The sequence below is a fragment of the Solea solea genome, chromosome 13, assembly GCF_958295425.1.
Source record: "Solea solea chromosome 13, fSolSol10.1, whole genome shotgun sequence".
Lineage (NCBI taxonomy): Eukaryota > Metazoa > Chordata > Actinopteri > Pleuronectiformes > Soleidae > Solea > Solea solea.
Window position 1 is genome coordinate 23,182,128 of NC_081146.1, and position 144,179 is coordinate 23,326,306.

The 144,179-nt window shown below is 41.2% G+C and overlaps 6 protein-coding genes across 6 annotated transcripts in view; 3 read left to right on the forward strand and 3 right to left on the reverse strand.

Moving 5' to 3' along the window:
* Positions 1–8,967: 8,967 nt before the first annotated feature.
* si:ch211-113g11.6 (uncharacterized protein LOC559008 homolog) lies at positions 8,968–48,981 on the reverse strand. The gene is made up of 14 exons (XM_058646994.1): positions 48,552–48,981; positions 40,003–40,142; positions 37,635–37,697; positions 31,796–31,891; positions 31,429–31,534; positions 26,848–26,955; positions 25,724–25,863; positions 24,110–24,288; positions 22,810–22,918; positions 22,398–22,605; positions 12,921–13,036; positions 11,556–11,728; positions 11,088–11,143; positions 8,968–9,825 (listed from the first exon to the last, which is right to left on the reverse strand). Exons 1-14 carry the CDS (start codon positions 48,628–48,630, stop codon positions 9,479–9,481), a joined length of 1,920 nt encoding a protein of 639 aa, XP_058502977.1. The 5' UTR covers positions 48,631–48,981; the 3' UTR covers positions 8,968–9,478.
* A 10,530-nt stretch (positions 48,982–59,511) lies between these two features.
* On the reverse strand, positions 59,512–74,281 carry lingo4b (leucine rich repeat and Ig domain containing 4b). The gene is made up of 3 exons (XM_058646995.1): positions 73,958–74,281; positions 62,246–62,361; positions 59,512–62,162 (listed from the first exon to the last, which is right to left on the reverse strand). Exon 3 carries the CDS (start codon positions 62,148–62,150, stop codon positions 60,339–60,341), a length of 1,812 nt encoding a protein of 603 aa, XP_058502978.1. The 5' UTR covers positions 62,151–62,162; positions 62,246–62,361; positions 73,958–74,281; the 3' UTR covers positions 59,512–60,338.
* Positions 74,282–85,682: 11,401 nt separating this feature from the next.
* Positions 85,683–96,307, forward strand: LOC131471800 (cathepsin K-like). The gene is made up of 5 exons (XM_058648561.1): positions 85,683–85,836; positions 91,782–91,882; positions 93,221–93,331; positions 95,731–95,853; positions 96,146–96,307. Exons 1-5 carry the CDS (start codon positions 85,788–85,790, stop codon positions 96,215–96,217), a joined length of 456 nt encoding a protein of 151 aa, XP_058504544.1. The 5' UTR covers positions 85,683–85,787; the 3' UTR covers positions 96,218–96,307.
* Positions 96,308–102,863: 6,556 nt separating this feature from the next.
* Positions 102,864–112,309, forward strand: ctsk (cathepsin K). The gene is made up of 8 exons (XM_058648560.1): positions 102,864–103,004; positions 104,459–104,585; positions 107,144–107,266; positions 107,494–107,646; positions 109,852–110,070; positions 111,137–111,302; positions 111,408–111,516; positions 111,675–112,309. Exons 2-8 carry the CDS (start codon positions 104,460–104,462, stop codon positions 111,772–111,774), a joined length of 996 nt encoding a protein of 331 aa, XP_058504543.1. The 5' UTR covers positions 102,864–103,004; position 104,459; the 3' UTR covers positions 111,775–112,309.
* A 7,028-nt stretch (positions 112,310–119,337) lies between these two features.
* On the forward strand, positions 119,338–130,275 carry ctss2.1 (cathepsin S, ortholog2, tandem duplicate 1). Its single transcript, XM_058647400.1, has 8 exons — positions 119,338–119,440; positions 120,689–120,813; positions 120,974–121,096; positions 122,590–122,742; positions 123,994–124,218; positions 126,892–127,057; positions 127,147–127,249; positions 129,362–130,275. The coding sequence occupies exons 1-8, from the start codon at positions 119,419–119,421 to the stop codon at positions 129,459–129,461; spliced, it is 1,017 nt and encodes a 338-aa protein (XP_058503383.1). The 5' UTR covers positions 119,338–119,418; the 3' UTR covers positions 129,462–130,275.
* A 2,464-nt stretch (positions 130,276–132,739) lies between these two features.
* onecutl (one cut domain, family member, like) overlaps positions 132,740–144,179 on the reverse strand; it is a 12,230-nt gene continuing 790 nt past the window's right edge. The window contains exons 2-3 of the mRNA XM_058647399.1: positions 142,731–144,131; positions 132,740–135,571 (exon numbers count right to left, since the gene is read on the reverse strand). Coding sequence (XP_058503382.1) covers positions 135,261–135,571; positions 142,731–143,790 — 1,371 coding nt within the window. The 5' untranslated portion in view covers positions 143,791–144,131 and the 3' untranslated portion in view covers positions 132,740–135,260. The remainder of the gene's footprint in view (positions 135,572–142,730; positions 144,132–144,179) is intronic.

Here is a 144,179-nt window from a genome sequence, read left to right on the forward strand (position 1 = left end):
CAAGCACCGAGCAGCATCAGTACTTTTCGGTGACCCTAACAAAGACAGAAAGTTAACCTACGTCATCACGTTGCAGCCCCTTGTGGTGTCACGCGATTAGTGTTTCCGTGTGACAATGCATTAATGAATCGTTTACCATCAGGGTGTGAAGCAGATTTTAAGCAAAGATATATGAGCTCCACTGGGTTTGATTCCTGTTTTGCCCTTGATTGAAAACACATTCTCATTTTTACCAACATGTTTTTTTTATTAATCTTACCTGCTGGTGAGAAAATCAATCATTCCCAACATGTCTCTAAACAGGATTGACTGCTGCTGTCGTCATGATCTTCCCGTAGAAACGTGTTGTTAGAGTCCGTAGGAGTAAGTATGTGTTTCAATCTTTGTTTAAATAGCCACCTGGTCACACCTAGTGTGGCCTAATCTCCAACAACAACATAAACACGGATCAAATAAAAAGCTAACAGCTGATTTTGGTCACTGTCTCCTGCCCCTTTCTTGCTCTCCACATGCTCTCATGAAGGATTAACTTCTCAGAAATTGTCACCTACAGAATCTGTATTCGGGAGTCATGTGATTGCAGCTCTGCTAAAAAGAGCTGGATTGCAGACGGAGACACAAGTGAACACAGTCTGATGAGGATGTGCAGAACCTGAACCTGAACCTGAGCCTCAAAAAACCTCAGTTAGTTGGATTTGCAAAGGCTAACTCTGAACCGAGTCACGGTTTGAAGGGAAGGGTGGAAAGTTTTAACACAAGGGATACTTTGAGTCAGATACTGTAATTATGTATAATGGGCTGGTTATGTTTTGCAATAGCCGGAGCATGCACTACACCCACCCTCAGTGGGATTTATATCCAGCTCTGGACATCACATGGCTGTGTAATAACACTTCCTATCTCAGGCTAACATGAACTCTAACCCTAATCCTCACCCTACAGAGTAAAGTTCTTTTTATAAAAGTATAGAAACAGTCAAAACTACCAAAAAACAACATTATCCCAGACATCTTCCACTGTCCCTCATCCTACGCCAGAGATCGCTTACACATCTCAATAAAAATATGTATTTGTCCCTGATTTGACGCGATTGTTACACAGGCGGAAGCAGTTGCCTGTGGATTCCCATCACTCCATCTTCTACTCTTGTTTTTAAACTTGATTTATGGTAGAGAGCCAACTCTGACGTCTCCGGGGATCTTTGGCGAGCCAATAAAATGTTCTCCCGTTTGCTTGTCCCCAAATAGTTTGGTATCCCAGGGCACAACAGCTGTCCCCCTGTCTTTACTTGTTTTATGAATACAGGCAGCAGAGTACTACTACTGATTGGAACAGCATAGCCCAGAGTGCTGTATTGCATGATGTCTGCTACCTGAGCTCTGTAACGGTGCTAAACGTCACTGATTTCAGATGTCACCAGAAAGTCCATCACTTTTATTTATGATACTGAAATAAACGTACTGAACCTGGGCAGACCCAACAGTATCGAATATGTCTGGCCTGGATCTGACTTCAACTTTGGTGTGAACCTGAATTTCATTTCAAATTGTGCTGAATGGGTCCAGTTTTGGTCCAGGTTTTTAGAACCCTCTAAGCAGAGCAGCTGACTTGAACCTGATTTGAACTTGGACACAACTTGACCCATTGCATACTGGGACCGAGTCACGCGCCCACACTCAACTGACTGTTTCACAGGCTCCTGATTGGCTACCGTGGTTTTGCAGTCAGAACTATATCGCCACCTGTTGGTTTGGCATGCTCTTGATAGTCCTTGTTACATAGTTTGGTGTAAGGATAGCAAAAAGCCTGTGTATGTGTGGACGAAGTATCAGCGAGACCAGAGGGTTATGTTGTGCAGTGAGAGTCACGTTGTTGTCCACAAGCTTAATGTGAGTCTATACATGTGTAAGTACCAGCTCTGAATATACCTGAACAAACTATCAGCAGGTTTCCTGGAAACTATTTCTTTAGTAGAAGGTATTTCCAAAGTAACAAGTTATCATTTACTATTTAACAAAACATGTGCTTTGTGTTCAGTGATGTGACATGTGAACACAGTTGCAGTGGACTATTGTTTCATTCCTTTTCTTGTTGTTTCCGTGTCTGTGCTTCTGCCAAGAACGACCTCTGAGATGACTGACATGTGAACCTCATCTTTGCATGTCTGTGAGTGTATAAAAGAAAGAGACAGTGCATGCCTTTGTGCGTGTTGCTGATAAACACAGAACAAAGGCTGTGCCAAACCAGTTTTTAATTTAATGGCTCCCTGTGCGAAAGTGTGTCTTATTTCAGGCAGAAAACAAGAGCTGATTAAAGAGGAAACTGCTGGGGAAACATTCAGAGCACAGAATGGAAAAGAAATCCAGTACATTCTGCTGATAAAAGACATTCTGTTCTTTGTTTCAGGAAGTCCTGGAATTTGTGTGACCCGTGCAACAGGTTTGTTCAATCAAAACCGCCTGAAATCCAGCCAAGAATCCTGTCGAGGCCGTGTTTTCTGAAAGATTGAATCCATGGGCAAAATTTCACACAATAATGACCCTGATATAAGCAGGTGTTACCATTTACAACTCATCGCCAGGCACAAAGTAGAGCTGAGACTGATGGGGAATGTTAGTTCTGAAGGCTTAAGGACCATGTTTTAAACCAATACAATGTTGATATGATAATGCTGCATCAACTTAGGGCTCTTTTTCCCACATTTTGGGTCAAGTACAACCCTGCATTCATCATTTACACAACTGCACAAGTTCATGGGTCATCGCAGAGGCGGGGCAAGGACAATGTCAATCATTACTCACCAGGTTGCTGAAGTGCCTTTGCTATTTCTTGCCAAAATGTTTTGTTTTTTAATGTTGTCAAGAGGCAGCAATATCATCCCTCTTCTGGGGTTTCCATGGGTCCTTGAAATCCTTGAAAGTTCTTGAATTTTGTGCAAGAAAGAAGACGATATTCAGGTAAATGTCTCCCGCCACCTTTGTGCCACCGACTGTGTTGTAGACACTGTCCACTGTCTCTCTCTCCACATTTGACGTGAGATTCCGTGCAGAACAACGAGCGAGTAACGTTAAGCAAGAGAGAGCAGATGACGACGCGACGCCTGGAAAGTGAAAATTCCAAGATCCCTGGCTCGCTAAAGAAAACTCAAAGACTGACTTTGACCAAGATCCCAAGGACAATCACTTGTCCAGCTGCAGAGTGTGCTGCAAATCAATAAAAGCGCGAAGCGGCTCCGACAAGCTGCCCTCCCATCTTAAGCTGTGTCAGCACATTCGGTCCTTGAATTTGCGGTAATTGGTCCTGGAAAGTCGTCCAGGAAAAATGTGTCCATCTTGACTTAATCACATGAAAATCAGCCTGAATTTGTGTCGTCTGATCCCGGGACAACACACTACAGCAACTCACCTTCATGTGTGTGTGTGTGTGTAGGTCTTCATTAAAATGTATGAAAGATTTCTTAAAAGAACACACACATATAATATATTTGTGGTTCCATCAACTGCTGTGAAGCAAAATATTTCTCTGTGTGTGTGTGTGTGTGTGTGTGTGAGAGAGCATGCTGTCTTCCTGCTCTGTGAGAGTGGTGAGACAATCAACTCCCTGCAATCAGGTGTGCGCAGCACTGATTGGCGTTGATTGCGCCCAGGTGTGGGGAGTGTTCATATACCCTGAGTGTCCAGTGCTCTGTGCTGACTCATTGTCTCACCTTCAGAGGTAGTGAGCAGTTCTCCCTGATGTTGTGCGTCTTAAGTTGTCGATGTCTCTGTAAACACCGACTCAGAGCTTTGTGTGTGTTTGATGTCATCTGCCTGTTTCCCAGTGTATAACTCCCCTTTCCCATCTATATTTTTTTACCTATTGTGATTTTGTGGTTGTAACTCTGGGATAACTTTGAGACAACCCTGGGGGTCGCACCTGTGTCCACACCCCCAATTTCGAAATGTTCCTTTTTATTTGGATAACCTGTTGTCAATTCAAGTATAAAAACTATAGTTTCACAACTGCATTTCCATTCAGATGTTTTTGAGTGCAAATCAAAAAAATGTGGCTGCTGGAAACCTGTTTCCGGTGCTGATTGAGGACTAAGGAAATGTTTACTCTCTGACCTCCTCCTCCTCCTTCCTGTCAACTCTGTTGCCCTGGAACATTGTTTCCTCTTTTTTGAAAATGTTTTATGAAACAATCGACTTTTAAAAAACCTTTCCCGTGTAGTGGTCTGTTTGGTCAAAACAGTCATGAAACATTCATGGATCATTCATGGAGTGCAGCCTTACTTTTCTCTGCCTGCTGGCTTTGTGTTACATCATCTCTGATTACTGGAGCAGACAGCCTGGAGACCAGTGTTTAGGTCGAGCTTGTTGCCAGAGTTTATTGCAGGCTGTGATCCCGGGATGACGGCATCGGTACAAAAACGGCTTTAGAAATTCAAACTGGCAGTGAGTGGCTGAGTGAAGCAACAAGCAACAAGCAGCAGTCAGTGGGTTTTTACTGAGCGGGCGTAGAAACCTCAACCAAGTGTCAAACATTTCACAATGTTGTGTGTGACTGTCAAACACACTGTGCTCGGATTTGCACAACATCACAAACGTCCCCACCTTTTTCCTTCTGTTTTCTCCAAAAAATGAAGACGCTTGACTAAATGAAAGCAGCTGCACGGAAGATAATTTTAATTAATACATGTCACTGACAGCTGTCTTCTAAATTGGATTCCCTCGTGTTACTGCATGTAATTTGAATATAAATGATGTTGGAGTGGTTTTACATTAATACTCTCAGGTTGGTTTGGATCATGGTCATAATGCAATTTTTTTTTTTCTACACGTGTACCAATTTTCGTGCATGTACGATAAAAACGTATTGGCCCCTCCCACATCCAATTTTCTAAGTACATTCCCCGAACCACTTTCAGACGTACCTTGTGCACTTAGATCCTAATGATATCAATATATAATATGGACTAATAAGGGTTTTAAAAAAGTATATTGTATGAAAATGCGCCATTATCAGTATGTCATTTATAAAGATATATGTAATATCTCTCCATCTAATGCTCTCCTGTTAAATTATTCCATTACTATTAATAAACACCGTACAATATTATAAATTGGAAACATTTATTGCGATGCTTTATAAATAAAGGACAAAACACTATTTCTTTATACTTTATATTTTATTAATTTTCACCGCACATGTCCAGGGAAAAACACATGTTAATATGGATTTGTTACATGAATATCTATTGCACTATAGATATCTGTTATTTAAAAATACATGTTATGGGAAAGGAATTGGAGTGGCGATGGCACCGATATAAATCTTTTTTTTTATTCTTTAATGTTTGGCATGTTACTTTTTTTTAAATTCGATATATCAAGACACAGACTCGTGGGCACACATCATGTTACAGTACTTGACACTCAAAAAAACCCCAGAGCGAACAAAAACATCGACCCGCTTCACTCGACGTCGCTTCGTTTTTAAAACAGATGGGAAATTGGTTTCCTGAAGGCAAATCAAGAGCTTGCTTTGAAGGAGATAAGCCTTTATTGGACTCGCTGATGATGGCAGATGTGAGTGGGCTATAGCTGAATTTCAATAAAGCAGCCGTATGAATATCCATATCAAAGCACGGGCTTGAACAGAGAGGGAAATGGAGGTTTGAAGAGGGGCAAATGTTGATAAATGCCTTATATCTTAAGGCCAGGTTTTACCCGCAGAACTGGATATTGAAGATTTGTCCTGTAGAGTGGAGTATTTCGGCTTCCTGCCTGAGGACTGCAGTCCCTCATGAGGGTGGAAAAATACAATCAGCTCTGCACAGCAACACAATCGCCGGCCAGGTTTGATACAAAAGGTCATCTCAACTGGGAGAAAAGCAGCCCTGTGTCCCAAATTCACACTATGGCCTGTACACGTAATCTCTATCCAATGCCTGCAGCAAATCCTTCTCCAAAAAATAATCCTAATCTGTTTTTACTTTGAACTTCTGACAAATGATTACAGTTCATGTACATGTGAGTCTGTACAAATTTTTTCTTTTACTCATATCGGTTGTCAATACTTGGTCTTGATATGAGTCCTTAATCTTGTTAGAGATTAAAATGAATCAGTGTGGCAAAATGAGACATGAAAATAATCTTAAATCCCATTCCATCCACTGCTGCTCAGTGTTTTTCTCCTCCGGTCTCCGTCTCTTGGAGCACATTTTGTTTAAAACCTTTGCACAAACGTCTCTATGGGGTATAGTGTGGACATGGGACGAGGTTTGTATGGCAATTGAACATTAAACGCCTCGTTTCCACACCTCATTTTGTTTTCCTTCTTAGGGCTCAAGACACAAAAATGCATTTTCCGTCGCGGATGAACAGACGCCACTTCAGCCACAACGAAATATTTGCATTATGTATTATCTATATTGCTTTAAAATAGGTAATTAAAGCACATTGTAAACAATAAATCTATGGATAAATAAATCGCTGTAAATGTCAGTAAAATAATAATTAAAAACTCAAATTTGTTAATCAGGCTGAATCTTCAGTAACATGACTGAATTTAAGGAAATAATATATGCGTATCAATTTATCAAGGTGTGTGTGTGTGTGTGTGTGTGTGTGTAGATTACTGCCTCTGGTAAACACACTTTGTCTGTCTTTGTGGAAACGAGGCGTAAAAGACTTCTCTGCGATCACAGCGTTCAACGTTAAAACAACAACACATACACGGCACACACACATACACAGTTACAGCATTAATGAAGATATACTGGGGGAAAATGGTCTCGGCGCGCGCACGCGTGGATACGTGGAGTTAGTTTCCCGTAAAAAGTCTCTGGAGCTCATTAACAGCCTGGATTGAATGTTTACCAGCACTGAGCTGGTGGCTGGTGTTAATTCCCCCCCCCCACACACACACACTCAGATGGCGACACAGAGACACACAAAGGCAATTAATATACGAGTTAGACCTGCAGCAGATTTGTGTGTTTGAGTTTGGTTATTAAAGACCGAAGTTGTACACGCACTCAAGGTCGGTGTGGGAATACACGTTATGCCAGATGAGCGGATGAGCGGATTTCAAGTGTTGGGCAAATAAGATGGCTCAATGAAGCTTTGTTTCTTTCTTTTTTTTCAGTTTTTTTTTTTTTTTGGCACAGTCAGTAGACGGCATCAGTGCAATGCAGAAAGCAAGCGAATCCCCGAGCAGCAACAGAGAGAGCGGTGTGGCGCCGTCTCGAGATTTTCCAGAGCAGAGAACATGGAGTACATACACACTCTCCATGACGGCGTGGTGCGTGAAGAGCCAGCTCATTAGCTCCTAATGACATATCTGCCAAAGTGGAAATCTTGGCACGAGCAGATTTGACATAACATTCTCCAGAGCTCTGGAGGAACATGCTAATCCCACTGCATAATTCATCACAGCCAAAGCCTGCTCCTTCAGTCAGCTGATCAGTATTCATACAGTTTGGCGTAGTGTTTTTTTTTTTTCGTGGCATTTCACTGCTGTTGAACCACAGCTACATTCTGGGTTTTTTTTTTACATTCAGTTTAGGGCTATGATGTGATTTTTGAACTTCCTCGCTCAGTTTCAGTCTGAAACTCGAGTTTCCCTTTCTGATACAACCTCTGGAATGTTGGAAGAATCAAAAATCATTGGCTTAAACTTAACTTAAATTTGAATACGTCAACTGATGCAAATGACCCGAAGGCCTTTGCACCGGCTCTGTGTGTAATGTGACGTTAATATTTCAGAGGAGCGCTGAAAAGACGGCGGCGCCCACTGTTCTCTCTGCTGGCTGCGGCTGCTGCTGCTGCTGCACATCAGTGAAGAGTCTTGTTTGTTTGTCTCACAGCATAAAGATACAACTATGAAAAAATAAAGTGTTTGTTTGTTTTTTTGTTGTCCTTGTCCACCTGGGGGAAAAGAGGCAAAGCAGTCAATGGTTACATGTCACATTCTAACTATGGCGTTAAAAACCCAAACCATCAAGACAAATCATCACATACGTAGGCAGCAATGGTAGAAATCAGCATTTGCAGAGCAATAAAATACAGAACATACTTCACAGATCTAATTACAAGCCTTTTTTTCCATCTTGTGAGAATGTGAGCGCGCTCCAACGCCGCACCTTGTTCACATCTTTATGCATCATCAGGTTGACGGGAATGAGAGGAAACCTGCAGCAGACCGGCTTTTCATCGCTCTGTTCCTGCTTCTCTCTTTCGTCTCTGCTCTTTTCTTGAGGCTGTTTTAGCAATCACTGCTCACTCTTCGATTGAGCCTAACTAACTTGATCTTTCTTGTATGACTGAAGAACATTAGTTTAACTGTTTAATCACTTAAAGCTGCTCTCGGTGAAATACATTAGTGATAATCTGGAGGAAACCTCTCCAGTATCCCACAGCACGTTATCCAATCAGGAGCCACAAAGAGTCGGTCCTCTTTGTTGCCAGTGAATAAATACCCCAAACCCCCCTGCCCCTTTAGGGCAACGCTTAATTGCAAAAAAGTAAGCCAAAAGACAACATTGCAGAAATGTTGAAAGATTGTACGGGTGTTTAGCTTTACTTAAAGATGCTGTGGGTGTTATCCCATATCCCTTTGCTCTGGTCTAGAAAGGAGGCAAGTCCATGAGTAATGATAATAAAAAAAGCAACAATGCACAAAGCTGTGAACAAGGCGTAATAACGACGTCTTATACCATCTGTTAAAAATATGCAAGGAACTGCCTCGCCTGAGGAGGAGTTGCTGAGACACAGTGATGTTCGAGAATGAGCTGTTGCCCATCCGCCTACTTTCTTGTCAAAAAGCTGACACTTCCTCCCAGTGATGTTGTAAGACTCAGCTGCACTAATTATAGTGCCAAGTGCATCTTGAGTCTGCAGTATTCTGCCTCGACTGCAAAATTGTGCTTAGGAGTTTATGTCCCAGAAGTGTTTAAGGCTTTTTGAATCTCAATACCAGACATTTTTTTTTTTATTATTTTTTTTTTTTACTAAGTACGAATGAGATATCAATCAACGAGGATGGCAAGATGTACGAGTGGTATTAAAGGTTTACATATTCACAAATAAGCACAGTCAAGTCAATTTCAAAGTAAGTAGAGAAATGGTAAAAAGAATTGGCCTGGTATTGGCATTTTTCAATTTTTGCCCAACTCATAGGATATGTTTCTAGTTGACTCGGAGAGGAAAGGTTTGCAAAGCACCTAATTATGGTTGGATCGAGTTCAAACGTCAATTTAAGGACAGTAACTCCTATTCACTTGAGTTTTTACGTAAAACATATTCTGATCTTGTTAACGCAGCTACAGATCTTCTCTCTCTCGCTCTAAATTGAAAAAAAGGTGAATTGGCACCATACAACCTAATCCTGTAGTTCAATGCTCTGCGAACCTAACCTCCTAACAGCGGCTCCTTGTCTTTCTTGCCATTGGGAGCCAGTAAGGATGAGGGGTTAGCATTAGCGTTAGCTGCAGTTAATGGAGCCACAGTGTGGCCATGGCCAGCAGCAGTGACGGCCCCAAGGTGGAGGCCAGGGAGGCGGCCAGGTGCCTGCCGTCGTTCAGCAGCCTGAAGGAGATAACCTCCACCTTGAATCCGTCCTCTGTGGCCATGCATCGGAAGACGCCCTCCTTGAGGGGCGTGTCGATGAGAGGCCCCAGGACGCAGAAGTCCCCAGAGAAGAGACACGGGTAGTTCTTAATGCAGTTGTCCTTCTCCCAGCGATAGGTGGCGTGGAAAGAGCGCACGGGGCAGGGGAGAAAGACGGAAGTGTTGGACTGCACCACCACTTCTTTTGGTGATGTTCGACGCTGCTTCAGAGCTGCGGAGAAATAACATTTTGCACGTTAAATGTACTCCTCTCTGTGGAGCACTCTAATAGCATCATTTAAATTTCACATTGGTATTTTCTTCTCAGAACAGCTGTTGTTTTTTCTTTTTTAGATTCCTTTAAAAGCTGCATTGAAAAGAAGGTAACTATCTCTGGGACCCTGGATTCCCTCAAGTCTCAATTTCCTCACGTTTCAAGGGCTTTACAGTTATTCTATCTATTTCAATTTTGTTTGGGGCATTAAGCATTCAAGTGCATTACCCAATTAAGTGATCGGGTCCTTCATTTAGGTATCACCTGTCATGGAGTTAATAAAGCTAATGTTTGGCCTTGGGCCCCAAAAATGTTCATCTAACCATGAACTTTCTATCAGGAAAAAATGGCTGAAGGTGTTTTAGGTTGACAGAAACATTTCTGGACAGTTTGACAGAAGCCAGACCAGATTTTGACATTTGACGCAGGCGTTTACTAATCCAACGATGGCGGAATTTCTTTGCCCACAAAACCAGCAAAGTTGAAAGAGCAAAGGACAGAGAGAGTGTTTACATCCTCTCTGGTATGCAAAGGCCACCCGAGTTCCCTGACATGCTCCGGGCCCGGGTCACGCTGGACATGTGGCGTGACTGCATCTGACTGTTCCCATATTAGTGCCGCAGAACGACATCAACCCCCCCCCCCCAGCAAAGAAAGTCGTCGAATCTTTCCTCAGCAACGCGAAACAGCGTGATGTCCTCCAGCAGATGGGGTACCCCCCCCCCCACAGAGAGCTGACCTCAGCATCATGGAGTCAGTGTGGGACACCATGCTGAGACAGAAGATGCTTATAAGCAAAACTACCTGCCAAGTTCACTGATAAGTTACCACTGGAACTTTTTACCAGCTTCTTATCGTTACATTTCTGCATGTTGGTAAACGGTATTAAAACTAAACTGGACCTATAGATGGGTACAAATAAAGGGACTTGACTTGTATCCTCAGGCAGCAAATTGGACCACAATTACTCCTCTCAGTCTTCCCTTCAGAGAGGAGTAATTGTCATCATTAGCTGAGGTTCTAACTGGTTTTTGTTTTTGGAGCTTTGAAACAGGGCAAAGCCATGACATGGGAAAGAGAACTCTCTCCCCCCCCCTGCGGGTTGTTGAACCCTGCTCAATTATATGATAATCATCTTTTTAATCTTGCTGCTCAGAAAGGTTCCTATTTTGGTTTTAATTAAGATCCAGAGTGTCTGAGAGAGCAAGATAAGGACTCACCAGCAGCTTCCCCGCAAACCGAGGAGTTTGAATAGTCCAGATTCTGAATGAGTGCCCTGTTGGAAAACAATAAAGGGACAAATTAGCAGCACTGAATAGTTTTGCAAATGAGCGCATGAGCCCCCTCATCAACCTAACAAATGAACACATGCAGACACAAATAATTAGGCAGCGGAAAAGGGGGTTTATTAGAGCTTTTGGTTAAAAATTGTAAATAAACGGGTTCAGGGAAATAAGCTGCACATTATCTTTCCTGATCATTGATGACAGTGTTATTTTCTTCCAACTGCAGTTTCTTTGTAGTTAAACACATCTTTCATCTCAGTGATAAACTATTACCCCTGGAATGCAGATCTATGCTTTCGATCTGATACAGAGATTTTCAAACCCTCTGTTTCCACCATTAAAAAGGGAAAGAAAGAAAGAAAGAAAAGGGCTCTGCAGTGGTGACATCATTTCTAATCATACCCAGTCGTGACGTTGTATGCAGGCGGGATGGGAATGCACTTTCTCCTGGCCCTGTCCCAGCCGCAATACGGATCCCGGGAAAGGATGCACTCCCTGCATGTGTCGCCATAGCGACCGCAGTCAGCCAACTGCAGCCGCTGGACCTCCATCGCTGTACCAACATACAGATGTCCCTAAGGAGGAGAAGATGCACCACAAAGTGTGTCTCAGCTCACAAGATCAGATAAATCAGCCACTGCGGTGTCAGTTCTCCTCACCGTCTCTGAAACATCGTTCCAATAAAGCCCACAACTGAAACCTAAAATGAGGAATTTCTGTAATATGGACGACACGCAACAGGATGTAATTAAATATTTTTATAAAGGCGAGTGTCAGAAATCCCAATGGAGGCATTAAGTGGCCTTATTCAGACACATGAGCAGATTTATTCACTGTATTAGAGAACCAGCTGTAAAAAGACTATTATTCTCAACTGAAATTTTTGCTTTTTTATTATTTAGAATTAATTCAAAGGAGGAATTCACCTTTTTAAAAAAAATACCAAATCAAAGATTTGTTTCTCTAAATATGATCGCATTGCTTGTTTCTCCTTTAAAACTTCGGCGTGAGTATATCCTCCAGCAGCTGTGTCATTAATCCTCCTTAAGCCCATTTTATACTCAGACGATGAAATATTTGGGGAAAGTCTCATGACTCCCGTAGTATTTTCACATTTGTTTATGAGGCTGAATTGTCATTGTCGGTAAAAGAACATTTAAAATTCATGGCATTCCATGTTTTTATGCTTCCATTCTGAGGTCTTGGCCTCAAATAGTTTGACCCATTTCCTCAGTTTTCCCATAGTTCAAAGTGATCCAGTTGGTATTGGCAAGCCTTCTGAGAAAACACTGAAAATGAATTGTATGGAATGGTTGTTTAAAAAGATCAATTCATTTAAGCAACTTAAACAACTGTTTAATCGCTTTTTATAAGAATGGGACATTCTTTGCCACTTGTCACAAGGGCGTATTTGACAATACACAAAAACCTATAAAGTAAATAAATTCAGTGTTGCTGGTATTAGTGACATAGTCCAAGTTGTATTATCTTGTCATAGTAAATCTTATTATTATGATATATATGGAAAATAGTGCATTGTGTGTGAAAAGTGCCATTTAAAGGGTTAAAATGCTCAAAAATGTACACAAATAATGTTTAATAGCAGTTTTTGGGAGTGCACTATTGTGTTAAAGGTTGCACGAGGGTTAAATGGACTCATCCCATAAACACGGATCCATTTCAAGGCGAGCAAATGTGACTAAAAGAGCCGTCTGAACTGAAAATGTCAGTGTTTTACTGATTTAAAAGCAGGAGGAGTCATCTTACCTTCTGTGAGTCGATGGCCATGTTTAAAACGGGACCCTTGTTGTGAAACAGCGAGTACTGAGACACGATGAAGACGCCGTCGCTGGTGTGAAGAACTTTGAGAACTTTGCCTTGTTCTGCAAGACAAATAAAGAGCGAGAGGACACTATAAATAGAGAGACACGTCAGTCCTCTAAACTCATCTGGAAATGAACACACATGTGCTGTTTCTGTGTTGCAGCTCTCTCTGTGCTTTGTAAAATGCACAGATATGCCTTGGACCGCTTCCACTCTTTAGGGCAGGCTGCAGAGCCATAGGCAAACTGGAAGGCTGTAGTTTTTTAGAGACTCTTTGAACAAGCGTTTGTGAAGGCAGAAGCCGCTCTGGAGGGAAGAATATGAGAATTCAACCTGTTTGACTTCAAAAAATGAAGCCAAAACCACAATATCGCTTCATACAACAAAGGTATTTTGTTGGTAGGCATGAGGCGAGGAAAATATTTTGACCTCTGAAGAGAAAATATATAATCAACAGTGGAAGTTGAGTTTTTTTTTCTTTTTTTTTTTTTTTGGTTGAATCTATTACAGAAAAATACAAACAATGAAACATTCAAGGTCTTAAAGCATTTGTTCCGGCTGCATTAACAGATGAGATAAGTAATTTCCTATTGACTAGATAAAGCGAAGTAAAGCTGGAGCCGCAGACATTATGTATGCAGGCGTCGTAACTGCATGAAGAGGACAAGTGCTCCTGGACTTTAAAATGTCAAGGACCTTTAAAAAAACAAAACAAATCCAAGCCAAATGCTAAATATGCTTTTTTTCTAAATTAAGTGGCTTCTCATTAAACTATACCACTAAAAACCAAACCTGCAGACTGACAGCAGTGGAGAATCTGAGTGGGTGGTCACAGAGATATGCAGAGGTTTATGGTGGCGTGGAAAACAAAGCCAGGCATTCACACAGCAGCACATCAGGAGATGTTGGGACGATTTGTTTGAGATATTTATGATATTTTGAGGATATTCTGACCTAAAATGAACCACATTCATAAGCAGGAAGTCCAATCCAATCCAACTTTATTTGTAACAAACCACAATGGACCAAAGTGCTGTACAAAATAAATAAAAGGGATAATAAGTAAAAGGTTCAAATTTAGATAAAACTGCTTAAAATAAATTCGAATCATAAAAACACAATAAGAAATAGAAGCCATACAATTAAAAAAAACAATAAATTCTATTCAAATTAAAATAAGTAAAATAAATAAAAACCAAACGTCTCATGAAGTGTCAAAGGCCAAAGAGAAAAGGTTGGTTTTAAGAAGGGATTTAAAAACAGACAAGGACGAGGCCTGTCTTATGTGCAGAGGCAGATAATTCCAAAGTTTTGGAGCTGCGACAGCGAAGGCACGATCCCCTCTGAGCTTCCGCTTGGTTTTAGGCACACTCAGGAGCAGCTGATCAGCTGACCTGAGAGAGCGAGCGGGTGAGTATGGATGTAGAAGCTCAGAGAGGTAGGGCGGGGCAAGACCATTCAGGGATTTAAAAACAAGTAAAATCGATCCTGAAGTGTATGGGCAGCCAGTGGAGTGAGGCTAAAATGGGGGAAATGTGCTCAAATTTACGTGTGCCAGTTAAAAGACGTGCGGCAGCGGTTTGTACCATCTGAAGACGGGCAATGGAGGACACACTAACCCCCACATAAAGTGAATTACAGTAATCCAGCCGAGTGGTGACAAAGGCGTGAATAACTATTTCAAAATGTTGCCTTGAGAGAATTGGCTTTATTTTGGCCAGCTGCCTCAATTGAAAAAAGCTTGATTTAACAACAGACCTGATCTGGTTGTCAAGCTTCAGATCAGAGTCAATTTTAACCCCCAGGTTTGTGATAGTGGGTTTTAAAAGTGGTGCCAAGCAGCCCAGATCTACTTGGGGGTCCCAGTGGTGCCACCAAACACCATCACTTCTGTCTTTTTGTCATTGAAATTTAAAAAGTTCAGAGCCATCCAGGCCTTTATGTCATCAAGACACTCAAGTAGAATTTTAAAAGAGTATGCATCGTTCTTTTTAATAGACATGTAGATTTGACTGTCATCTGCATAGCAATGGAACGAGATGCCATACTTTCTAAGGATGGAGCCAAGTAGGAGCAGATATAGAGAGAAAAGAAGGAGGCCCAGAACTGAGCCCTGTGGGACCCCGCAGGTGAGAGGAGCCGAGGAGGATGTCGAGTCACCGAGGCTGACACAGAAAGTTCGATCAGCCGAGTATGACCTGAACTACTCCAAGGCTGTGCCCCTGATGCCCACCTGCTCCTCCCTGATGCCCACCTGAAGTGGTTATCATCACACTAATTTCACCATAGGCACAACAAGTAGTTAAAACACTGTCATATTGATATGCACGTCTGTGGACAAGGCAAGACAAGGAGGGTGCTGCACATAAAACAATAACATTTAAAATTTGGAAACATGAATTTGAAATGGAACAGAATAATAAAAAGTTAGACTATAATGGAGTAATAAAACATTATTATACCCGTAAAGTGCATAAGATTAAAATGTAAAATGATTTAAAAGACCTCAGCCATAAGCATAATTATGAGAAGTTTTTTTTATCTGGATTTAAAAGGGGAGCTTGTTCCACTTGTGTGCAGCATAACAACGAAATGTTGCTTCACCACATTTTGGTTTGAACTCTGAGTCAGTAGATCTCAGAGTCTGTCCAGGTGTGTATTCTTTTAATATGTCATTAATGTGTTCTGGACCTATAAAAAACATTAAGTGATTTGTAAACTAGCAGCAGAACGTCTAAAGTCTATTCTACAACTGACTGTGAGCCAGTGACGACATTAAAACTGCAGTAATGTGCTGTGTAGACATGAAAATAGCATCATTTTCAGAACTGTCAGTTCATGTGTATCTGTATTATTCTGGCGAGTGACTAAAAGTTTGTTTATTTGTTCAGACTTTTGCGCAGGTGGTGCAGGAGCCATCACTGCAGCTAGGATACATCAATCTTGCATCACATCATTTCACTGAATCATATAATACCTGCTTTTTTGGTGCTGTTTCCCCTCCACTCAAACTCTTTTTTTGGATTATCTCCTGGATTGATCTGACTACTTTCTGTTCTTCCCAAATAAAGAGTGGTTTAATGAGTCCCCCGCAGAAATTTGCTCTACTTTATTTTGCCTTTTGTCACGTCGAACTTCACCCACTGTGAGAATCTGATGACACTGATATCGTTTTATCTCGCAGCTTCTTTTCCTGAGCGCTCAATCCCACGAGGAGCTTCCTCATTTGTAATCAGACTGGAAGGTTCTCGCCATCTCACTGTCTCCTTTTGTCCTGAAACTGTCTCGTCTCTTTTTCATAAACTTCAAATCTTTTGTCAAAGATAATATTCAGCATTTACCTAATTTATTCTCTAGATAGTTTAAACCTGTCGAGAGCTATTTTCAGCTCTGTAATCAAAAGAGAGTATCACACAGCAGCACAAAGACGACAGCAATCCTGAACAGAGACATGGTGACAGTGAAGCGTCTGCTTTTGTAATTGTTTATCCAGGCAGGGTTTGCTAAATGCGTTGTCCGCTCGTCTCTTTTTTGCTATAAATAAGTTTCAGTGATGCTCGAGCACAAGTTCAGTCAGGACGACTACTCTTGTGATTGATTCCGTTGCAGTATTTATATTTAATCGTGTCTTCACAGCCTCTCATGCATGCATGCATGCACGCTCAATTGTTACTGTCATTTGCGAGATCGGCCGTTCATCAGCTGATCTTTGTCTATCCAGTAACACGGCAACACAACCATTTTTTTTTAAGAGTATTCAATAAATCTAATTTGCATGTTTTTGGCCTCACAGCAGATTCCCGGGGCTGAATTAAAAATGTGCTCTTCCTGCTGTAGTCCGTTCATGCTGCTGTCATGAAAACCCACGCACACATGGGGAGAACATGAGAAATGCCTTTGGGAGTATGGTGGAGCCGCAGTCTCCTTGGTGGATCACAAAATTGTCACCGATGTGGACTAATGTCACTGGCAATTTTCTGCTTTGCAACACTTGTGAGCACAACGTCGAGGTGGGTTCCACCTGGCTCCATCTCTCTGACTTTAAACCGCCACCCCAAATGTCACGCCGCCTGAATAGAGGATAACTTTTCATCTCAAACATCTCAAGTCGACTTGAAATGAGACTATAGCCCTGACATTTCTTCCATCCCTCCCCCCCCGAGGGAATCTTTCCCACTCCTTCGCCATCATGACTGAAATGGCCCAAGTACCTTTATTTCTTCAATCTGTCAGTGAGCAACTGAAGGAAAAGACATGTTTCACAGCTGCCGGCTTTTCTTTATTCCTCAAAAATGCATCAGTTTCTTCTCCATCTCTCAAAGGTCCACAGCCCGGCATAACTCCTCTGCCCGTTCCTTCTAAGCTATTCTCCTGAGCTCTGACACGACATGATCGCAGTCAGACGTCTGAAGGCTGTTGAACTTCACTTGTATATTTTACAATGTGCTCAGTTCTGGTAACCCTGGCTGACATTTTTTGCAGATACATGTTGAAAAGGCGCTGGAAGACTTAAGTGCAGCTTAGGTTAGAAAATCTAAGATCTCGTCCACTTCAGTTTTCAACCTCTGCCTTTTTATTTTCCTCCTACTCTTCCAAAAGCCAACAAATCAAATGTATTGGGCATACTCTTCATAGTGCTATGATCTGCGGTTGGTTCGATTGGTCAGACCTAGGTTCAGCAATGTTATGTGTCCAATAGTGAGGTCAGCTGACCACATGCAAGGCCACGATTCATTCAACTGTGAAAGAATGGTTGAGTTTGCACACGTGGGTTGGTCACCACAGAGTCCTGACCTTAAACCGTAGTACAATAGTCGGTCCACCAATTCAGTACATGCTACAATATGTAAAGATATTATTTTTGTGCATTTTATGATTTGCAATACATGTCAGAGTTATAACCAGCTTGTATTATAACTATTAATATATCACTCCACCTAGCTTCCCTCAATCCCTAGTACGTACCAGAAGCACTGTGTCAAACCAAAGGAAAGAACTCTATCCAACACTCTTGTTGCACTCTGAGTCTTTGTGATGAAGAGCAGTTTTGTAGCGGCTTGCAGTGAATGTCCTCGCCTGCCTTGTTGTCAACTTGACAGATATTGCAGTAGATGTTTATGATATGCATATATTCTACTAAACTATCTGCTGGCTGTGATCAAGAGACAGAGAAATTCATTTAGTCAAGTCCTGCGGCGTTCTGTCAGCATGTGCTCCACAGTGAAGGTCCCACTAAAACGGTCACGTATTAACAAGAGGTTAAAATGGTCGATTACGCACAACCCCACTGCTTCGTCGAGCCCCCCCCCCCACACCTGCAGAATCCACTGTTGTCCCTCTGGGTATCTGGCAAGCTATTAAGCTAATTAGGACTCCGCCCTGTCAGTTTCTTCTAGGTCAACACCAGGAAGTGAGCTCCAAATGCAGCTCAACTCTTTGTCACACTAATGTGACTGGAATAAACACAGTGAGAGATGATTTGAGTCATGTTTTAATGGACACCATTAAGCTGCCCTTGCACACGGCACCCCTCATTGGTCATGTTGGAACAGCAAGTGTGCATTTTATATATGCAAGATCATCTTCTACCGCTTGATCCTCCACATGCGGGTCGTGGGGGGGGGGGGGGGACGACTGGTGCCAGTCTCAGCTGACATACACATATCATGCCAACAACTAGCCGACACCTGTGTGCAACTCTTCAGTTTAAATGACTGTATTTCAGAGCGAGTAGAATGAAAAGTAATTTACAAAAAGCCAAAGATAATACCTGCTTCAAAATTGAAACATCTCACCATGTTTGTTGAAATTACACATCCTTCACATCCTGTTAGCCATTATAAAGTAAAGTTGTCTGTAGCTCTCTGTGATAAACACGACTAATCACTGATTTCAGACCAAACACAATCATTTCCCTCTTGCAGTTGTGTGTACGCGTGTGTCACAAACAATCTCCAGACGCTCTCGTCAAATGTGAAAAGCAAAGTATAGTTTATGTCTGACAAGAAAGAAGACGATGAATATTAACATCGATTCTGACTTGTCTTTATCTGATCATTTAAATAAGTGTAGTTAAGTAGGGTTAGGAGTGTCTACTACTTTGGATGGTTCAGTCTTGGCAGAAATTCTGGTTACAGATGAGCCCAACATCTCTACCAAAGTGCAACAATTAGACAACAAGCAGTCTAATCCAACACAATTCCTGCCAGAGAAAGCTGCTGGCACACAGAAGCTGTGACATCAGCACACATATAAATTACAGGACTTCTGAACATGGGCATTTAAAGTTCTCTTCAGTCTAATTAAACTATATCAAACAGGACAAAAGCACTTTATAGATTAGGCGAGAATGCAAGCTTTACCAATCTTTAACCGAGGGAGCCCCATTGAGAGTGAGCTCATCCCCCTCATAGATATTTATTATTGGAGCAGTCTGAGTGATATTGACTCTGCAGGGCAACCATACTAATATCATATTGCCTACAAAGATTAACTGTGTGGTTTGTGTCTCCTAGCTCGTCCGTCTGAAAGAATAAGGATATTAATGTCCCAGGGCTACCCAAAATGCATCTGCTTCCATTTGGACGGTTCCAGATCATGAGGTGGACCCAGGCGTGCCAATTCTACTCCTCTGATTGGTTTAGACACTTGTAATGCTGCGATCCATCAAGACGAGCTGTCCATTCGTCTGCTTCGCTCGCTAAAGATTGGATTATTTTAAGACGGCAGCTTCACTCCATCATCCGCTGTTTGGAGTTGCTTATGCAGACTGATGATCTTGAGCTGCTAAAAACCCTGTGAATATTTATAGTTGGCATCCTAAAGTAGAGGTGATGTAGTGATGAGGAGGACGAAAAAGGAATGGGATTAAACTCGAAGTCAAAGACCTGCAATTACAAGCAACATGAGACACAAGAACGGAGTTGCAACTGAGATCTTGCATCTCACCACAACTAGGAAATCCAATTATGCTTTAGAACTACACTATATGGACAAAAATATTTGGCCAAACCTGTTAAGTATTGAATTCAGGCTTTGGTCTCTCAGCCCCTTATCTCCACTGAACGACAATCTTAACCCTTCAGCATACCAAGACACTTTGGACAATGCTATGCTTCCAACAGTTTGAGGAAGGCCTTTTCTATTCCAACATGGCTGTGTCCCAGTGCACAAAGCACGGACTACAAAGACATGGTTTGATGAGTTTGGTGTAGAAGAACTTGACTGGACTGCACAGAGCCCTGACCTCAACCTGACCATTAAGCATATGTGGCATGAACTGGAACAGAGATTGTGAGCCACTAAAGTCTTCCAAGAAGAGTGGAAGGTGCACTAAAGGTGCACTAACTCCATATTATATTAGTGTATATGTATTTGAATCCTGGTCAGGTGTCCCAATTCTTTTGTCCAAACAGTATATCTGCATAGGAATGAAACAGCTGATAGATGAGTCATTTCAGTCTACGTGCTCTGCTTCTTTTGAGCTGAACAGTTTTCCAAAAATGTGATTGGTCAAACTATAGTCACGGAAACCAGGACACTTGGACTGGGAGTGATATCAACTCAGAATTGACCACGTTGAGTTGGATTTAAACCGATTTCAGGCCACCAAGATTTAGCAGCACTAGTCTATAACAAGTCTCCACATGGTGTTTTGCACACACTCAGCTTAGCCACATGTCCACGTTGTGTCAAACTGACCTAATGGGAAACAAATCAGATGGAAAGTAAAAGTCGCAGAATTATTGACGCCAGTGGCAGCCATCTTGGATTCCTTGGAGTAGGAAATCGAACCTGAGACGACATTCCAGTTCAAACCTCTAATCAGGACCTGGGACATTCCGACTTCTGATGACAACTGAAAACGCACCTGTAGACACATGATTACGGAATGACGGCTAATAGATGTAGTTTTTACACGCTGCTGCCTGATAGATAAATAAATAAAATGACATATTCGGTCAGTGTGAACAGGCCAATCTGTTCTTGACAACTGCGACTCAAACTGCTCTAGTTTCTTTTTAGGCCAACACACACACAGAGACCCGTGGTGGTTCACCACTCTTTCCTCTGCCTCTATGAGTGACACAGTTAGCGAACCCAGCAGAGAGACGACGTCATGTTGTCATCTTAAAAAGAGCAATTTTTTTTTTTTTTAAATAAATGTGGAGAACCAACCCAGAAAAGCTTGATGAATGACACTCATGTATCCACAGCAACAGCAGTGCAGCAGCAGCAGTGGCGGCAGCACTCGATACATGTTCACTGTTCAGTGGACTTCAGAGTGGTGAGACACTCGCACACACATGAGCATATGACTTGTGATTGTTGCCATAGTAATCTCCCCGTGGCACAAGGCAATTTTTGGAGTAACATCTTTGGGCATTAACAGCGCCTCAGCAGTGCTGCTTTCATCAAAGCGAAACAGTCTTGTCAGAGCCGGGAGCCATTTGAGTAGGATTTGAGCATTTTGACTGTGTCGGTTTCCCACATTTTCCACCGTTAAGATTTTTTTTCAGTTGTGTATTTAACTGTGCTGCAATTTTTTTAACAACTTGAGTCTTATTTCAGCACTCACGGACATGATATTTTCTTGGTGATTACAGCTTTTTTACAACCGCAACTTAATTGCTTGGAACAGGGCAAAATCACTTCAGTGGTTTTAACATAGGCTGTAATTATACATTAATTTGTAAACAAGTGGTCTGATTTTTCCATATTTACAATGAAATAGATGGTGGCAAAGTCCATGCAGAAAGACCCTTGTCTTGAAACGAGTGTGTTGCAAACCCGGGTCTTCTTGCTCCATTGAGAAGTGTTAAAAAGAATTTGCTTATAACCTCAGGATTCAGTTTTTACATCTAGTTTAATGTCACAACGTTTTCGAGCCACAGAAGCAGTTTTAATATAAAATGTTTATTATCTACTTGGCACAAACAGCGGGAAATGGCACCACATTTTGGGCAGACATAGCAGAAGGGAACAGAAAGTATTAGCTGCTTCCAGGCATAGATTTTCCTAAAATTGAATCAAGTGGTTGTTTGTGAGAATGACAGTTCGATAAATGTCACGTTTTCAAGAAATTGAGCCATGTGAGAACAAAGCAGGAAAATACCCTGGAAAGTTCTCATTGAGCAAGTGCACTGCACTGCTGGTGAGTAAGAATATTTTATGTTGAATAAGGTTTTTCTGCCAAGGCTTTGATTTATAGAGTAACAGCAGGAAAAATGGGTTGGCTGTCAATTACATGCTTAAAACGTCTTACTTCCAACTGCCTTGAGACGCCTGCGATCCCCATGATGGTAAGTGAAAGACTGTTAGTACAGCGATCTCATAATACTATAATGTTCAACGGAGCGGAAATCGACTCGAGTCAAGTACACAAAGACATTAACATAAACAAAAGACATGCACACCCACCTGTTCCAAGGTACAGGACGCTGTAGTGCTCATCATTGACTGCGAGGACGATGTCCGCCACGGTGTGAGTGATCTGGTCGTCTGTGGGCAGGTCAAGTGGAGCCACACCAACAGGCCGGATCACATCCTCAATCTCTGGGTGGTATCTGATCACCCCGAGGTTCTTGATGTCATTGTGACCTCCTGCCGTCGAGTTTTTGTGGACACACTGAGAGGAGAAGTGATGAAATCTTGACTAAACAAAAACACCCTTCAGACAAAGACCTCAAAATTGCTTTTTTCCTTTATTAACTCACTTCAATATTTTTCATTTTTTGGAACAAACGCTGACTCATGCAGTTTCTTCTGTTCTTTTTTGTCAGTGATTTTTTTTTTTTTTTTTTTTTCAGATTGCTGAGACAAAAAAACCTACCATTCCAGGGCGGCTGCCAATGAATGAACTGCTGTAGCCCTTCAGTTTACTCGTGGAGAAGGCCTGGTCAATATCTTGTATAGAGTAGGCACAGATCACTGTTCTTCCCCTGCAGACAGGAAAGAAGAAAGGATAGTAATTACAGTACATCCACAATGAAAGCAGGGAAGGTGGGTTAAGCGGGACGTGCGGGGGAACAACTAGAAATTAACCCTTAACCTTTTGTGACTCAGATACACTGATACGACAGACAGGAGTGAAATAACCCCTTCACACTGGTAAAAAAAAAGTCTGTTTAAATGAGATTTGAATAATAAATCTGCATTTAATCGGCATTCACTTCCACGTCAAATGATTCTACAATGCATGTGAGGTTTTATCAGCTTTGTGGGCCCAATCCCATTACCCCTACCCACTAGTTTACGGTATTTACAACCAATTTTAGCTTAATGACAGTTGACATAAGTCTCCTTGAATTCAATCAATCTGGGGAAAAAACTCAGTTTGCCTCAGAGAAATCTCACTTTTGAGAGCTAGTTAAGCTCTTACACTTCACCTTACTCCAATACCTCAACAAGAGATAGAACACGCTAATGCACCCATGAATGCACAAAATGACGGGTTTAATACTGTACTGTATGTCCTGTATGTACAGGAACATACATATACATAACAGGAAAGGGAGAAATGGAATTGAACTTTGGTCTTCCTCATATTGTCAGTGATGCACATTTCTGCATCACCTTGTTTGAAGTGAACCTTACTTTTTACATCTTGGGACAAAGTACAATAACATCCTCTGACCCCTTGTTATGGGAATTTGTAACATTTCAATTCACTCAAAAAGAAGAAGACAGAAAAAAAACAGAGGGCAGACTAACCGCTGTAAAATGGATGGTGTTTATTGCCTTTTTATAGCAAGGTTCCCCAGGTTATTCCCACAAATTCAACTGTGAAAGGGGCCATGGTCAGGGTATCCATCTCTACTTAGTCTACAAGTTGTTTGTAATAAGGGAATCAGTAGAAGCAGCCCTTCACAGTCACTGCAAAGAAGCACGGCCGTGATTTAGCTTTCAGTTTGAGTACACGATTAAAATTAGTCATCATCTTCTTCAAATCCTTTGACACCAGCTGCAAAGGTTGCGATGAATATAGCTAGAATGGTTTCACTTGGCTCCATCGAAGACGGTGTGTGTGTGTGTGTGTGTGTGTGTGTCAGTGCTGTGTGGGTGGGTGGATGAATTACTGTTTGGTTCTTTAGTTTTTTTTTCACTGACTAAACTGTGAAGTTCCAGCTCACCATGGGTTGGAAAACAGGCCGTACATCACACCTGCCCTCTTGTCCTGCGCCGTCAGCACCACCGCCTGCCTCATGTTGTTGTACTGTTGCTGGGTGTTACCTGCGCCACACATCACCCGAGCCTTCATGAAGGTGGTCCACGAGTTTTCCAGCAAAGCTTTAATGCCCCCTTCATCCACCTGGAAGTAAAACACAACGGCAGTTTAAGCCTGTCCCACACTAGAGGACAATCTGACAATCATGGGTGCCTTGCAACAGCAATTTGGGCGTGAGCAGAACCCCGAAATAACCGATGGGAGCGAGTTGAATGGGAAACAGATAGTACTTTTAAACTTGTACAAGCCAAGATGATTCCGTCTTCTCAGCCATGACTTTATCCACAGTTTTTTTTTGGCGTTTCTCAGCACAAAACATCGCACGCACAACAGCTACTAACTGACCATGCTGACCATCCGCCTCTATGTCTGTTTACATTGTGAATCCACGTTAAATCCTGCAACTTTTTGTGAGATCCCAAATCTCAAATTTTTTGTGTGCGTGTGGTCCTGCGTCATGAATGGATCGTCTAGTCTGTGCTTACGCAGGATTAAAACATTGATCAGTTACAAAGTTGTGTCTGTGATCTCCCACGTTTTTAAAATCAAGTCAAATTTGAAAATCCTCTCATGTGGGGCAGGCTTAAAGGATTTATACACAGCTAGCATACTTTTTTAAATAACAAGCATACACGTAGGTCCAAAGAAACAGGATTCTTAAAATTTCTCATTTGAAGTGGTGGCAACAAAAACTAACTTTTACCAAACGTTGGCTGTTCACAAATATATAACCCCCACTTTACTGTCTGTTAATATGAAGCTAAATGTAGCCACTAGCTAGCCTAGCAGACTAAAATTAGGTAGCTAGCAGCAGCTACTGTCTGGAAATGTGCCTACAAGCACTTTCAAAATGGACTGCTGTAGTATTACAATGACATTTCTGGCATGAACATTGATTAAAAATTAAACAAATATATATATATATATTCTTCATGGTAATCAAAAGTCAACATTTTAATTTGAAATTAGATGCACTCAAGAAGACCAATTAACTAGTTATTTGAAACATTAGCATGTAATACAGAGAAATTGATTTAACTTATATATATATATATATATATATATATATTAACCAGATTTTATCAACTTTTAATTGGTGAGTGTTTCTATCCAGTGTAGCAACATTAAAAAATAATGCTTTTTAGAACTTTTTAGAAGCCCAATAGTCAGCACAAAATTGAAATAACACATGAACATGGCTAAGTGCTTAGAAAAAGAAAAGAAAAAAACCAGTGCAATGCTCATTTTGTTTAATCTTCCTTCAGAACATTTGGGATTTGTTGAAACTTTAAAGCAATCTGATCCTTCATCTCATTCCATTAGCCATTCACTGAAAAGCAGTGATTTTCTTTTGAAGCATCACTCGTGTCAAATTTCCAGGCTTCTAAAAATAATCTCAGAAAGCAGTCTTTGATACCGCTGCTCACAACTGCTCATAGATTCAAACTCATGCAAAGATCTGGATTTTAGCTACATTTGCACAAACGCTGGCATGTGAGTGTGTGAGTGTGGTGTTTACCGTGCAGATGCGACCAATGCGGGCCCTGTACGGTTCCTCGTCCACTCTGGCAGTTTTGTTGAGCTCACTGAAGAAGAAGTAAACCTCCTTCTTGAACTTCTGAGCGGACGGGATTATGGCTGCACCAGCAAACTGTGGATCTGTGCGATGAGAAGCATGTTACCTGAGACTCTAGCCTTGTTCTAAATCTATCTATCATGTCTTCATGTAGTCTGATGCAATCTTTTCTGTCTGGTTTGATGAGGTACTGACAGGTTTTACCTGTAGACTGCATCTAAAAATAGACCTAGTCTTTTGAAGCCCAGGAAGTAGGATGGAAGTATCAGTTGGTTACAAAAAAAAGCAAAAAACTGTGTTTGACTGGAAGTTAATGAACTTAATCACTAGTTTCAGGACAATCTGTAGATTATGTTCCCATTTCGATTGTTTGTCTCTACCCTGTCTGTACCCTGCCTTTCGCCCTATGCCAGCGACCCTCATGTGGAGGATAAAGAGTTAGATGATGAATAAATTAATGAATGTTCCCATTTAGTGAAGAATACATAAAGCATAGATACCAGTATGATTGGCAGCTAGTGTCATCCATTAGGTGCCTTGTTGCAAATAACGTCTTTGAACTCCCACTCGGAAAAACTGTTGGGGCGCCAATCAAATCGCAAATCTTGTGGATTTAAAACAGGAGTTGGTTGTGCAACTAGACGATTACGCCCATTTTTATCCACCAGTAGATTGGATCTCGATGTGAAGTTGACAGGGATTCAGTACCTCAGTGAACCACACTTTAACAACCCTTGTACCACCGCTTTAAATCATAATAACAAGCATTTAGAGTATCATTTAAAGAAAAACATGAATATTAAATTGTATATCAAATGTTTAACACAAGAGAAAATGGTAGATATACAGTTTTTCTGATTGGTATTTTACTGCTGCACATAATGTGACACCACAACATAAAATCCAAAGTACGTAAATGTTATTTTATCTCTGTACGGCAATAACCGTTGATGATTTACCCAAATCATTATTACCCACCATCTCCATGTTCATTAGTCTGAACCTGTAAAATTTCGGAGCAAAACTCCCTCCCTCCCTCCTTCCCTCCCTGCCTCCTTCCTACTCACTCAGCAGCCAAACGTTCTCCGTCTTCAGGAGCTTCTGGGGGCCAAACGTACGCCGGATTGTGCCGGCATGACCTCCCACTGATGACATAGCAGAGTACAGACTCCCATCTGAGACAGCGTGGAAGAGACAAAAGGAGAAGGGTCAGCGGCGTGGGCGCCAAAGGAGAAAGGGAGAGAGTGAGTGTGATGGATGGGTACAAGGTTGAGCGGGATAGGAACAGAGATGGGGGAGATGAAGACACATTAAACACCGAGAGGGACAAAAGGAACGAGATTGATTCTGTTTGATCGCACATGAGGGCGAAGGAAGAATAAAACACAGTGGGAGAAAATAAGACATAAAGGCGGAATAGGTGACTGTATCACTGAGCAGCCACCAATAACCATGTTCTTATTAAAGCTCGTTCTCTGCAGCGAGTCAGAACGGAACCGTTTGAGCTCGTGGCAGTAACATCTTAATGAGGACTGATTGTTACTGGAAAATGGTTCAATTCAACCAAAGGTTCGGCTCGTTGCCTCAGCAATCGATCCCTGCGCGGAGAAGCATCCCACCGCGCGAGATAACCTCTCGCTAATTTCCAAGAGTCTGTACAAACAATCCATCTGCATTAGGCGGTTTAACAAACAGTTTGTTTGTCCCTCGTCATGCGCTGTGAATACAGAAAAGTCTCTTCATTTGGAACATCTCTGTTTGCTTAATGTGGCCGTGTACTGTTCAATAATCGCACAGTTAGGAGACACTTTGTGCATGGAGACGACTCAGTGAGACACTAAAGCCCCATGATGTGAATTTGTTATTTGCAATTTTTACTTTTCATTCAGTCCTGCTACCAAAACTAGCTCCATTATAGAATGCCTGCTAAGGGGAAACGTACTACCAATTCTAGGGGTCGTAACAGTAACAATTTAGGCAAAATATCTCATTGTGATACTCTTAATAAAAGGACAATAACATACAGATCACATCAATTTTCAATGTATAGGCATAACACAGCTAAGCATCTTCCTTCTGTGCTCTTCCAGACGGTCTGAGGATGTTGTGTGGAAATGTGGTCAGATATTGATTTGTCTGAGACATAAACTGAAGGATACATTTACCTCAACACTGATGGAGAAAGCTAAACCTGCAGGGCATTTACATGCAGTAGATCCAAGAACCTGTTTTATTCATTTTTCCAAGCTGAACATTGCTGATAGGACATTCGTGTTTTAAATAGGCAGGTAGGAAAAATAATTATCTGGTGGTACATGCTGCTCTGGAAACAGTTTGTGCACTCGGTTGTGTAACAGCTCTATTTAAATGGTTTTTTCCTCTCCTTGTAAATGGGCAGATGGCTCATAACTATTGCACATTTGGCACCCGGGGTGGTGTGATTCCCTGGTGATGTTACACGTGACCGATTTTATACGTACGAAAATCCTCACAACTCGCCGACTCATCTTTGGGCTTTTTGACCCCCACGATGTGCAATGTACATACTAAGCACTGTCATGCCACCCTTCAACCTCACTTCTCTTTTAATAAAAAAACCCACATCCACAGTGTGAATAATTTCTTACAATCCACTGCAGTAAACCTTGATCCGTCCACACTGAAGCTGCTTAAGGTTCTGATGTCCAGTGTCAGTTCTGGCTGAAAGTCAAAGCTCACACATGGGCAACATAAGGCTCTAGAGCCGGATGTGGCCCACAAACCAGCTTTATCCGGCCTGCGATGTCCCCACAGGTTACCTCAAGTTGACTCTTGCTCAAGTTAGAAATCGACTTTGCGATATTATTAATTGTGATGACTAAGATGAGTGGTCAGAAAACAAAAAAGTTACTTCCGAGTGATGCGACTTAACCACGAGTAGACAATAAAATTCTCTTTCACAAAAATTGGTTCAAAATCTGATGTGAAGAGACAATGCTCAGGATCGGTGAGCACTTTACAAAGTTACTGCAAATACAGACCTTCAGTTTGGCACCATCAGCATTTAACTACTGTTTAACTAAACACCCAGACTTTTATTTTGAAAGGAGTTACCGGAAAGGACACAAATCATTGAGGTTACATGTCACATTTTGTATGCATTTTTACTTTTAAAATTTAAATGTTAGGCATGTTGAATATAAATATAGGTAATATTAGATTATTCATTTCTTTAAAACCTTGTTTTTGTGGCCCTTCGCTTGCTTCATTACGATCAGTGTGGCCCTTCGGAAAATATTTTTGACCACCGCTGCACTATATGGACCAAACGGGACTTAGATATCAGGACAAATTTAATCTGCCAACACAATAACAATGTCTCTGAAAACTGTTGGTGCTCTAATTTGTATATACCTTTTATTTTTAAGAGCCATGTTATCATATTCATTTATTTACATTTTTTTTATTACTAGTATCTTTCGTTGTAATAAACAAAAACAGAAACCTTCACAGCTCAGGTTGCATGTAGTTTGTTTTCCACCAAATGACTGAAACAAAGTAGACGATGACTTAAAACTAAAGTGTCTAAAATTGTATTGTTGCTCACATTTTTTTATTGCAGCTTAATTGCTATTGCTATAGTGTATATCGTTTTAAGACTTTTCTGCCCTGCATCTGTGTTACTATTCTATTCTAATCTGCTAGAAACCCAGGGCATTGCTGTAAATCAGCACAATGCTTAGTCAATTTTCACTGAATAAACAATGGTTACATAACACACGCTCTTGTTCCGGGTAGACTACAAAATGCACATAACAGCAAAAGCACCGCACAGTTAATTAAAAAATGCTAACGCATCTATTTTACGGAGAAAATGTCTCTTTTAAGTGCCGCGAGGTCCATCAGATGAAGGCATTTACTCATTTGCAGGTTATGAATAGAGACTGTAAATAGACAAAATCTCTCCTGGGAGCCACAAGTATCGCTCAGCAGCCGAAACAAATGAGCAAAGTTATATCTGCACTCAGCAGGATCGCTAGATAATTAGCTAATTGTTGAGTCTCAACTGCAGGTTGATGAAAAGGTTTTTTGAGCCCCTCCCACTAGACAAACACAGATAGATGCAACCACATTTCATATGTGACAGAAAACCAGAGGCTGATAATTCTGTTTATTGTCCCATTCTCTTTTAGACGTGTACGGCACATGCAGCTGCTCAGTAGAACAGCCAACAGGGGGTGTCTTCTCTCTCTGAACTGTTGTGTGATTGATTTATATGATGCTGAAAGATTATTACGGAATTATTCATCAATAACAACAAAATATGAGGCCTATCCCAGCGTTAATGTTTGGAAATTAACTTTGTTTCAATAACAAACTAATTTGAGAAAGTGTTTGGTGCAGCAAAAAGAAAATCTTGTTTTTTTATAACTGCTTTTCTGAGCTACAGAATAAGTCTTTTACTTGTATTTGAGGCAAAGGCCTTGCTCTATTCAGGCGGACATCTTGTGCCACCATTTTTCAGGGTTCCCACACCTTGGTTGCCATCAAATTCAATGACTTTTCAAGAACTTTCCAGGACCTATTTCCTCAAATTCAAGAGCCAAATGTGCTGACACAGCTTAAGATACGAGGGCAACTTGTAATGGCGTCCACTTTTATTGATTTGCAGCATGCTCTGCATCTGGACAATGATTGTCCTTGGGATCTTGGTCAAAGTCAGACTTTGTAATTGTCTTTGGTGAGACGAGATCTTGGAAATTTGCATTTCCCAGGCATCACGTCGTCATTTGCTCTCTAGTCTAGAGTCTATGTACATCAAGCATTGCAGGGCATGAAACAGTGGGTGGTGTCTTAACAAACCAATCGAATTCACAAACTTTCAAGGATTTCAAGGAACGGTGGGATGTGTTTACAGATGCCTGAACAGACAAAACAGCCAGAAGAACTGGTATATAAAGGCCAACATAGTTCCCTGACACACTTGGGAAAGGAAGGCGTGAGAAGAGGAGCCAATGTTGCCCGCATCAAATTCAAATCACAGATGCTAGCCTACAAAGTGCTCCATGGGTCTGCTCCCACCTACTTAAATGCTCTCATAAAGGCTTATGTTACCCCTCTACTACTCCATTCATCAAAGCTTGCCGCACAAGACAATCCAGACTCTTTTCCACACTGATGGAATGACCTACTGAGCACTACCAGAACAGGGACGTGTGTCCCTGTCTATCTTCAAGAAGCTCTTGAAGAGCATCTTCTGTCCTAGCACTTACCTCTGCACAATCTCCTTCCTAACTAGTTGATTTCTTTCCAGGACTTCTTCTACGTAGCTTATTCCTCTTTAAATGTAAATGTAATGTTACAATGTGCGCTCTCACTGTAGATGTGACTAGTTCTTACACGCTGGACCTTTAACTGACTTCAGCTTCAGCTTGTTTAGGTTATTAAACAGCTAATAATGTGTTGAAAATGCAAGATAAACCTCGTTCCATCTTGATCACAGCTAATTTACCTCAGCTACACCTCACTCCTCCTCTTATTACCCTTGTAATGATGTGGTGTTTTTAAGAGCGGGTTTTTTCCCTTTTATTGTAATGATTACGTTACGTTTAGTCTTTTGACAAATGTACTTTTCTACAATGTCTCACGTTTCCCGTCACGTCTGTTACCTGCAGGCAGGCTGATGGACTTCTGGGACGGGTACGGTGGTGAGATGTCAGAGGCCGAGCCTATCTGTCCACCGCCCTGAACATCAGTCAGCACTGTGTCATTAACCTGCAGAGGGGAAAACACAGTCTTACACTGGAAATCCTGTTTGCAATGTCTTTTACAAGACACAGCAGTCTGTGTGGGCTTTTGTTTGCCACCATACCTTTGACAATAAATAACCCCTGGATTCATTTGAACCATTTCATAAAATGGGCCCCCCAGTAAATAAATTAAAGCAATTCATCTTGAGATTGTTCAGGCTTTGGGTTGAAGCAGCACAGCAGTAAAGAAGAAAGTTTGTTGTGCTGCAGAGTAAGAACCTCTTACCAGCATCCAGCACCTCGGGCTCCCAGCGTTTGTCCCGCATACGATGAATCTGTCGTTTACTTTCTGAATGACAGTGATGAAATTATCGCACTCCAGCTGTGGGAGAAAAAAAAAGCACAAGGGTGAGATGAAAAGAGAGGGACAAAGGCGGAAAATGAAGAGGAAACAGGAGTGTGGGGGAGGGCAGAGAGACACACAGATTGGGAGAGGGATTAAAGATGCAGATAGGCAGAAGAGGGAAAAATTGGATGGTGTGTGGCGGAGTGATTAGAGAGGACAAGACTGCACAAAGGGAGAGATAAGACAAAGCAGCGAGCCAGGGATTGAAAGACGAACAGTCGAGGAGAACAAGGTGAAACGGAGGGACGGAAAAACAAAGTGTAAAAAAAACATTATGGGAGGAAAAACTGAGAGGAAGATTTTGTTTTCTGGCAGAAAACAAAGCAGGATTTAAGCTTTGCAATACTAAATACACATCATTTATTCATTAAGTAAAACAATTGACCGCTTCCCCCAGGACATCACTAAAAGGAGAGTGAAAATGAATATGAAATATAACCTTAAAGTTGGGTGCAGCCTGCGTTGTTGAGGTTGTAACTTATTATTATGCTGAAAATGCAACATTCAAACAAGAGGCAAACAGGCAACAATGATATCACCAAGGCCAAAAGTGTGTAGGTGGATATGTAGGCGAGTGGGTAGGATGAATACAATATTATTATTATTGTGTGTGTGTGTGTATACATGTTCTTCTTTCTACACTTGGATTATTCTTCTGAGCAAGAGATTGAGTGGTTTGCAGAAGCTGCCCATGTCGTGTCTTGCTGGAGCCAGTGGGTTCATTTTAATTGCAAATTTCATTTCTAATTTGGGGAAACGCTGCTCTCATTATTATGTTTCCCCCCGAGGCATTGTGCTGTATTGTATTGTTGTTTTTTTTTATTATTATTTCTGTGTTGTAATAAATGAAGCTCTTGGGCTCTTTAAAATACAATGCTAAATAGATTACCAATCCAGTATCCATCTCCATCGTAGAACATGTCAGTTTCATGCATTTGTTATCAAATAACAAATAACTCATCAGAAATTGGTGAGATGAACCAAAAAATTATATAAAAAATACATTTATAGGATGTAATGCCTGGTGTAAGTGCATCTCTGTATTTTGCAGTAAACGCTAAAGGTCATATTTTACACACACGTCCCCTTAAACATTTGTTAAAGTTCATACCTATTTAAACGTACATAACCTGCTCAAATACTATGCAAACCAAACCATCTACCTCACCTACTGAACTGTGGTTTCCTGCATTTAAGGCTGGGAGTTTCTCCAGTCCAGTGTGGGATTGTTGCCCTCACTGTGGTGTTATGTCAGACTGCTTTATCTCTAACTTGGAAAACCCTGTGCCATTTTTTTATTCCCGCTGGTTTTATAAACCTCCGGGACAAACTGTACGACTAATTCATATTTATGTGCGCACACTATACGGACCGATGCTCGGATGCGATACTTCTGCGAACATGCCGCCTATGTCGACCCTATCCACGTTGAGGAGGTGCGATGAAAATACTGGAAAACGAAGTAGAGTCCAGTCAAACTCCCTGTATGTGCAATCCCATAATCTGATTCATACCATAGTAATAATAGTGGGATAATATTATCCGAAATGAGATGTTTACATAGATGTTATATGTCTTAGCAGAGTCCTCCAGAATCAACATTCTTATCGTGTCACCAGAGTTTAGTGATCTTGACTCCAGTGAAATTCTAAAGTGTGTGACACAATAACTCAAGAGAAGCTACGTGATGCTTTTCAAACGCCTGATAAAGTTCTTGTACGGCTACAGAAAACGTTACATAACAGTCTCCGTAGGCTGTATGTGTCCTGATCCTTGGGAATATAACTTCTTTTAAAACCAGTGAATTGCCCTTTTGTAGAAAACTGCTCTGAGGTACGTCTCATTCTAAAAGCCTCCCGGTGAGAGCGGCTGGCCGCTTAGGACCACGATATAAGGCTGATTTATACTCTTTATCCTCTTGACACTCTTGATAAATGTCACTCGGAGAAATGCATTAAGTCGTGTGTCATTTTCAATTAACAAAAGGTTTAACTCTTACTGAGAGGGCAACAGGACAGGACTGAAGAAGTCATGAGAGAGTGAAGTGACTGTCTTAGAAGAGCACAATAACACCGATAATTCCTTTTTTTATTTATCCCGTTATGAGGCTTGGGGAGAACTGCAGGACGCTAAAAATGCAATCAGGAATCCGTTATCCTGACAGGACCACAAGAGTTGATTAGATTAGAATCCAAAAAAAAAACTTTAAAAAAAAGGACTTAACAAAGGGACGCTTAGATCTGTCAGGAGAGACCCCAGGTGTTTCCTGTTCCTTGAGCCCCTTTTCCAGCTATGGTCCCAGCTCGCCTTTGCCTTCGCACAGCACGGCACAGTTTGGTTTTCCACAACAGAATAGCACCTACTCAATTAGGGCGGAGTCATCACTGCACAGCTGCATGAAACTGCGAGTGACTAATGACTTGTAAAGCAGTTGTTTTCAGTGTAAGTGAATCATTAGAATCAGTTCATTAATAATATTTGTGAGGCTCCGTCACAGATAAATACACCAGACTCCTCTGTTAAATATTGACATTTTAGACATTTCCCTGGCAATTGTTGGAGATTACCACAAGTTCAGCATTGTTCAGCTTGATTCTTGTGTCGGACGTCTCTTCCTGTGACCAATCAGTGGCCAGCAGTCTGGCATTGTCACGCATAATATCGCAGCACGAGAATGTCAGCCTAGGACGCGAAGACCGGGAGCAACCGATGACCCGCTGTGATCAGAGGGTTGGATTTCTATTTTACAGTTGCCAAAATTGATGATGTCAGGCTTTAAAACAAGGGCAGGGTTGTTCTAAGATTTGGGCTGAAACTCTCTCTCTCTCAAGCAAACTGCTTGAACCCGATGCTTGGCTTGTGACAAATAAAGTTCTTTGTTCTATTCGAGCCTTTTTGTGTCAGCGGAGTCTCTTTCTGCACCATCATCTCACCACCTGTTGTTATTTAAAGAAGGAAGGCCCGGGAAACAACAAGAGAAACTGTCAAGTGACGACACTTTTTCCGGTGTCAAACGATAACTCAGGCTTTACTGTGTTGACTTTTTAAGAAGTGAGATAGTGGCTCGAGGACGTTATGACAACAGACAACACCAAGGCCTTGGAGACACTTTGGGAATGTCTGTCAAATCAGGTGTTCTGTGCTACATAAGGTCTCGTTCTGTCTCATCCACTGTATATCAGTGACATTTGCTATATTAAACTGCCGCCTAGGGACAAATACATTTTTCTTGCGTTTTACTGATATTTAAAAGAGATTTACTACTTCATTCAGAGTGATGTAAATCTGCCAATGGCAGACTCTCTGAAGTCTTCTGCTTTTAACCCTTACAGCTCACATGGCACGGAGGGGGAATTATACACAACTCCTTATATGGACATCCTGGGTGTTTGTGCTTATATGTCACATATTCCAGCTTTAAAAAAATATTTTTTGTTGTTTAGTCAAAGTTATGATTCGTTTCATATTGTGTTTTTAATCGTGATATATAGTAGCAATAATTGTACAGAAGTCACAAAATAGACGTGTTTTTCTTTTCTTTTTGTTAATAAAAACGAGCCAAGTGAATTTTGAATTGTGACGTGTTTCCACATTTCACAAATTCAATGCGATTTTAAACATTTTTAGTACTTTTGCTCAGGTGTGTTGCTATAGTTGGTGAAAATGGAAGAAATGTTTAATCGGATTGCCTAGGTTGTGCTGGAAAAGAGGATATAAGACACTGTATGTTGTACATTCTTATACCGTCTGTATATACCGTGTGTGATAACATAGTAATGGAAAAAAACAGCCAAAATGCTCTGTGTTCTAAGGGTTAAAGAAACACAGGTGGCCGGTTTTAGCTCAGATGTCGGTGACAACACTGAAATAGAGAAAACCAATAGATATAAACAATATAGAAACAATATTTTAATATTTTTCATCCACTTACTGTTTCCCACCTTATTTTAAAGTCTGCCCATGAAACGATCTATAATTGATAGAACTGTCTGTGTGAGTAAGTTCTATTTTATTCAGCTTGGAGAAAGCCACAAGACATTTGATTGTGCACATTGTATAATGACAAAAAAACCCAGAAAACCATTCTACCTCTGAATTCTGTGAATAATTTGATGTTCACTTCAAGAATAATCGTTCATAATTAACAGATAAATGGCTTCTAAAAAGGAAGAAATGATTTTCCTGGGTGAAAATGATTATATTGTTAAAAGTAAAATGAGTTACTAAGATGGTGAAAGGCTTCAGAGTAGAGACGGTAAAACATGGTCTGAATGAACAGCATAGTCACATAAATTCACATCGTCTTGAGTTATGATTGTGTTGTTGTTGTTGCTTTGGATTTTGTTATTCACTGTTTGCAGGAGAGAGCCCGACGTTGACAGTTGTTCACCGCCGCGCTCTGAAAATGGGGAAAACTCAATCACAAGAACCTACACACCTCATTTCACATTCCTGCCCTCAGAAGAAGTGAGGAAGTGCTCGCTCTATAGAGATACATCTGGGATACAGTTATTCAACAGCGAGGTGTCATCCTGTGTGTTTGTGTGTGTGGGGTGTTAAGGAAGCTGCGCGGGCAGCTGTAGACCCGAGTCCAGGGTCAGTCTAAGGGCAGGGTCGTAATTTCCTCTTCCACATTTCATCATCCATCATACAGACTCCATGCTGATAACTGCACGCACTCACTTCCACACAGACTGTGTATACACTATACCCAGTCCAGTTGGTAATGTGCGATCTTGAAAGAAGACGGTAACCGTGGAAACTTGCTCAAAGACCACAGCCACGTTAAAAAAAAAAAGAAGAAAAAAAAGAGGGCAAAGAAATGAAGTTGAGATCAAGAAAAAACGCTGACTGATGCAAAAGCTCGTTTGAGCGTGAACGGAACGGCAGGCGTGCACAAGCAGAAACGTGAAATGTGTTAAGTACTGCATGCTCCCCGGCCCGGGACTTAAGCGATTGTGAAATAGTATATGATGACATTATCAACAGATAGTAAAACATAGCAGCAGCTCATTCTGTGAGTGAAAACACTCGAGTCAGAGATGAAGAGGGAGGAAAAACTTCAACTTACCAAATGTCAATACCAAAATCACAACCTTGAGTATTGATGGCTACAATATCAGTAGTTTTTATATTATTATTATAGCATAGTATAGTATTATAGTATTATAGTATTATATTCTGGGTCATTGTGGACCACTGTGTTTTTACAGTAGCCCACAATGGACAAACTAAACATCTTTTTGATGTAAACTGCAGGCTACATTATGTTCTCCAACACACGTGGAAGGGAAGGATGAGGTGAGGGATATTCAGCTGCTTCTTCGGTAAATCTTACACACTGTACCTTTTTAAGAAGAGGAAATAGAGTTGGACTTTAAATATGTATGACACATGTATGTATGTATGTATGTATGTGTGTGTGTGTCTGTACAACATGCTAATTTGGTGGGAGGAGCTCAGGACAGAGCGCTTCCATCTCAAACCTGTGGATAATTCCTCACTGCAACTTTAAATGATCTGAATGAAGTGAACCTGAACATTGCTTCACTAACCTCACAACAGTGTAACTGCAGAGGACGACGACAATGATGATGATGATAATGACAAACAGGATAATGATGATGATGATGATGATAATGGTGATTTACAAAATGGAGGCGGCTGACGATGCTCTGCACCACTGATGGATGTGCTGACAGTGAGGATGTGCCTCTACCTCGAGTGGCGCAGCCTTGGCCTTGCAGGTATCAATTGCAGTCTGATCAGAAGCCGCTGGGATCTGTGGGAGGAAAGACTGTTGAGTTCTGTGCCAACAGTTGTTTTTCCACACGGCTCAGTTTCAGCATGAAAACAGTGACCCTGCTGCTGCTGCTGCTGCTGCTGCTGCTGCTGCAAAAGACAGTCAATTTCTATGACTGACTTTATCATTTATTTATTCATTTATATGTTCTGCTTGTGTTTTCCCATGTACTTCACATTTCCCAGAAACTCTTCCAACGCTCTACCACACATGACTTTAAGCTTGAACTGCAGCACAAATGTTTTTGCTCGTGTTTACCGACCTTTTCGAAATGGACCATTTTTGACCTTACATTCGGTAATTCTCCGACAGAACGCTGCCGACGCTTTCTCACTGTTTCTCTAGTTAATGTCATGAATATCTTTATTCACAGATTCATGCATGTGGATATGCAGATTGAATATGCAGGCGAGGGACGAGATACTGCACATTTGAGCAAGCTTTGTATGGGATTAGATTTGTATCAATATTTTTAAGAAGCAAATATCAATTTAATCGTTCAAAAGTATTGTATTTTATTGTTTGAAAATACACGTGTTCTTTGCGCTCCCCAGTTTGTTGTTTGCGCCGATTCTGACCATGGGCGTGGCCTTAGGAAGCTGCCTGCTGATTGGCTCCTGAGTTTTGGAGCGACAGCCTCAATGGAACTCATTCCCCACGTTTTTTCGGCTGAAATCCGACAAAAACAAGCATATTTTCAAACAATAAAATACAATATTTTTTAATGATTGAATGTTTTCTTTGCTTCTTAAAGTGTTACAGTGTGACATTGACAGTAAAAGCATTTGCAAGTAGCTTTTTTGATTCATCTGCATTCAATAGAGACAAAGATGTGATCTTTCTAGCTTGGAGGAAAATAGAGAGTCCTTGATGTCGTCTATCAACTGCAACTCTATTCTCCTGTTGCTCATCAGAGTGTGAACATAATGACCAAAACTAACTGGGAAGCTTCTTATTCTTATTGCTACTCAGGCGGTGGAAAAACCACAGGTGCAGAATTTAAACACAGTCTCCTAACAGTGGCTGAATGTCATTTTAGTAAAAGTGTAAGCATATCTTTTTTAGCAGATAGCACCGTCCAAATCAGATGAACAAAGTTACCACTTTTTAATCCTATTATTATCATCAATGTAATTGCTCGTTATTTCATTTCACACTTTCAGAATCTCCCCGTTGCTCATTAGTGCTCGACACACTGCACCTCAGCAATCACAAAAAAAAGGTGATCATTTAAAGAGTCTTATTTATGAGCCATGAGTTTCAGTCAGAGGATCTACTGAAGGGCTGTATTAAATGCTTGTCAGTGACAAATAAGGCCTCTTTTTGAGCTGCAAATCATGCAAGGTTGTTCATATGTAGCATGACAATAAATAAAAGACATTTTCTAAAGACTTTTACTATTTTCCATCCCTATTTTTCCACCCACAGCTAAGCATGTGATCAGTCTGAGGCAGACGGCCCTTTAGGTGTCATTTAAATGATCTGTTTAATTTATCAGGCTATTCATTGCTGTCACAGTGCACCACACACACTGTGTAATCCCAAGCCTACTGTATGCTGACACCATTAGCTCCGTGAATTATGTTTTCTGTCCTCACAGACAGAGCTTCATTAATGTATTCATGACTCGGCCTCCGCAGCCTTTGCTCCTTCTCCAGTGGTCTCATTTCTTTCTGCCCTCTGTGGTTCAGTGTTCCGCCCTCACAGCGGAGCAGAAAGCCATACCTGCGCTTATCTCACTCCGCGATTGTTAGACGTCAATGGGGGTAGATTTATATTTAAAGATAATTACATCTCTTTGCCCGCGACTTCACGAGGCGTCTCTTCAAACCTGCACACAGCTAATCACACCTCGTTTCATTGCGCACAATACGGTCAATCAGCGACTTTATAAGCAAAGCAGGCAATCACATAAATTAAATAACAAAACTATTCTTACCCACCATCATTTTTGATATGTGAGATTATTTCATGCTGAATAAAGTAGTTCTGCCAAGAGTTTAACTGGGAAATAAAGTGATATTTGTACATTTAATGCTAACAACAGCTGGTTTGTGAGTAGACCAGCGTAAATCTAAAAGAACGGCAGGTTTGTGGTTTGGTATCTTGTGTTTCTTTGCTTCCTTTGAGGGTTACTTTGCTTTCAAATTCAACCCACTGTCAGATGAGTTGGCACACAACCACATGACGCCTGTCAGCGTCTGTGTTTCTCTCAGGCCTGATAGTATTGCCTGACAGTCTTACGTTACGCACTGCACCGACGTCCGGTAAAAGTAAAGCATACCTGCAGGTCGCGGACCCCTCTGTCAGTGAACGCCAACACGTAGATCATGGCCTGGCCTCCCACGTACAGCGTGTCACTCCCTTGGTCGTGGTACATGCTGATGTAGTTCTCAGGTTTACCGAAGTGGAACCTGGACGGCTCTGTGGGTTAGAATGAAACGTATTAGAGCGGGTGAACAGACAGGCAGGCAGACAGGCAGGCAGGCAGGCAGGCAGGCAGACAGGCAGGCAAGAGCCTTGCTCCGGTACATTTTATTGTCGTTGTTTGTACATCAACTTTGGATGAGGAACTAGAACAGAAATAAAATAATTCACACTCATGTTCACACTTATGGTCAAGAGTCGCCAGTCTGCTTATCTTTGGAGTGTGGGAGGAAGCGAGAGAACTTGGCGAGAACACACACACACACACACACACACAAAGAGAACACACAAACTATACACAGATATGCTCTGCTCAAACTGGGATGCAAAAGTTTTTGATGTGAGGTGACATTAGTCTTACTTTTGCAGCCATATTTGTTGCACTTGTATAAGGAAAATATGTTCTCTGGTATTACGGTTACTGAGCTGGAAAAAGATCTGTATGAGGTTAAGAATCTGTTTTCCTTGGGAGGCTTGGCCAATTCAGACAGCATCACAAATAATATAATAACTTGTAGATGTAAAAGACAACCAAATATTAAAAAATAAATCTGGTAATCTGATTCAAAAAGATATCCCGTTGGATCTTGAAGATGATACGATGAAGTTGAACAGTTTAGAGAAGATCCAACAGGATATCTTCATCTTCATGGGTTCTGTAGTAAAACAAGTGATACACCGTGACCTGTGGCTTGCAGGCGTAGTGATACAGGTCTAACATACTGATGGATAGTGGTTCTATTGTTGTGTTGATGTGTTAATTTAATATATAATGTGTTAATTTAATATATACATGTGTGTTTGGGATGCAAAACTTGTTAGTTCTGTGACCCTGGCTTTCTCCAGGAACTACTTTTCTCCGCTCAGAACTGGAGAGACTCTGAGAACCAGAGAATCCGCCCCGTGCTTTGAATCCTTCTGCAGCTCATTCAGTGCCTCAGGTGCAGGTTGTAAACGATGAAACTCAAGAAAAGTATTTAAAAAAAAAAAACAAGACTAGATTTTATTAAAATGGTGAATGTGAATGTTTTTTTTTATAGTACATTTTTGCGATTCACCCATTCATACACACATTCAGACAGTACTGTATATCCAGCTCCTTTTATCTCTCACCCACAGCTGGCACAGCCATCAGGGGCAATATTCAGTTCAACGTGAAAGGAGCCAGGGATTCTGAGAGTATAAGTTGTTTTTCATCATCACGTTGTCAACAAACTTAGCATCGCCAGAAGTTACCAAAAAAGAACCGGAAGTTACCGATGCCGATGATGATGTTCGCTGTGTGTTCCTGTGCTCTGGAGGCGTGGCTTCAGGGGGAAGTCTGAAGAAAGGGCCGTGGACTTTACCCTGCTCCAACAGTTTTTCCAGGATCTCCAATGCTACCTTTAATAATTAATTTACCTAATGAGAGAGGTGGATTCTCTTTTATCTCATAAAAACAATTATCTTTAAAATCCCATTTAAATGTTGGGGAATCAATAAAACCAACAGGTACTAAATTCATAAAATGGAGGCCAAACACAATAACAAAAGGTCAGTGCGTTTAATTGAGTTTCGTTAACTGGATTAAAAAAAAGATAAAGATTTGAATGCACTACCATCCTCAGGCAAACTCTGATTTCCAATCCGATAATTAATCTTTAGTAAATGTAGAGGCGCTAACTCAAGGAGCAACTGCAATGAAGTGCTATCATTTCCTAAAATGGATGATCTGATTCTGAGCGTGTGACTGTTACTGCTTCAGAAACATGGCTTTGGTGAAAAGGGCATCTGGTAGGAAGCATAAATACCACTGACATCATCATGTGGGCAAATCCCATCACAGACGGTCGGTTGAATTACGCTCCGTGCACCGGGGGAGAATCTCTGAATCATCCATACAGTCAGACTCACACATTAACCTACACTGCAACTGTGCCTGTGTTAAGGATGAGTCTCGACTGACTGCAACCTTTTTAAAAAATGTGGTTCTGTGCTGCAAGAGAACTCGTTGTAACCTCGTGTTACGTGCTTGTAAGTAAGCATTAAGGTTTTAAGTCATTTTATTGGCCTGCTATCTTTTTTATCTCTTCTGTGTCAGGCTAAATTAAATCAATCAGCTACAACACTTTAGAAAAATGACCAAATCTGAACAACAGAAAATGCACCAGACCCTGATCCGGTCAAACTTACTGAGTCAATATTAAAAATGCTTTTGCCTTTTCAGAATAAAGAGGAGAGGTGATGGTCATGGTTAAATATCATTTCTTTTTTAAAAATCTGAACTAAAATGAGACTTCCCGACTGACAGCAGGCAAAGATAAAGTGGTGATCACTGATGCAGGTTGCTACCCAACCAAGTAAGTTTCTATGGCAACAGGGGCCCTCACACATCTTATTGAAGAAGCTTAAGGAGCAGGGCAGGAACAATGAGTGCCCATATGGTTTAGGGGTTGAGGACAGAGCACTGTATATATATATATGTATTAAGTCTATTCATTTCACTGTGAGAAGAATAGACCGTCGTTGGTAAAGCACACTGAGACGGAGTGGATGTTTGCTCGGGAGGATAACAAGCAGATATTCACCGCATGAGTCAGCCTTTGTTGATTCAGTGACAGACGAAAGGTTCAACTTCTGTCAGACAGACACACACATTCTCACCAAAGTCAAAAATGAAGACCCGAGTAGATTTATTACACGGGAATCCACACTAAACAAGGCAATGTGAGTTGTTGCAATTTGTACAACCGGTCAAATCCCCTGTTTGTGCATGTATTTTTGGGCATTTAATTGGATGCAATTGGACGACCACGGGTGTGAAAAGTGAGAGTGACAGGGAAGACGCAGGTTCATAGAGCGATGAGGCGTTGTTACAATTGTAAAACATTAAAAGTTGCTGGCAAAAAGCTTCTTCATGGAAAAACTTTATTTTCGTTTTTGTCCTCTAGACAGGTGCAAAGATAAGTCTGCAAGTTTGCAACTACGACCAAATAATTGATGATACAATACAAAAACTTTTGCAGATTCTCCGAAGGTTTGTTTCTTTTCCACTCCGCCAAGGAGGTTATGTTTACATCAGTGTGGATTTATCTGTTTATCTTATTCCTGTCTACAGTTCTTTATGGATGGGTAGGTGACGACCCATTTATGTTACCAGTACATTTTGGTAGGAATCTGCCCACTGATGATGTCACGAAAGAATATTACATTTTACATTGGGCTAAACGGACTAAACTCATCGCAGACACTCAGTGACATCTTAACAGATCAGTATGGTAAAAACTATAAGCAAGTACAGTTCTGTACAGATCCACAATAGGCTTCCGGCTCCGTTGGATCAAAATGTGTAAATCACAGGGGACAAAGTGTTTCAGTGTTGGCAGATGTCTGAGCTCTCTGAGTGCTCTTGATTGAGGTCGTTTTGCGGCATAAGCAGTCGTTGCCAGTGCTGCAGTAAAGATCTTTCCAACTGAAGGGGAACATGTACTAGAAACAGCTAATGCAGCCTTCTCTAAGTGTGGAGACAGTGACTGGAGGAGGTGCAGAAGTCTCGTTCTCCCTTCAATCTTCTTCTTTCCGCTTCTCGCCACAGTGGATCACCTGCCTCCATCTAGCCTTATCCCTTCGTGTCCTCATGTCCTCCACAAACCTTCTCTGTGGTCTTGTCTTTTACTGCTGCCTGGCAGCTCTGGCACGTGACCGAACCACGTCAACCATGACATCTCTTACTCTAGAGATGGACTCTGAGCTGTCCCTCAAATATGCTCATTTGTAATCATCCTGAATATCTCAGCATCTTCTCCTCTGCCACCTACATCATAGTTCTCCCGCCACTCATTCCATTTGCACTATGCTGAAAAGGTTATAAATAAATAATCAATAATTAGATTGTACACCATGTCTGACTCAGAGTAAGAGAAAATCCTTCAAACAGCATTTCATTCCATGTGTTTTTTAAAAAAATACACTTTCTCTTATTTCTTTTAGACATTAAATCATTGGTACTGGTTAAAAAACCACACAAAAAACACACAAACTCTCTAAAGGTCAGCTCTTCAGGAACAAAGACAAATTGCCCTGTTTTTTTTTTCCTCCCTTGTTTTACAGAAAGAAGGGTTCATTAAAGCGCACCCGTGGAGCGGCACGTACAAGGAGTGAAGACATTTTCAAATTAACGAGTCTAAAGAACCGAATCCCTAACCGCGCTTAAATGGGTGAATTCATTAAAAGTAAGGCACAGATTATTTGTGGAGTCAACTTTAGTTTACACATAAATTAACGATGAAAACCTGACGTACACTTTGTGAAACAGAAGCGTGTGAATTTGTTTTCCGTTTGGCGACTGCAGTGGTATTTACATAAAATTATTTACTGCAATACTGAATATATTAGAGGGACCCAACGGTCCCCCCATTATAGATACATGACAAGGAGAATCTACCCGGCTCATGCTTACGAGTTTCTGTATCGATGTCTTCAAACTTCCAACTAAGAGAGGAGGTGAAATCAATCAACTGCTGAACCTTTGGCAAAATGTTGTGATATTTCAGATACAACCGCAGGTGTCAAATTACCGTGATGGGTGATGTTGTTTCTTTCCACACTTCCGTGTCTGACTCTTTGTATTTGTCTCCATGTCTCTCTCGCTCTGTAGTTTCTCTCTTTATTTCTCTGCCTTTTCACACCTCTCTCCCCTCCGACAAACACATTCGACGGAGGTGGTGTATGTGTGTGTGTAAAAAGAATGTGACGTTCACTCAGGTAAATCACACGGTCATTGTCTCGTACAGCGTATCGCTCCCAGGACACCAGAGGAGTTCGTCTACAGCCGCGTCGATCGGTTCAGTTTGAGTTCCTTGGATAGAAGCCACCAAGTCACGCAAATAACACACTTAATGATGGAGGCAGCAGTGGACTATAAACACTGTGTTCTGTGAGGTAAAATCACTCATGATAAAATCGCTAATGATGAGATAAAGCAGTGAACATGTAGCCTTAAGATAATATAGATTTCTGCGTACAGATGTTGGAACATGTTTATCGTCGTCTCTTTCGCCCTTAAAACATTTCTTCCACAACCAATAGGAGGCGCTCCCTCTCTCTCCCTGGTAATTAATTCTGTCCTTTTCAAGTCCATCAACAGATTTATACCCTCTCAATGAGTCACGAACAAAAAAATGTTCTGCAAAAACCTTTTTATCTGTTGTTGTCCACGTCATGGCAACCATGTTTCATGGAGCTCTTGCCTGGCCCCACCCCTGTCTGCTTGTCAGCACTTTCACACCGACACGCACTGGCACCGTTCCCATTCAGGCTCTGCTTCTACTGTTAGGAACCTCGGTGCTCTCGGCAAAAACCAGGGCGTGTTCACACCAGTTGAGTGGAACCGAAGTTGTCATCAGTGGTGGGCGTTACTCAATGCACAAACATGGCAATTTTGCAAGTTTTCCTTTTGTGATTTCAGAAAAATTGTGTTTATCCATTAATTAACCCCTACATGTTCTTTGTTTTGAGCCACATGGTTGGAGTCTTCTTCTTCCGGGTCTTCTTGCCTTTGTAGCAAGAAGACCCAGGCTCGAGCCCTGGTTGGAACAAGGACCTTTCTGCATGGAGTTTGCATCTCTCTGTGTGTGCGTGGGTTTTCTTCTGGTTCTCTGGCTTCCTCCCACAGTCCAAAAACATGCAATATGGGGAGTAGGTAAATTGAACACTCTAAATCGACCTTAGGTGTGAGAGTGGATGGTTGTTTGTCTCTGTATATGGCCCTGCGAAGGACTGGTAAACTGTCCGCCCTATGTCAGCTGAGAATGGCATAGCACAGCAGTAGAAAATGGTAGAAAATGGATGGATATTCTTTGTTTCCTTCACCACAAAGCCATCATTCCTCTGTAATCTCATCTACACCTCAAGTTGACACACCCACTGGTGACATCACGGCTGAACAATTTTAACAAATTAAAAAAAACGAACAAACTTTCCACGTTATGAACCAATTCATTCATTTTTTGGTGTGAACGCTCCAGCTGGTTCAAAATTGGGTCCAGGAGCTTAAACCGTGTTGGAGCAGTGCTGGTGTGAAAGCACTGGCAGAGAACAGTCAGTAACAAACTGACCTCACTTAAAATCTACCTCTAAACAATCCCTTAAACACTGAAACCTGAAGCCCAAATCCTCACCAAAGCTCACTGAGGCTGTATGTGTGACTGTCAATGGGAGACGCTGTCCATGGTGCTGAAACAGCAGCCGCTGGTACTCTATGTGAGATAAGATGGTGCAACATGTCGACAGTACATTGTATATGTAATAATATCTTATCGCGTTATATGAAACCGATAAGTCTACGGGGAAATAACAGTCGTTGTCGACACCAGGAAATCATTCACACGGCAACAGGAAATAAACATGTTTGTGTTTTTGACGCTTCAAAAAGACAGAATTCTTGTTTGTTTGCGTTCTTTAGAGAACGAAGCGGAGGAAATATGTGAGGTACATGTGATGTACGGCCGTTTATGTAACAATAAAAGCTCATTCATGTCCACAGATGGTTGTTTTCCTTCAGTTTGAGACATTTTTTTTCCCCCCTCTCCCTCCTGGTAAAGGTTCGGAATTCATTCTCGAAACTGCACCTTTGATGGATATCCTGACATTTTTCTTTACCTGTGTGTGTGTTTACTTGTATTTCTTACCTCTTCAGGACATTTTCTGGTGTAAACACTAACCTTGTCAGACCATGGAGACCAAAAACCTGGTTCCAATTGAAGTATAGAAGCTCATTTCTGAGGAACCGGTTATGATTAGGGGCTAAGGTTTGATTTGAGTTAGACATTAACTGGTTATGGTTAAGGTTAAGGTTAAAGATAATGCTGCTTTGTTTGGTTTGTCCAAATGAATGAAAGTCAATGCAACAAGACTCTTAGGGTACTCTTGTCTCTGAAAGGCTGTGAAGACACATTCCCATTCTTGGTGAGGACATTTTGCCTGCTCCTCACAAGCTTTCTCAACGTTAAGACTCGGTTTTAGGGCTAGGGTTAGAGATGTGTGGGTTTAGGTTGTAGGGTTAGTTGTGATGGTTAGGGTTTATAGTTAAGAGGCTACATTATCTGGTCCTCACAAAGAATGTTACACTGACGTGTGTAAATGTGTGTCATTTATGGCGAACCCTGACATTGCATAACAACCAGTTTGATTGATATGAGGAGCACGTCATTTTACGTACTGTGCACATCCGTAGGGAGGAGGACGGACACACATACACACACATGCACGCGCGCGCGCGCACACACACGCATCTCTATTGATTGCTGAATACATTAGAGGACTGTGTGAGGTGTAAAAAGGCGTGAGTGGAATAGATAATAGGAGTGGGTTTGGAATTTTCCATTCATCCCTCTCCTCCTCCCCCTGCTCCCTCTCTCTCCTCCATCGCTCTCTCTCCCTGTATATTTGTATTTATGTTTTTATTGCCTCTGCTGCCCTAACGCAACCCCCCTCTTATCCCGGACTCCTGCGAGTGCTGCAGTATAAAAAGCAGCGGTCGTGTCCCGCATTGCAGCTCGAAAAAAAGGACGAGGGGGGAGCGAGCGACTGTGATTGTGTCAACCTCCACAGAGTCATATATCTTTGTAATGACGCTCCTCGGTGGGTGCACGCGCCTGTTTTCTCGTGTTCCGGGGCCAGTGGACGGACGCCATGTTCCTCCTGCTGCTTGAGGACGCACAGGCTGCCGCTGCTGCTACAGCTGCTGCTGCTGCCTTTGTGCGCCTCTGTGTTTGTTTTTTTCTATTGTACGTGCGTCTGAAGGTGAGAACATGGAGCAGCGGGCACCAATTATAGCCTGGGTGCCCTAATTGAAAGAAAAAAGTAACATTCTGTGCATTTTTAAGTCGTGTGGTTCACTAACCTACATTCAAGGTGTCAAGAAATACGCACAGAAAAGCCACAAGTTGCAGAAAACATCCAGATGTTCCTTTGACAGTGAAATGAAGTAAATCCCCTCTTTCACATTCTACATTAAAATCATGATATTTTGTGTTGTTGATGTTGAGATTGTGCTGTTTTTTTCCACCAGGCGCTCATCCTGTTAGACCCTATGTGTGTGTGCGGGGCCTGGATGGTGGATGCGCGTAATTTACTACTTGGGTCAGTGGGGGGGCGGGGGGGTTGTCGGGTAGTGTTTTAAAGAAATGAACCCAGAAGTGGCTCCGTGGATGTGTATTTATTGGAAATGTAGCGTGTAGTGTTGTTTGCGCAGTGAAAGGACAGACAAATAACTGGCCACATCACCTCATGATTAAACTGTCACCCATTCATCCATCCATCCATTCATCCATCCATCCTCAAGCACACACTCAATAAAACATGCTCGAGGCTAAATAATTATGTCATTGACCAAACCATACAGTATGAGGAGGATTGCTTCCCTACCGTGAACAACAAATTTCAGCCGAGGTGACTTTCCGGCGATCACCGTGGCAAAGAGAGAGAGCAGGACGAAAGACTTCATCTTTCCCCGGAGCTCTTTTGAAAAGCAGAGAATAATCAGCCGAAGGTTAGAGCGCACGCAAATATCCCTCTTCCTCCACTCAAAACCCGTCTTTATGGTCCCCTCCTCGGCCCTGGATCTCCAGCTGGTCCCGGTCCTGGCTCGTCTCGTCCGTCTGCTTCGCTCTCCGGCAGTTCAGTTGGGAGAAGTCGGGGTGTCTCTCTCAGGCTCCACCTCGCCAATAAAAGGCAAAGAAGAAGGAGGAGTGGAGCGTCCGGGGCGCAGGGATGAGATGAGAAGAGTGGGATTAGGAAAAATGAATCGTGAACAAAAACACATCACATCTGGGTTCACAATCGCAGGCGGGGGACGCCGTCATACCTGTTGCAGACAGACAGTCACATATAAGAACATTCGAAATCAGGATTGTAAAATGTGTTCAAATAAGCAGCACGTGACTGCTTTTTTTTTTGGTTTTTTTAAAAAACGGAATAATTAATATTTCCCAGCTTCACTATTCCTGAAAATATACTAACTATTGTTCTACATACACTGTAGAACAATGGAGGGCATTGTTCTAGTCAAATATATAACTGGAATTTGCTTAATTCCTCGTCCTGCCAATTCATCCAGTATACTTTTAACACCAGTTCTATACATCGCTTATTCCTTTTGCCTTTACATTGTTTTATTTTACATTAATCTCGCCATAGTCTTAGATTATATCTTATTCTGTTGCTATTTTGCACTTCTCCCATATCTATTCTTATACCCTGGTTCTCAAACTGTGGTACGTGTACCGCCAGTGGTGCGCAAGCTTCCTCTTGGTGGTACTGCATATACCAGCGTGTGTAGAAAATGAAATAATAATAATAACAATAATCATCAGAGTCCCCTCATCATCTCAATCTAATCTGATCTCACATCTGACTTGGCTCAAACGATTTACACCACTGTATTTTAATGATAATGGTGTTACTAGATCTAATCTAATCTAATCTAATCTACATTATAGAACCTAACAGCACATCCTTACAAAAGAAATAGGTTTAAATTCCTCAAACTGTTTAAATTGAGCTAACTCATTAGGTTTCACAGTCTAATCTAATCTAAACTAATCTACTGTTCATCCTCATCCGTACATGTACTAATCCCTTATGAATAAGACTTGTGTCCATGCTTGTGGTCATTTCATGGTGTCTGACCGCACAAACCCTGCATAACACCATCAGCCAATAACCATCATCACAATAATAACGATAATAATAATAAAAATAAGAATAATAATACCATCGATATGCTGTGATATGCTGCCTCCACGGTCGAGTCTAATGTCTAATCAATACATGTCAATGAACCCGGCTGAGTGGCTGAACAGGGATGAATCAGCAGTTTGGCTCTGCAGTGCTTGCATTCGTTGCAACTTAATTGACGCAAATTTGAAAAAATGGAGGCTCACTCACTAAAGTGAACAGATGCTGATACATTTTTGCACTGAACTGCTCCGTGTGTGTGTGTGTGTGTGTGTGTGGTGCCACAGAATGAGCCACATAGGTTTTAGTGAGACATTTAGGGGCCGTCAGAGAGCTCAGTGCAGGAATAACGCAATAAAATACATATTGATAAAAAGAGATGTGTTGCTGCATTTTTTTTTACCATTCTTAAAGTGCTGTACAAGGCATTTTTTTTTTTTGGTCAGAGGAATGAGTCACTGGATATTTTCACATATTTTTGGACAATTCTGTGTAAATTCTCGACATGGTTGTGCCTGAAAATCCTCGTAGATCAGCAGTTTCTGGAATACTCCAGACCAGCTTGTCTGACACTATACAACTATGCCACGTTCAAAAAAAACCACTTAAATCGCCTTTGCTTCAGCAGCTCGTCTTGACAATGTCTACAAACCCTAAGTGGATTGAGATGATTAGATCCTTTGTGTTAACAAGCAGTCATTACAATCAGTGTAGCAAAGAAAGCCGTTGTGTTCTTTATGAAGAATACAGGGTTTTCCAGCTTCCTTCCACAGTCCAAAAACATGCAGTATGCAATATTAATATGATGCAAAATAAATCTATTAATATCAAAAACTAAGATAAAGTAAATAACAAAAATGGACAACTGATAAAACACTAAACAAGCACCTGTGCCATAGCTACATGTAAGATAAGATACGATAAGATAGTCCATTATTACTCCTGCAATGAGGGAAATTTACATTGTCACCGCAGCAAAGACAGTAAAGAAAATAAATAATAAACATGCATTTCCACATAATGTGAAAGTACAATATAGAAAAATATTAATAATACGACTATAAAAAGAATTTTACCAGCATATATACACTATATGTATATATATATATGCACTTACGTAAGATTTATTATACTGTATATTATTGCAAGGAAAAAAGTAAAAGTGATAGTAAAGTAGAAAGAGTCTTCTGTGTGTCCCTGTGATGGATGACCTGTCGCCCTGTGTCAGCTGAGATTGGCACAGCGCCCCCTGTGCTGCATGTGGAGGATAACGCAGTAGAAGATGAATGGATGGCTACAAATACAAGACTACAAATCCATGTTAATTATTGCTTTAATTTATTTGTCACCTCCTGTGGAAGAACAAATCTATTTTGTGTCCCATACCTACAGTACATTATTAATCTAAGTCAGGGTTTCTCAGTCCCTCACGACCTGCTCTAACACACCTGATTCTAATCAGCTCATCAGCACGTACTGCAGAAGCCTGATAAAGACCCTTTTATTAGAATCAGGTGCGGTGGAGTAGGGGCAGTGAGTCCTACAGGACCAGGATTAAGAGAACCCTGATCTAAGTGAATTAATTCTATGACTCTTGGACAGGTCCGCCAGTGTCGTCCATCACAGGGCAAGGACAGCTCACTCTAAGCTAATCACCATGTTTTTGGACTGTGGGAGAACACACACCGAAAGACCCTCGGTAGAACCGGGATCTGAACCGGTGACCGTTTCATTAGTTGAACTGTGTTTTTATTTTGGGAACTGCAGAAGCATATTCTGAATAAAAGATGTATTTCCTGTTTAAATATTCTCCACAAGTCGACTCCTGCTGTCAACCCGCCTCATATTTACAGTACAGTCAGTCTTGCAGCCTTTCCAGGGGTTCCTGTCAAGATATGTGTGTGTGTCTGTGTAAAGAGAGAGAAGGGCGAGGAAGCCTTTCATTACCTACAATAATCTTAAACCTCGTCGTGACTCACTTTCCGATACAGAATGTTAAAACACTCTCAATAAAAGCACAATAAAACCAGAGAAGCACTTTGCAGTGCACTTAAACGGACAATACAGGATCTTACACTTTGTCCAGAAGGTTGTTGGAGACTTGTGGGAAAAATAAAACTTTAACTACATTATCAACATTGTCTTAACACAAAATAAATTGACAAATATAAAAACAACTATTTCAAAATAACGACAATTGTGTTTAAGAATGAGTTGAATATTTTAATCACTGCACTGATTTCAACAAATGGCGATACAATCAGTGGTTCAATTGTTTCATACGCCGTATGACATCATTGAACAATGATGTCATGGTGAGTGTTTTCTATTATTCAGTGTAACGCTCGGGTGTAATCTTTCATCCACTAGGTGGCAGCAGAAGTAGGAGTTTCAGTCTGTGTCAGGGTCTGATGAGAGTCGGGATCATCTCAGCAGGATTCTTCTTCAGTGCACTGATTACCTGATTACAGCTTCACCATGTTTGCTTCTGCAGGAAGACGAGAGTGAATTCACTTAAATTTGCATCTGGTATTTTCAGTCATTATCATACAGCATGAAAACAAGCGTGAAAGACATCATAGATGACATTTAGATTTATACACCATTAAAACTCCTGAATGTAACCTTTCTGTCTTGAACTTCAGCCAGAGGATACAAAATCAATGACATAATCTAACATTTATATTAAAGGTGTGGTGTGTAACAAACTCTGTGTGTGTTTCTCAGTGTAACAGTTTAGACCAGTGGTCACCAACGTGGTGCCCGCGGGCACTTGGTAGCCCGCGAGCAGCCAGCGAGGTGCCCGTGGGCTCATTTCACTTCACCTCACTTGCATGTATCCAAATGATCACTGAGTAAAATGTCCTGATATTATTTATAAAAACTGTGATAATCATTAGGAGTAAGCACTGGATTTAATGTGTATGCAATTAAATGCATAATATTCATCATTTCAATGGTAAATTGCATAAAATGTTAATATGGTAGCCCTCCATATTATTCTCTACCCTTCAGGTAGCTCTCGGTCTCAAAAAGGTTGGTGACCCCTGGTTTAGACCGTGTGGCGCCTAGCAACACTGTACACAGTAGAGCCTCCTGCAACAACTCAGTAGGAGGCTGAAACGCAAGCTACGACGTACGTCAAGACAGTTCATGGTCAAAACAATGGCAAGTGTGCGTCGCCGCTTCAGTGCCATACTAGATATAAACGATAAAGCGAAGCACGAAGCGTTGTGGGTCATAGAAATGTAGGGTCTCACATTGTGACTGCTGCGCCACCGAAAAAAGATATTGCATTTTAACGTAACTATCACCTTTAAAAATATGCAGTGGGAACTTAAAAACTCAAGGACGTCATGTAACAAGTGGACATGAGCAAAGTCTGATGCTGCTGAAGTGAAGCTGCCACCTGTCTTGCTCCCTTAGCCAGGTCTGATAGTCTTGCTTGATGGAGTCCATTTTCAACAATGTGACTTAGTTTCTGTTCATCAAGACCAAACAGAGGCAGAATAATTCAATTAAATTCAATTTAATTTAATTCAATTAAATTTGATTTGTATAGCGCCAAATCATAACATACATTACAAAACTCAGTGGAGAGAAAAAAACTCAGATGTGCAGCCATCTGCCTCGACCGGTTGGGGTGAAAGGAAAAATGGGGGACAGAGGAGAGGTGGGGGACAGAAAGGGGGAGCGAGACAATGGACAATATACCGATATCAACATAAATTATAGCATAATAATAATGGTGATGATATGATATGATAATAATAGTAGTAGCCTCGAAACTGGATCTGGATCCTGCAACCTGCAAGATGAGGACATAGAGAGAGAGAGAGAGAGGGGGAGGAAGGAAAGACACAAACTAGGGAGAGAGAGAACAAGGTTAATGACATATAATAAAGTCATATTCATACCCTGAGTGTGAGAGAGTGAGTGTGAGTGCACCACAGGAAATTCCCCCAGCAGCATAACTAACAGATGGTCCAGGTTTCCATGAGTCAGCTCTAACTAATAATAATATCTTCAAAGAAACATAAATATATCACCAAAAGTTGATGCACTGCAGCAACGTGCAAATTCTAAAAACAAACATGGTCATGATGACACACCTCTAACAACTGATTGGTTGTTATTTTCATTCTCCCCCCTCTCCTGTCCCTTTGCTCACCTCACACCCGGGTCGTCATCACAATCAGAAACACCTGAATATCACACACTGACAGACCATAATGATGAACCTGCCTCACCTGTCGATCAAACCAAAGCAAAGCAAAGCAAAGCAAAGCTCAGGAAGTCGCCTACCAGCTAAGCAGAGATTTTGATCCACTTTACCCGTGTTCGTCTGCAGTTTGAGCCGAGATTGTGTAAAACAGAAAGGTAACGAGATCTTTTATTCACATGCAATCAGACTGAAGGCATCACAGGATCATTACTGACTCTGGTTACAAAACACTTACGGATAATTGCATGCTTTATGTAAGCAATTCCTTTAATTTGCCTGTAGATTGTGCAAATCAAAGGAGAGGAGTGGAGCACTGGGAACATTTAAAGATTTGATGTTGAATTCATTAGAACTGACATTTTCAATCTTGTTTTTGGTCTATTTGCTTTATCATTATTATTACTATCATTATTATTATTGTTATTATTTAGCAGCAGTTGCAAAAGCATTTCATAATATGCAGAGATGGAAAACCATGAATCCTGAAAGACATTTGGATGAATTCAGATTTTGATATTGCCTAAAGAATGAAACCTAATATCTTTAGTGAGTCCCTGATTTTCTGTTTAGTGCCAGCAATTTGTCATAACATTAATTCAAATCAACCCCAGCCTCAGGAGGGAAATCAGGACATGGCACCAAATAATTTTACCGTACCTCCAGAGGCAGGGAGCAATTTAGACTTACCTCACAATGAGAAGAGAATTCACAAATTCATATCCATGATTAAGGTGAATAGAATCTAATAATACGCACTTTTATTAAATCTTAGGTCAGTGTGTGTGAGTGTGAGCAGTAAAGAGAGGCCAAACTCTAGGGTCATGGTGACTCAAGTGTCCTCAGATTGGGACGAAACTCAGTGAGTGCGATGTTCTCAGGAAAAGTAATAAGACGTGATGATTAATTTCATATTAATTTGGTCATATGCAGGGGAGGCATTATGGCTCAATAGCGCCCCCAATTTAAAGTCGTCATTTTTTTAAAGTTGTATCAATTCTGATGAAACTTGCTGGGAACACATGGATCATGCCAAGTTCTCACAAAACGGCACGCATATTTGTTATAAGTAATCCTTTAGTTTGATACCTCACTTACGCTTGGGCGTGGCACATTGGTTGAACCAGTATTCATGGAGTTGGCAACAAATGAATAAAAGTGAAGTTTTATTGGCTGACTGTTAAGTGAGGGGCACAGTGAGGTCAGAGAACTGCTGCACTCCCCCGAATTGTGTCATGAGTGTGTGCATAATGCAAGCAGTACTACTTCATTTTCTTTCACTTAACATTTTGAGCACATTTTGAGGGCCTTGCCATGCTAACAGAAAAAATACAATCTGACCGAGTTTGAGGGTGATCGGATGAACTTTGCAGGAATTAAAAGTTAAAAATGACATTTTCACATTTTGTGCTCCCACTAGCCATGCAGCAGACTTACACTGAGAAAGACACAGCCAACATACATCCCTAGTGATTAATATTATGATTATTAACCAGAACCTTATGTATGCCCGCCTTATGTATGCCCGCCCACTTCGCTCTGCATCGGCAAACCGGCTCGCTGCCCCCTCACTGAGAGGATCACAGAGGCATTTACAGAACTCGAGACTGTTCACTGTCCTCGCTCCCAAATGGTGGAACAAGCTCCCCATCGACATCCGGACAGCGGAAAGCCTCCACATCTTCCGCCGCCGACTAAAAACACATTTCTTCCGACTCTACCTCGACTAAGACGATAACGACGACGACAAAAAAAAAAAATATATATATATATATATATATATATCGCACTTATGACTAGCACTTCATAGTTTGATTTACTTGAAGCTCTTACTTACTTCTAGCTCTTATTTGTACCCAAATGTTTAAATGCACTTATTGTAAGTCGCTTTGGATAAAAGCGTCTGCTAAATGACATGTAATGTAATGTAACAATAAAACTATCACACGTATGTTATTTGTATGAAATAGTCTCAAAAGAGAGAGGCAAAATTAACACAACATTCCCATATCATGTTTCAGTGGGATAATGGTGGGATTGTCATCTGTTGCATAAAGGCCCTGAAGTTCGCGTCCAATTGCGTGTTGCATATCACGGACCCTGGTATACTCGCGTGTCAGGGTCTGGTAGCATCTGACTTCACCATCGGGTGGCGGTACAACATCTGGTACGAAAGACTCACAAACGAAAGGTCAGTCTGGAAGGGGAGTCGTGGTGTCAGCCGGTCCGAGGGTCGCCAGGTCGGGGCTTGGTGACTTCTTCTCTGTTGTCGAGATGTTTTTTCTTCCTGGCGAGTGGGGCTTACACGCTACCTACTGGTAAGGCGGAAATTCAGCTTGCGCTCTCCACATGTACCCAATAAATCTGGGCTGCACGCGTAGCCTGCGAAACATCGAGGCAGCGACAAACCCACCAGGACAAGGACAATGTCATTCGAATTTGACCCCTGTCTGTAATATTTGAAGCACTTTAGCTCCTATAATCTGTGGCCACATGAATATACGGCTTTGCCGTAGATTCTGCCTGCAATTTATTTGATCTGATCATTTAATCTTATTCCTGCCTGACTCAGCATATCTGCCAAATAAAGTAAATGCTTCGATCTTTGCTGTAAAAATTAAACTGAGCGGATGGCACTTGCGAATAGACCATTATGTTCTTGTGATGTGCTTGTGTCAGTCATCATTTGGGGGGGGGGGGGGGGGGGGGGGGGGGTAGTGGCATTTAAATACCTCTCTAATCTGCCATTTTGGCTTTCTGTCCAATGGGAGCAAAAAAGTTGTATTAAAATAGATCATATAACAGGCCAGGCTGGGTAGGCAGACAGACCTATATAACAGATTAAGACATGCAGAAGTAATCCTAAAGGTTTTAAATCTCTCCTCTCTCTCATACAAGTGATTATTAGTTGTTGTTTTATTTTTATCTTGGTTATTTAAGTCTGTCTGAGATGGACGGAGTGATTTGCTGTCCAGATTAGTCTGCACAGCTAAAATGACGATAACACGTCGGTTAACATTTGGTTTATTACACTCAAGTGTTGTAATTTGTTTAAAACGAAGAGTCAGCAGTGAAGGATGTGCAGCAGGGGAAACAGGAGTGAGTATTATTGACCAACAAGACCGTGTCCTGACTATTAAATTCAAAATAATGCCCTCGGGTCAGCGTCTCATGGCTCCAGCCACAAAAACTAACCCTTCTCTTAAGTCCTTTAATACGAGCTGCAATCAGACTGTTAAACCTGAGGTAGCACCATGTGGGAATGATCACCTTTTTATTTCTCCCTGGAATTTTATTTACTTATATTTTTGTTTTATCATAGTCTTCAAAATGGGTTTATGTGCTAAGTTATGTTCTTCTGTTAGCAACGTACGGTTTTTAACGGATTGTTCCCATAAAATATTTGATGAGAATCTACTGATGATGTCACAAAAAATCTGACATTTTCAAGAAGTCCCTATCTCTCATAATGGCCAAATCCTTATATGGACATCCTGGGGGTGTGTGTTTATAGATGTTAATACACATTCAGGCTTTAAAAAAAAATTTTTTTTTTCGTCTTCTTACGTGTTGTTGAGTCAAAGTTCTGATTCATTTTATATCATATTTTTAGTAGTGCTATAAAGTAGCAATAATTGTGCAGAAGTCACAAATTTAGACCGTTTTGTTCATAAAAACGAGCCGAGTGAACTGTGACGTGTTTCCAAATTTCACAAATTCAATCCAATTTTAAAAACTGAGTACTTTTTGCTCAGGTGTGTTGATATAGTTGGTGAAAATGAAAGACATTTTTAATCAGATTGCCTATAGGTTGTGCTGAAAAAGAGGATATAAGACATACTATGCTGCCCAGACTTATATCCTCTGTATATACTGTACATTTTAACATGGAAAAAAGCAGCCAAAATGCTCTGTTTTCTAAGGGTTAATAGCTATTGCAGTTAAAGTTCTATACAGATCTGGATCCAGTCGATCAAAATGTAAAAATAAAACACCAGGTGACAAATGATTTAACCCTTGGCTCCTGCACTCTTGATGTCTGACTTAGCCAACTCTTTCCTTATATGTTGTTTGTTTATTTATGGTAACCTTTATGTATGAATGGATTTTGTGACATCATTAAATTGCATCAGCAGGGATACACATGCTTCTGAGAGAGAACAGATCTTCACTGTGGTAAAAAACAGAAAGAACGTAGATTTTTGTGGGTGACTGCCAACTGTAGCTTTATCGTCTTGCAACGTGGCAACAAGGACACGTTTAGGCTTTAAGTGAAACAAACTCCCTCATACAAACAGCACAGAGATCAAATTATTTGGTTATGCAAAATAAACGTATGCCACTGCCAATTTCCCAGATAATAGCATCATTTTAGAAGACCCTGGTTCCTCAGAGACTGGTTCTCAGATGATTAGATTTGGCTCTTCCACTCAGTCTCTTCACAATTTTAAAAAACAGTTATTAAACAATCCAATGCATTGCAGAGACACACAGGGCTGATTTAAATATATGCATTTAATAACGTTTGAAGTGAAAAAAAGCTGTCGTTTATGAACAAAATGTCAAACCAACAAAAAGTCTACGTGTGCATCGTTGTTACATGTTCCTGGCATCGTAAAGCATTGCTTTGTGCATAGTGCATCTACACAGTTAAGTTCATACACATCAACATAAGTGGAGTACAGTATCTGAGTGACACTAATCCCCAGAACTAGATAAAATGATAGAATAAACCCAGCACGCACACAAACGCCCTTGACCTACATATATATATTTTCAGCTGTGAGTGTTACTGAGGCACATGTCTTCCGGTGTTTTGTTGAATATAAAAAAAAAGAACGAAAAATAAATAACATCTTTGGATGGAACAAAGACCCTTCGAAATGTGACGATTCGATAGCGTAGAAAAACAAAGACAGTGATCCAGTTTGTACCAGTATGAAATGGGAACATTCTCATGTACCTGATGCTACACTTTTATTTTTTCCTGCTACATGATCATTTTAAAGCAAGCGAGAACCAGCTGAAGATATAATGCAAAGCCAAATGTCCAAAATGGAACCATAAAGTTGACAATTATTGCGAGAAGTATCAAAAAGCTTTATCATTATGTTAAAGTTTTACAACCGATGAATTGACACATCATTCTTCTGTTGGTGAGCAAAAATAACAAACCCGAGGGTCAAAAGAGCAAATGTTCACTTGACGTAGGTCTGGCTTGTACACTATGTACGAATAAAACAAGCACCTGGTATGATTATGACAATGTAGAAACATCTGACAAATGCTTTAAACTCTCAAACTCTTCATGTGCAATCCTAATACCTGTGAAAACTAAAGGTCCAGTGCGTAATAGTGCAGTATTGTTTTAGGTAGCCTTAGAATAAGCCTTTGGGCAAGGGCTTCGCTTTAGGGGAGGCCGCCATCATGTTTCCATCATGATGTGCACTAGCATGAGCATGTGTTTCACATTTTGAAAAAGAACCGTAGATGCATATGAGGAAGAACAACCTCTTTTCTGGTATGTGAAGGCCACTATAGTACCCAACTGTCGTTTTGGCAAAAGGGAAGATTGAGTGAACGAGTCCTCTGCCACTAATCTTACACACTGGACCTTTAAAAATGGCTGGATACCACTTGTTTGTGTGTGTTTCCAATACGATACCAATATCACAACCTTGAATTTCAACCAATATCAGTCAGATGGAGTGTTTTAACGTAACTGTTCATAAGACATTTGTGCTGATGCATTTACCACTGAGGTACAACCAGCTACTTGTCACATGACAGTGCTGATGAACATCTCTCTTTGAATGTTTGCTGTGTTAAGTGATTTGTACGTAAATTGTACCTTATTTGGGATTTACAGATCATATCATATCTTATTATTTATTTTTTCTGATATCCAATTCAGTGATCGTGTCCATTGTCGGACTGATACCGTACTGACAATCATATCAACGCATCCTTATTAAAAAACAATTTCATAATTGCATGCTACATAAAAAATGGACCTGTGCTAGGTAAGATGTCGTTTGCTTGTTTGAAGCAGAAATTGTTGAAATCAAATGTGCATACATCTTCTGTTTAACTCTTTCTAGTTCAGGATCATGAGATATTCATTTGTATGGTGACACAGTCAAAAGCCGAACACACTGACTCTGATTTGCCTTTGAGTAGAAGTTGAACGTCTCAATGGCGTGTCCACTTTGCAAAGAGTCAATGCAACGACCACTTTCACCACTGCCCTATTTTTAAATAAGTTTCATGGTGAACCTGCCGCCGTCACCCTCTCCTCCCCCTCCACCCATGGAAGACCTTGGAACAAAGTCAATCGTTGCTGTGTGTTTGATCTGCCCCTTGCTCTGGCTCCAGAAGAACATGAAGACAAAACAGATGGCCACCGAGCTGAGGAAAGAGAGGAAGCCCATGGTGGTGGCAATGATCAAGGTCTTTGCATCAAATGGGTATGGCTTGGCCATTTGAGCCGAGGAGTTGGCTGCTTGAGTATTTGAAGACTCTACCCAGCCCTCGTCTGAGTAGAAAGGGATGGTTCGGTTACGAGGGAGGCCCTTCACATGGAGACCAACATTTAGGCTGTCATTTCCAGCCGCATTGCCCGCCAGGCACTGATAAGTGCCACTGTCCTGAACTTGGGCAAAACGGACTTCTAAAGTACCATTCGGCAAAACCCTGACTCTTCCTGTTGGAGAAACCACTTTCTTATTGGATGAGATCCAAGTGATGGATGGCAATGGGTCTCCATCAGCCTTACAGGAGTAGAGAACTGTTGTGCCCTCCTCTACTCTGGCCTCCTGTGGCCTGCGGTCCAAGATACGAGCAGGGCGGCATGTAAACAGCCTTGGCAGTTCCTTCTCTGAGAAGTCTTTGAATTTTCGCAGACGCACAGCATCGGGAGAGAAACAAGTGGGCTGATGTCCATCAAAGTTCAGGCGTAACCTGCGGCGGACCACCCAGAGAAGGCGGCAGTCACATGCTAGGGGATTCCCATCCAACCGCAACACCTGAAGGTTACCCACAGAGTGGAAGACACTCTCCTCCAATGAAGATAGCTGATTGGATGTCACATTTAGCATGCGAAAGTGGACCAGTCCCCTAAAGGCTCCTGGTTCTATTCGTAGCAGGCTGCCCCCTACTAGATGTAACTCCTGGAGTCTCAGGAGGTCACCAAGCAGATTGCCTTGGATAACAGTGATGGGGTTGTAGGACAGGTCCAGAAATCGCAGATAGGCCAGTTGACGGATTGCTGAGTAAGGGACAGCACTCAGGTTGCAGCTGGTAATGACAAGTGAGGTCAAATTGAGGCCGATCAGGCTGTTGCTAGCAATAGTGTCCAGGGCCGGCCAGTTTGCAATCAGGAGGCTGCGCAGACGATGGAGTCGTCTAAATGCATTGTTGGGAAGTGCTGTTATAGTGAGGCGCAGCATCTGAAGATGCGTCAGGCTCTGGAGCTGGGACAGCGCTTCAGTGGGAATAGCAGTGAGATTGCTGCGATCTATGTTGAGCTCCTGCAAATTCTGTAGACCGTAGAAAGCCCGCTGCGAGATGAACACCAGGTCATTCTCACCAGCTTCCAGCATTTGCAGGTTCACCATTTCTTTAAAAGTATAGTCCAGGAAGACCAGAATCTCATTTTGGCTCAGATCTAGAAAGCGCAGACTGGACAGGCCAGAGAAAACCCCGACTGGAATGATCTTGAGTCGGTTATTCTTAAGCCGAAGCGTCCTGAGATTCTGTAGGCCCTGGAAAGCCTCCACCTCAATCATGGAGATTATATTATCACTCAGATCCAAGTCTTGAAGCTGTGTGAGGCCAGAGAACTGGCGGCGGCTAACAGTCTTAATCTTATTGTGGGAAAAATCCAACCGTCTGGCATCGCTGGAAAAGCCCTCTGGCACTGAGAGGAAATGTTTGCCAGAGCAGCTCACTTCTTTAGCCTCTGGTCGACACACACAGCGTGAAGGACAGACTCCTGCAGAAACACCCAGTCCAAACTGGAGCAGGATGCTCCACGTCCCCCATCGTACAACGGACTCCACAAACATCTTACCCCCTGCCTGAAAGAGAGACAGACAATAATGAATAATCCGTAATTCCAATTTAATGTCTTTACTTGATTTAAACTTGTGCAAGGACTTACCGTTTCAGTCTTGTTGTGCAGATTTGCATAACCAGTGGCAGTCAAGTTGGAATCAGACTTGAGTTAAGTCTTTCGTAAAGATGAATTTTAGTCAATAACATGCCCTTTACCGTGGCCTGGAGAAAAGAGAAAGAAGTCAGCAACAGTGACTTTACGCAATGGATTCAAGGACAAAGTTTAAAATAACACGACATGCAAGACAGTTGTATCACAGCCATCGGTCTGTCATTGCACTCTTGTGTTTCTCTTTTAAAAAATGAAGGCAGGTGTAAGAGAACTATTAACGTCGTTTATCCTGTCAGTTTGGTGTTACAGCCTTTAGAAAACCAAAACAAACTAGACATAACAACATCTTTCTGAACAGACCGAATGACTGTCCTGTGACTAAACTATTCATTAGTAGCAGCTGGTCTAAAGTAGTGACCAATGTGTCACTTACATAAAGCCACAACAAAGAAATCCTGCACTTGAGTACGATATTTTTACTTCAATGTCCCTGTGTTTCCTGCTTGTTTTATTTCAGTGTTGTTTAAGGGAGAACGCAACAAAAAGAGCACATTTTGAGTAGTTAACTGTTCCCCCATGTGAAGCAGATGTTGCAGTTGATAAGACCGACCTACATCTCTGTACCACAGACAGCAAAATCCCTACTTAACTGATTATCAAAGAATATGTCACACTCTTGACTCTGGACATTTTATCCTCTTCCAAGGCTGAAAAAGCACAGTTAACAGCTCTTAATACCCCAGGAAGTGTCCACATATGCCACACTGCAGTGCTATGACAGTGCAGATGAGGCCTCGGTGGGATGAAGGCTGTGCTTCCCCTGGGCCAAGAAGAATCTGGCGAGTGTAGCCGAAGAGTTAGAGCAGTGTTTGTCAAACTTTTTATACCAAGCACCACTGAAGAAAATATGGAGTTCTCAAAGTAACAGTGGTGTAAATAGGCCGAGCAAAGTCAGCTACAGACTTTTCCCATGAGGCAGATTTATTCCCAAAAAGGTAATGTAATTTGCTCTCTCCTCATCCTCCTCTTCCTCACATATACTTCAGACACTGGTAGAGTGACATTAGATTTGTTATTTGTTTCCTTTTCTACGCACTCGGTCATAATTCCTCCCCTCCGATCACATACCCTGGTATAAACAGTAGAACAGTACTTAGCATAATCCTCCAAGTACCAGCAGAGGAAGCTCATAGTTTGAGAACCATTAAGCTACCAGAGAGTTATAGATTCCATTAATAAAATTACAACTTCTGTAAGTTTTTGGTCATTATCAGGCAGTAAGGACGCAGGGAACTTTCCTCCCACATGAAAAACATAATGGATACCAGATGAACACTATTGTCTTAATTATTACTCATATGTAATAGTGTTGTTCCTTTGTGCTGTGAATTGATTTGTCAATTTTCCCCAGTACCATTACACAGAGCAATCAGTTCATAAAGAAATGACAAACAAATATTGTGTGCTCTAAGACAAACAAACTGTATTACCCTATCATTTAAATGTATCTACATTCACAAAAAGAAGTACTGAGATGGATCTAATCTTTTAGGAGAAGAACTTTGTGTTTCTAACTGAATCCAGTATTTTGCAAAATGGTGGCCCCTCTGTTTTAATTACTGGGCACGAGTAAAGAGCATAATTCCGAACTATAGTGTTCGAGTTAGAAAATGACTCCACTGAAGGCAGCACTGGCCAGCTGTCAAAAATCCTGGCTGAATTTCATCTACACAGGCAATTATCCAAATGCACAACGTTTCAGATCATTACACACAAGTAATAACACACATTTGAATAACACAAACACAAGGTTTTTAAAAAATGAGTTGGTACTTAGTGGAAAAAAAAAGTACCAAATCAAGAGAGGGAACAAAACAAACTCGGAGAAGTCCAAGGAGAAACAAAGCTCAGTGAAATATTACATAATTACCTTATTTTTCCCATTTATATAAACCACCACTGCGACAGAAACACAAATGACGACCTTTAATTCTTTACCAACTGTGTCCCAAAGCAGCTAAACACGCCAAACTGAAAAACCCCACCGGGCAGATACTTTACATGAACATGTGCTCCGAATACAATCCCAACAAAAAAAAACAAAAAAACAAGTCCACCTTCAGACGGTTTCCCAGAGTGGACTGACCGGACTCGCTGCAGCCTCAGCTGTCAACAGTCCCAGAGCTGCTCAGTGTTTGTGTCAAAGCTCTGCTCCTCATGCACACAGCTCTTATAGTGGCCAGCCAAGAGGCGCTGACTCACAGACACCAGACCACACTTTTTGCTCTCAAGATTCGCCAGAACTCGCGTGAGAGCGAAACACACAGCATCAGTGAGGGCAAATAACAAATAACAGCTCAGTTTATTTGATCTCAACTGAAACGACTTCATCACTGTATTTGTGCTTCTAACACAATAAGATAATGTGGCATATATGTATATACATATATAACCAATGTGATGTTATTCAATAGTAATATAATAAAAGTTCAGCATAAAGGTATTGTATGGTATCGCACAAAAACACTGTGATATAAAACCTTTAATTTCTTATGTTTAAATTGTTTTACCTAAATTTTGTGAATTGTGTTTCCCGTTAAAAAACATGTTTGAAACCACGAGAGCAACACCCTCATCCCCATGAACGCATTTGACGAGTGGGCGGGGCATTCAAACCTCATGAGCACAGAGGACTGCCTCTTTTTGATAGTGCTGAGACACTATCGATGAGTGACAAAAAACGATCCTTAATCATCTGACTGTTATTATGATTATTATTAAGGCTCAACAATTTGGGTAAAATGTCTAATTAGCATTATTTTGACTTCAGTTCAATATTTGCTGATAGATTTAAAACAAGATGAAGCGCTACCACAAGAGATACGAGAACATTTTATGAAGACATGAGTACTTATTAACATATTTTGCATTTATTTACTGTACAATAAAACACAATGATAGAGATACAGAATGAATAAACTGCAGCCTTTGAGATTCTTGGATTGCAATTTCTATTTGAGAACAATTAGCTGTTCAGCACTAATAATCATCAACACCAACTGACCACGTCAGAAAGGTCGGCTTTTTACCTGTTCAAAAAATAAACAATATTTGTCTCCTCAGTTTACCCCCTCCGTCCCCATGGGAGGGATTCACAATTTAAAAGGGCTCGGACCTCCTCGTGAGAGACGGAGCCTGGCAGGTGTGTGATATCTCTGGGGGCGTGTGAGCCGTCAGTTGCTGAGCTCCTCCAGCCAATCAGGGATCAGAGTCGCTCATTCCTCTGTGACTCTGCACACATCATAAAGCGAGGGGTCCATCCAAGGTTCGCGACCCCGGGGTGACCCCCGTCCGTCAATTTAGAAAGTGAGGAGTAAAGTGCATTTGTAATTTTGACATGGATTTCACACCCAGAGCGAGACCGTGGTCACATGGGTGTCACGTTACGGTGTTAATTACACTAACTATTTTCTATTACACGCGCTGCTCGTTGTTTCTATTAATGAATGTTCAAAGTTAAAGTGAATGCAGGACAATGACTCAGCTGTTTCTGCTCTGGTCCAACATGTAAACACAGAAAACTAAAAGTATTCTAAACTTCAAATGAGTGAATGCAGGACAATGACTCAGCTGTTTCTGCTCTTGTCCAACATGTAAACACAGAAAACTAAAAGTATTCTAAACTTCAAATGAGTGAATGCAGGACAATGACTCAGCTGTTTCTGCTCTGGTCCAACATGTAAACACAGAAAACTAAAAGTATTCTAAACTTCAAATGAGGAGGAATCTCCGTTTATTAACTGGTTTATTCAACTTTCACAGGAGTGGAATTAGTTTAAAGTGATTATTACTCAATTTTGACATTAGAACATTATTATTATCCTCATATCATACTGTCGTGTCTATGGTTAGAACACTGAAGAAGAAAATGACTTGAAACAGTACAGTAACAAGTTCATTTAAACTAAAGCAAGCAATTTGCCTTCATAACTTGATAACTTCAGTTTGGGAACTACTTTTTTATTTTCAGTGTAGTAATTACATTTTGATCATTTTATTATTCAGGTCAATGGTACATTTGTTGTGTTGCTTATACCAGGGGTGATACGTTTTTGGTTTCTTTCTGTCATGTTTCTTGTTTCCTGTTTTATTGTGAAACTTACCTCTGCTCTCTTTTCAGATCACTTCACTTCCTGCCCCTGTGTGTTTTCCCTCCAGTCTTGATTGTCTGCCCCGCCCTCATTAGATTCACCTGTGTCTCGTTGTCTCCCCCCACCTCATGTGTATTTAAGCTGTGTTCCCGTTTGTTTTTGTACCTCCGCGTCAAACGTTCCAGCTTTCTAGCGATTCATCATGATCTGTTTTCCTGGTTACTGACTTCTGCCTTTGACTTGCCCTTTTTGGATTTGTTTGTACTGAACGTGCCTTTTGAGACAAGCAAAGTGATTTTGTTTTTTATTTTTAAATCTGAGCTATTTTGAGTCCTGCTTTTGTCGAGTACCAGTCTTTACAATTACAATGGGGGTGTCATTTCAGAATCAGTCACAATATGATATGCAACCCATGTCCCCAATACATGTCATTATGTGATAATCAAGATATCACAACACAAACATAAAGACACATCATGATTTATAATTGAAGAAAATGCCCCTAAAAGTTAAAATTGCAAGGTCTATAGGAATGCTGCTGAGTCAGACTGGCAAGAAATCAGCTTAGAGCACCATATTTATTAAAATTATAGCATATTTTGGTTATTGGATAACGATGTAGTGCTGTATTAAACTCTTGTCTCACCTCTGCTTTAAAATTTTACTTTTGTTTGTTTCCAGTAATGTTTTATGAAATCGACCCATTTCCATGAAGGCCACTGATCTTCTCTCCTGACTTGAGCTGAATAATGATGTTTTTTGGAGGCTGAGGGAAGTTCCTTGAATCTGTGTTACTGAATCAGTTTCCGACTCTCCTTTAAGTCCCTGCAAAAAATAACAAACTCTTTTTCATAAGTCAAAAACCATTCACTCTGCTAAAGCTGAGCCAAAATGCAAACAATATCAAAGGCAATTGGACGTTACCTCTCCTCAGACAATTCTCTGGCAGAGAAGCAACAGACTTTTGGACAAAGTCCCACTGTCGCTTAATTAACTGAAATAATTCAACTTTGCTCACTTTGCTCCCTCGATTCTGTCATCACGCAAAACTCATCAAAACTCTCAGCTCGGGCTTTTATCGCCTCCCGTTAATCTGTGAACGTTTCCCTTCCCGTGCTTAAAATTACAACCCTCACAGCTGCAGATTTTTTTTTCTTCTTTATGTTTCCCCCGATGATCGCGCTCATTGAAGGGAGTGAAATTAAAAAACAATCAGAGAACGGATTTCACCGGGCATCACATCAGTGAAGTGCTGTGCTGTGAAGGACGATCACTGAAGTGTTATTACCGACATGTGTGATGTTTGTTTGCTGCTTACGATGCTCCACAAAAGTCCAGATTAAACATTTCCTTTTCTCGTTCTCAAACTGCTGAGTGGGCATTTCTGCTCAGGTTCTGATTCACAAAAAAAAAGAAAAACGAGCAGCAATTCATGCCGTGTTGTAGTCAAGAGACACATATTAACTTTCTGTCCACATGGAACCAACATTCTGGGAGCCTTAAATTGCTACTTTTGGGAAAAATCGGAAAATGCCCACCTTGCATTAACGTGTTTTGGTTAAATGATGAACTGTCAAGTTTTATCCACATGCACCACACCTTCTTCTGTGTTTTTGATGTATTTCTGTTGCAGTGTTACAGCACCACATACAGGCCTGGCATATGTACTACAGCTTATTGGAGTTGTATGGGGGGGGTTCATATATAAAGACGTCCCTTGAAATAATGCCGTGTAAAACTTAATAAAAATTAAAAGATTGTTCTGTTTCCATGTGGATCCGGTCCAAGTCACCAAAGAGTCGTTTCATTTCGTCTACATTTACTGAGTACAGGACATCAATAATGAGTCTGAGTCCAGTTCCAAGTTGGACTCAGTAGAACAACCACTCTGTCTGTCTGAACTACTCTCTACTTTGTCAAAGTCTAACACCACTGGCCAGATTTTTCCCAAAGCTGGAAACTCTAGAGGAGGTGCAGAAGTCCAGTGGCCCTTTTCCACTATGGTCCAGGCTTGCCTCGGCACTGCATGGCACGGTTTAGGTTGCATCTACACTACAAAAAAAGTACCAACTCAACGTGGGTGGAATCTTCACTGCACGGCTTCATGAAACTGCGGTGACTTTGTTTTACACACACACACACGAGTGACTCAGTTGTTTTCAGTGTAACTGAATCATTAGAATCATTTGTCCAAATAATCCAATTACCATCCAATCATGGTCATCCCCTTTACGTCACCTCCCCCTCTTCTTCAGCCAAGCCTTATGGCAGCAGACTAGTGTCCCATCCTATGTGTCCCCGACCACCTCCTGAAGTGGTGTGGCAGATGGGATGACAATCCGTCCTCGGGTTAAGGGACCCCCGTTTGATTTTGGATGCCCCCGAGCATGAGTCCCCATGTGAGGCAGCCTGAGACAGAGCCCGCCACAGCCGGAGCCCTGCTGGGTTTTCTGACACTCGTCTGACGGCTATTTTTAGCTCTTCACAGTGAGAAAGAGAAAAGCCCGGATCAACTCCCCCAATTAAAGCAGCTGGAACAGAACAACAGCGCGGGGATCACGGAGCGCGAGCTCGCGTCTGTGCACCGTGTGTGTTCTCGTTGTGGACCATGTGTTTGAGTGTGTGTTGTGGTTGTGGTGGAACCGGTGCATTTCATTGTGTTTCTTTTATTTTCCTGGCACCTGCTGCAGAGCGATGGCCCCTGAGACCTCCAGCATGCAAGCAGCAAATATTAAAAGGATTGCTGGCAGAACAGCTGTTGGCTGCACGGCTGAAGAACCAACATCTCCTGCTCTTGTCTCTCTGCCTTTGGGGGTTTTTTGTCAGTGAAAGGACTAGTAAGCAAGTTCAAGACGGGAGCTCAACTTTGTTAAATGGACAAAATAAAGAAAACCATCTGCTTTATACTAGTTAAACTAAGACAAAAGACTATACAGAACAGCCTTAATTCAAACCTGTGTGGTCCAATGTGAGTATATAAACACTTGAGGTAAGATCCACCCATCACTTCTTCCCCAGCTCCACCCTCTCATCCAAATGATGGGCTTTGTCTCTATCAACTCGAAGGCTGGTGCCATTCATCATCAATGTCTGGTCTGCCCTGGATTTTCAGAGCGTATTAACAGCTGTTGCTGTCACAGATGCCTAATGGCACATAACGGTTTTAGGGAACTTATTTTGTTGAATCCAGGGCCACATGGCGATGCTACGGGTCGCCTCGTTGCCTCACAGCAGGATGGACACGGGTTGGTTCATACCCTGGCAGATCAGACCAACAAAGCAAAGAAGATTTATTTCAACATATTATCACCTGTACCATGATAAAGATCCTTTCCTGAGGTGTTTTAGCTGATGGCCTTAGTGTATATAGTGAAACTGAATCAGTTCTTCCAGGTTCTTGTGTTATATTGTTGTATAAAAGTGTTGTCCTTGGCATGCCATCAATCGGCTCGGCTGGGAAGGATTTTGCTTTGGACACGGAAGTACACGTTTGTCTGCCGTGTTTTGAAGTGCCTCAGAAGAAATGTTTTTTCCTGGTTTCAAATAAAACACCAACAAGACGACAGTGGGCGAACTGCAAAACACAGAGCTACACAAACAACATTTAACAGTTTCCTGTGCAGTGCGTCAGGGTTTTCCTCTTTTCTTTTGTTTTTAATGACACCTGCAGAGTGTATGACGAATACAGAGAGGGAGAGAGAGGGAGATGAATTAAGGTTGAGAGTATTTACAACCATGTAATATGTGATGGAAGTGGGTCACAGTGATCCACTCCTCTCAGTCTTGTTCCAGACTGCATGCCGGGGTAAAGTACTCTGCTTTAATTCCTAATTCAGACGAGGAGAGAGACGCGACTCTGTGCGATTGTCACGCAAAGTGCTCGGTCTGCAATATTAATAATAGCCTGAATAAATGAGGGATGGGAATTAGCCTCTCAGCTCTGCGCCTGTGTGATGTGACAAATTAGGTCGTCTCAGCACGCTGAAGTCAAGCTGAGGATCTGTCATTGTACATCAGGGGCGATGTGTTTAAGTCGAGGTGACGGGAGCCTTGTTAACCTGGAACAGGTCATATGTCAAACATCGACTGGACTAATTCAGAGCAGCAAACTTACTCACTGTAGACTTATTCACTAGCAGAGAGGAGCATGTTTTTGTTGAGTACTTGCCTCTGAAACAGAGAGGCCCATGTCACAGTCTAGACACCTGTTTTGTGCCTATTTGGCCCCTGAACTAAAAATGAGTTTGACACCACTGGTCTACATCATCGCCAGCTGTCCGAATATAGAGCGGATTAACACAGTTTTTTAAGCAAAGTGTTGCAGGTTTAATGATATTTGAAGCAGTAGTTCCTAAATGGTGGGGCATGGATACCGACAGTTTGGTTTAGTTTATATAAGGTATTGCACTACAGCAGCTATTCTTCTTCCCAGGGACCACAAAAGCCTCTACGATGTCATTAAACTGTACATCGATCACAGATGAGACAAGAAGTGGGAATCACAGGGTACCTCATCATACCATGCGATACCAATAATATCATGATACAATGATTCTGTGGTAGACAATGTATTGTAACACAATCATATCGCAATACATCACGATATCTGTCTCACTGAGGAAAACAAAACCAGGATTAAGGATTTCTCTGTTCATTCACAACAATAGAGAACAAAGTGCTTAAAGTCTTGGTATTGAACGTGAATGGAGCATCTCTTAACGTAGATTTCTCCGCCATTATCCCGCTGTAAACTCTCTCTCCTTCTTCAGTCAGGTAACTCCCTCCCATTTTTTCCCTCATTCATTTGAGCAGCGCCTTCACAAGGAGGCAGGAAGTATGAAGAAACGAGCAGGGATTGTTATCACAACCTAATATCACGCTGGAGTTTTCTGAGCAAAAAGCAGCGGCAAGAAAGTGATTTAACTCAATTTCCAGTCATTCCAAAGGCAGTAAAAAAAAAAACGTGTCAGACAATCAAAGAACACAGAAGAAAATAATCAGACTGGAAACGTGCCACACAAGAGAGAGACACATCTTTGATGAAGGCACAGATACGACACGTGAAAGAAACGTGCCACACAAGAGAGACACCATCAGTGTAAAGAATTTTCACGGCCAAACGACACAAAGCTCGGGGGCCAGTGGCATATTCAGCTCTTCATTCTCTGACTCCTTTTCCTCCAGTGGCAGCAAACATCGGGTTTTCCACAAAGAGCGACATACAAAAGGTTAATGTAATGAGACCTGAATGGTGCTCGTGTGTGCAGTGAGTTCACAATAGATTCAGGTTTTCCAACATGTTTGATTAAACGCTGCAGGGCTAGAACTCCAAAACTCCAGGTGCATTGCACTTAATGTTTACTTTAATAAAACAGGATTTTCCAGGTGATCATGCAGGATGTGTGGGGATTTATAAACATGGATTATAATATTATAATCATGTTTTAAGGTTGTGTTTTCATCCCCTTTAAATTTACATTACAAGGGGAGCAGGGGATTGTCATAGTTGTAGTGTTTCTACAGGAGCCCAGAATGGACAAATCCAACACTACCTCTAGGGAGGACTTGTGTTTTCATTATGGACCACATGTAAGAGGTTTGCATGTTTACTGGTGGCAAAGCACTTAACATTTATCTACAAAACTACACACCGCTGCCACTTTTTTCTTCTTCTTTTTAGTAATAATTTCCAGCGGGCTGTACCCTGAGAGGTTTATAGTTTTCTGTCATAGTTCGAAAGCTCGTCATCGCATCTCAAAGTCCTCTACCCCCTGCCCCTTTCTTAATAATAACTAAAGCATAAACATAAATGGCCATGATCCAAATAAAAGACACAGAACTGAGTCAACATTTAAACACGATCGACAATCATCGAACACAAAGTCTATCCAGCGAGGTCATATTGGTGTCTTAAGCTGCAATTCTGTAATGTTGTAATGATGTCTTCCGCCTGCTAAACATTGATTATTGAGCTCATGATTCACTTGGAAATGACATCACAAATTAAATTGCGTTATCCGTAGCTCCTCCAGCCTTAACTTAAAAGCTTCCTTGAGTTTTCTTTATGCTAATTTAAACGCTGGTTGAAATTCAAGAGCAAAGGAAAAACGTTGCTGTTCATGTATCATACCAGCAACTGACAGGACACTGCTGATCAGTGTCATTAGAAAACATCAGAAAAGTCTCAAGTGCTGTGTCCACGCGGCTCAAAATACACTTACAAGTCTGACTGTTTGCGTCGTCGAGCTAAGAAGTTAAAGATCTGTCTTACGGCTCGAGGACGAAATCAATTGGGGACTGGAGCGGCTGCTCGATTTAACAGTCCAGATAAATCATTCCCTAACAAGGAGACTGACATACTTCCTGTGCATAAAATGCCCTCTGATTAAATTGCCCATTTGGCAGAGTCCCAAGCGTCAAATCGTTGGTTCTCCCCTGATGGTGATCTACTCCTCTACAGCCACATCGCAACCGACGTGATGCGTGTCCTCGTTATGACACGAGAGGCCGGACACAGAGGTTTTGCTGCTGGTGTGAGCGTGAGCTCGAGTCCCTTCGTCCAAACGCTGACCTCGACTTTTTCTATGAGAGTGCAGGTGGAACGATAATAAGGTTTAATGTGAGGAGGCATCTTACAGCCGAACTCAAATCTTAGCCATAAACCTCACCTTTTTCTCAGAATTTAAATTCTGTCTCATTAGGACAAGGTTCTGGTCCAGAAAAGGTCATAAATTGTAGCAAATACAAAGTTATCTCTCTCTCTCACACACACACACACAGCCTCACACTATCCCGGGGGGAAAATGAAGCTGCAGTTTACTGCAGTTTGTCGGTAATCCTGCTCAAACGCTGTTAAAACACAGTCTGCTCTGGCCCTTTTTTTTTTTTAGGTTTATGGAACAAACTATCCCGAGGATTACTGTTCACAAGGACACACTGTAACCCCACACACAACAACAACAACAACAAGCCGAGGAACACATTTCACAAACCAATAAACTCGGCTGAATAGTACAGCATGTACATGCACCGTTGCACCAGATACAATAATGCAAGTTACTGTTGTTTTCTATCAGTATTTCATGAGCATTTGAGAAAACAGATGCCAGCATCTACATGCCATCAAAACAACGGTTAAAAGATAACTTAAAATTGTCTTTGTTCCATTTTTTTTTCACATTTTCATCCATTAATGTGATTATGGAGAGAATTAATCCACCTCCAAGAATCCTCATCATATGACGCAATAATCATGTGTGTCTCATATAATTATATGTATATAAATATACAAAAGAATAAAGGAAAAAGTTGTCAAAAGCGGTGGATTTAAAACGTTACATTTAACATAAAGTCAACGCTGATGTGTTTCTCAGTACAATGACACATTATGACCACCTATAGGAAGGGTATAGATTCTATAGGGGTGTGTGTGGTGGGACCTGCATCTAAACTCAGCTCATGCTATAAATACATGTGAGTGGAGCAGTTATGGAACAAGAACATCACCACATACAAGTGAAATGCTGAAAAAGTAGATGTTATGAAGTGAACTCACCTGCTGAAGCTCGCAGCGGAGGAAACATCGCGATAAAGATCCCGCATCGACAGAAAGAACGTGTGCGTCTGTGTTCAGGACAGTTTGCCTCCTCTTCCTTCTTCTCCTCTTCCTCTCAACCAGAGTTTTCCAACATCTGCCACAGCGGAGTTACTTCGCCCTCCTTTTCTTCATGAACTCCTTTTTTTTTTTAATTGTTTTCCTGCCGCTGAAAACCCACGGGAGTTCCAGGATAATTGCGATGCCACGTTAATTGAGGTCGACAGGTTTTTGCGTCTGTGTCGCTCTTCTGGTTGTTGAGCGCGGAGACGCTGCTGCGCTCTGACCGCGGCGATGATGATGATGATGGTGGTGATGATGCTGCTGCTGCTGATGATGCTGCTGCTGATGCTGCGACCTCCCCCTCCACTCAGGAGGATCAGGACTCACTGTATCCACGTACGATACTTTAAATCCACTTGTAACGAGTAGTTGTAACAAAAATAGATCCGTGTGTGTGTGTGTGTGTGTGTGTTCCAGGTATTACGCATGTAGTGAGGACACAGTCACATTATGAGGACAAAAATTAAGTCCCCATATAACATTTTGAGGTTTAAGACATTTGTATGGTTAGGTTAGGTCAGTAGTAGTGATGGTTAAGGTGAATAAGTTTCCAGGAAATGAATGTAAGTCAATGCAGTGTCCTCTGAAGTGATGGAAACCAGACTGTGTGTGTTTGTTACCTCTTTAGGTCTAAATGTCATAAACACTGACCTTGTCAGGAGCAGTAGTCCTCATGGAGACAAAAAGAAACCTGGTCCTAATGAGGCAGAACCTCATTTCTGATGAAGTGGTTAAGTTGAGGGCTAAGATATAAAGACATTAATGTCCAAATGCCTGCAGTGTCCTCAGAAGACAACCTGCACAAACCTTTGTGTGTGTGTGTGTGTGTGTGTGTTGTAGGTATTACTCCTGTTGTGGGGACCTAAATCTTTTTACACAGTCACATTATGGGGACAAAATGCAAGTCCCCATAATGCAAATGACTAAATTTGAGTGTGAAGACAGTTAGGCCAGTAGTAGTTAGGGTTAAGGTTAGAATAAGTCTCCAGGAAATTAATGTAAGTCAAGGTAATGTCCTCTGAAGTCATGGAAACCAGAATATGTGTGTGTGTTTGTTTGATTGGATTTACATAATGTGTTCATTCCTCTCCCGCGGTTTGTATTTGTAAGCGAAAAAATACTGAATTAAATGTGAAATGATTAAAACCCCCACAGTGAATCAGAGACTTGGCAGTCGAGCGACTGGGAGACGTTTTTATTCGAATTTGCAATTATGCGTCCAAACAACATCCAAAATAGGAAATGCATATTTGCAAGATGACTTTAAAATGAAAAGAGTTTCATGGTTTTCACATAAATTTCAAAAGAGTAAAAAAAAAAGTTTTCCAGCAACAAGTTTAGCTCGGCTAGGTGATAAATATTTTTATAATAGCATAATGTAAATTATTTGTCTTAGCCATTTTAAAAATTTCCAATTTAATCAAATCTATACAAGCTCAAGTGTACAATATTGTACAATTTTTCTCTTTGCAACCAGGCAGCATTGTCATGACCAAGAAAGCTGGTTGTGTTGAGTTGTTGTCTTGTGTCAATGTTGTCTTGTGGTTTCCTGTTTTAATTTGAAATTTCACTCTCTTCTCGTTTCAGGTAACTTGCCCCCTCCCCTTGTGTTTTTCCAGCCAGTCTGAGGTTACACACTGTAATGGGGAACAGGTGGAAACATAACACTTCCGGGTATGAGAACCGTACTCGCTGCTCGCGTCCTTGAGAACTGCAAAAGAACTTGGATCGCTTTGCCAAGCCCTTGTTTTTGCTAATAGTTTTTCCCTCAAAAAAATTTATTTTTTTGTTGTACTTTCAAAATAAAAGATGGTATATTTTTTTACTTGCAGTTGGGTCCAAGTCCTTGTTCAGTTGTGACAAGCCTTTTTCTGACAGGAAGTTACCATACACATGCCACGACAGGGGCAAACGCACCGCAACGAATCAAAACATGTAGAGAAACGAGCTGCATGTTCACAATTCAGATTCAAAGACACAAATGAAAACAAATACAACGTGAGAATCACACGCCGCAAAAGAAAAATGATCTGCAGAAAGAAACAAAACAAATGCATCAATGGAAACACGCTGCAAAAACCGAAAAACACACTCAAATCCCAAACACAAGCAGGAGCAAGAACACTAACGTGTTCGACTACGGAAGTGCTGATTTGTTTTTGTTTGTGTTTTTGGACCTGCAGCATTTGTGAATAGGCAGCTGGCCACTGTTTTGATCAAATAAATGTTTAACAAAAAAAAAATGTCCATACAAATGTTCTCTTTGGAGTCAGGTGCAGTACAGTGAGCAGAGTTTACAGTGTTTACAAACTCTTTTTTACAAATGTACTCTTTAGATAGTGTAGACTTAAGCTGGAGTAGATTTTATGAGGTGGGTTAAATCTGCTTTTCCCTGTGTCCCCCGCTTGCAGCCATGTTTTCAGTGAGCATCTGCCTGCCTGTCCCTGCCTACTGGGACTGTTAGTGCTATGTAACTATGTATCAGTACCTCATACACTCACACTTCAAAAAACATGAACTATTCCCTTTAATGTTTTCAAAGCAAGAATTCAAGGTTGTTTCTTTCAGCGGGTAGGAAGATAGGCAGTGTGTGTGTGTGTGTGTGTCACAGACAGAGGGGGAGGGGTCGTTTTCCTTACATCAACTACTCCAGGGTCGGGGCCTCGGAGCCCATATCCAGCTGTTCAATCCAGAGATTTGTCTGACCCGTGCACATCTGCCCATCTCTCCCTCCAAGCTGTGATAGTAATGTACTGTACTGGAAACATGCCAGCACTCACTAAAATAAAAAATAAAAACATTACAAATCCCCTCCGGACTGACAGCTTTGGGATTCTTATTATTATTATCATTATTATTATTATTATTATTATTATTGTTGTTATCTGCACGTCTCCAGCAACATGAATGTGGGCTGTTGAGAAAAAGCAGCTTTTGTGCAATATGGCTCGATGACACACCAGAGCTATATAGAGTTTGCTATATATAGTATAACTCCACCTGCTCCTGTACTAATTCCTCCCTGTCACATCTCTCTCAGGTCATGTTTTGTCTTCCTTCACAATAATCATATCCTGTTTTATTTTGAAACACTCACCACCCTCTTGCTGTCATTTCACGTCTGGTTCTTCATCCCGCCCACCAGCGATGAATAGACACGCCCACATTACGCGCACCTGTTTCTTGTTAACTGAACTCACTGTCAGATCGTCTTCTCAATCAGGATTCCAGCAGATTTCCTCGTGTATGACTACAGTTTTTGTCTTTTTCGACTCTTCCTTTTAGTCTTAGTTGTTGCCTGAACCGTCTTGTGTTGTGTCCTGCATTTGAGTGATTTGATAGTGAAGCATGTCGTTTAAATATTCTGTACAAACACTGATGAACATTCACCTGCTTTGGTCCCCACTAAAGCATTTAGGAGACGAGCATATTTGAACAATCCCTTGTCATTTTCACCACCTGTTATTCTGACACTTGGACATCATATGGCGAGACAGAAGACTGTATCAGGCGCATTAGGGAGCTAATCGTGGCTTGCTCGTCCATTCTGGCTGATGTGTGCACACATGTGCACATGGTCGTGCAAGTTCCGTAAAGCAACCGTACAAGCGTACATACACTACCTGAAACTTAATGGTTTGTGAAAAAGTTCCGACTGCACAACTTCCCCCTCCGTAATGATGAATTCACGAGTTCCACTTGAGCGCAGCACTAGACACAGCGAGTAACGAGCCACATGTTGGCAAAAAAGAAGCTTAAACATTCCGTCTGAAAGCAGCCCTCTGGTTCTACTTCCAAAGAGAACTCTTCTGCTCCTGAACCCATGAATAATTTGATGCATACATAATGTCACAAGCGTGTTTTTAAGGTCTGTTTTCCTGCCGGCATGGCTGAAATGTGTGAGTGTGTTTGTTTTGGCTTTGCGTTTTGCCCCTCAAAATTCATGACTCTGCAGTGTTATTTCTCGGCGTGTTTCGGGAGCAGCTATACCAGTGGTGAAATAAGAATTCTCACCTTCATCTTTCATGTCTCTTACACAGAGAAAAAGAAGTGCCCAGTGTATCATGGGACTTCGCCCGGGCAGCTGAGCCTGTAGCAGCTCAGCTACAAGGTGTTTCAGGGTCATCCGAGTATCTACTTTTCCAAAGAGCAAAGTTTTAGACCTGACTGAAAATGCACAGACTGTGTCTGCCTCCTGATCCCAAAGTGGGAGCTGGTTCCACAAGAGAGGAGCCTGGAGCTAAAGCCTCGTCCTGCCACTCTGCTCGCGGTGACTTTAAATGACCTGTGGGCAGTCTAAAACTTGATGGCTCTTTGAGAATGTGAAAATGACAACTGTGCTAGCTCACATCCGCTAATAGAAACGATTCACAGCCCCCACCAACACAGTCGGCTGTGGTTTTTGGTTTTGAGTCACCAATGTGGTCAAAATTCAACCAGGAAAGTGTTTTTCAAACAGTCACGTAGTGTGTTGTTCTTTGGAAGGATATAAAGCCCTTTGGACGGGATTAGTTTCACACGGACAGGTGGGGTAAAGTCATTATTCCCAGAGTTTCTCAGGGATTTTAGTCAACTCTGAATGTGCCATGTAAGGTTTTTATGGAAAAATGGACAAAAGCACTCAGTTACAGGACATTCAATGGTTCAATTAAAGGAGACATAGACCGGAAGCTCCAATTAACGCTGCGTTTGTGTGTGTATCTGCGTCATTACCTCGTTTATGAAACCCTAAAGTTTCAGAACAAACAGTTCAGCCAGTGCTGAGAAAATAGTGTTGTATTGTTTTCCTGGGCTCTGCGAAGTGGATCGGCACTTCCGTATGTTGATGTTGTCATCAGTATACCTCACCACTCCTCTCACACCGTAGCACCTCCTGGTGCGGCACTAGTCCTGGCACATCCGGTTGCGTACATTTAACTGCAGAAGAAGAAGAACTATTCTCGTTGTAGCTGCTGAGATGCAGAGCATCCACCGTGCCAGAGGGGGAGCTGTGTATCTGAGAGCTGGCCTACCAATTACGTCACTTCCAGGTACCTCGCCAATCACAGGACAGTGGGAAAGCTCTCGTTGGCTGGCCAATCACAACACAGTCCACGTTCTGGGGGTGTGATTTTGGTCTGAAACAGCGCGGCTGACGAGAGCGTCAGTGAGGAGATATTTTGATCGGCTCGTTTGCAGCGACTGGGAGGTTTTTAACCATGAAAACAAGTTAATATATGAAAGTAGACCTCCATAACTAACATATATGTGTGATACAAGCATTCTATGTCACCTTTAAGCAAAACAAAATAGTCCAGACGGACATTTTGAGGGTTAGGTGTTAAAGGATTAAGACCAAGTTTGTTACATTAATGGCAGCACTCACACAGCCCACACTGAAATACTGCTTTTTATCTGAAGGACGGTTTAGACAGACTTGCGATGGACTGATAGACAGGAACACTCTAGGATATTATAGGTTTAAAAAAATACTTCCTTCTCCAATGTGTTCCTTTTTTTTGACACTCCAGAGGGAACTTACCTCAGAGGCCACTGCTGAGCTGTGCCAAACCATCCAAGCATTCAGCTGTTCTAAACAGGTGCAAGGACATTTTCACTTGAGTGCGTCGCAGCCGGAAATGCAAAGTCATAAATCCAAAGAGACGTTCTCTCTCCGGATTCAAGTATGCATGTCCATCAGAAGTCCATTCAAAAGCCGCGTGCAAGAGTACAACACGAGGAGAAAGAATAAAAGGTAAACAGAGACCGAGGGGAGTGCAGATATCTGGAGCTGAGACTGTCAGTATGCAGAAACAGACAGAATTTAAATTCAGTTGACCTCTTGAAATATGAGCTGTATTCAGAAGTAGTAGCTGCTGACACCCGTGAGTGTCTTATCCGATCATTACACCGAGCCTCTGCTGCTCGATTCGTCCAGTGAATCATTCACTTTTTCCTTTCACCAGATTGTTTGGTGTAAAGGTTTAAGGTCAGTGCGCCTCGATAGGTGGCGATGTAAGCTACTGCGTATTGAATCAGTTTCCTGTTTACCTTTAAGTGACAACAGATAGTTGTTTCGTACCTGCTGTATATTAATCGTGATATGAATTAGATTGAGCTCTTGCCTCTTGTGGACGCTGTTTTGTCCAAAGAAAGATGGCGTCACCGTATAATTTCTGGCAACAGTACTGAAGTTTATATGTCGTCTCTTTCTACTTCCGGGTCAAGGAAATTTCTCTCCAGTCCAACTCCAGTCCGACTAAGTAATCACAGTATTCAGTAATCACACTGTAAACCGCATTATCCGGGTATGTTAGTCCGACTAAGACTAGCTCAATTTAATCAGACTAGCGTGTTTACGTGATGTTAAGAAAACCTAATTATTGTCTTTGTCCAACTTAAATTGGACTGATGCCGCAACTCCACCCACTGTCACCAGAGTCAGAGGTGACGGTGCTGCCCACAGGTGGCCCGAGACACAACATGACATCTCATGTCATCTCTTAGACTCAAGCTGAGCTCTGATGTGGATTTACTGCAACGATAAAGGGCTTATGAAAAAAGCAGTTTCCAAGCTTTCAAGACATCTGTCAAGGAACCAAACACCTACAGAAATTAGACATTTGCTAAATCAAATTGACTCATTGCAGTCACGGAGTTCCCTGGCCAATTTAAACAGGAGAAAACATGATAACATTTAAAATGGCTGCTCATCCCAATAGTCTCTCTAAAGCGATAATGCCTTGTGGGCATGGCACAAATTACCGTATAATAACTAGAGCAACAGTGTGGTCAGTTGGGACCGGAAAGAGAGAGAAAGAGGCATTTTATTCTCCCTCCTTTGTGTGTGCTGCGAAACTGGATCACCTTAGATCTTTATATTTGGACAAGGCAGGGGGCCAATCAGCTGCAGGATCAGCCCTTTTCTTCCAGTCAGATCCTCAACCTGGCACACACACATTCACAGACGAAAGAAACACTTACATAAATATGTAAAATAGTCACATCAGTTGAACTTGTCTGAAGCTCCCTGCTGTTCATACGATTGCTTTTCAAACTACTCCTTATTGAGTAATGGGTCACTCGGCTGTTTAAAGGGCTTACTGTAGTTTATTATTATTATTATTTAAAATGAAAGCCGTGCGTGAACACTGGTGTGTGTATGTATTTCACAGTGGAAAATGGAAATCTGATGGCTTATGTGATTATGCTACTTGGACGTGAGGAGAATTTGAACACTTAAAAATGGAGCTTTAAGTAACATGGACTTAAATCACGAGCTCAAGACCTGGTGTTGTTTTCATAAATACTATCAGAGAGTCTAATAAAAATGTTTATTACAGGAGGACAGTTTCTGACTCCTCCTGTGTATAACCTCCTGTTTTTCACTGTCTGATGAATCAATGAACTGCATCAAGAGTTTGCCTGTAATTGGACTCGGAGCCCAATCTCCAGGAAGTCCTGGTTCAGATTTATCCTCACTGAAGCTTTTTATGGCCAAAATAAAATGTGAGGTGCTTATTTATCACCTCGACAACGACTCCAGCAAAGATTTGACTTAAGTGTCCGCTCTGTGGGTGTTAGAGAGTGGAGGCAATCGGAAAAGTATCTCAGCGCCCCTCAGACCGTAAGCAGATTTTCAGAATGAATGCTTAGTGTTGGGTGTTTTTGCTCCCAGCAGGCGACGCTGAAGTGGAGCTCAACCTCACATTCAATTTTAATTAGTCCTCATTCATCCGCTTGCGGTTTTCTGATTAAAGCGAGGCAGGGTTGTGCGCTTCGTCTTTTCCCCCCGAAGCAGAGCACAGAGCATCTGTTAGTCAGGAGCCAGGAGGCAGCGCTCAGTGGTCGAGAGGACTGAAGAGACCGCGGCTAACACAGACGCAGATGTAAAAGGTTAATAAAGTAAAGTATGTCAGAAGACATCCTAGCTTTAGACCAGGGGTGTCAAACCAGTCTGGTCAAGATGGGGCCCGACTAGACGGTCATTGGCCCAAAAGTGGGGGAAAAATAACAACTGTTCAGAAGTGGGTGGACAATATGACCTTAAAATTATATCATAATGATATTTCACTGAATTTCAAAGTAAAAGTGCTTGCTTTGACATGGAACTGTGTATTGTTCCACATAATAACATATTTATGATGCAAAAATAAATGTTTTCATTATAACAAGTCTATTGGAGGGCCACCAGTTTGACACCTCTGCTTTAGAGCAACTTTATGCAAATGTCGGTAAATTGTAAAACAATGGTTTTCTGTATTTATTTGTTTTAGGGCTAGCACAACATAAATGGATAAATGTCAGTCACTCTGTCTCATTTTCTAATTGTATTACTCTGTGTACACTAAATTTGTTTTTCGTGATTCCCAAAAATGAATGCAGCCTCTATAAAAAAAACACATGTTAGTCTCTAATACTTTTTAAGGGTAAATTGGCAAGAGATACTTTTAGCTGTTTCTGTTCATAAGTCAAGTAGAAATGTCACTATTCTCGAGGAGAAAAGTATTTATAAAATCATAGAAAAATCCCACAATAGATGTGTAGAAATTCACCCTGGATTCATGCAGCATAGGTTTCTACTTCTCTGTGTGCAGCTCATTGACAGCTGCACATGAAAAGAAGAGTGTAGCCTGAAGGCAAACTGGAAATCTACATGTAAAGTTGCAACCATCGGGGGTTTTGGGAGGACAATGGTAAATTCCAGTGGGCTTCAATTATATTTGGTTCTCCAGGAAGGGTCAGCACTTCCTGAGATAAATGGGAGGCCAATTAGGAAGGAGAAATCATGAAGCTTGACCTTTGGCCTCGGGGAGGAGCTGCTGTCGAGGTCCCAGCAGCGAAGCTCCGGCAGACAGAGACAAGTTACTGGTCAATACGGAGCTGTTTATACATTCACACCACAGCTTTGTGATGAGGAAAAACCAGGTAAACTTGTTTATCAGTTCCGTGATATGAAAACGTACCTCGGCATCTAATTTGCTTCCATCCCCCTTTGATTTGAATTAGTGTAGTTTGTCCAGAGCACTTTCTGCACCATTAGGCAGAAACGTGACCTGAGTCTCAACAACACAAAGCTGAGGTCCATTCTGTCTGAGTTAATGTATGACCAGGTTTACATACTTTACTGTATTTTTCTGTCCAAAAAAAAAAAACTTTGAAAAGCCAGGGAGAAAAGAAAATGTCAAATGGTCCAGTGGTTTCAAGTGGTTGCTTCTTCAGTGGTTGATTGGTTGTTCAAACCTCTGCTGTGTTACACAAAACTCAGCCTTCAGTTTCTCTCCTGAACACTTAGCATAAAAGGAGGTTTGGAGAGAAGATAGTCTGCAAAGTATGAACATCCCATGGCGGGGGGGTGTAACCTTAGGCCTTATCCAAACGGATACAGAACTTCCCCTATACAATCTTTCTTATTTTTAAAAAGCTTTCGGTAAAGTAGCATTTTAGGGCTCCCAGTTTGTTGGATCCGTGCGGATAAAAAGCCGTTAAAATACATCAAATTTGCAGATTTCCCTAAACTGTTGGAGTTCACCTTTGTAGTCCAGAACAACAAAGCTGACCTCCTCGCACGGTGGATAGGAGCTTTGCATGTAGGTCGTCCACTTGTCAAAGTCATCCATTAGTTGATTGGTTGTATAAATCACTCTCTGTGTTCTTGGAAACCTTAGGGACTTACTGTACACACACACACACACACACACATAGAGGAGTTACAAGAACATCTCTTATATAAAGTGAAGGTTGTTTACATTATGTACAGCACTGTACAAAAGTCTTCAGCTTTGGTGTTGAATAAAGTGTTGAATAAACCTGGTGGAGAAGCTCTTTTTCAAAACAGATGTACGGGCCTTTAGTCACTTCATGCTCTGTTCTCGTCATATGCAGCTACATACCTGAGCTAAAAGTGACAATGACTGCCACATCTTAAGTTTTTTATCATATCATATTTTATCCGCATAAACTATCATTTTTGAAGCACTGAAACACCCATTTTTTGACAACGGGGTCACAGAGGGAAAAGTCTTGGAACACCAATCTTGCGTTTTCATGTTGATTTGACCAAAATGCTAATTTGGGAACAATGATGTCATAGTCCCACGTCTTTCTTGCTCTGGCATTCGCTTGGCTTGGTTCATTCCCTGTTTCTCTGATTTTTTACATTTGTAACGTACAGTATACTTGTTCAATCAAAGCTTTATTTTCTGTAAAAAAAACTTTACACACAGTGTACACACATGCTTCCTGCTCAATCTCTTCTTCCCCATTTTGGGTATCGCAGCACTGCAGTGCCACACACAGGCCTGGCATATGAACTACAGCGTTGAGTGTGTTTTGCTCCGTTTCCGTGTGAATGGGCCTAAAGTTTCGCAGGTTCAGCTATTCTCAAGGTCACAAACCGTCCCTGGTGTAGGCCAAGGAAACCCCACTGAGTTAAGATATGAGGTGTGTTAAGTGCAGCCGAGGCTCTGAGCTCGGCCTCTCATCACTCACAACCCACTATCTCTCTGTCCCATCGATCGATGGGTGTCTTCTCTCTCTCTTGCTCTCTCTCTAAAGTGTCGGCTTGCTGTATTTCACCAGGTGGGGGTGTGTATCTCAACCTCCTTTAAGACTCTTCCCTCTGGTTACTGTATGGTCACTTTAGATAATGAGACCCACCGTGGATAGTGGACTGCTCTATTATCCACATCCACCCCCACCCAGTCCCAATTTCAGCAGCAGCCAACATACGGTACCGTCAGACAGCAGGTCACGACCTGTGTGTGAGTGTAAGTGCATGAAAGGAGCGAGGGCCGCAGGCAGTGATAGAGTTTTAATCCAATATCCCTGACTAAGGTGGTTCCCAAAGCGGTCGATGGCTCTATTTTTATCCAAAGTGTTGGAAAATCTATGAATATCTTTGTAAACTCTGAACATCTTATACTTAAAATGCTCTGGTGTGAGCAGCGGCGGCCATTATCTTAATGTTCTGATTGATTTTCTGTTCTACAGAGGCCCCCGAGGGTCAGATCACAACACGGACTTGGGAATTTCAGGAAACATGATGACATTTCATAAAATAACAGCATTTTGGAAAACATGACATGATTGGAACCACTGCAAAATAACGTTCAGGAAAGACAGTAACAGTAAAAAACAGGAAAATGCAGTTAGAATTTTGAAAGGAAAGGAAAGGACTTTACAACACATGAAAGCATACAGAAACATGCCATTCTGGACATGTTTACAGGCCAACAACTTCAAACAACATTAAAATGAACCTTCTCTTAAGAAGTAAAATACAGATATTGTGAAAATTCTACTATTTGTACAACACTGGTTCTCGGGTAATGGAAAAACAACAATTCATAAAAGCAGGTGATCATACATAAAAAATGTAATGATCTTTTTCTTCAATTTCTGCCATATGAGAATAATTTCACCTAAATGTTTAATTTTTTTTAAATTTGAATAATAGTAATAATCTCAATTTTCTGCCATTTTCACATGCTTTCTACCTTTTAAACCCACTAAACCCACCTTTTAAAAAACATAAAACTACTCCATAATCCCCAAAACAACTCAGCTCCCAGGATCCTCTGCTGCTGTCATATGACCAACCTGCTGACTCAGACAATCATGGGATGCATACTCTCCCTGCTATTAACAGAAGCGCCTGCAATAACGGGAAGTAATCTTACATCACAGGGGTGTGCCATCACAGGGGTGTGCCACCACAGCGAAAACTCAATGACATCCCATTTTCTATATGCATCGCCCTGATCTATACGAGTCTCACGGGGACAGATTACGTAACGGTAATGCTTGTTTTTCTTTTTATCCTCTGGTGAAACGAGCTGCTTTGGCGATGTGGTGAGAGAGAGAGAGCAAGAGTGAGAGAGAGAGAGAGAGAGAGAGCAAGAGAGAGAGCAAGAGAGAGAGCAAGAGAGAGAGCAAGAGAGAGAGAGAGAGAGAGAGAGAGAGAGGGGGCAAGGGTTTAAATCCTGATCCAAACTGTGCACATTTTTCACTGACCAGTTCAGAGATTAGTGCAGCAGACACCAGAGAGGTTTTAAAGGCTTGATTTCCACCAGATTAGACTGTTGTTGTTGTTGTTGTTGTCTTTTTTAAAATCCAACCTCAGATTGTTCGTTGTGGAAAAAGTGGGAAGTGCATTCGAGGTAAACAGGAAAAAAAACAATCCAACAAATGTTTTGACTTATATAACTTGTCTACTAAAAGTGAGACATGAGATGCTGCTGCATATACTGTCATGCCCCGCCTTGCCTCCTCCTTCGTCTCCTCCCCTCTCTCCTGCTTTCACCTCCAGCATGCAATCAGCTCACCTGCAGCGGGAGCACACCTGCTCCCAATTCACTCAGCAGCTCAGCCTATATTCTCTGGTCCTGCAGGTCGTGGTGATGTCACGGCTCTCCTGAAAAACCTTGTTGTTAGGTTATGGCCTAAGGAAGACCAGGAAGATCAGGAAATGGATCAGGAGTCAAAATTTCTGAAAAAACAATTTCAGTTAATATGTCTGATGATGACGACAATAATACACTCTCTTATCTCTTATATGGTTTTTGCTACTGTTATATATATATATATATATATATATACATATAGATAGATAGATCGATAGATGATAGATAGATAGATACTGTAGATATAGTGGCAAAAGAAAAATGACACCATCCACAACTGAATTGATCTCCCATAATTCTTGTTCTTTACTATATTATTCTTTTGACCACTGGGACACTGTTTTTATGGAAAAAAAACCAAACAAAAACAAGGATTTGATTTACAGCACAAAGGAACTGCCATTCCTTATTTTGGAACAATGAAGAAAGAATCGTATTCTCCTGGTACCCATTGTGTTTTACACACAGGGCTCTGTGACTGTCGTCTTCTTGCTCACACTGCGTCTTCACAACAGTGACCCAACAACATCAATAAAATTCAGATAAACATAAATCACCTCCCATTATTTTGTTTTTTCTGCTTCTATCTTAAAAAATGAGTTTGTATCATAAATGTTTGATTGATTAAATGAAACCATGTATTAATGTGCACTTAGAAATGAGCGCACAACTGAACATCATTTACGGACGTCGCACTTTGTTATGTTGTAAATCTTTTGATCTTGTGAAATATTCTCATATTATTGGATTTTTTTAAAATAGTCAATAGAATAATTAAAAAAAAGCTTGAAACATCAAGGATTGTAACAGCTTCAAACCTTCTGAGTAAATTAAAATGTTCTGCTCATTTAAAGACAGTGAACAGTTCTGCGTGTAAAATGTGGAGGTGGAACTAACCTGTTCAGCGAGTTAGAGGCAGATGAATGAGTCAAACATTATTTGGACGCACAATACAGACAATAAGGACAAGGACAAGGACACACAGCACTACAGACAATAATAACAAACTCACACGCAAAAAAACAGACACACTCTGAATCACACAAAGGTCTACATCTGTGGGGCAGTTTGAATCAGGGTCAGGAGGTTTGTTTAATTTTACCATCAGCAAAGTTACCTTGGTTAAGTAAATTAAACACTATTTAAGCAGATTTCTAGATGCAGCAAAAGGAAACTGACCACTGACCTGGTGGCAATAAAAGGTGTATCATTTCATAAAACCACACATTAAGTGTGTAGCAGGCAGGAAAAACGCTTGATTGTTGAGTCTAATCTGGAGGTTAATGTTTTGGTTTCGGAGGCTTTCTGTCCTAAACCACATCATGACCCGAGGCAGTTTCTTTCAGATCCTCTATTAAGGTTGTTGTCATGAATGTGGTTACATTTTTGACATGAAAAACTACCTGAGGTCTAGGAAAGGGGATGTTCTTTCCTCATAGTGTCAACATTCTTTCCAAAAGTAGTAAAATAGTTTGTGAGAATAAAACCCACTGGTACTTACTGTGAACTCCTAAAGTGTAACTAAACCATTATAACACTTGTATCAACTAAAAAATAGTATACATTGGTATCTAGTAACATTATTTGCTGATCCATGTACAAATCTTCACACTTTGGTGTGTTAAAGTATTAAAATGATACATGTTGTGTTAAAAATCTGTGCATCCACTGCCTCTCTGGTCTCTGCCATTGGCTTTCTTGGTCTTTTTCACTGGCACAAGCTTTCATTACCCTCTTGTTTAATCAGTGAGAGGCTCGTTGTTTCCTTTTTCATCCCACCTTTTATAAAAGTCTGTGCACCTGCAGTCGAGATTTTCCACACAACTGAGTTCAGAAATCAAAAACATGTTCTGTGGAACATGGAGCTCCTCTGTCAAGGTATGGCATGCCAATTATCTGGCAGATTAACATATATAATAGACAGCAGCTGGGTGGTGTTTAGAGTGAGAACATTGATTAGGCTGCTGTTATTACCCTACTTAGCATTCATGCTTCAGGGGTTCAGGTTCCACATCAAATATGCTTCACTTTATTGATACCGTTAATCAGTGGGTTTGCTCAGAGCCAAAATAATAAAGAAATTAAAAGAAAATAAAAAAGAGAAAGTTTGGCATCAGGTTTCAAGTTTCTATAGTTAAGGGAAAACATGTAATTTCTAAGTACATGATGATGCACTTTGGACAGAGAGGGGTGAAGGTGTTGGGGTGTTACAATGTCCTTTCTCACCATTAGATGTCACTCACTCCCACCCACTGGCCATTTAACGCTCTAAAATGAGCTTTTTCTTCAGCCATGTTCAGTCAAAGTGAGCCTGTGTGTCTTTGGCTGGTTCTTACTCTGTATTTCACTCTGTACTTTAAGCTAGAGAATGTATGTTATCAAAGAAATTAATTCTGAGTGTGATTTGTTAATCGAAATTACGATCACTAACCAAAATATGAGTTAACGATATATGGTATAAATTTTACGACCATGGTGATATTACAATAATAATCCCTCAATTCAGTTTTGATACCTGGACAATATCTCTCCATGTCTTTACTCTCTGTGTCTATGATTCCTGATAGCAAAACAAAGTCATTCAGAATTCCTGGCATCTAATCTTGCCGAGTTGTTGTGCATCTGTGCCTTCCGTTGATGCACACATGTACAGGGATTAGAGTTTCAGTAAAACACTAGCTCCGACGTCACGTGCTGTTGATTTGTCTCCCCAGTTCACTCTTGAGGGATTAACAGTCAACACAAGGGTCGAGCAGCGCTGCAGTGTCATATGCTGATGTCGTTTTAATTCATATTTATAGACGAGAAACTGCTGACGGGAAAAGTAATTGAGCTTAAGGCTCGTCACATCGCCCAGTGAATATCAGCTGGGTCGTCATTAGAGGAGGCAACAGCTGAGGCCTCAGCGTGGATTTAAAGGCTAAAAGGTCTATGTGTGCTTGTAGGCTTTGTTCCATTGAAGAGCATTAGAGCGACCTTTAAAAGCAGTTGATCGTCCGTCACGTCTTCCATTCATAAAGATTTACATCAGCAGGGATATGGAGGTTTAATCATGAGAAGCTTCGAGGCTTTTGGAGCCACGAGGGAGAATGTTTAATAGAAAGACAATAAAACGTGGGATCAAAAAATTTACTGCCGACCTTTAGAAGAGTTCCTGCTCACGACCTGAGCTGCAGATCAAGCAAGATGTAATGTAATGTAATGTAATGTAAGATTGTTTACATGTTTTCATTAACAATTTTATGTATTGATTAATATAGACGATTTTGACTCCAAATTCTTCCATCAATGCCCACAAATGTAATTTTGTTTTTCATTCTTTCCAACTTCCTTTTCTGGAACCCATTGATATTTTGAAAACATTCTAAAATGGTTATTGTTAAGCTGAGAGTTTAATTTCCCCCATTTAATAATGATTTTTCATCTTAATCATCTCACTTTGCACATCCACTTTTGAACGGGTGTGTACAAGAGAAAAACATTGATCATTGAGTTGAAAAGAGTCTCGCAATCATTCTTACAAGTTTAAACAGTGTTCAAGAGTTTTCTTTGCTACTCAATCATCTGAATCTTCTCTCAGAACTCCAAAGGGCAGCTACAGACCAATGCTTCAACTTCTAAAAAGATGGCATGCCCAGACAATACCAAAAAAGTGAAACTGACTCCTACATTTTTATTTTAATGCCCCACTTATTGAGCATTCTTCTTCTTGTTGTTAAACAATTATAGGTTCATTTTAGTTTGACTATTCTAATGGAAACATTCAGAGGAGTTATATTTCTCCATGGTATGCAACTTAACACATATTTGTGATGGTGTTCAACATTACAGTGTTTTAAAATCACTTAGATTAGACACATTGGTCCACATTATGTAGTCAGAATTTTGGAGAATTATGTCCCTTGTTGATTTTCCACATATGAAACAATTGAAACAAATTTCAATATAAAAACAAAGATTTATGGGCATTCAGCCTAATTAGGTTTCCAATCATGGTGTTATTGCAGTCTTTTTGCTGATCATAGTTCAGTTGGATGGATAGATCAATTTACAATGACAACACATACATTTACATCTTGTCACATGTTTGAAATGGAGTAGGCAGAAGTATAAACATATGTACCTACCCCATTCCTATTACATACAACTCAATTTATACACTCCCATATCCCATCATCAAATATTTACATAGTATTTTTTACAGTGTTAGACACAGTTTGGTATGTTAAACAATTATTTGTGATTGCCAAAAGGCACATGTGAAGGGTATATAGCCTTTGGTATATACTGTTGCAAAAAAAAAAACATTCCATTTTAAAAGATGTAATTCAGTACCAATCAAACATTTGGACACCTAATGTCAAGATACTGTTTAATAACAAAGGGAACAACAACAACAGTTCAAGCAAAACCACCCAAAAAAAATGTTAAAAACGCTCCCATATGTCTAACTTGTTAATGCGAAATTGAACAAAGCCAAATTTCCTTTTATTCATAAAAACTGCTCCCACAGGACAAACAACCAAGATGAAGAGAGGAAGAGGAAGGTTATTATTCACCATCTGGACAATCTGTTCTCTGTTAAGAGCAAACTCTTGGCCTGCACATGACTCAAAACTAACACTTATCTATTCAATTTCTGTCAGGAGCAGAAGTAACACCATATCAACCGTTTGTGAATGAGGAGTCATCAGAGGAAGCATTTACGATAAATAAAAAATACAATTTAACACTTGGGAATGGATGAATAAGAGTGATTAAGACTGGGGAGAAAAATAAGAGAAAATACAAATTAAAGTGCTGGATTAACTGCCTTTAAAATTGAAACAGCACGAGATTCATTAAATAAAGCAGAGAAAGCACTCAAAGAGCATAAACCTCCAGCGGAGGCCACTTAGTTTCCCACAGTGTCAATGTACTCCCCCAGGTTAACACTTGTTTTATTTAATACTAAGTCTTAAGTGATTTGTAGGATTGAGTGATACTACTACCTCACCAACAGGGTATGGTTATGGTGTTTTCAGCTTGTGTTGGTTATATTATTATATATATATTTAAATATATATATATATATATATATATATATATATATATATATATATATATATATATATATATCAATATATGTATATATATACATATATATATATCAATATATACATATTGAGTAGCTTGGATACATATGGATGGAAATGTAACTTTGATGTACAGTGGCTTTGGAATTAAGTGTACTTTCGCCACTATAAAAAAAGTTGTTTATGTTTTTACAGCGAACTACTTTATTTATGTTTTCAATTTATCTTTATGCAAATTCAATAATATGTCCTTGTTTTCTTCAGGCTTGAACCAGGTCACTCCAGCAACAAACATCAATATAGTCTGTGCCTCTGGGATGAAGTCCAACAAGATGGCAGCCCAGAGTCTAACGGGGGGACATCAGGTATCAAAAAAAAATGCTAAAAAAGAAATTCTTTTTACATGCTATATCTGTGTCTAGGTAAAAATATAAAAAAAAAGTCTAATTCAGAGCAAAATAATTTAGGATTTTATTGCAACCAAAAACACAAGCACCACACAGACTTTGCCTTTGTGGTATACACAGATGAATGTACTGACAAGAGACTCAGGCTGTCACTTTAGATTTGAGTCTTTATCAGTGTTGCCAGATTGGGCGGTTTTCCGCCCAATTGGGCTTCTTTTGTTTACGTCAGGCGGGGAAAAAATACATTGGGCGGGTGAATAAAATTTGGGCTGCTTTTGTCCACATTTGGCGGGTTTTTTAATATTGTAAAAACAGCTCTCTCTCTCTCTCTCTCTCTCTCTCTCTCAAATAAATAAATAAATAAATAGTTTAAATAAATAAATAATTGAGGTAGTTGTGGGCTATTCAATCGGCATGGCAACGTACCGGTCCGTGACGTCAGTTCAGCACTGTAGCCGCGCTAAATATGAAGCGGGTGACCCATAGCAGCGAGGAGGAAAAGAGGGGGAGGGAGGGAGGGAGGGAGAGAGGGGAAAAAGAGAGGCTGGGAGATGCGCTCTGTGCATTTTTGTTTGTTTGTTTTGCAAGTAGTCCTCATACGGGTAATTTGTGATGTAAATAATTAAATATATTAGGCCTACACGGTTAAAAGTGCACCTTTTTACGTGCAGCTGTTATTATTACTAATCTGGGCCTGGCGCTAGGATGCCAGAGGTTCATCTTGCAATTTGTGTAGCCAATGGTTGATTTACTGCGCTCTTGTTGGTTGCATTAAACCTGTTAATCTATCATTTATGTGTGGCTATTTGATGCTATATGAAGCTCTGGATGTCTATGTGTTATGATTTTACGGGTTTACACGAGTGTCTGGCAACTTCGTGGTTTGGGCTGGTTTTTATTGGATTGGGCGGGTTCTACGATGTGATTGGGCTGGAAACTGTCAATCTGATCTGGCAACACTGGTCTTTATAGCAAACACAGTCATGTAAGTTTATCAATGAGAACATTAATATGGGAATTTTTTTATTTGCAAGTAGTGAAGAACAAAAATGGGACCAACTCCATATTAGAGTTATGTAGTATATATACTGTTGGTGTAATGGTCAGGCGTCCAAATACATCTGTCCATATAGCGTATAGCAACATTTCTAACACATTCACATATGAGACATATGAACATGTCTCACAAGGTGATCTAAGTGTTTTTAACGTTTCTCATGACTGCCAACTTGTGTCCTAGACGAGGAGTGTTTACAGTTCAACATCATATGCGTCATTTTTATTTTTCATTTTTAGGATGTGATGGTGGCAGGAGGAATGGAGAGCATGTCAAACTCGGATGAAGCCTCTCTGGACTCTCAGTGGGAGCAGTGGAAACTCACCCACGGGAAAGAATACAACGGACAGGTCAGTATTAGCTCTTTTTTTTTTTATTTGTGTGACTGAACTGAATTTTCAGTTCAGTCATATACAGATGGCTGTTAAATGAGTTTAGCGAGTACACTACTCATACTTGACTGTAAACATTACACAGTGGTTGGAGACATTTGGTCTCATTTCCACTCTCAGTTAATTCTATAATTCATAATCAGATGACGTGGCCAATGAGTTTCAAGACCAGTAAGACACTTATGTATATGTAACTCATACAACCTCATTCCAAAATGCAGAACTGCCACTTTTACCTAAATTCTCCTGGACAAAACCATCTAATTTCCATTGCTAGGTTAGTTTTTAATTGATTTTAAAGAGCTTCCATTTCTTTGACTGACTCACTGAATACTCACTGAATTCCCATTCCTTCTACCTTCCTCAAAAACATGTTTGGTGAAGGTTAGCGTTCATCAATTAATGGACAAACGACCTCATTAGCATAAAGGACCGCCTCTTTTTGGAGTTCTGGCTCCTGATTGGATAAACCAAAGGTCTCCAACTAAAATGATCGCAGAGTATCTCATCTCAATCTGTGAAGTGGGTGTAATCACTCATGATACGCAACAACAATGTGATGATGTTTTTAAAATAAAAGTGTTGGAACGATATATTGGTCACAATAAGGGGTGGAGTAGCTCAGTGGTACCCTGTGTGCAAAAGACATCATGGTTGCAAGTTCAACTCCACCCCTGGCAGGTTGTACTCAATTTCCTTTGTAAGTCGCTTTGGATAAAAGCATCTGCTAAATGACATGTAATGTAATGTAACAATTAAAATAATCATAGATAAATAACTCTATAAATTGATATTAATTGGCAGGCCCCATGAAATCGATTGGCGGGCCGGACGTGGCCCACAGTCCGTGAGTTTGAGACCTCTGGGATAAAGCGTAGTGGGATACTGGCAACATTTCTCCTAGTTTTATTGACTGACCGGTGTAACATCAATGATAGCTGTCAGAATATAGACTTATTTAATGCGTACATGCATTAAAACTCAAGTATTTCACTGACTGCAGATTAAGCCTAGATTATCCTTGATAATCTGTCAGTACGCAGCTAGCAGGTGTCACAGCTTTCAGTGGAACTGTGCAAAGTCCCCTCTCACCTGTGACTCACCTGTGATTTGTTATTTCCTTCTCTCTAAAGAATTCCAGTCCTTTTTTTTGTTTTCTTTTATGACTGCGTTTTAGTTCCTGGCTGTGAAAAAGGAAGCAAATGTAGTCGAGCTGGTGTTAAACCGGCCGACTGCAAATCTACTTCCTGAGCATCTGCCATCGCTTCACTCCTCGCTGCTAGCCAGAGGTCACCGCTCCCCAGCTGTGTGTGTGTGTGTGTGTGTGTGTGTGTGTGTGCAGCCTCTCCACCGTGCTGCATGTGCTTCACTTCATGAGTTAAATGTCGCTTCTGTCTGTTTTCCGTGCGCCCGTTCATTTATTCATTAAACCTGAGCTCTTTTGCGTTGTTGTCGTCGTCAGCAAAAGACCCTCATCTCCTCCTCCGCCTCCTCCTCTCTCATCTTATGGTAATTTTAATCAGTATTCCCCCATTACTTCCTCTAATTCAAACTTCCTTGAACTGACATCACTGTAATAGAATCTGTCTCATCACATCATTTGCATTTTTCATTAGTGCAGACGATATGGAGATGGATAAAGTGGTCACTTTTTATGCCAGTGTGTTAGTTTTTTTTCTTTTTAGGCGACTGATCAAGCACTTGACTGCATCTTAATCACATATTGTGTGCATTTACATTATATAAATGCATTTCAGTCCACTCATGTGTTTTATTACTGTGTGGTGTAAGAATGGAAGACAAAGCATTATTGTAAAAAAGGCTCTGGACAGTCGTACAACTGTGTCTGAGCGAGTTAGGGAAAACTAGTTTATCACGGCCTAATTAATGAAATGGGGCAGTAACGCAGCTTTCTCTGTTTCCGTCTTGTCTTTACTTTTTCTGCTAATTAAAATGTAAATGTGGCCTATTTGTCCGGATGAATGTCTTTCAGCTGTCAGGTGGACGTACGTGCAGGCGGGAAGGGAATCTCACTCAACAAGACGCACACGAGGTGACAGATGAATAATTCTAAAGCCTGTCGCTGGCTCTGGGACACAGTGCAAACACTTGATCATAGATTGGATTTAAAAAAGGGATGTGGTCTCAGGTTTTTGGAACGAGAAGCCAATGTTGCTCAGGAGTTTATGATCTCAATCATTAGTTTTAGGTCTTCTTCAACAGAGTATTTTGTAAATATAGCATGTTTTGGGCTGTGAACGTTGACAGTGATTGACAACCTTCATCCCTCAAATTGCAGTTTTTGGCTGTCTTTTTTGGGGGTGATTTAACACCTTCATTGTCTGTGTCTGTGACAGGGTGAGGAGGGGATCCGCAGAGCCATCTGGGAGAAGAACATGCATATGATTGAAGCTCACAACAAGGAGGCGGCACTGGGCATCCATTCCTTCACGATGGGGATGAACCATCTGGGAGACTTGGTGAGTAGTGAAGCAAGAGACGGGTCTGCTTCAGTGCTTCAGGAGGCCTAATCCAGCAGATGTGGTTTGAAAAACTACATGATGTGATTGTTTATTTAATCCTTGGATTGAAGCTTCAGTTGTTCTGGGTTCTCTTCTATGATATCATTGGCCCAACACAGACGTCTGTCTCAAGTTAATCAAGGGAATAATGACCATACTGTACAGCAAATGTGTTAAAAACCAACCTGATGTAGACCTGATATAACACACATGATACAATATCTCATGAACTGTGTCTGTGCTCATGCAGAGGCCAGAGGAGGTCTGCTGCTGCAAGAAGACGTGCGACCGCAAGTCCAAACTGCCCAAATCTGTCGACTAGCGCAAGAAGGGCATGGTGACGCCAGTGAAGAACTAAATGTAAACTGGTGTTTTCTATGAAATTGAATAAAGGTTTCATTTTGAACTGGAACACATTTGTTTTTGTTTGTTTATGCCAAAGGCGGCAAAAAAAAAGTTCAACAAATGACTACAGTGTAACTGGAATGTCAGAGCATGAGTGTGTTTATGTAAAATTGCTGCATTTACAGTCCGGTCTCCTACAAAAACATTGCTATTTTATTTTCAAACCAGCTAAAAGTAACAGCGTGTATGTGTGATATTCAAAAGTATATTATATTGTAATGCATTTATTTACTAAAATGATGAACTTCACGAGTTCAGCCAAAACAAAACCACACAAAATAGTCGATATTAGCAGCCTTTGTCCACAGGAGAACTTACTTTTGTGATTGTGGAGTGAAAATGTTGATACATTCACACCCACAGAAACTGGAGGGAACAACTTTAATGGTCACAAGCTCCACCCAAGCTACACCCAAGTTACCTTCATCATTGAGGTTTATCTGCAGCTGCAGACACAGAGTAACCACCAGGGGGCCCCAAGAGCAATTAAAAAAACAATTAAATTATAATTTAATTTAAATTAAAAAATGTTTTGATGACACATATCAGCGAAACGTAGTGAGAACCCAGCTGAGAGCAGCCCAGTGTGTGTGTGTGTGTGAAAGAGAGAGAGAGCGGCCGCCGCGCGGTCCTGTCATGTTGTTTTATTTTATATTTATTTATAGGAGCGGTAAGATAACACATCATCAGCACGGCCCCTCACTCCCTGAACCTCTCAGCTGACAAAGTAATACATTTAATTAATTTATTTCAGGGGTCTACCACGACCCAGGGTGCTCCAAGAGGGTGAACAACGCCGTGTTAGCGGTGGCCTACGGCACAGACAGTGGAAAAGATTACTGGCTGATCAAGAACAGGTGAGACCCCGGGGTCCATGCAGAAAAGAACTTACAAAAGATGCTGTGACATTGTTGACAGACATTTTACTCAACTACATTAAGTTTATAGCTGTAGTTAGTTATGTTTTTCACATTTCAAGGGACACTTCACCAAAAAATATACAGTTTTTTTTACTAATTTTGATCATCAAACGGCCGAGACACAAGTTTTTTGACTGTTAGTCGCCCTATGCTGCTCTTCATTGAGTTCTTGTAAATTATAACAAGTGTTGTGAGTAAAGGATCTTCATTAAGTAAAATATATAATATTCCAGCGCCATAAGACAATGTGAAATAAACAAACAGCAGCATCACAAGGATCTTAAGTTCATTCTTCACTTGACCAAGTGGGGAAAATATGGGTGAAACAGTCCTTTAAATAACACATTGTCGAACAAGTATTGTTATTGTCTAAATACAAACAAAGAGAAATTCCTGATCCTTATCTCACAGCACTTAATGTTTATCTTTGTCACACCTTTGAAGGCTCACAGCCTCAAATAAAGTACACAAATGACTTGTTAGTTAGTAAAGCAAAGTTAGTAAGTTAGCAAAATAAATCTAAGTCTCTGTCTTTCAGTTTTCTTAAAAGAAACCTGTTCACTAAATGTCTGATTCAATCCACCTGTGTTTGATGAGTGAGGACATGCAGGTGTGAAGTGGTGGGCGTGGCCTAACATATAAAAGTAGCCTGGTTGAGCTCAGTTCCGACAGCACAATGGAGAAGACATGAGAGGGGGGGCAGCAGTGTAAATCCAGATTAATTTAATATATTTAAACACTTTTTAACAATCTTTAACACTCATCATATTCAAATTGAAAGAAAGTGTGTGGCCATGTGAGATGTGAAGTAAAAGCAAAGTTTACAAAATGCTTGCCCATAAATTGCCATGGGAATAATACACAACTCCTTGTGGACGTGGTATTTTACACATACAAACAGCGTAGTGACGTGTCTGTGGTTAAAAAATGAAACTATGTGTGCGACTGACTTCAAAATCAGGGTTCTTGTCGGCCCCAAAGCAGAAATCACACTTCTACGGGAGATGATGTTAAGTGCTTATGCCTTTGGCCGGCTCTGATTGCAGCGGTGAGCCACCGCAGTGAAAACTCAATGACATCCCATTTTCTATATGCATCGCTGTGATCTATATCTGTCCCCCGAGGACAGATTACGTAACACTAATGCTTCTCTTTTTTTTCCTCTGGTGAAACGAGTTGTGTGTTTGAGTGGCAGAAATCATCATTCACAGCGAGAGAGCGAGCAAGGGTTTAAATCCTGATCCAAACTGTGCACATTTTTCACTGACCAGTTCAGAGATTAGTGCAGCAGACACCAGAGAGGTTTTAAAGGCTTGTTTTGATTTCCACCAGATTAGACTGTTGTTGTTGTTGTTGTCTTGTTTTAAATCCATCCTCAGATTGTTTGCCGTGGAAAAAGCAGGAAGTGCATTCAAGGTGAACGGGGAAAAAAATAATCCTACAAATGTTTTGACTTATATAACTTGTTTACTAAAAGTGAGACATGCATATGTCGCTGCATATACTGTCATGCCCCGCCTTGCCTCCTCCTTCGTCTCCTCCCCTCTCTCCTGCTTTCACCTCCAGCATGCAATCAGCTCACCTGCGGCGGGAGCACACCTGCTCCCAATTCACTCATCAGCTCCGCCTATATTCTCTGGTCCTGCAGTCAGTCATCACCACGTTGTAACAGAGTAGTGGTAGTGGTGACGTCACGGCTCTCCTGAAAAACCTTGTTCACTCTAGTGCTTATCCTCACTGCTTCTTGTTGTTGTTTTTGCCTTTTTTGCCAATCCCTGTGCGCTCCTGTGTCTGGGGCTCTCTCCCGTGTGTGCATGCTGCTTTTTGACGTTGATCCTCACTACTGTTTGGAACTGATCGCCGGTGTTTCAACTATTTCCCTCACACTTGTTAGTAGTGATGGGCAGATGAAGCCTCGTGAAGCCTTGAACCTTTCCATCCAACTGGTTTAAGAAAAGGACAGAAAACCCCCTGCTGGTCAAAACCTTTATTGACATTTAAACTGTTTGTCAGGCCTCTTGGTGCATGGGAATAATCACTGCCAACAGAAATAAAATTGATTTTGTATGGTTCATTCATTCATTCTGTTTTGATTAATATGTGGGTAATGCTAATAGTGGTGTATTAGTAATTACTAATAACATATAATAATAAATATTAATAATAAATATATAATAAATTAAATAAATCCAATAGGACATGAGATATTTGTTAAAAGTGTTACAGTGTTTTCAAAGGATGGGACAGAGATGGGACATCAATTGTGCTTATGACTTTATTTGTTGTTTAAAAACAACAATTTCTCTACGGTGGCGGGACTCAGCCGGTTTCTTTTCTTGGAGACAACCTCTCCAGCTTTGGAAAAAACTCTTTCACATGGTACTGAGGAGGCAGGGGTGCACAAGTATCCCACAGCAAGCCTGTATAGGCTTGGCTATATCTGCCTCTGCCTCTCCCAGTACTGCAGAGGATCCTCAGTCCTGCCAATATTAGGTTCTGCCAGGTACCGTCGTGCTTCCACTGTCGCATCAGCAAAAACATTTGTTGTCTTTCTTGATTCGGATACCATGGCATCCAAATGGCTCCAGAGTTTATTTCCTGGAAAGCAGAAAAATATATAAATTAGGTCATAACTCCAAAGTAGTATGTAAATCAAACCAAACCTCCAGAATCCTGTGAAGTGGAAGCTACAGGTGGCAGTGAGCGAGAACTAGACCCTATAATGTTTGCACATTCAGCTGTGAGCCGTTTGATGGCTTCCTCTGTCTTCATTGGACAGAAGAAGCCAGGTGCCTTAAATCTTGGGTCCAGCAGTGTTGCAAGAGACAGGATGCTCATACTCTGCACCTTGTATAGCTTCTCCCTCAGGAGCCACCGGTACTGCTACTTTTGCAGTCTCCTCCTGGATCGTCTTCTCAATCATTTTGAGCAATGGCAACACTTTGGAGCCAGATACTTTTTTCTCTTCTGAGAGCTCAATTGTGGCCTCAAAAAAAGGAGAAAGTTCTGCCAGGCACTCACACACAATAGTGAAATCCTCTGAGGTCAGAGCAGGAATGTCAGTTTTTAGGCCCGCCAAAGCTGCCCCCACAGGCTCCCTGAGCTCTGCTACTCACACAACATATACAATTAAATTGAGGTGCACCTCCTAGATTGTGTTATGAGGATAAGGATACCCATCACCTATGACACCATAAAGGGACCATGTCCTCACATTCAGCCTTGCACAGTAAACTCACCTAAACAAGTTACTTTTGATCGCATGCCCCATTCCTCCATGAGGGAGGATTTCACACTGGCCAGGTTTTCTGCCGTGTGTGTCTGTGGGAATTTCAGTACACCAAGTAGTGTAGACTTCAGACATGTCTTCTCATCAATAAAATGGCATGTTACAGCCAAGTATGCATCCATGTTTAGAGATGTCCACATGTCTGCTGTTAAACTAACTGCAGCAACTTTCTGGACCTCAGCTTTGGCCTTCTCCTCAACCATGGCCTTTACAGTCTAAAGGAAAGGTTAAAAGAAAGGTTAAAAGAAGAAAATAGTACTCAAATGCTTCATCCATGTCACCAAACAAACCTTTCTTGTTGGGAGGATGTAGGTTGGATCTAGTTTAGCCTCCACTGTACTGAGAGACTGGGTGTCTTTTACTATTATTGACACCAAGGCATCATCCAGGTCCTTCTTTCTGCTCACTGAGAGAGAAAATAAGACATGTTTTTACAAAAATATAGCATTAGTTATGTCAATTATATTATTATAGTTGATTAGAAGATATGTCAGAAACTGAAAAGTATGTTCATACAGTGGCTGACCTGGACTGGGTCCAGCCACATTCCCCTCACTGTTTTCATGCAAAGCACGAAAATACCTCAACATGGATGAGGTGTTATTGTTGTATCCCAATTCCTTGGCACACAACAAACACTTCACCGTGGATTAAAAGAAAAAAGTGGGGGGAAAAATGAGTACATTGCATAAAAAAATAAGATTATTATTATTACTGAAAGTGTACTTACCTTATTGGGAGAGATCAGTTCAAAATGTTCCCACATGGGGGAAATCTTTCTCTTTCTCACAGGTTCCATGGAAAAAATCAGTTGTAGAACAAGATATATATCTATGTCACTCACAAACCAACAAATCACCAACACAAACGAAAAATGACATCCGCCACAGGACTGACTCTTGTAAACCAGGAATGTCCAAATAATTTCTCAAAAAAGATTTAATCCTTAAAGTTCACGTGTGTAACATTTAGGAGGGTTTATTTGCAGGAACTGAATATGCTACACCCATAAGTATAATTGTACAAGTGTACAATTATTTTAAATTATCAAAATTGTTTGGTTCCCATCGGCTCAGAATAAGATTTTTACATGTAAAACAAGGATCTTGCTTTATGGAGGCTTGAGTGTAAATGTTGCATTTTAAACGCTGGTTATGCATTTTTGTTAATCTAAAAGAATAATGACGCCACTGGTCATAGTTCTAATAATAGCCATAGTTGTGATATAGTGTGGCGCAGTGAAGTGAAGGCTCAGCATTCAAGCTGCAGTTCCGTTATATGAATGAGGAACATGCTGCAACGCATCCATGTATCACTTAACATATGAGGTACATACAGGATGCTCCTATATTTGGACAAGTGACTACGTGTGCTAGACTGCTGTCAGAGTCACACGACATGTTCATATATACACACGCAGACCTGACACACTGTTGACTAAGAGCATGAGGAAGTACGTATGTCCCAGACAATACGGCACAGATATTATATTAATAACATATTATAATGAGATTTGAGATGTTTTGGCACCACCGGTTTTTATGCCACTGTGAAAATGTTGACATGTTAACAATAATATTGAAATAGTACAGTATTGTTCAAGGCAGAATTCCACATTTCTAACAATTTGTGTATTAACTTTAATAACATTCAAATAAAAGCTTTGCAATCTTGACTTTTGCCTCATAAAATTTACTCTAGTCTTATGCTTATAGCTTTACCAGTCGAAATGTACATTTTAATTGCTTTGTATTACAGTGTATTGTATTGCACTGGCATATTACACATGCAGATAATTAACAGTGCATGACGTATATATATCTCATATCATATATATACAGTTGTAAAGCTTTTACAAGTGAAAAAAAAACATGCATGCATTTTTATTTTGGATTCCATTTCTTACTCCATTTAGTAAAGTTATTTATGTTGTCTATAATTGAAATGTGCTATTACAAAGTATCTTAAAAGACAAAAGCCTTTAGTTTTTATTTTATTTCTGTCTTTCTTTGTTTTATTTGCTCTCTATTTCTTAGTTTAATGACTTTGCTAATTCGGGTTTTGTTTTTGGTATTGGGTCTTGTTTTGTGTTGTCTCCTCTTCTCGCTGTCTATGTCATTACTTCTTAGTACATGCTAAACTTGAGGGAAAAGTGGGTTTAAAGATTAAAATTATAATAAAACATAAAAATGTGAAGGATTTCTTTGGTTTCTCCAGCAGCAAACTTCATCCCCAGCCCCTGAAAGTTTGTAATCTGACACCTGACATCATTTGGTTTAGACATCATCTGCCATCTGAGTGAAGCCAGATGTAATTCCCCTACATGGTTCAAAAGAAAAAAAAGAAAAAAAAAGAAAAACCTCCTCCCCAGACCTGGATCTCCAGTTGCACTTCCTCAAAATCCAGCAAATATAAACTCATACACTGACCTACTTCGACAGCAGAGGAAGACGGCATCAGACTCACAGGACTCAATCAAACTCTCTGATTTTAAGGTAAAGCTTGTTGTTGGTTGAACTTCTTTTGTTTACTTTCAGTTTTGTGAATTCCTTCACTCTGTTCGGACAGAGTCCAAATTCCTTTCCCACTTTGATCTGACTGTTTTCTTTCCCTTTGAGTGCAGGCTAAGAAAGAAATAAGCATGAATACATTCAGGATTATAAAAAACGATTTTAACTCTGTTTTCTTGTGCAAGGTCTGAGAGTTTCTGCCGCACAGCAAAACAGTTTCAAAAACAAAAAAAGTACTTTTTTAGTTTTTGTGCTTGTAGTTCAGTTTAACTCCACAGTGCAGTGGCCTTTACTGGAAACTGCAGAGTATAGAGACAGGATGTACTGGAACAGCAGGGATGAGTTCATGGGTGGCAGATGGAGGGAGCAGAGAGAGGAGGAAAAATAAAGGTGGCAAGGAAGTTTTTTAATGTGTGGAGAATGTGTCAGAATCAACAGATGACAGAGTTCTCAACAGCACAACAGGGAGTCGATTAGTTTGAATCTGGTTTTTATACATTTAGAGTGAAACTGCTCTTCATCTGATTATGTTTAGGGTAAAAGAAATACACAAAAATACGTATTTTCCATGTGGAGCAGCAGTGGCTTGTGTTGAGCCACAATGAATTTTTTAATTTTCTTCCCCCAAATCAGCTGTTTGAGGGCTTCCATGGAAATGTGGGTCAGACGATCCATGTTCCTAAAAGTTCCCACATCAGCGCTGCATGGGTCTATAACTGCTTTTGAAATGTAATTTTATCTGGAAATTTAAGAAATAATTATTAATTTTTTGTTCCACAAAATAATAATACAATATTCATCAACTGCAGTTAAAAACCCATGTTTGCATATTAATTCATACATTTTCTTACATAAGTTTCAATATAAATGTTAATTATTGCATATTTTGTTTCACTACACATGCATTTTATATTGATAATTAAAATAATGTTACAGATTGTTACAGAATTCTGGTACTTTGAGAGTTATTGGATTTGATTTGCCATCCCGAGGTCATGGGGAAGTTAAACTACAGTGAGAAACCAGTACAGTGTTTACCTCTTTTAATTTAGACACCACAGCATCTACTGTAGAAGGAACTAGAAGTATTACATATGAATGAGGTCCGGTTAATACATCTGAGTCCCGGTTAAATATTAGTATAGATTATATTAGCCCCTAGTGGTGGTAAGGGTTATTAGTGAGTTAGGTCCTCATAAATCAGTAGGTCCCCACTCGTGCGGTAAGAAACCAATCTTTTCAGCTCTATTAGCTTCCCTGCTAGTCAGTTAGCTTATGGCTTATGGGGCCTCCTTTGAATGGGATGTATTACATTTATGAATGACTTTTTACATATGAATTACATTTATGTTTCACAGAACATTGTGTACACATACATATATATATATATATATATATATATATATATATATATAATAAATATTTGTTGTTTTGTGCAGGATGCTGTTGTGTGTGTGTGTGGTGGTGTTGTTGGCGACCCCAGCTCTGAGTTACTTGGATGAAGCCTTTCTGGACTCTCAGTGGGAGCAGTGGAAACTCACCCACAGGAGAGAATACAACGGACTGGTCAGTATTGGCTCTGGTTTTTTTTTTATTTATGTGACTGAACTGAATTTTCAGCAAAAAAAAAAACTTACATAAGAGATAAACACACATGTGAAGTGTTAGTCAGATTAAAATTAAAGCCTGACTTGAAAAGCAGAGAGTTCCACAGACAACTCTAAACACATGTGGTACCAACATACACTGTAAGTCTACCTGTCGTAGATCTGTGGGGAACTGTGCACCAGATGTAGAGCGCAACCTTAAACGGTTGAAAAAAAAAATATTTTAGGAAGCTAAAATCCTATTTTAGAAAGGACACTAACCTCTGAAACCAGTGCTTCTACTTCTCAAAAGTGAATCTCATGAAGGCTTACGGACAGCTGCTGTTGTTTCTGGTGACAACAGCATCCCATGACTCTGGGGGATTTCGACATGTCTGACAGTAGACATGAAAGAATCAGAAACAAACCAACATTAGCTACTTATTTTCATGACCCTGTGTATACAGCTGAGGTAAAGTAAAACCTCATCATTAGGGTTGGGTATAATTTGAGTTTTCCACAATACAGCACAATAGTTCAAACATGGCTGTGTGATGCACTGACACATTATCATCAGCACTGAATCAGCCTGGAGCCTGGATATACTCACTCTCACAGATAACATGGCTGCCAGCACGGGCAGAAGGCAGTAATTTGGCCAATTCACAAACGTCTCGTCTAATAAATCTACACTTGCTTAACTCTGTGGTGCCTTAAGTGTAATGTTGCAGCATGTTCTTGCTGTTTAAGACCGACTTTTTTCATCTGGAGTCTCTCCACGCACCAAAGTCCATAGGAAAATCTGAGTTTGCAATCCATTAAAAGGATAAAAGTGACACACATTTATCAAAATGAAGTAGCAGTAGAATAACAGTGTCCTTAGTGAGCCAAAAACAGTGATTTTCTCGATGGACTTGTTATTCAGCTGGGAGGACAAAGAAAGCTCAGGGTAACATTACTATTTATCTGTTGTTTAAATGTCTGTTTTGCCCTTAACAGGCTTCTCTTCTACACTCCGTCTCCTGTCTCCCTTGTTCAAGCTTTGTTTGTTCCCTCTTCTCTCCCTTTGTGCTTCAGCGAGTTGCAGAACATCGCAGCCTTCTTCATGTTTGACTCACCGTCTGTCTGCGCCTGACTCAATTTCGTGGCCGGTCAGGTCGGCATTAAAGCGTCTCTGTTCCTGTCAGCAGTCTGAGAGAACAGAGAGAACAGTAAACAGAGCAGATGTTCCTCATAGAAATTTAAAGACGCCGTCATCAAATCTCCATTTGACTTTTTGATTATTATTATTATTATTATCATCATGTCACTCTGTTTAACAGCGATTGTTGTAATCATATGTTGTCGGGTCATTACTGTGAGTCCTCACTGCATATGCATTTTCCTGAGACTTTGTGCTGTAGCAGCTGAGGGAGATGGTGTCGAGGTGAGAATTGCGACCCGTTGATCTACTTCTGTGGAAACAAAACAGATGGCGCGAGAGAACAGGAGCAAAAGTAAAGCAGGACACGCACAATGAGAATTTGCAACACTTAAAATGGCAAATATAGGATGTTAAATATAGAACGGAAAAAAAAATATTTGAACCTATTAATAAATCTATTAATTAGCTTACTTAATAAAATCAACATCAGGTGAAGTGCACAGTATCTTAAGAGTATGTTCACTACTCCACTTTGCTTTTCGTTGTTGTTTTGCATGAAAACACACAGAATCTGCCCTCTGGTTTCTACCTGTGTGGAAAACAGAACAGGTGGAACACAGTGACCGTAATGCACCGGCTATCGCCTCTTTAATTTGACGCAGTCATATACAGATGGCTGTTAAATGAGGTTAGCGAGTACACTACTCATACTGTGAACATTACACAGTGAATGGAGACATTTGGTCTCATTTCCACTCTCAGTTAATTCTACAATTCATAATCAGATGATGTGGCCAATGAGTTTCAAGACTAGTAAGACACTTACTTATGTATATGTATGTCATACAACTGCCACTTTTACCTAAATTCTCCTGGACAAAGACATCTCATTTCCATTGCTAGGTTAGTTTTTAATTGATTTTAAAGGGCTTCCATTCTTTGGCTGATTCACTGAATACTCACTGAATGCCTCCCTCAAAAACGTGTTTGGTGAAGGTTAGCGTTCATTAATTCATGGACAAACGACCTAACCTCATTAGCATAAATGACCGCCTCTTTTTGGAGTGCTGGCTTCTGATTGGATAAAGCAAAGGTCTCCAACTCAACCCAACTCCAACTCACAGTGCAAACGATCATAGATTGGATTTAAAAAAGGAATGTAGTCTCAGGTTTTTGGAAAGAAAAGCCAATATTTGACAATTTGCTGAGGAGTTTATGATCTCAATCAGTAGTTTTAGGTCTTCTTCAACAGAGTATTTTGTAAATATAGCATGTTTTAGGCTGTGGACACTCAGAGTGATTGACAACCTTCGTCATCCCTCAAATTGCAGTGTTTGGTTGTTGTTGGTTTTTTTGGGTTGATTTCACACCTTCATTGTCTGTGTCTGTGACAGGGTGAGGAGGGGATCCGCAGAGCCATCTGGGAGAAGAACATGCATATGATTGAAGCTCACAACGAGGAGGCAGCACTGGGCATCCAGTCCTTTGAGATGGGGATGAACCATCTGGGAGACATGGTGAGTGGTGAAGCAAGAGACGGGTCTGCTTCAGTGCTTCAGGAGGCCTAATCCAGCAGATGTGGTTTGAAAACGACATGATGTGATTGTTTATTTAATCCTTGGACTGAAGCTTCAATTGTTCTGGATTCATACTGTACAGCAAGTGTGTCAAAGACCAACCTGATGTAGACCTGATATATCACACGTGATACAATATCTCATGAACTGTGTCTGTGCTCATGCAGACGTCAGAGGAGGTGGTCGATCAGATGACCGGCCTGCAGATCCCACTCAACCTGGACCGCAGCTTCACCATGGCTCTGGACGACCACGTGTCCAAACTGCCCAAATCTGTCGACTACCGCAAGAAGGGCATGGTGACGCCAGTGAAGAACCAGGTCAGAAAATACTATATATTATATAGAACATGTTGATATTTACCCACAGAAATCTTTTTCTCTGTCTTACTGCTGATATAAATCCTCATAAATGTCACTGGATGAGTTGAATGATGCTCCACACGGAATTTAAATATTGAAAAACACTGTGAGTGACGGTGCTGTGGCTTTGCAGCAGGATATTCAGCAAATGTTTTCTTTTGTAGCCTTGACGGGAAAACAAAGAGGAAACAGAAAAGATACGTGTTTTTTTTTATGAGATAAATACCTGGAAACCTCCTGCGGTGTTTTTTTTTCTCCCTGAGAAAACAGCCTGTTCTCAATGAGCCAATGGACGATGGAAACAGAATAATTGGTTTCATAAATGCAATTAGTCGTTATGAGCGAGTCGAACAACTGTGTTTTATTCATGTAAGCACAGGCCGAGACACAGAGTTCTAATATTTTGCTTGTTGTTATTATATTAGAGATGATACTGAAGCACATTTTTAATCAAATGTTCTATTTTGATTAGTTTTTAGTTTTTTTTTTTGATTGATTTTAGTTTTGTAAAAGTCTGTTTGACTATTTGAATTTTCGGAATGGCAGAAAGTGATGCAAATACAGGATTTTCAGCACAAAATCACTTTTTCTATGTAAGAAATATTTATATTCGAAACAGGAAAGGACAACTTTTTAGCTTAAACTAATCATTTTTAAGTACACGTGTACTGGCGATGGAAAGATGTCACCATCCACATTCATAAACTAGGTCTCCTTTAAGCCTTGACTTATTTTCTGTGATTCTGTGAGATTTACACACTTGTTGTTTATTATGACCCATAAAAGCCACCATATCTGTGTCCTCACTGGTATTTATTTATTTATTTTTTGCTTTTTTTTTGGTCAAAACACGTTTAAATCACTCTCATCTCACCAAAGGTCATATATTTGATGCCTTTGATAAATGAACCAATAAAAATGTACAGTAATTCTTTTTTTTTAAACTCTAAATTATGCCTTTTATAAAGTCTGTAACATTTGAGAACATTTATATTCTATATATATATTAAGAAGAGTATTGATAACTACAGGGAAACTTTGCCTATGTACATTTTGGCAGAATAACAATAGCTATTTGTCAGACAAGATTATTATTTTTGTTTCAATATCTGTAGTATATTGTGATCTTTATGTTTATGTGATGTGCTACATATAATAATATATTGCTTTTTAATACTTTGACATAGTGTAAATAATAATAACAACAAAGGGCTGTTAGTTAACAATGAGTTACTCACTTTGTTAATGTAATGTTATCATAATAATATTATAATAATATGTCTCCCTCTGCTGGTTACAAAGAACAATCTGCAGCGACAGTGAGGATTTATTGAGCCGCAGCTCAGCCTCCTCCGTCCTCCATGAATTATTCAGCAGAGCTGACTCCACTCTGTGCATACTAACAAATCCCTCTGCAGCTCCTTTTTTTTCATCACTCAACTGTGTGTTTTAATGTGTTTTTTTAGGCAGGTTTTAGTTGAAAACGCCCCCCAGTGGACTGATGTGATCATACATTTACACAGTTTTTAATTGGAGCAGCTCAGAAGAAGCACAGTGTTAGTGTCAGTGGTTGAGGACGAGCAGAGGGCGGACGAGACATTAGAGACACTTTACTGCAGCTTTACTGCTCCGACACAGTCAGGCAGCAGGGACACTGCACTTTAAATTGAATTGTGTTTTAATATTTGGATTTTTTTTTAATTCTCTCAGCCAGATTTCAAAGTAGATTACACATTTTTAACTTAGCTGCTCCAAACTACCCATAGTCTGGAATATTGTTTTGGGAGGTGTGGATACCTCTATATTATGCCCACATGTGATTGTTGATGATGTGTAAATTCTGCCTCCACACCTCCTGGTTTTCAGGTGTCAGCTGAATAATTCATGAATGTCATTTTTGACTCAAAGTTTATCCAAGTCTGCCCCCAAGTGGACAAAGAAGAGACGGCACAAACTGTTTCTTTTCTATTTTGAATCGCTCATAAATCAGTTTGGTCCCATTTTAGAATGCTGAGGTGTTCAGCTGCTGTCTTGCAGGTTTCCTTTTTAGTTTCTAATGTTTCGTGTTACACACACATAGTGTCTGTATTTGCAATCTGTCAGAATCGGGCATAAAATGGACAAATACTGTAGTAAGCAGCTTTATATTTCTTCTGATAACAGGGCTCCTGTGGCTCCTGTTGGGCCTTCAGCTCGGCCGGGGCCCTCGAGGGCCAGTTGGCCAAGCAGACAGGTCAGCTGGTGGACCTCAGTCCCCAGAACCTGGTGGACTGCGTCACAGAGAACGACGGCTGTGGAGGAGGATACATGACCAAGGCCTTCGCCTACGTCCAACAAAACGGGGGCATCGACTCAGAGGAGGCCTACCCTTACGTTGGAGAGGTAATAGGTCGTAGCTCAGGTGGAAAGAAAACAGAACAAACAGACTTACAGACCTTTCAAATATGTCATCATGTCATCATCACATGGTGAAGCTTCAAAAGGAAGTGAGGTTCACCACATGTTTGAACTCTTATCTTATACGAGTTCAAGTGGTTTGTGGGTTGTTGGCGTAACGACCACCATAAGTAGTCCTTATAGACGTGTCATGTCAACACAATACTAAAAAAGTAATTTACTTTATTTTTTTATCCACGTTTTACTCCTCAAGTGGATAAAGTGGTAGACAATGGAATAATGAATGAAAATGAAATAATGATGTTTGTTTTTTTGGTTACGTACAATCACCAGCTTATATGATTCGATGTTTACCACAGAATGAGTCTTATATATTAACAGTATAATCAGGAGCTGGGTCAGTTCTATAGAAGCTGCCAATTTCCAAAATGGACAAAATAAACTTAATGCTAACTGAAGGCTACGTACGTTCTTCAGTATTCTTAGAGGACAAGGGTGAGGTTTAACACAAAGTTTACACACTCTAACTTTAAAGCTAAACCAAAGAGGCAAACGACAACTTTCAGCAACAAGAGTCACTGCAGAAAATCCTACCTGGTACAAATTTTGCCCATTGACACCTTTAATGGTCACTAGCCCAAGCTTTATAGCTAAACTAACTATCTTCTTGTAGATTAACTTGAGTGTTACTCAATCTCATTTAACAGGAACAGACAGTGTCATGAACGTTATGTTTTGATACAATGAGGAAGTAAAAGTGCTTGTTAATCGTTACAGGCTGAGGTCACATTATGCATAATCCGGGAAAAGAACCGAGGCTGACACTCTATGCCATGTGAAAACCCTATGCCATGTGAAATGTGCATGTGACTGTAAAACCACAAGGTTTGATGCATACAAATTGCAACTGAAACTGTATTTAAATATGGATTTATCCAAATATAAGATTTATTTTCTATTTGACCATTATACTGCATGGACAACATGGATTTAAAGGTTTTGAATAAAATGTTATTTTCAGTCATTTTCTCGTCCTGTGTCTCCTCTACAGGACCAGTCCTGCCGCTACAATTCATCTGGCATGGCAGCATCGTGCAAAGGCTTTAAAGAAGTCCCAGTGGGTGACGAGCACGCGCTGGCGGTCGCTCTGTTTAAAGTGGGTCCGGTGTCTGTGGGCATCGACGCCTCACAGGGCACCTTCCAGTTCTACCAGAGAGGTCAGTGAACGTCTCAGGAGGTTTTTCATATGTCACCAGTGATTAAAACTAAAACATGGTTCAATGTTTTACTCACTCTTTCCCCCCCCCCCCCCGCGTGCTCAGGTGTTTACTTCGACCGCAACTGCAACAAAGATGACATCAATCACGCCGTGCTGGCAGTGGGCTACGGCGTGAACACCAAGGGGAAGAAATTCTGGATTGTCAAGAACAGGTGGGACACGTCACCTGCTTGAGTGGCAGCAGGTGGCTCATAAGGCCGCCAACATTTGTCCACTCTGACGACACAAAATGCTGTTTGTTTGACTCCTAGCGATGCTCAACGCCTTTAATCAACTGTCTTCTCTCTTTTTCTCGACCGTCCTGACACAGCTGGAGCGAGAGCTGGGGCAATAGGGGCTACATCATGATGGCCCGTAACCGCGACAACCTCTGCGGCATCGCCAACCTCGCCAGCTACCCCATCGTGTGAGGGGACGAGGGCTGAACTCGGGGGATGATGAGAGAGGAGGAGAAGAGAAGCGAAGAGAAGACTGCTCGTGAAAAAAAGTTAATTCAAAATCTCGGCGACTTCAGGAAAATAAACGTTTTTAAATTTGACCTTTTACAGTCTGTGTGAGTGAATCCTCTCTGGTTAAATGTTAAACACTTGTGTGTGAGCATGTTTGGTTATCTTTGAGTTATTTGATGCACTTTGATCCCTGAAGTCTGCTCAGGTTTACCTCCAAACTAACAACGTACTACAGGGTATGGTTGTTGTTCCACGATGCATTCAGTCTCTGCGGTTTTGTGAGAAATTTCAATTCCAGTGTGACAGGAAAACATTGCTGGGCAATGGGAACTTTTCCTCTCCTGTTCACACAGTCATGTCATGTTGTTCCTCTCGATCATCTCTGCCGAGTATTGTTGTTCACTGTTTTTTGTTCTGTTCGGCACTTTTCTGATCATTTTAAATGTAAACTGGTGTTTTCTATGAAATTGAATAAAGGTTTCATTTTAAACTGGAACACATTTGTTTTTGTTTGTTGCCAAAACAAAACCACACAAAATAGTCGATATTAGCAGCCTTTGTCCACAAGAGAACATACTTTTGTGATCCAGAAACTGGAGGGAATAACTTTTGTACAAAAGGCTCACTTAATGTGAGGGAGCTGGGACAATACAGTGAACTTGTTGCTTGTTAGGCCACACCCCCTTTTCATGTTGCAGCTTGTCCAGGCATGTCCGGGCATAGACATGTCTCGTCCGCACTGCTGGCCAATGGAGTCGAACGTCTGCATAGGGCGGCCATCTTGGCACAGTCAGCTCGCTCACCCATAACATGTGTTGTAGTGGTTCGTGGACTTTTTAAATAACCATAACTAATACATTTTCTACCGATTTCCAAACGGTTTGGTTTGTACGGAGCCCGTCTGGTGACATGGGTGGAAAAAAAATATTCCGTGGCCACGAATTAATAATGTGTGGCCATGAGATGATTCAAGTTCCAGATTGATGATTTTCTTTTGTTTTTTAATGAGATAAATACTTGGAAACCTCCTGTGGTGTTTTTTTTTTCTCCCTGAGAAAACAGCCTGTTCTCACTGAGTTAATGGACAATGGAAACAACTGTGTTTTATTCATGTAAGCACAGGCCGAGACACAGACTAATAATATTTTTGCTTGTTGTTATTATAGTAGAGATGATACTGAAGCACATTTTTAATCAAATGTTCCATTTTGATTCGTTTTTTGTTAGTTTTGTAAAAATCTGTTTGACTATTTGAATTGTCGGAATGCCAGAAAGTGATGCAAATACAGGATTTTCAGCACAAAATCACGTTTTCTATGTAAGAAATATTTATATTTAAAGCAGGAAAGGACAACTTTTTAAGCTTAAACTCGTAACTGGCGATGGAAAGATGTCACCATCCACATTCATAAACTAGGGCTCCTTTAAGCCTTGACTTATTTGCTGTGCAGATTTACACACTTGTTGTTTATTATGACCCATAAAAGCCACCATATCTGTGTCCTCACTGGCATTTATTTTTTATTTCTTTGCTTTTTTTTTTGGTCAAAACACGTTTATATCACTCTCATCTCACCAAAGGTCATATATTTGATGCCTTTGATAAATGAACCAATACTAAAACTTTTTTTTTTAATTATGTCTTTTATAAAGTCTGTAACATTTGAGATCTATCTATCTATATATATAGATAGATAGATATATATTAAGAAGAGTATTGATAACTACAGGGAAACTTTGCCCATGTAAATTTTGGCAGAATAACATTAGCTATTTGTCAGACAAGATTATTATTTTCGTTTCAATATCTGTAGTTTATAGTTTATGTTATGTGCTAGATATCACAATATATTGCTTGCAGACACTTTTATCCAAGAGACTTACAAGGGAATTGAGTACAATCTGCCAGGGGTGGAGTTAAACTTGCAACCATGAAGTCTTTTACACACAGGGTACCGGTCTTAACCACTGAGCTACCCCACCCCAGTTAGTTTGTTAATGTAATGTTATCATAATAATATTATAATATTATGTCTCCCTCTGCTGGTTATACAGAACAATCTGCAGCGACAGTGAGGATTAATTGAGCCGCAGCTCAGCCTCCTCCGTCCTCCATGAGTTATTCAGCAGAGCTGACTCCACTCTGTGCATACTAACAAATCCCTCTGCAGCTCCTTTTTTCATCAGTCAACTGTGTGTTTTGATGTGTTTTTTTTAAGGCAGGTTTTAGTTGAAAACGCCCCCCAGTGGACTGATACACATTTTGAACTTAGCTGCTCCAAACTACTGCATTCCCATAGCCTGGAATATTGGTTTTTTTTATTCACTGTGACATAGGTGTCTATCACTGAATATGGCCAAAAACATGTGGACACATTATGCCTATGTGATTGTTGATGATGTGTAAATTCTGCCTCTACACCTCCTGGTTTTCAGGTGTCAGCTGAATAATTCATGACTGTCATTTTTGACTCAAAGTTTATCCAAGTCTGCCCCCAAGTGGACAAAGAAGAGATGGCACAAACTGTTTCCTTTTCTATTTTTAATCGCTCATAAATCAATTTGGTCCCATTTTAGACTGCTGAGGTGTTCAGCTGCTGTCTTGCAGGTTTCCTTTTTAGTTTCTAATGTTTCGTGTTACACACACATAGTGTCTGTATTTGCAATCTGTCAGAATCTGTCCCCAGAACCTGGTGGACTGCGTCACAGAAACGATGGCTGTGGAGGAGGATACATGACCAAGGCCTTCACCTACGTCCAACAAAACGGGGGCATCGACTCAGAGGAGGCCTACCCTTACGTTGGAGAGGTAATAGGTCGTAGCTCAGGTGGAAAGAAAACAGAACAAACAGACTTACAGACCTTTCAAATATGTCACGTGTCATCATGTGACCGTGGTGAAGCTTCAAAAGGACCACATGTTTGAACCCTTATCTTTCTACAGGGTTCGTACAGCTTTTTAAGAGTAAAATTCAAGCAATTTTCCAGCACTTTCAAGATAAAATATCTTTAAATAATAGCTTTAAATATACTCTATATATACATATATATGACAAATAATCCTCCCTGTTTACATTAATGTATGTTTTACTGTTGCTCTTTTGCAGATATGACAACCCAATTTACATAGCAAGGGAACAATCTTTTATGAATGACAAACACAGGATTTACCAGTAACATTAATCAAGGTTCCACTCCAGTATTAACAGAGCTGTGTTATTGTTCAAGTCTAAGGGTAGATCACACTAAATACTTAACACCTGTACAGGATAGTTGTTGTTGTTTTTTTCTGAATTAGTTTTTTTGTTAAACAACAAAAAACTGCACACATATTTTCAGGATGTGTTCCAGTAAAGTTAAATAGAAATAAGTATCCTATTGTCAGTATAGCATTGCTAAAGCAACAAATCTAATGGTGGCCTAAGACTTCTGCACAGTATTGTGAAATCTAAAAATGTAGCTTCCTGACTAAAATGGACTATATGCAACAATGAAACAGTATTTACTGCAACTGCACGTTAAATTGTTATTTGAAAAAGAAAAGAAACAACATCAAAAACAGGTGATGGAAATATGACTACACTAGTGTAAGGAGAAGAAATGATAACAGAATAACCATCCCCCGGTGCGATAAGCAGGGTTGTACTGGCAACTTTGTTGCTGAAGTGTAAAGAAAGAGGAGGTTAACACTCACACGGTTTCTGTGAAAATAGAAATAATACACAATTCTACACAACAATGCCGTCTTTTTGGCTTGTGTTGTGTTGTATATGACATATTAAGTACTGACATTGAATGTGGCCTTGTATTCAACTTGTATTCTCTCAAATGTCCAGCAGGGGGCGTGACTACATTGGTTTGTATTTAAGTCTGAGGGAAAAAACTAGTCTTATGACATCATTTTCACTGGTTTAAGGTCTTTTTTATACTAGGTTTTGTAAATGATGGTACGGTTTAGAGTCAAACAGACGATGAAGCAGGTTATGCTTTATAGGCGTGGCTATATGCTACTCTGACAAACACTCGGGGTGTAGAACCAAACTGTAAACAGACAAAATACACAAACCCCGGTTCAGTTTGGGGGCACGGACCGCAATTTTTCCGGTGGGACATTTTGTATCAACAACTAAAGAAAATCCCTTTGAATACCTCATGTGAAAATTGTTTATATATAAAAATGACTCATTTGTAACCCAACACTGCTCTCTGCTGACTTTGTTCTGACCTTGCTGGAGGCGATAGTGTGGATTTCTTTGAAAGGCCAACACATCATTTTCACAGAGTGCAGTGACTGTACTCTTAAGAGCAAGTTTGTGCACAATATATTATTTTTTTCCATTTATTACAATGTTTAATGCCATTTCCACACCTAATGTCATCCATTTTACAAATAAATCTTGCATAAACGACTGTGAGTACTAAAAGCATCCTGCAATCCACTCACTGGGAATGAAAGCCTCCCAATTTCCCCCCCAAACACAGATTTTCGGTAACCGTAAACGTGCACGGGCACAGGACACAGATATTTACCGCAGACACAGGTATTGATTTTGGTTTCTCCCTCGTAACATACTGTCAAGTGGTTTCTGATGTGTTGTTGGCATTGCTGGGCAATGGGAACTTTTCCTCTCCTGTTCACACACAGTCATTTCATGTTGTTGTTTACTGTTTTTTGTTCTGTTCGGCACTTTTCTGATCATTTTAAATGTAAAGTGGTGTTTTCGATGAAATTGAATAAAGGTTTCATTTTGAACTGGAACACATTTGTTTTTGTTTGTTTATGCCAAAGGTGGCAAAACAAAAGTTCAAGAAATGATTACAGTGTAACATGAGTGTGTTTATTTGCTGCATTTACAGCCCGGTGTTCTACAAAAACTTTGCTATTTTATTCAAACCACCTAAAATTCATGAATTAATACCAGTGGTCACCCTTTGCATCTGTGTAACATCCCCGTAAATGCCAGGGGAGACGGGGAGTAACAGCGTGTGTGTGTGATATTCAAAAGTATATTATTGTAATGCATTTATTTACAAAAAATTAAATAGACGATGAACTTCACGAGTTCAGCCAAAACAAAACCACACAAAATAGTCGATATTAGCAGCCTTTGTCCACAGAAACTGGAGGGAACAACTTCAATGGTCACAAGCTCCATCTTTTCTCTCTGCTTCTAACTCTTTAAGATAAATATCTGCTTGTCGTTTAACTTTAACATCCACGATGTTGAGGTTTTTTCCACAGCTGCAGACACAAAGTGAAACCTGTGACAGTTCCTCGTTTGTCAGAAACGTACACAAATTCGTTTGTGTCATGTATTGTGGTGACAATGAGGAAGTAGAACTGCAGCTTAATCATTACAGGCTGAGCTCCCGTAAACAGAACTGAGGCTGAGAACATGACGTGAAATGCACATGTGACTGTGAAACCATAAGGTTCATTTCAATGTTGATCTATTCAAAAATATACACAATATGATGGTATTTCTTGAAAAAAAAAATCCAACGTTTCTTATCATTATCACCCCCAAAACATTCATGTTCATAACCATGACCAAATAAGAATAAAGAAGTGAGAATTAATATTTTAAGTATTTTTACTCATCTCATCTAGGGGCTACAAGTTAGTCCCACGAGGCAATGAGCAGGCGCTGGCTTCAGCTAATTATCCAACATCCTCCAACCCCCATGTGGAGGATAAAGTGGTAATTAAATAATGAATAAAGGGGTAAAATGTAAATATGTTGATCTGGTATAACCCTCCCTATTCTCTACCCTTCAGATCAGCTCTAGGTCTCTAAAAGGTTGGTGATCCCTGCCTACGAAAACCAAGCAATTCTTATTTTAAAGCAATTAAACACTTGCTTTTTGTTAGTATCTTCAGTTTCTGCCACTGAAAGTTTATGTGACTTCTTGTAGGACATGGTGATCTTCATGATGGTTCACAAGACATCACGAGAAGTCATGGCAACATCATATTCAAGCCATCTTTAAAGGAAAAACACAGTTATGCCCTCTGACCTCACCCCTCTCTCTTCATCTCTCGCTGTCGACTGATGACACTGAAACATTTTCTTTGACTCCTGGCGATGATGTTCAACACCTCGTCCCTTCTTCTCCTTTCCATCTCTGTCACTATCTTCTGCCTTTCCATCCATCCTGACACAGCTGGAGCGAGAGCCGGGGCAACATGGGGCTACTTCCTGATGACGTGTAACCGTGGCAACCCCGGCAGCTATACCCCATCATGTGAGGGGATGAGTGTTGCTGGACTCAGAGGACGACAGGTGAGGACAAAGGAGCTTTGCTCAGTTGGTTCGTGGAAAAAAGGATTCATTCAATAATGATTGATTACAGCTGATATATGAAACATGTACAACTGTCACTGCAACGATCCTGTTCCAAAACACCCCATGGGTTGCCAGGTTTGGCTACGCTGTTCCACTCAATGCTGTTCCACTGTCGCTGTTATTTTTACAAACGCTGAACCTATTTTGTTCATGTTCAAGTGTCAGCAGAAGGTGGAGATGGAGAGTGAAAGAGTGTTTGCTTTCAGAGAAGAATAATCACGTGATTGTACGAGGGTTTAATGCGTTAAATATTCATTGATACTGCTTTTTGACACTTTTCAGATGTGGTATAGTTGTGTGGTAATATTTCTGACCCTTAGCACCAGGTTCTTGCTCTCTGCTCACTCCAGATGCTGGAATCTGATGTTCTTCACCTCAGAATGAGCCAGATCACTTCTATAGAGGCTGCCAATTTGGAGCACCATGTTTTTACACTATGAACAAACTACACTTAATGCTAACTGAAGGCTACAGCCCAGCTAACAGTTTTTGGTTCCTAGAACGTTGCCTTTTGGTTGTGGGAAGGTTCCCTGAAGATTACCCCCTAGGTTCTCCTGTGGTTGCCACAGAAATTGTTCCTAACGTTCCCCTAAAGTCAGTTTTTGATTCCCAGGAAGTAACTGCCACAACCTTCAGAGAACATTCTCTAAAGGTTCCCAGAATGTTCCCCTAACGTTACTTTTCTACAACCTTCATACAACCTTGAGAGAACATTCTCTCAATGTTCTCAGAACGTTCATAGACATACTTGCAGTTTTAGATAAAAGAATAGGCTTGATAGAATTCTGAAAGTTTAATTTTCAACCAAAACATGTACAAGCCCACACTTTTCTCCCTGTTAAAATAAGATAAGCTACATATCTAATTGTAGATTAACTGGTGTGGGATTGATTCAGACTCATTTAACACAAACTAATAAAAAAAGACATGAGTCATGAAGAGGAAGTAGAAGTGCTTGTTAATCATTGACTGTATTTTATATTCAAAAACATATTTAGTGTTTTCAATTTCTGCCAATAAACCCCTCCCAAAATATCACACACTGGACCTTTAATATGTATGATTTGCTTTGTCTCTCCCTTCTTTATTTAATAAAAAGACAGATAAATGCATGTGTCTTCTCAACAAACACGCTCAAAGGTGATGATGACGATGATGATGCTGTGGTGCACAAAGAGGAAGAGAACGCGCCTGGAAACTCGTGACACTTTCTTCATAAATGTGAACCAGGAACGACAGTTTGAGCAGAGAAGCAGAGATGATGACACGGACTGACCGAGGTGAGTGAAACTCAGCCAACATTTGGCTTTTTTTACACAAACTTTCTGCCTTTTATTTCATATGGTGACGGTTTATTTAACGATTCAAGAAGGAATTAAGTTTTACTTTCGTTTTTGTTGTTTTTCCTGCTCAAAGTGCAGGTGTCGAACATTAAATAAAGTAAAGTAAAATCACACTGAAGCTCACTGTGGTTATTAATAATAACTTTATTTTATTCTTATAATACTACTAATAATAAAAATTATTATTATTATTTTACTTCCTTTTTGATATTTATGCCGAGTCTGATTCTGGTAGGAAGTCTGTGTAAATAAACACATCACAACTGCAACTATTAATCGATTAGTAGTCAACAACTAACTAAGAGTTGTTTGTTTTTTTTCAAAATAAAAGCGTTATCATCGAAAACAACCAACACATTTGTAAAGACAATGTCGTGTATTGAGTAAACATATTTATCAGACTTATTTCCTCCACTCGATAAGATGTTAAACTGGCTCGTCTGCATTGATACTGTGACCATGTGCACGTGTTATGATCAAATATGTAAAGTCTGTTCCAGTCTTTTAAAGGTGTGATAACAACGTTTCTTCACGCTAATGGGATTAAACTGCAGCAGTGACTTTGCTTCTTCATCAGTTTCAGTTCTGGTTTATATTGTGTGGATTCAATTTAAGTTCAGTTGGTTTCAATTTGAGGAAGTGTTACTTAAGGTATCTCTTTATCTAAATATATATCTTTCTATCTATCTATCTATCTATCTATTTACATATGTGTGTGTATACACACAAGCCAAGTTTACAGTAACATTTAAAGCTTTAAAGGTACGGTGTGTAAATTCATATGTGAAGTTGCATGTTGTAGCTGAGTATCCCTCTCTCTCTCTCTCTCTCTGTGATGGAGAAAACTCTAAATATGTTTAGTTTGTGTCCATGAAAAGAAAAAAAAACAATTGTTAGGAACCTGAAGAGTCAGTGTAACTCAAAAATAGGTGTTGTGTCATATTCTGGTTTATGAAGACGAGCAGAAAGTGGAGGAAGTATGCGGATTTCGCCAGTGTTGTGTTTACTTCCGCCTGAGTAACGTGGAGTAATGTCCTCCCACTTTGGTTCCTTTTAAACTGGTGTAAACGCCCAAAAGCACCACGGTTCTAAGGCTTCAGAACAGCACCAGAGCCAGAACCAGAACCGCCAACAATGTCCCGTCTCCTCCTTCACGTGTGTGTGTGTGTGCGTGTGTGGTTACAGGCATGATGTTGCCGAGCCTGCTGCTCGTGTCCCTGTGTGTCGGCGCTGTGTCCATGCTGGACAGCCAGCTGGACTTCCACTGGGAGATGTGGAAAAAGACGCATGAAAAAAGTTACCGCAACCAGGTTTGTTGTTTAAAATGTCTCGTTAGAAATGAAATGACAAGAATGTGAATTAAAATCAGTGTGTGTGTGTGTGTGTGTGTGGGCACAAAATCCATATTATCTTTAACATGTACCGTGTTCTGACCTTGTGCACTCTGTGTGTGCGTCTGCTTGTGTTGAGGTGGAGGATGTGCACCGCCGGGGATTGTGGGAGAAGAACCTGATGCTCATTACCATGCACAACCTGGAGGCCTCGATGGGGTTTCACACCTACGAACTCGGCATGAACCACATGGGAGACCTGGTAAGATGCTTGTGCACATAACTTTACACATTGCTTCCTTTTTCTTTTTCTTTTTTTTATCAAAGGGAGCACGGCGGTGGTGCAGTGGTTAGCAGTGACCTCAGAACAACAAGGTTCTGTGTTTGAATCTCAGCTTGCATGTTCTCCATGTGTGTGCTTGGGTTTTCTCTGGGAATTGTTTCCCCCAGAGATGATAATTAGACATTGAAGGATGCGTGCGACACATAAATAGAAGAGCCAACAGGTGGCGCTTTCTGCTTCTGAACTGACCTGTGATTGGTCAAAGATTCCTGTCAGAGGACTGTAGAGCTTAAACATTTACTCGATTATTAATCTCGACAATTACTCGATTATTAATCAAATTGATTATCAAAATAATCGTCAACTATTTTGATAATCAATTCATCGGTTTGAAGCTTTTTTCATTATTAAAACACCATTTCTGATAGTTTAAGCTTCTAAATGTGAATATTTTCTAGTTTCTTTGCTCCAGATAACAAAGAAATCATTAAAAACTGAATCACTTTGGTTTGTGGTTCTCTCTCAAAACACTGAAATTTGAATACAAAAGCATTTATTTCAATAACAATTAGACAAATTGTGCCTCATTTCACAGCGTGTCGGACAGACTTTAGGTTTGTGGCTTCACTGAACTTTATTTAGGACCCAAACAGGAAGTAACCTCTCGCTCACATGACTCACCTCAATCGAACACGTTTACCTGGTTGAATTTAACTCTGTGCATAAACAGGAAGGATCAAAAACCGCGAAAAAGCACTGATTAAACTCTATATGACACAGGACGTTTGATAGGTCACATGTTTTTCGTTAAGGAACAACTGTCTAAGATAATTTCTTTCTCTGTTTATGCCACTTTAGCTATTATTCAACTCTCCCCACAGTTGAATGGAAGCTCTTATCATAAATAAATGACCCTGAAAGTGAAAGAACAGGCACATTTTAACTGAATTTTAAAGCCACATTGATTCATTTTTACCTTCATTGTTGTCGTCTGGCTCAGTCGTAAACAGCAGGACAACACGTGTCATCATATCACGCTGTAAAGTTGTTGGCAAACATTCCAGGGGGACGTGCACTGGAGTCGAGTGATGAGACCTTTGCTTCTTTATCTCACTGAGAAATGTGATTCTTACAGTTATAAAATGATGCATGGACTTTGATGAAGGGACAGCTACAGTGCGTTAGTGTTTGATCAAACGTCATGGCTCTTGAGTTATTAAAAAGTTTGAAAAATAAAACAAAAAGGTCTGTGTGTTAAAAACATCAGAGCAAAAGCACACACTAAAAACAAAAAATGGTCAATTTGGACAGACAGGAAATTAGAAAAAGAAAATTCAGCATGTCTCAGTTTTAATTCCCTTTTTCATGTAAAAGGAAGTCAAATGCAGCTTAATTTCCTGCTTCGTGACTGTAGGTCACCTGATTCTGCTTGTTTTTTCTTACTCTTTCTTTCTTGTCGTACTTCCTCATAGACAGAAGCGGAGATCCTGGAGTCCTACGCCACACTCACTCCTCCTGCTGACATGCAGAGGGCGCCATCTCCCTTCACAGGCACATCAGGCGCTGATCTTCCAGACACCATGGACTGGAGAGAAAAGGGCTGCGTCACCAGTGTCAAAATGCAGGTAAAGAAAAAAAAACAAACACAAACTGTGAAGAATCTGTTTGAGTCAACACCTGCGATGGAAGACAGAGGCATTTAATTCAACAGACGTACAAAAAAACAAAACCCACATACAGTACTTCCTGTTCCTTGTTTTCTGAATCATGTTGAAGTTCGTGCAGGAAACTGTTGCCACAAACACTGGTTTAAGTCACTCTCATGTTGTGTGTCGAGTTGTGAGACCACTGTGTTTAACACAGAGTGACACCGCGAAGACCACGTCGCCTTCTGACTTATGTCTAATTCTTATTAATCCAAGTTTAGTAAAAACCTGACATGGAAACAAAAGTCATGCAGTGTTTGTGTATAGTTTGGTGGATTTATGGCCCAAAATACCAAAAGTCACCTTTATTCAACCAAGAAAACCCAAGTGCGTTTAAGGGTTGTTACAATATTTTGTAGTGTAAGTAATAAGTATTATAATTTAGATACAGTAGATAGATAAGGTGAAAGTAATAAATAATAAACATGCATTTCCTCATCTATCAATGTACAATACAGACAATTAAGTTTCAAAATATGCAGATCATCCACTGTGGTGGACCCCCTAAACGTTGAGTAACCAAAATAAATACAGCGTGGGCTTGATATTTACAGTGTAAAATTGTTAAATTATCATGACCTGAATATTAACATCTGTTTACCTGACCATAGAGTGAGCCGTTTAGAAAGTGGACAATGGACAAATCTCAGTTACTATATGTGATGTGCAACTTCCACTAAACCTTTTATGTGAGTAATATCCCGACAAATAAATTCACAACATGATAAAAATATAAACAAATCTGATCTTAAGAACCGTCTTATTACCGACCTGTATTCTGTTCAGCATCAGTCAAGCAGACACGTGACATGAGAATTGATTTTTTTGGCATTTCTTCTCTTCTTGTTCTACAAGTTAAATATAATTGATAAAAAAAAAAAAAAGTTCTTTAACCTCATAAACTGTGCTGGATCCTCCAGTGGCTCCGTTCGACACTCGAGTCTGTTGTGTTGCCAAACATGGAAATTTGGAGAATGTGATAAAAAGTGCTGCCTGTCCGTGTTAGAAACTCTTAAATTAAACATTGAATCCGCAGCAACTGGTTTAGGGTTTAGTTCTGGTTCTGGACAGAAACCAGAACTGAAGAAGTTTCTTGTACGAGCGGTGAAACATCTTCACGTCCAGATGCTAGATGTGACGTCACAGTAAACACACTTTGTGTACATGCAGGGTTCCTGTGGCTCTTGCTGGGCCTTCAGCGCCGCGGGGGCCCTCGAGGGCCAGTTAGCCAAGAAGACAGGGAGACTGGTGGACCTGAGCCCACAGAACCTGGTGGACTGCTCTAGTAAATATGGCAACAAAGGTTGCAACGGCGGCTACATGCACCAGGCCTTCCAATACGTCATTGACAACCAGGGCATCGACTCAGACGCTTCGTATCCCTACAAAGGACGGGTGAGTGCATGGTATACAGTATATGCATGTGGAAGATACGTACATAAAAATCATCATGTATCATCATCAATGCTTTCTTTGCTTTATTGTTGTTCTTTTGTGGCTTTTGTGACACAAAGAAACCGATTGAAAACAACCTTTTGTATGTTCTATCTTTTAATAAGTGCAAATGCAATCATACAGACTTTTCAAATAACCTTTTACTATAACATAAATCACAAACAATAACAATTTTACAGCATTTCTTTGACCAATGTCATCTTATTTGCAGATGACACTCAACTAATTATTGCCTTCCTCCACGACTACAGTGGATTAGTCTTTAGGTATTTTCTCGAAAGATGAGGCGTTCATCTGGGACAGAACACTGATGTTTTTGCGTTTCTTCCCTAATTTTATCATTCTTTTGTGGCTTTTGTGACACGAAAACAACATTTGTATATTCTATGATTAAATACGTTGCAAATGCAATCTTACAGATTTTTTTTATACACAAGTTTTTATTGGGGCCACACGGTGGTGTAGTGGTTAGCACTCTCGCCTTGCAGCGAGAAGAAGAAGGTTCGAGCCCCGGTTGGAACAAGGGCCTTTCTGCATGGAGTTTGCATGTTCTCCCCGTGTGTGCGTGGGTTCTCTCCGGGTTCTCCGGCTTCCTCCCACAGTCCAAAAACATGCAATGTGGGGATAGGTAAATTGGACACTCTAAATTGACCATAGGAGTGAGAGTGAGAGTGAATGGTTGTTTGTCTCTATCTGTGTGTGGCCCTGCGATGGACTGGCGAACTGTCCAGGGTGTACCCCGCCTATCGCCCGATGTAGCTGAGATTGGCACAGCACCCCCCGCGACCCTCTAACGGAGGATAAAGCGGTAGATGATGACTGACAAGTTTTTATTTGTTTCTATGACAAGAAAAGTAACAGCACAGTGCAATAAAAAAGGCAACATGACCAGGCACTTAAGATCTTCTACATCAGCATTGGAAAAGGGTCTCCACATAGTGGTACTTAGTTTGTACAATAAGTATCACATGGAAATAAAATGAAAATGCAAATGACATAAATCCTTGGCTTTTGTGATGCAAAGAAACCTATTTAAAACACCTTTTGCATATTCTTTCTTTGGAAAAGTACAAATACAATCATACAGATTTTTCAAATAACCTTTTACACTACCATTAATCACAAACAATAACAATTTTACAGCATTTCTTTGACCAATATAGCCCAGGCAATGTCATTGTATTTGCAGATGACACTCAACTAATTGTTGTCTTCCTCCTGCAGTGGATTAGTCTTTAGGAATTTTCTCTAAAGAGAAGGCGTCAATCGAGGACAGAACACTGATGTTTTTTTTTTGCCTCATGTAATGCTGAGATCCTAGAAATAAAAAAAAAAAGCACAATGTTCCTTTAAAGTGTAAACACGTAGGAATCCAGTGCAAACTCAGGTTTGCTGTTAACACATTCCCTTCACGAGACAACAGTGTGGGTGTAGCAACAGCAACAATAAGTTAAGCACAGCGCTCCAGGCTGTAGACAGCAGCACTCTTCTCACTAGTCTGTGGTCTGCTGTTAATGTCTCTTTGGAGCAACAATAAATTAATCGGAGCGGACAACATGTTTGTCCTCCAGGCTCCATCATCTGGTTTGTGTGGAGGAGGAAGCAGTTCCTTGTGGATCCGACAGGCTGTTGAAGCCTGATGTGACGACCAAGTGTGTCTGAAATCTTCTTGTCTTACTCACCTGGAAAACATCTGAATCCAATGAATGAAAGAGGAGATGAAAATAAGTTCATTTTAAAACGTATGCCTTTAATAAAAGTTGTGGGAAATTGAGGATCATTGTGGAATATGTAGTAATGGTACGCTCCATGAATTGGTTTTTCCTGTAGTGTCGGAGATTTGTTATATAGAAGAAACCAAATTAAGTGCAGATTTGGTTTGAGTGGAGCCTCCTGGTGGTGGTGGTGAGGATGTTAAAAACTCCATGGTTATGTCTTTGTCTGGACCAGACTTTGTGGGTCTTCAGTGGCCGCAAATGTGTACTTCCTCCAGTTAAAAGTCAAAATAAACTCAGCCAGCAGTGACAGTAAAAAAGATACTATGTTTCCTGTCCTACCAAAATTAAAAACAAAATTAGCTCCAGTTTTTTTCTGAATTTGTGGGAAGACAGAGGGAACTTGAACTTTCCGAACGAGTCCGGTCTTCCTCGTTCCTGCCAACTTTTCTTTTCTGTCATCGCAACAATGTCGTGAATTGCAATTATTTTTACACTCTTTAACACCCGAAAAATTGCAGTTCGCGCTCCCAAACTGAACCATGGTTTGTGTATTTTGTCTGTTTTTTACAGTTTGATTTATTACTCTAATGTTTGCATATAGCCACGCCCTAAAGCATTACCTGCTTCATCGTCTATTTGACTCTAAATGGGACTAACATTTACAAAAGACAAAATAAAAAAGACCATAAACCAGTGAAAATGATGTCATAAGTCGAGTTTATTCCCTCAGAAGTTTCAGGCTACATTCAATGTCTGTACTCAGTACTTAATATGTCATATACAACACAACACAAGCCAAAAAGACGGCATTGTTGTGTAGAATTATGTATTATTTCTATTTTTACAGAAACTGTGTGAATCATGAGTGTTAACGCCCTCTTTCTTTTCACTTCAGCAACAAAGTTGCCAGTACAACCCTGTTAATCGCGCCGCCAACTGCTCTCAGTACGAATTGCTGCCTCAGGGCGACGAGGGGGCTCTGAAGCAGGCGCTGGCCACCATCGGACCAATCTCGGTAGCCATTGACGCCTCGCGACACACATTTGTTTTCTACAGGAGCGGTAAGATAACACATCATCAGCACGGCCCCTCACACCCTGAACCTCTCAGCTGACAAAATAATACATAACGTTTAATTCATTTCTTTCAGGGGTCTACGACGACCCAGGGTGCTCCAAGAGGGTGAACCACGCCGTGTTAGCCGTGGGCTACGGCACAGACAGTGGAGAGGATTACTGGCTGATCAAGAACAGGTGAGACCCCGGGTCCATGCAGTACTTATACATGAGTACATGTGTCGTGAATACATGTCCCCAAGATAAAACAGGAAGTGAAAAAAGGGGGAGTCAGGTTGTTGCACTCTGTTCCGAGGCTGGTCTGAGAAGTAGTTTCATTTCTCATCACTGGTTAACGTCCACTGTAGAGCTGTTTGAGGTGTTCAGCCTCCGTCCAGCGTATTTCTGAGGCAGTTCCTCCTTGATGCACATGTTTTTATCATTTTGGTTTGAAAAGAACTTACAAAAAATGTTGTGACGTTGTTGACGTTGTTACTCAACTACATTAAGTTTACAGCTGTAGTTGGTTACGTTTTTCACATTTTAAGGGACACTTTACTCATTTTCAGAGTTAAATGTGTCATGTGATCATCAAACGGCCGCCCTGAGACACACATTTTGTGACTGTTAGTCGCCCTACGCTGCTCTTCATTGAGTTCCTGTAAATTATAACAAGTGTTGTGAGTAAAGGATCTTCAATAATAAATAATATTCCAGTGCCGTAAGACAATGTGAAATAAACAAACACAGCAGCATCACAAGGATCTTAAGTCCATTCTTCACATGACCAAGTAGGGAAAATATGTTATTATATGTGTTAAAATATGTGTTATTTAAAACATCTCTTTAAATAACACATTGTAGAACAATTATTGTTTTATTGTCTAAATACAAACAAAGAGAAATTCCTGATCCTTATCTCAAAGCACTTAATGTTTATCTTTGTCCCACCTGTGAAGGCTCACAGCCTCAAATAAAGTACACAAATGACTAGTTAGTTAGTAAAATAAATCTAAGTCTCTGTCTTTCAGTTTTCTTGAAAGAAACCTGTTCACTAAATGTCTGATTCAATCCACCTGTGTTTGATGAGTGAGGACATGCAGGTGTGAAGTGGTGGGCGTGGCCTAACATATAAAAGCAGCCTGGTTGAGCTCAGTTCTGACAGCACAATGGAGAAGACATGAGAGGGGAGGGCAGCAGTGTAAATCCAGATTGATTTAATGTATTTAAATGCTTTTAAACAATCTTTAACACTCATTGTATTCAGATTGACAGAAAGTGTGTGGCCATGTGAGATGGCCCTTGCCCTTGGTAAATTGCCATGGGAATAATACACAACTCCTTGTGGACATGGTATTTCGCACATACAAACAGCGTTGTGACGTGTCTGCGGTTAAAAAAATCAAACCACATTTTGGTGGTCTGATTTAATCCGAAACAAATATGACAAAAGTGCCATTAAGGGGGAAAACAGAGAATAACGTTAGGATATCAAAGGAGAAAAAGCCACAATGACTGTATCTGCACCAGCTCCTGTACTGTGAAGGAATTTGGATGGAAGTGTTAAATCAGGGTTCTTGTCAGCCCCAAAGTAGAAATCACACTTCTACAGGAGATGATGTGAAGTGCTGGAGACTGTGTGGGTGTCAGGAAACTCAGCCACTGGCATAATAATCTGGGACTGTCCAAAAATAACACAGTGCTGGTCAAACTCGCAACAGGCTTTGGAATTTATTTATTTATTTTTTATTTTTTACAGAAAAGCACATTTTCAGATTAATCAAAATTCTGGATCAGTTCATTAATATCTGTGTGGTATTTTGATGGTGTTTGGTAAGAAAACCAGCACAAGACAATGGTCGAGTCCTGACACCCCCCCCCCCCACACAACAGAGGAATGGATTGGCTTAGTTAACGAAATATATGCTTTTTCACTCTTAAAATGGTCACATTTAAAAAATAATGGTCAACTTCCTTCATACGCACAAGAGATACAGCCATCACAAATGAATGGACCCTTGGTGGAAGCTTTATTTGTCTATTCTACTCTTTTAATTTGAATTATAAACGTTCGTCATTTATAATCTGTGTCTTTAACAGAGTGCATAATCTCCTTTTTAGTTTGTACATAGTAAAGGACAGCATAGAGCACTTTTTGCAGATGATTTGGCTAATCTCTTTTGTAAGCAGACAGATTGTCCTCTTTCATCATTTACAGTAAATAAAGACTCAAATTCACCAGGAACTGCATTTGCGTCCCCTTCTTTTAATTATTTAATTTTCTTTTTTTTTTCTGTTCCTTTCATCCAGCTGGGGAATCTCTTTTGGAGAGTCGGGCTACGTCCGGATGTCACGCAACAAGGACAACCAGTGTGGCATCACTCAGTACGGCTGCTATCCCATCATGTAGCCAGAATGATTTCACGAGTCCCCCCCCTACATGTTTCAGTTCTAAATAAAAGTAGAGATGTAATGACAGGAGGAGCATGTTAAACCCCTTTTCCACTGTATTGGAAAACCAACCTCCTGTGTAGAATCAAATCTGTGCGACAACAACAACGCCTCCAGTAAACCAATGAAGCACGCTTTGGTACTTAAATTCTTTGTTTTGAACCTGTGAAACTGACATGTTTTCCTCTCAGAGATGCTTTCCAGTGTTTTGATGATGCACAGATTTGGCCATCAGGTCCTTTCACATCTGCTGAAAACGCAGTGAAGGTGAATTGAGCTGATTTCCCCATCAGTGTCTCGAGGCCTCGTCTGTTAAACCTGCCATAAAACCGTCTGAGAGGAAACCATTGACGTGGGGGAAATTGGTGCGTTGGTCAATTTAGCATTTACATGTTACGAGGGAGAAACCAAAATCAATACCTGTGTCTGCGGTAAATATGTGTCCTGTGCAGGTTTACGGTACCGAAAATCTGTCGTTGGGGGGGAAATTGGGAGGCTTTCATTCCCAGTGACTGGATTGCAAGATGCTTTTAGTACTCGCAGTCGTTTACACAAGATTTATTTGTATTTGTTGTAAATCATCATCGAAATGGATGACATTAGGTGTGGAAATGGCATTAAACATTGTAATAAATGAAAAAAAGACTCTATATTGTGCACAAACTTGCTCTTAAGAGTACAGTCACTACACTTTGTGAAAATTATGTGTTGGCCTTTCAAAGAAATCCACACTATTGCCTCCAGCAAGGTCAGAATAAAGTCAGCAGAGAGCAGTGTTGGGTTACAAATGAGTCATTTTTATTTTTTTTTTAGTGCAACATCACAACAAACAATTTTCACATGAGGTATTCAAAGGGATTTTCTTTAGTTGTTGATACAAAATGTCCCACCATGATTGACGTTTAAAGTGTTGTGTATCATCTTTTTAAAGCCTTTGGTTGGTTAGCCACATTCATTAGTAAGTCTAACACATGAACAAGAATGGCACGATAAAGCATGGTGGGTCGGGGTCCGAGCCGAGGAAACGTAGACTCAAATATAATATTTCCCCCCGGCTCCTCCCCCGTTTAAAGCTTTTTGTATGGATTTCAATAATTCCTACTTACAACAGTGGGATCGAACAGTATTTCAACTACACTAAACATTTCGGAAAAACAGGGTATGGGAGGGGGGTGGCTTACAAATGTGGAAAAATAGCTTCTGTCTCCTCTGACCGTGTTTCTTTTTTTTTATTCGGGGATGGGTGCTTGATTCTTGGGCTTTTTTTCTATTACAGCAAGTCACGTGATTCTAGTTTTCGGAAAACGGGGAATAGGCAACGTTGATTACAGCAAGATCCTCCTTGCTTGGATTGTCACCTCCCCTTTTTTTTGGTCTTGACATTTGTGCATATATATATACATATAATTATATATATATATATATATATATACATATACAGAACATGGGTCAATGGGACACTCTAGCATACTGGACTTAAGCTTTGGCTGGACGGGCGCCTCGTTTGGCTCCTGTTTGCGGATTGATTCCAGCACATTTGGTTTGAAGTAAAAGGCATGAAGAAGAGACGGATGAGACAGACAAGAGATAGATTGATAGATAGATAGACAGACAGACACCCTGACAGGATGGATTCTTTGGTTAAGGAATATCTTTGCCACACAACATCTCACACAATTGAGGTAGATGGGTAAAGTCTTCATGTACACACAGGGGGGAGGAGGAGTGGGGAGGGCAGGGACAGACGGGGGGGTGGGGACACTGGGGTTTACAGAGTCAAAAGACTTCCATCTGAAGACACTGCCTCATGTCAGTTTCTCAGTTCCAGCTCAACATAATACTGTTTTATGCAACATTAAAAAAAAAAAAATCAGCACGGTGAACCCACTGGTGCTTTCTTTTTTATTTTGAATCCTCTGAGTGCTACGGTAGCTGTGATAGGGAACTGCTAAAACCACCCATGATACATAACGATTCAGCAGTTACCCATCAATCTTTGGTTGTTTGTCTTTTTTTTTTTCTTTTTTTTTATTATTTGGTTTAAACATTATCAAAAAAAGTGTTGTTGATTTTTTTTTTGTTCTTTTTACATTTTTTTTTATCTGAAAGGTATATATTAGCTTTCAGTTCTGCTATTTCATTATTTAAGCCCCCCCCCCCCCCCCACCAACACCCCTCCTCTCACTACTTTGCTCTTGCAACGGCCTCGGCTGGCAGCCAGCCTTGTTTCAGGGTCAAGTTTCTATAAAAGCCACTAGGGGGTGCCCCAGGCTAAAATGGCAATGTGGATCACCTGCAACAGCCAAATGGATTCACTCCCTCCCTTCTGTTCTCCCTGATGCACTGAAAGGGAAGAGCTTCCCTGCTTGACACGGAGCAGAAGGTGGCTCAATACAAAAAGCTCTGTCTCCATTTTAGGCTTGCAGTCAGAGACAAAGAGAAACCTGAAAGGTGTCACCTCCGCTTTGATACAATGACAGTAGTGAGCCGGGGTCAGCAGAGGAGCTTCCAAGCTCTTTCATTTTTCATTTTGCCCCTCTGTACTGACTCAACTGCACGCCCCCGCCATGGCCCCCCCACCTTTGCTCTCAGCATGCTTACAATTGTTGCTCATTAAAGTTTAATTCAGCTCCATGCCCCACTACTTCTATACCTCCTGTTCCTCAAATAACCCCCCCCTCCCCTCCACACACACACACACACACACACCACTACCACTGTCCTCATTCTGGACGATTCAGCCTCCTCTCTGATCTCCCTCCGCCCTCTTTGAATGCCCCCTAAAGCCCACAGGTCTGGCCAAGAGCAGACCCCAGACCAGATACTCAGAGAGGAGATAGGATAAAAAAAAAAAGGCCTTCCCTTTGAAGTCTGAGAAAAAGTCGATGGCCTCTTTCATGACTGCCCGTCTTTCAAGTGCATGCTGTGAAGGGGGCCCTGGCAATCCACCCCTTCCAGTGTTAAAGCTAGAGAGAGAGAGAGAGGGGTAAAGAAACAACAGAGAGAGAGAGAGACGGGATGGAAAACGGCCTCGCCACTCTTTGGCAGCAATTACACAGAGGTCAGAGGATTCGATCTTTGGTGATTCCTCCCGGTTTAAACATTAATGCAGGCAAAACATGAGAAAAATCACGTTACCTAACGCTTGTGCAAGGACAAAGCCTTCAGACAAAATCCAGGATTCCTCCAAGATGAGGTACAAACCCTAAGAACCTCAGACGTTCAAGAACAAACAAAAAGCCTGGGAGGAGCAATTCATGCGACTGTCACAGTCCCAACAAACAGTCCAGGAACAGAGCCAAATCCACAACTTGAGCCGAACGCTTTCAAAAAACCCCAGGGACGGGAAGAAACCCCCAAGATCCTTAAAGAAACCTCTAGAAATCCAGGAATGAACCCTTTTTCTTTTTTCTTTTTTTTTTTTGGAACTGAGACAACTGGCAGACGGGCACAGGGATGTGGAGGAGAGTAAAGATCACACTAAACTGGACATAGACGAGACTGTCTGCACTGCACTGGGGAGGTGAGGGAAGATGGGAGGGGAGGGGGGTCACAACCATGCATTTCCCCCAGGCAGACACACACAGTATGCATGTTTTCATGTGACCCTCGAGGACTTGCACTCGACGGGGGCCTTCAGACGGCACTTTAAGTGGGTCCCCAGACACTTAACACAGTCCGCCCAGATGGCATTGGTCTGAACACAACTTTACAAGCAACCTGTGAACCTATGGGACGCCACATCGTCATCATCATTATTGTTGTTGTAATTATTCATATTACTATCATCATCGTTATTATTATTATTATTATTATTAATACTGTTATCAATTATAAATATTATCACAACATTCTAACAAGCTTTGGCCTTGGCGTTAAGAGCTGACCGCAGAGACAATCGCGAGAGTAAAGAAAACCCCAGATATTCTACAAAAAGAAAAACAAGAAAAAACAAAGGCCAGGCCTCGGAGATAGAGGGAGATACGTAACATCACTGGGTGTTCGGGGCTGGATCGGGGTTGGGGGTCAGGTACAAGGGTTTCGGGGATTCAGGCCGTACATTCAGGGAAGCAATGTTAATCTTTGGTATTACGATGGGATTCTACAGCTAAAAGTGCCCATCAGAAAAAAGTCTTCAGTTTCACACAGACATACAGAGCATCGTTTAAATAAATACTTACAGTATATAGATAGCATAAATAAATAACCAAATAAATTAGAAAGAGGGAAAGTAAATAGGGGGGGGGGGGAAACAATAAATACACAAATGCAGTAATAAATATGTTGATCAGATCAGCAATTGCATTTGAAACGTCCTCGGGTTTTTGATTTTTAAACGACTGGCTATAAGGAGGCGTGTTAAAGCCGTTCCTTTGTCGACCAAAAAATGACCTTGTACGTACGTCAGCGGGGCGGGAAATAATTTGCCCCGCGCTTCCAAAACGCGTGTGTCTATAAATAGAGTGATGTGCTTGAAATCTGTACAAAAAGGGCTGAAAGAATCACATTCCTCCAAATTTTTTTTTTCTAGACATCTGTAAAAAAAGATTGAAACATGGAGCAGAGGTGAGCACAGTTTGAAAATGAGTGGAGAAAAAACGTCTACAATGTCACTATACATTGTGTCGGGTTGTACCTCCTCCTCCTCCTCCTCCCCGCTTCGTCTTCAGAAGCTCCTCCTTCATTTTTTTTGTTTTGTTCATTTTTTTGGCTTGATTTTGAGTCAAAAAAAATGGCTGGAGCTTTCGTTTGGAAGCTCGGCGAGAGTCTTTATAGCGAGACGTTTGCACCAAACAAGTCCGTTTTTTTTCTGGCTGTGTTTATTGATTCTTGTCCTGGCATTACGGTGAGCTGCGCTGCGGTTTCGACCCCCCCTTCCCCCCACCCCTCCCCCTCCTCGAAAACTCTGATTCATTCGAGGTGGGAGCGTCTTCACAAAGCACAGGAAAAGGCTCAGGTTGATGGTAATTGATTGACAGTTGGGAAGTCACGGACGCTACAGAGCCCTCCCGGTAATTCCAGGCTCCGAGACTTGGAACAGCGCCACGCGGACGTGGGAAACCATCACCATGGAAACACATGCTAACAAATTGGGATATCAAGTTCTTCAGAAAAAAAAAAACAACAGAGATAGATAAATAAGTAAATAAATAAATTTAAAAAATCGCCTCTTCTTCCTCTTTCACCTTGATTCTCGAGGAAAAAACAGGGCCGCATCTGCAGACCACACTTGGGGGCGGGCGGGCGGGGGGGGGATTAACGTCTTTGGATGAGAAGTTTTTGATTAAGATGTGACACAATGGAGCTCTCCAGACATCGACATCTCTTGATTCTTCACGTTTGGAGAGATGACGATAGATTTTGAAGGTACACCAAAAAATATGTTTCCTCCTGATTTGTAATACCCTCATTATCGCTAATCTACATAATCAAAATAATGCAATGAGATGGTGTCTATGTAAGGGCGTGACTCTTCCGAGTCAAATCATCTTTGCACCCTTGGACTATACAAGCAGGACCTCGCGCCCCGCGCTCATATCACTCTGGGTATCGCCCCCCTTCCATTTCAAGGGAGCGATCGACTTTGGTTTAGGAAAATGCTTCATCTTCGTAATATCATCTACAACAGGCTGGCTCCGTCGCTCCTTCTGATAACGAGGAGGACATTTTAATGACGGCCGATCTCTGCTTAGACCAGTCTATGTGCCCCCTTGCTCCCTCGGCGCCCTCCCCACCGCACCTGCTCGGCGGTCCGTCATCACGCCGTGCTGCAGGACACTGCGGAGGAGGAGACGCTGGAGCCTGAGGAGCCCGTGGAGGAAGGGCGGCCCTCGTCTGCCCACTTGTTGAGGTTACGTCGGCGGGCGTTCATGAAGAAGTTGCTGACGGTGGAGAGCTCCAGGCCCAGCTGCTGGGCGATGGTCACCTGCAGCTCTTTGGTCGGGCGGTGGTTCTCCCTGAAGATGGCCAGGAGCGTGCGCCGCTGCAGGTCCGTGAACACCAGCCTGGTGCGCTTTGGGCCTTGATTGCGCTCCAGCTTGCTCTGCTCTTGCTCCTTTCGCTTGCAGGCTGCAGGCAGATGGAAAAAAGATAGCTAATAAATAAATAAATAAATAAATAAACATATATATATATACACATATAAAAAAAGGGGGGGAAACAGGTTAGCTAACAGACTAACTGGCTAACTGGGACAAATGGATTAAGCTAAGGGAAAGTGGATTTGCTGAGAGAAAACACATTAGCTAAGCAACTCTTATTAGTTAAAAGAGATGAATCAGCAGTGTTGCTTCATTGTACTGTAAAGGAATCAAGATGTGCAGCCGATCACATCTTATTGCCAGAGAGCCGCTGTGAGGCTGCCGGGATAAAAACCAATAACTACATGCAGCTCTGAAGTTTCCCATCTTTGCTTCTCATTATTCTCTCACAGCTTTTTCTGCTTATACAGATCTGACTTTAAGACAAAGTGCTAAACCGTCATCAACTGACAATGGCCAAAAAAATAATCACATTCATAGACATAAACAGATGCGCCGCACATTTGTTTTTACAAAACCCCAAAAACACTAAATCATTTTCATTTGCACCGCCTTTTTTTTTTCTTTTCTTTTGTGACAAGAAAATCACTGCAACCCATTTGTCTCCAGCGGCGGAATTTCAAAACTTTTTCAACTTTCTCCACACGTGTGTTTAACACATGACTGACATAATTATCCAAAGATTCATTCTCACATGTGGATTGTAGCAAGTCAAAAGTGCAAAAGAGTCTGTCTGTCTGTCTCATTATAACTCTGTCCTCAGAGGATTAAAAAAAAAAACCTCATTATTTCTTGCTCGATTAGCCCCGCGTGTCAAAGTTGGACGTAGTTAAACTTTTTAAGTGGTTATTTGTATCATAATGTTAAGTCTTGCTCACACCAGCACACGCGAAATACTAACTCAGGGGTCACTGCCCGCTCAATTACATAATCAATATTTCCTCAGGAAAAGTCTGAAATTAAATTTAAAAAAAAAGAAAGAAATCTGGGTATAATAATAATGAAAATAATAAGAAGCGAGGAAGAGGAAAAATACCCTGGTGTGTGTGTTCGTAGGAGCTTTTCTGGCATAAACACTGACCTTGTCAGAACCAGTAGGCCTCATAGAGACTAAAAAACCTGGTCCTAAATGAGTTTAGGGCTAAGATTTGGATTGTGGTTAAAGGTTAAAGTTAAGGTTAGGCATTAACTGGTTATGGTTGAGGTTAGGGGTCACGCTTTGTTCAAATGAAAGAATGTGTCCTCAGAAGAATAGCTGTGTGTGTGTGTGTGTGTGTGTGTGTGTGTGTGTGTGGGTGGTGTGAGCTCAGATCCATTTTGAGAATCAGACGATTGTGGTGGGTTTTTTTCTGAACTCGGGCTGCTACGTGTTCCTCTGCATATCCATCGCTGAACTCTTCACCTCCAACACGCTGTAATTCTGTATTTACAGGAAACACAACACCAACCTCTGCCTTTGTGTACCGAGCCAACAACCACTACACCCCCCCACCCCCACCCCCCCCTTCTCCGTCCATCTCCCTCCACTTCCTCTCTCTCTCTCTCTGTCTCTCTCTGTCTTGGCCGTTACTTTAGCAGACACTTGGACATCATTAGTTTCTCATAGAAGTCATTTACATGTGGCGGCAGTGAGTGAGCAATAATCACTTTAGGGGGGAACTAATTTATTTTCTATTACAGGCAGGTTGCGTCAGGGGTGAGTGAAACGAGCAGAGTCTGCACTGCCTCGGGTGTTTAGAAGCCTTAAGTGGACTAAAACATATTTGGAGAGGGGGCGCGGGGTGGGGTGGGGGGGTTGGAGAGAGTCATGCAATTACCTAAATGCACACTTTTAAGAGGTTTCAATCAGCACTGTGTGGCTGAGCGACTGTTTTGCTGATGGTATCAAAGGCGTTTCTAAGTGTAAGCATCGGTGTATGTCTGTGCACTCAACACACACACACTCAGCAGGGGAGGGAGGATCGATGGTGTGGTGCCCATAGTGGACTTTTATTTAACACTGTAGCCTGTCGACTGGAAACAAAAGTGCACTTGTTTTTTTGGGGAGGGTTTAAATTAACTTCAGGAATGGCTGATGTGATTGGTATCAGTGTTGCTCCGATACTCGTCAGGTGAACCGCTCAAAAAAACACTAAACATCAGGTGAATTTCCCTTCTTTTAGGACTCTGCAACAGTGAATCGATGATTAATCTACTACGGAATGAATGGCCAGCTATTTTAAATACTGATTATTCAGTTTTCCAGTATTTTTTGTGATTCAGATTCTTAATGTCCTGATTTTCCTGACGGACAATATAAGACTTTTTTTATGAAAGCAAAGCAGATAAATTGATTTTGAGCATATGCTTTTCTTGCTGACTTAAAGGGGAGATGAGCACAATCACTGTCATGTGACTAAACTGTCAGTCATTGATTCAAAGTTCAAAGGTCGTGGCTTACATGTGTTACTTACAGCGCGGCTGTTTTGAAAGGGTTAAAAAGACTCTATTGACTGATATCAATATCATTAGATGTGCAATAATGTATCATGAAGAAATTGCATTGAGCCATCGCTAACTCATCTAAACGTGCAATAATGTGCAAAAAATCATTTGCGTGAATTTAAATAAACAAACCTGCTCTTTTACTACTTGAAGAATAAACATGTGTGATTTACTACACAAAAAAACACAACATAGGAGTCTTTTGTTGTTCATTTCTGCCAAAACCACAAATATTTACGATGAAGTATCGTAAATATTTGGAATAACGGCCGGAAAATGACAATAAAAACAAGCGGAAGTGGAAACTGGTGGAAATAAGGATGACGGGCACGCTGCCAGACGCGTTCACTTGCTTTAAGAAAACAAGGTTTATGAACTCTGTTATTGACTCTGTTATTGATCTTGATTAGATGGACATATCAGCTGGCAATGGGCTGCAAATTCCATAATTCAAAGCCTAACACACACACACACACACACACACACACACACACACCTGCTGGAAACATGTGCCATATTGAGCACAAACGCCGCCTTTTACTGTGAAAACAGCGACGACACGTTGACTTGATTGGTTTACATCTTCCTATTGAGAAACATCTCACACTGTCTCGGACTCTTCACTCCACAGAAACCCCCGCTGTGGCAAATTTCTGTCATTAGCCGAGTGCTTGACAAATAAGTGTGACCTCAATGAATCGACGACGCCTTCCCCATCGCAGTGGTGGCGGCGTGGGCCGCGAGCCTTGATTGCCCCCCCCCCCATCCCCGACATCCAGCTGAGTTTCTGAAACTTAAGCACTCGACTCGACGTGAATAAATCTGGCCGATGCGTTCGGCACTAAAATCATTATCTGAAGGAAATGTTTTGACTCGGGGATGCGCTCTTGTCAGCTCAAGATTACAGGGGCCTGTTAGCGTTTAGGCATCCAGAGCTTGTTTGCATTTCTGAGAGTTATCGAACGACGTCTCATTAAAATCTGAACAGGCCAAGATGTCAGCGGCGCGTCAATATCACTACAAGTGAATTTTTTTTCTTTCTTTCTTTTCTATTTTTTTCCCTCTCTCTCCAAATGCTACATTTTTCACAGACGTTACACCATCCCAGCCATCAATATTTCTGAGTTGGGGGGGGGGGGTTGGGATGGACGTGGGCTGCAGCTACAGAAGGTATATACAGTGGTGCACTCTGGGCTCATGTAGTAATGAAAGGGATGACATGATAGCGCGGGCTAGCTTGCTTGTATCGTGGATTTATGGCTCGTTGGAGGAGTCGGGGTGTCCTGCAGCTCTCCTCCTCCTCCTCTTCCTCCTCCTCCTCCCTGCTTCCGTCGGCGCTTTACTGACGAACACAACGGCGACCATTAAGTAAATGCTTCCTTATGCTGTAATCATGTGTAAAAGGCTCACAATTACCATGCTATAAATCCACGGTGCGAGGGCTACTCATGGAGACATAAATATTCCCCTATAGGCTTCTTATGATCGTGGGAACAGCCCCTAATCATGATGTACGCCCCTGTCTCGTGTTGCTGAAACGTGATCGAAAGCCCTTTCCCTACCTTACACCCCCCCCCTCGGCGTCTCAACCTACACCTCCCCTCCCAGTCAGAGACCGCCCCCCCCCCATCCACCCCACCCTGCCTCCCCTCCCTGCAGCCCCAGCCCACCCCCTGCTGATTTCTTGGGCCAGGGGCTGATAGAAATTATTGATTAAATCTGTGCAGCTCAGACTCCTCGACCCACAGAGGCTGGTTAACCCCTTCAGTGCCGGAGTGAGGGAGCTGCAAGAGCCAGATAAAAAACAAAAAAAAACAACAAATAAAAAAACAACAACAACGACCCCCCCCACCGTTTGGTGAGTGGTGTAATGCAGCAGCAGCAGCTTAGGCCACATGCGCCCGTTTCCTGATATGTAAATGGAATCAGCGTTGACCTTTGAGCCGCGCTCGCCGAATGTGAACTGTATTGCAGCGCGAGGTGGACAAGGCTTTGTGGCTTTCATTACCGTGGGGGTGGTGCAGGCACTGGAGCCGACACGTAAACCGCATTGACCTTTCTTATTCATTTAGACCTTTAGTCAAGGGCTTCGGCCATCATCTTTAAAGTTATAGTCTCTGATCCCCCCCCCCCCCTCCTCCTTCTCCTCCTCCTCGACTTTAAGTGTCGGAGCATGGCTGCACGGTCTTTATCCCGCCTTCTCCTCCAACTAAATCCTGATTGCCTCCTCCACTGCCTGAGGTTGGGGCTGGAGATGCATCTCATATGTACAGCACAGTAATCCATAGAGCACACACAAGCACGCAGAGAGAGAGAGAGAGAGAGGGAGAGGGGGGGGAGAAACAAACAGGATTCTGCAGATAAATCCTGGAGATCACCTCCTCTGTGTTTAGCAAAATGTCTCTGCAGGAAGACAATTATTTGAGGAGACAAAATGGCAGCAGCTACATGGCGTTCCATAATTGCCGCACGCCGGCAGAACTCTATGGAAATATAACAATAAGTGGGCCCTTCTGTGCATTTAAGCGAGCGTTACATTAAAAGCAGGTGATCTTAAAACTTGAAGCAGGGCGAAACCTCTTGAGCTGCTGCCTTCAGCGCGAGGTTGCACGGGGCGCCGCACATTCAAATTCCAGTCTCGATTTTTTGTTTTTTGCCGATGCAGGCGAGGTGTGTGTGGGCAAGGCGTGCTGCTCTTTCCCATGGAAATCAATAGAGGCTTGTAATTAAACAAAAGGGGGTTGGCCAGGAAAAAAAAAAGGAGGGGGGGGTGAAGGGGAGGTGGCATTGAGGGGAAAAAAAACACAACAACCCCCCTTCGGAAAGTGGGTTATGTAGAAAAGTGCCGAGCTGTCTGAATTGCGGCTTTGCCAAGAACTACATATGCACTTTCCGAGTGTGTGGGAGCCGACATTGTCAAACACAAGCACACTACACTCCTGTGCAGGGATGTAAATTTTTTATGACTCTGATTGATTGGCTGCTCCTCGGACGACTGCGAACACTGACTCGTTAAAATAACGTTTGTGTTTTGTAAAAAGATGGAGGAGCAAAAAAAAAAAAAGAAAAAAGAAAAGACGCCGTGACTAAAGAGAAACGCACGCTGATTGACGACTGGAAATCTGCTCCGAGGAACAAAGGGGGTGGTGTTGGTGGGGGGGGGGGGTTGTTTGGTCACCAGGAAGGTTTTGTTTTTTCTCTCCCCCTGTTTTGCATACAGAGTCTCGACAATCACAGCGTCGGCTTCATCATCAAGCAACATTTCAGTGGAATCAACAGAACAAACCCAGAGATAAAGCGTCGCCTGATAAGAGGCTTGGCGAGTGATTGGTGTAGCGTTTCGCTAAATGGAGGATGTACACATGTGCTCTCAGAGCCAAACAATCAAAGATCAATAATTGTGAAGGGATTGCAAGAGTGCACAATCATTACCTATGAACCCTATTGTGTTGCCGGGCTTAATCAGTCGGGGCTGCTGACAGGGAGCGAGAGGCGGTGATCAACTGGGCAGCCTCGCACACACGTACGGCTCACAGACCCCCGCAGTGAGCAGACACACACTCACACACACACACACACACACACACACTCGTCTATGCTCATCTCATATTACTGTGTTCACTTGGATCTCTGTCTGTGTGCCGTGTATCAGATGGGCCCGGAGTCCCTATGGAGGCACAACACTGTAACACGGCACTGTACGGCGTGCTGTTGTGTCTTCAATTCGCATCCCTGAAGAATATTAAATGTCAAGTAGCAGATTACAATGTGCCTTTCAAAAAGAAAATCTGAAACATCTGCACACACGCCAACGCACCTGTAACTCTCTAAAATATTGGCTATCAAATCCGAAAATTAGAAAATGCAACAGCAAATTCTCCCCCTCTCTGTCTTGAGATGCTAACACTGAAGCGAGCTTGGATTTTTCTTCACCCCCCCCCCCCCCAGACCTGGACAACCAACAACACTCAGTATTTAGCTGTTTCGCTGTAATCGCCACGGTGACGACGCTGATAAAAGACGCCTTGGCAGAGGCTCACGCTCTCATTTGCATCGGCTACTTTTGCCAACTCAACTTCAGGCCGGCGCACTGAGCCGATATAAATCACTGCTCCAGTTAATCAATCGCTCCACAGTGAGTGGCATTTCTGCACAAATTATTTTGTGGGCTCAAAGGCGATTAAATTGCCAAGCCCCTGCTCGGGCTGATCTTCATGGTTCATTTAAGAGGAGGGCAAATGTCTGTGGCTTTTCTTTTCTTTTCTTTTTTTTGTATTATTGTAGCTACTGTACAGATCAATAGATGCTGTTTGGCAGCAAAGTAAACAAAGGAACGGCACATATGGCCCCTTTCTTACTGCAAACTGTCCTCAGTGCACTGATGAGTTCTTATTACCCAAGCTGTTGAGACAATGGTGAAGGCAGTGGTGTGTGTGTGTGTGTGTGTGTGTGTGTGTGTGAAGAAGAGAAACATCAGTATGATGCTTTTGCTTTTCCTCATGTCTACACCTGAGCTGCATACTGATTGCTGGAGAGAAGAATTTATTTTGGAAGACATGGAGAAGGAGGGTGTTTGGGGAAAACGAGGGGAGAGAGAGAGAGTGTGTGTGTGTCTGTTTGTTGTTGTGATTTCTGTGTGTGTGTGTGTGTGTGTGTGTGTGTGTGTGTGTGTGAGACAGATAGAGAGCAAAGCCAGATCTTACCCTCCAGCCGGAGTGAGGCCATTCTTTGAAACTCTGGCTCCTGGAGCCAGCGGGACATCCTCTTAAAGGTCTCGCGGCCGGACTTGAGCTTGCCCCAGGGCTTGGGGTTCCTCAGGAGGTCAGACAGTGTGCCCTGTGACCTACACAGAACCCTCTCGGCGAAGATGGCCTGGGGGATGCTGTACCTCTTCAGCTCGGTGATGATCCTCTGGGCCACATCCCTGGTGTTGATCTCCTCCCCGCTGCTTCCCCCGCCGCCCTGCAGCCCCGGCAGCATGCCCTCACCGGGTGAGGACGCCATGGACGACGAGGAGTGCAGGTGCTCGCTCACCTTGGAGGTCTGATGGCTGGGGTGATGGTGGGGTTGGTAGTGCTGGCTGTAGATGTGAGGGTGGTGGCCCGTGGCGTGCTGGTGAGCCTCCATTTTGTTCAACTGGTGCCCCAATGACACGTCGCCTCCTCCCAGGCCCGGCGGCGATATCTCGCGGCCAAAATCCGACGTCCTGCAGAAGAGGCTCCCCCCATGGACGTCGTAGCCGCCGTGGAGCATCTGACCGCCGTTGCCGTTGGAGCTGTTGCCCAGGCTGCCGTAGCCGTGCATGGTCGAGCTCAGGCCCGAGCCCGTGGTGGGCGGTGACAGACTTTGGGTCATGGCGAGGTCTTTGCCGTAAGGGTTGTAGAAGTTGGTGCTGAGGCCTCGGTCCTCGCGCATGAGGGTGAAGCTGCCGATGACGTTGCTGACCGGCAGGCAGGGATGGTGGTGATGGTGGTGGTGGAACTTGTCATCAAAGGGCTGCAGGGGGGTCAGGGTGGTGTAGGTGCTGCCCGTGCTGGACGGGGAGTCGCCGCTGTAGCCCAGTGCCGACATGGAGTGGTCGAAGCCCGGTGGACGAGGCTCGGGCTCCAGGGACATGGAGGGGCCCCCAAGGGAAGGCCTGGGGAAAGCAGCTGAAAGGTCTCGCGAGTGCAGCATGGCCCTGCCATCCTGACTGTGAGCCAGATCAGAGTGAGAGTGAGCGTGAGTGTGCAGGGACATCTCTCCCAGACTGACCCCGTCCATCTTCGACAAAATAAAATCTGGAATGTGTTGTTTTTTTGTTGTTGTTGTTGCTGCTCTCCTCTTCTTGTTATTGTTGCTAAACAGTCGGAGCTAGCAGTCTGGAAGGTCTCTTGTTACACCAGACTATGGATTTATTGATTTGTGAATTAATTGATTTCCAGGCTTATGGGGTGTCTAATTAATTATCTGATAACGGTAAGTACTGTCTTCAAACTCCCTTAAAACTCCCACAAATGGAGTCAGCAGCAGCAGCAGGAGGAGCTTTGGTGGAGATTTTTTTTATGTTCTCTTGTCTCTTTGGTGCTCAGCTGTGCTCCTCGGTTGAAGCCTCGCTTTTGTGCCTGCGTGAGACAAGACAGGCGATGGTGTTAGTGCGCTGCCTTTTTAAA

Coding starts and splice junctions, on each gene's coding strand:
- ctss2.1 (XM_058647400.1), top strand. CDS start 119,419: ATGATGACACGGACTGACCGAG. Junction 122,743..123,993: donor TCACCAGTGTCAAAATGCAG/GTAAAGAAAAAA, acceptor GTGTACATGCAG/GGTTCCTGTGGCTCTTGCTG. Junction 124,219..126,891: donor CGTATCCCTACAAAGGACGG/GTGAGTGCATGG, acceptor TTTTCACTTCAG/CAACAAAGTTGCCAGTACAA.
- ctsk (XM_058648560.1), top strand. CDS start 104,460: ATGCTGTTGTGTGTGTGTGTGGTGGTGTTGTTGGCGACCCCAGCTCTG. Junction 104,586..107,143: donor GGAGAGAATACAACGGACTG/GTCAGTATTGGC, acceptor TGTCTGTGACAG/GGTGAGGAGGGGATCCGCAG. Junction 107,647..109,851: donor TGACGCCAGTGAAGAACCAG/GTCAGAAAATAC, acceptor TTCTGATAACAG/GGCTCCTGTGGCTCCTGTTG.
- si:ch211-113g11.6 (XM_058646994.1), bottom strand. CDS start 48,630: ATGAAGTCTTTCGTCCTGCTCTCTCTCTTTGCCACGGTGATCGCCGGA. Junction 26,956..31,428: donor GTCCATCAGCCTGCCTGCAG/GTAACAGACGTG, acceptor ACGCTGTCTCAG/ATGGGAGTCTGTACTCTGCT. Junction 25,864..26,847: donor GGAGAACGTTTGGCTGCTGA/GTGAGTAGGAAG, acceptor CTCATCGCACAG/ATCCACAGTTTGCTGGTGCA.
- lingo4b (XM_058646995.1), bottom strand. CDS start 62,150: ATGTTTGTGGAGTCCGTTGTACGATGGGGGACGTGGAGCATCCTGCTC.
- LOC131471800 (XM_058648561.1), top strand. CDS start 85,788: ATGCATCGCCCTGATCTATACGAGTCTCACGGGGACAGATTACGTAAC. Junction 85,837..91,781: donor CGGGGACAGATTACGTAACG/GTAATGCTTGTT, acceptor TGTTTTCTTCAG/GCTTGAACCAGGTCACTCCA. Junction 93,332..95,730: donor GGAAAGAATACAACGGACAG/GTCAGTATTAGC, acceptor TGTCTGTGACAG/GGTGAGGAGGGGATCCGCAG.